Source organism: Stenella coeruleoalba (assembly GCF_951394435.1).
Source record: "Stenella coeruleoalba genome assembly, chromosome: 13".
Lineage (NCBI taxonomy): Eukaryota > Metazoa > Chordata > Mammalia > Artiodactyla > Delphinidae > Stenella > Stenella coeruleoalba.
In genome coordinates, this window is record NC_137159.1 from 10302367 (window position 1) to 10426258 (window position 123892).

The 123892-nt window shown below is 46.2% G+C and overlaps 5 protein-coding genes across 17 annotated transcripts in view; 2 read left to right on the plus strand and 3 right to left on the minus strand.

Moving 5' to 3' along the window:
* Positions 1-5099, minus strand: part of ZNF892 (zinc finger protein 892) — an 11784-nt gene extending 6685 nt beyond the window's left edge. For 2 of the 3 annotated variants that reach the window (XM_079941300.1, XM_079941298.1), the window contains exons 1-3: positions 4375-5099; positions 3475-3563; positions 304-406 (exon numbers count right to left, since the gene is read on the minus strand). In XM_079941300.1, coding sequence (XP_079797426.1) covers positions 304-406; positions 3475-3563; positions 4375-4393 — 211 coding nt within the window. In that variant the 5' untranslated portion in view covers positions 4394-5099. The remainder of the gene's footprint in view (positions 1-303; positions 407-3474; positions 3564-4374) is intronic. The other variant, XM_079941299.1, reaches the window with a different exon arrangement.
* Positions 5100-8976: 3877 nt separating this feature from the next.
* ZNF2 (zinc finger protein 2) lies at positions 8977-24143 on the minus strand. Of its 9 annotated transcripts, XM_079940932.1 has the most exons (8): positions 24093-24136; positions 22401-22594; positions 20973-21062; positions 16148-16163; positions 15964-16035; positions 14598-14724; positions 11536-11649; positions 8977-11009 (listed from the first exon to the last, which is right to left on the minus strand). In XM_079940932.1, exons 4-8 carry the CDS (start codon positions 16151-16153, stop codon positions 10003-10005), a joined length of 1326 nt encoding a protein of 441 aa, XP_079797058.1. In that variant the 5' UTR covers positions 16154-16163; positions 20973-21062; positions 22401-22594; positions 24093-24136; the 3' UTR covers positions 8977-10002. The 9 variants fall into 9 exon arrangements, with proteins under 9 accessions (XP_079797058.1, XP_079797056.1, XP_079797062.1 ...); XM_079940930.1 differs by lacking the exon at positions 20973-21062 and having other exon boundaries at positions 22469-22594; XM_079940936.1 differs by lacking the exon at positions 16148-16163.
* A 6964-nt stretch (positions 24144-31107) lies between these two features.
* On the plus strand, positions 31108-43586 carry ZNF514 (zinc finger protein 514). Of its 2 annotated transcripts, none has more exons than XM_079941318.1 (5): positions 31108-31688; positions 33436-33524; positions 37944-38070; positions 38390-38485; positions 40855-43586. In XM_079941318.1, exons 1-5 carry the CDS (start codon positions 31553-31555, stop codon positions 41838-41840), a joined length of 1434 nt encoding a protein of 477 aa, XP_079797444.1. In that variant the 5' UTR covers positions 31108-31552; the 3' UTR covers positions 41841-43586. The 2 variants fall into 2 exon arrangements, with proteins under 2 accessions (XP_079797444.1, XP_079797445.1); XM_079941319.1 differs by having other exon boundaries at positions 33450-33524.
* Positions 43587-53592: 10006 nt separating this feature from the next.
* MRPS5 (mitochondrial ribosomal protein S5) lies at positions 53593-83625 on the plus strand. 2 transcript variants are annotated; one of them, XM_079941038.1, is made up of 12 exons: positions 53593-53769; positions 57070-57150; positions 59676-59813; positions 63624-63725; positions 65533-65766; positions 67721-67755; positions 69306-69396; positions 71639-71685; positions 72163-72220; positions 72528-72590; positions 76084-76220; positions 78612-83625. In XM_079941038.1, exons 1-12 carry the CDS (start codon positions 53712-53714, stop codon positions 78834-78836), a joined length of 1269 nt encoding a protein of 422 aa, XP_079797164.1. In that variant the 5' UTR covers positions 53593-53711; the 3' UTR covers positions 78837-83625. The 2 variants fall into 2 exon arrangements, with proteins under 2 accessions (XP_079797164.1, XP_079797163.1); XM_079941037.1 differs by having other exon boundaries at positions 53594-53769; positions 63600-63725.
* Positions 83626-94283: 10658 nt separating this feature from the next.
* On the minus strand, positions 94284-112292 carry MAL (mal, T cell differentiation protein (MAL blood group)). Its single transcript, XM_079941015.1, has 4 exons — positions 112045-112292; positions 99670-99837; positions 98327-98452; positions 94284-95002 (listed from the first exon to the last, which is right to left on the minus strand). The coding sequence occupies exons 1-4, from the start codon at positions 112135-112137 to the stop codon at positions 94928-94930; spliced, it is 462 nt and encodes a 153-aa protein (XP_079797141.1). The 5' UTR covers positions 112138-112292; the 3' UTR covers positions 94284-94927.
* Between the last annotated feature and the right edge of the window lie 11600 nt (positions 112293-123892).

Below are 123892 nucleotides of genomic sequence, written 5' to 3' on the forward strand. Positions count from 1 at the left end.
AAGAATAAGCACCCATCTCTTAAGAGGTGTTTTTATTAGAACGTTGTCTCAACATCCTTGGTCAGGGAATAGGGAAGAAGGACGCTACCGCCTAGGCAATTACGATATAAAGGTGTCCACTTCTGACTCCAGAAGGTTTAAACTTACATCCAGAAACAAAAAGAAGAAATTGCCTGCATCAGACTTTACACAGGGATTAAGAATCTTTGAATCTAAGAACGTCAGAGCTCCTAGGAACTGAGGAAGCAAAGGTACCACACTGGGTAAATTCCCACACTGGGTGGGGGCCGGGGTGATGCTTACCCAGCAAGACCAGATTCCTATGCTTCTCAGGCACATCTCCTTGAGGAGTGTTCAGCTGCCCCCACTGGGTGAGAGCCTCAGCCATATCCCTGATCATCGACTCCTGAAAAACCGAACACATCAAGTGCTCACCAAGGGACATCCTTCCAGAAGCCTCTGGGAAGGACTCAAACAGACGGCATAAGAGGAGAAAGACAGGAAGGACAGGAAGGTTAGACAAAACGACCTCTACCATCCCTTCCAATACTAAGATTCTCTGGTGTATCTGAAGTCACAGACTCGCTCCTTACCTCCACGCATCAGAATCGCATGTAACCTGCAAGTGGGAAAGAATACCTGCAGGGTAAAATCTGAAGGTACCAAGTTACTAGTTTACGTGGTGAAAAGTTAAATTATAGAACTACAGAAATCCTTACTATTTAGATATGGGAAAGTGGAGAAAATATAATTATGAATTAAGTATTTTCTTTATGGTATGTTTTTAAAATACAAGAGATTCAAGAAATATGAATTATTTTTCTCTCTCGTTTTCCTTTGAGAATAAAATCAGTCCAATATATTTTCTAAAAATTAAGGTGTTTGCTACACATGTCACAGTATATAGATTTGTAAAACAGTATTTCAAGGGCTTCCTGTGTGGCGCAGTGGTTGAGAGTCCACCTGCCGATGCAGGGGACACGGGTTCGTGGCCCGGTCCGGGAAGATCCCACATGCCGCGGAGCGGCTGGGCCCGTGAGCCATGGCCACTGGGCTTGCGCGTCCGGAGCCTGTGCTCCTCAGCGGGAGAGGCCACAGCAGTGAGAGGCCCGCGTACCGCAAAAACAAACAAACAAACCAGATTTCAAGCCCAAATTATCAGAGTTCCGAAAGTGTTCTTGCCATTTCTCCCCAGTCAGTCTGACCACTCTCCCCCCACCTCCACCATCTCCTCTCTACCCCATCATACACTGCTTCTCCTGCATTCTCTGTGCTCCAGCTGCCGGCTGCCCTTTGGCTGCCTGAAATGTACATCATTCTCCCTCCCTTCTGCCCCTTTACACACACTGCTTTCTGTCCCTGAATGTTCCCCCGTTTCCCCATCCTTTCAGCTATTTTAATCCTACTCACACTTCGGATCTCAGCTCAGGGGTTACCTCCTCAGGGAAGCCTTCCCTGATTCTCTGGGTGGTAGCACCATGTTCCTTCCCTCCTCCTGGGTTATGCACACAGCAAGGGGACTTTGTGATTAACATCTGTCTGTCCCATTAGAAGCTAACCTCGAAGAGAGTAGAGGCCAGGTTTAATTTTTCCCAGTGAAGCAGCCCTAGTCTTTGGCACAGAGCAGGAACACGGTGAATATTTGTCAAAGAATTAAAAGAAGGTGAAACACTTGAACAAGAATTAATAGAAACAAGAATTAAGTTTAAATGGGGTGTTCTATAAAAGTGTGCCTGGGAACAGAAGTGGGAGGGGAACAGAAGTGTATCAAACATTGAAAACATTACAGGAGTGTTTACTTTACCTTACCTTGACCTAGATGACAGGCACAAAGTTTAGACCGTCTACTAAAATGTAGGGAGAGTGCGCAGGGTGGGTAATGCTCCTTTGAATCTAGAGCTGAATCTGTTTACTGCTGATAAAACAAATGTCTAATAATTTTTCTAACTCTATTAAAAATTTTTTCTATACAACTTCAATGTAATGGAGTCACATTGAAACAGACCAGTCCCTGGGATGCTAGCAAATGAACCAGTCATGGCTTTCTTTGAAACACCGCTTTTGCCATAGCCCCTGAATATATATGTGTATACATATATACATGTTATATGTATACACACACGCGTATATATGTGTACATATCCTCCAAAACCAACTGGTAAAATAATTCACATAATGACACAAAGTTAAGAGAAACTACTTTGAAAATCCCTTGCTCAAAATAATTTAAATCTTCTTCTAATACTTGAACTATGAAATAACTTCCCTTTTTTTTAAGTTACGGTCCCTTAAGGCCACATGCCTCAGGAGTGCTCAACACAAGCCAGGTAATTTGTACAGTCTCTTTTCTTACAAACAACGCAGCAGTAACAGACTACCTAGCAGTTCCTTTCAGACTTTAGTTCTGAGAAAACCTCAGCAATCAAACTCATTTAAGGAGCTGCTGCTCAGTGTGAGTATGTGGGGGGCTTGAGGGCACAGGTAGACCACATCTACCATCCAGCAGATGCTACTGACTCTCTCTCCTCTTCCCTCTGAAAGAGATCTACCAATTCAGATCAGAATCAGTACTGGTGTTTCTTCCTAGCGTTTTGCATGCACTGTCAGCACCTGGATGCTGTGAGGCAGGTCTGAGCTTGACAGGCGGTCCCAATGCCTTTACCACGGGGTCTGCCATTCTCCCAGTATCCTAGACCAGATCCTACAGAAGTATCTTGACTAATCTTCTCTCTCCAATCATTCACGGCATGTTTCATCTTGCTGGGCCTCTAAAAACTTTCACGGGGCCTCATCTGCCTTTGGAATAAGATCCTGTGTGGATTTTTCCTGTGGTCTGGCTACAACACGCCTACACTTCCCTCATCACACTCCAGCTCACTCCACAGTGACACACATTCTCCCTGAAGACCTCTGACTCTCTCATCACTTGGGAGACTTTTGTCAAAGCTGTTCTCTCTCTTGGAATATTCCTATATTCTATTTTCCAACTACCTACTCTCTCTTGTCTTCCAAAATGCAGCTTTTATCCCAGCATTTTACCCCCAAATACTCTAGGGGATGGAAAACCTCTTCTAAGGTCTTTTATGACTTGTCTGTACTAGTAATTCTCTATTAATATATATATATATATATTTCTTCTTGCTGTTTAACTATTTTACTTATCTGTATCTTATTTCCTCAATAAACTTCACAAGGCAAGGCAACTGGCTCTTATTCCTTTGCATCTCGCCAGGAGGCCAATCACAGCCCTGAAGAGCTTGTAAGCGTGCATCTAGCACTAAGTGGATAGAGAAGTGATGCCAGGAGGGAAAGTTCTGTCCATGTGAAGAGCATTTACTATTAGGTTCACTGCTCATTATTTTATTAGGATGAAGCCAGTGGTCTAGGAACCACGGCTGAGCAAGTCCATAACAATGCTAGAAACTATATTCATGTTCTGAGAACAGAAAAAAAAAAGAAGAAATTTAAACCCACCTGGTATGCAGGGGTCAGCAGCACAGAGGTCAGGCCATTTTCTTTTGGGTTTCCAGCATGGGGAAGGTCTGAATTCTCAGAAAGTGACCCTAGAAGTGGAAATAGGAGCCCCAGTGATTACTCTTGCTTGCAGTACACTCACAGAAACTGCCACACACAACTACTTGTCACCTGAGAAGAGTCAACACAGGGAACCAAGGGACAATCCCACAACATCTCTTATACAAGACAGTCATGACCATGGCTGCCTCAGGTTCCTCCTATGCTCCTCTGCCCTTAAACTCCAGTAGAACTCTGCTACGAGATCCTGGACACTTAAATACATATTTCCATTTCTCATCTGCTGAGTGTCGTCAAAATAATCTCAAAGTCTCGGTGTGTCAATCCGTGCCTCAATGAGTCACTCCTGTTCTATTCCAGGCTCACAGGATGAAAGACTAGGTAAATTCTTTTTGAACATTGGCTTTTCAGATACAAAACTGGCTTTCTCAGAAAAGCAATGGGCCTGTGGGGAAAAAAATCCAAGTACTCTAAATAAATCCTGTGACTTCTCGAATCCTCACTTTCCCCATCTGCCAAATGGGTCTATTTGATAGTCTCCTTCCTCCATAACCGCCTTACGAGATTCCTGTGAGAACAAAAGAAAGTCATTATCAAAAGCCAAATTGTCAGATATGGTGATTTGGCGGGGGGTGGCAAAGGAGGTATACATCATCCTAAAGACCAGCAGGGCAATGTAGGTAGCGGGCTCCCCTTAAACCCCAACATGAGACCAGCTGGTAGGAATGGGCTCTCTCCCCCAGAAGATGTGATGCTTGTCCTTCCAGAGCTTGCCCCAGCCAGAGGGCAGCCTTTCTCCTTTTTTCTCTCCAGCAGGCGGCATCCTTCTGAAATTCTCACCTCTGCCCTTAGGCTCCATGGTGACTTCCTCCCCGCCGGCGCAAGTGACGACCGTGGGAAAATGGCGCGACGAACGCACTAGAGGCCGGGGGTCCACAGCTCTAGTCCACCCCGAGGCCCGGGAACACGCGCGCGACCCTATAGCTGGGCAGCCCGGTGTCCTCCACCCGGAGGCCCTCCACCGCCCTCCTTCCGGCCACTCAGACTCCGAAGGACACGCGCTCAGCCCTCTTGGAGCCCAAGCTCGACCTCGCGAACAACGCTGTGGAGGCCCGGCTCGCGACAAAGGTATCTAGGAGCCGGCCGTGCCGAGTCGCGCCAGCCCGAACTCGCTAATGAACTACAACTCCCAGAATCCTCCGCAGGGCGCGGCGGCGCGTCACCGGAGGACGCTTCCCAGAGGACCCCGCGGGTCCGCCTTTGCCCGCGGCCCTGCATCTCTGCGATGGCGCGCGGCCGTGCTGGGTGATTAGCAGCGCTCGGCCTCTCGGAGAACTCTTTCCTGGACGCTCCAGGGGCCGCCCCTTCCTCAGTGTGTACTCTGGGCTCCAACCCCGGAGGACGTGTTCGGCCGCGCCAAACCCCGCCTCGAGAGGGAAATTCACTCCCAGCCAACTGTAACTGGCAGAGGGCGACGCCCCGCTACCCACCCAGGATTCCTCCCTGGCTGCTCTGCTCCCTCAGAGGGAAGGCGCCCGCGTTCCAAGGATGTTCACCACGTCGTTTCCCCTATACTGCGCCTCCACGACCCACTGTCGGGGGGCAGAGATTACCTCAAGTAACCAGGGATGTTTATTCCATGCAGCACCTCGAAATATTGAAAAGCAGAATCTCAGTCCCGGAAAGCACCTCAGTCCGGTCCCCAAGAAGCTATTAGTTAATAGTTGATACCGCTGACCTTAAGGTGCCTGGGACATGAAAGTCTTTCAAACTCCCAAGGAGCTCTAGGAAACGTCAGCTGAGAGTGGGGTTATCTTCAGGCTGGTGCATGTTCTCACCTTCCTTCCCACAATAAAGTGGCCAATTTTCTATCCAGTGCAAGTTCCCAAGAAAGAAAATCAAAGTACCTAACTGTCCCTGCTTGGGTATAAGCCACAACGTCTGTTTCTCCTTTCTCTAATAGAATCCCCAACTTTTAGCTAGGCTTAAGGCTGCCTGGAGTAAAAATGACATTCCTCATCATCCCTACCTCTTGCCAGGGGGATGAGAGCAAAGTGATTTTTTTTTTTTTTTTTTTTTTTTTTTTTGTGGTACGCGGGCCTCTCACTGTTGTGGCCTCTCCCGTTGCGGAGCACAGGCTCCAGACGCGCAGGCTCAGCAGCCATGGCTCACGGGCCCAGCCGCTCGGCGGCATGTGGGATCTTCCCGGACCGGGGCACGAATCCGTGTCCCCTGCATCGGCAGGCGGACTCTCAACCACTGCGCCACCAGGGAAGCCCCCTCACTGTTTTATATTTACAGTTTTGGAGTGTCCATTGCCGGCACCCATTCATGCTTTGCCATTCTAATAGAGCTTCCTCCTCCCTCCAGAATCATAATAAATGAATTCTAATATCCTGCTCAGAAAGAGATAAAATACATGATCACATGAAGTATCTTTTAACTTTCCCTAACTAGCAACCTTGGATACTTCCTCCTCCATATCCTCATTGGGTTGTTAGAGGTTCATCGAGTAACATCTTTTCCCCACTTGAGTTCTGATCGAACTCAGAACAAAGGAGGCAGGCACATAGAGATCAGAACAGCTGTTTTGAGAGCTGTTGAAAAATGTGTCTGAGGGACAGTGACAACAGGTTTCCCCAGCCTGGACCCCACCCAGATATTTGTCCTACTGGAAGCGGAAGACTGCTTTCTGCAGGTACACAGTGCTTGCCACGTGGCCAGGAGCAGGCATCCCTCTAACGTCTCCAATGATCAAAGTAATCCCTTACCTTTTACTTCTAACAGCTCCTGATGATTTTGCAAAACTGTGCTATACAATACAACAGCAGTTGCCCAGAGTGGCCACTGAGCACCTGAAATGGGGCTAGTCCGAATTTGAGATGTGCGGTAAGAATAAAGTACTTGAAGACTTAGTTTTAAAAAAATGTAGTATCTATCTCAATGCTTTTTATATTGACTCTATTTTGAAGTTTTTAAAATATTTGAATGAAATTCAAATATTGATTGAAATGAAATATTAAAATTAGCTTTTGCTGTTTCATTTTAATATTTAAAATATGGCATTATATTCCTGTTGGGCAGCACTGATCTAAAATGCCTGGACTCGGGTATAGGGCTTAGGGTCTCTTCAAGTTGATTTCATATTTAATGGTCCTGGAGGGGAAAGGTACTGCAGTTTTCCAGGGCCAGATTTGGGTTCTTGTCTCTCACATTGGTGCCGTATGATCTTCACACTTCTACTATCAATATAAGCTGATACATACATTTCCCCTGTACATTCAGGCTCTTGTTAATGCATAGTCAAGGAGGACTCTCACCAGGATCCCCATCACCTCAACATGGGTACTTCGACTACTTTCTGCCTTTTTACCGCAGAAGTCCCACCTCGATAAGACAGACCACTTAGGAACTTGACATCCACAGCTAGCTTTCTCTTGGAATCATGATTCTGGCTTTATCAGTATGTTATCTAGGGACTTCCCCGGTGGTCCAGTGGCTAAGATTTTGCGCTCCCAATGCAGGGGGCCCGGGTTCAATCTCTGGTCGGGAAACTAGATCCCACACGCATGCCGCAACTGAGAGTTCGCATGTCGCAACAAAGATCCCATGTGCCGCAACGAAGACCCGGTGCAGCCAAAATTAAAAAAAAAAAAAAGTTATCTACTGACCGGCACCCAGTAGCCTTGCTCCCCAGCTCCTCTTCACATCTGTCTTATTTATGTGAGACTTGGGGGTTAATTTATTCTTAGAAGCACAGGCCTGGGGGTGAGATAAATTTCTGGGATTAGTAGTCCCACCAATTCTCTGTCCCAGGCTTCAGTGCACCGGTTTTCTCTATTTACCATATTGTCTTCATCTCAAAGTTCCCTAGCATTGCTTATCCTTTTCTTTAAAGTGTTGATTCATGGTGTGCTTCTATTAATTTGTGTGGTAAGTGTTCAATTCTCTTAAACTTAGATAGGGCTTATTTAAGCATCAGAGAGATTATTTCATTTTTTTGAAACCCCTTTTAAAGTATTTTGCCTTGTATCTTAAAGAATGTTGGCATAGGGACTTCCCTGGTGGTCCAGTGGGTAAGACTCTGTGCTCCCAATGCAGGGGCCCAGGTTCGATCCTTGGTCAGGGAACGAGATCCCGAGTGCTGCAGCCAAAAATAAAAAAAATAATAAAATAAAAAAAAGAATGCTGGCATACTTCCAGTTTGTCCAATTTCTGATTCGAAGATTTCACCCTACTAATGGCCATTCAGTGAAGCTAAAACCTCAAAATTTAAGACCTCCACTACTCCATACCTTATTGAGAGGTCAAATGGCCCTTTCCTCAGAATTTTTAGGAGATGGAACAGTACTCCACCTTTTAAAAATGCTCTGCAGATCACCAAATTTTAGAAAGGAACAAAGGGAGAACTGCTGACTTTATGTCCCCACTCTGTTTTCATTACCACTTTACTCAAAAGTCCATTCTAGTCTCATCTTGCTGACAATGGCAGAGTATCTTAGGGGAATACCTGACATTCAATTTACTTTTAACAAGGCAATAAATTAAAGATTCAGAACTCTCAGAGACAGTCATCAGCCAAAAATCTGTCAGTAGTTTCTTTTATTTTGTACTTGACATTATTAAATAATGATATTATCCACTTCAGTAGATTCTGCACTGTTTTTCCTCAAGTTACTTTGAGAGTCCACATGTGAAAAGTCTTCCTGCCGCTTATCTGCTTTAAGAAAGGTGGATCAATAGGGTTGTGGGTAGGCTAGGGAAGGGTCTGTTTGGAATTCCAGCTTCTTGAATCAGACTTTTACTCCCAGGGAGAAATGCATGTTGGTCCACTGGGATTCATGCATGGCGAGGTAAGTTCCAGACAGCCTTTCAGAATCAAGTCCTCTTCTGGGCTTCACCTTAAGCAAATAGAAAGGGAATGCAAAGCCTAGAGTCAAAGCTGCCTGGTGCCTGACTGTCAATAAAATAAAAATATAGGACTGGGTCCAGGGACTAGCAGGGTTTTGGGAGTCGAGATTTCAAGTTTAGCAATGTGGGATCACCTCATGGCAGACCTTAAATATTCAGAGACGTTTTCATTAAACAGGGAGCTATTTTAGGTCTTGAGTAAGGCAATGATGGGCAGGAAGGGATCATTTGGAAAGACCGGCCTAACAGTAATATGAAAAATGTAACTTGTGACAGAGGCTGTTTATATTAACCAAATGCTGAGGTGCCTGTTGACTTTCCTAGTATCTTGGTGCTGGGTTCTGGTTTATGAGATATGAACAGAAGTGATGGCCCTGAAAAATATCCCAGCATACCCCCCAGCTTTCTCTTCCATGATGACCTTGGAGGCAACATGTTCTAAATGATGAGGATGAAGGAAGACAGACTCATATCTGAGTTTATGTGAGAAATGAATCTTTATTTTGGGTTCACTTATTGCCCCATAGCTTAACATCTCCCTCCTCAATAATGAAGAGGAAAGAATTCGAATCAAGGAGTGTCTACTGCAGTAATGGGAGCCTGAGATGATAAAGGTACAGGCTAGACTGTGAAATTCAGAGAAAGGATGTGAATCTAAGAGGTGTTTTAAATAGAACTTGGTAAGTCAAAGAGTCATTAATTCAGATAACTATTTATTGAGCACCTATTATTTGCAAGGCACTGTGTGAGATACAAAGACATGTAAGTCACAACTCCGAGTGCTTACAACCTGGTTGAGGAAATAATACATGTACATAAATTATAAAACAAACCTTATAGCATTATGGTAAAGAGAACAGACTTTGAAGGGAGACCTGTATTCAAGACCTGGCTTCACCTTTTACTAGCTGTCATATTGGGCAAGTTATTTAATTCCTCTAAACTTCAGTTTGCTCATCTGTAATATGTCGGTAGTAAAAGTACCTACTTCAGAGGGTTAGTGAGAGGAGCAAATAATCTACTCCTTGCAAAACTCTCAGCTGAGTGCTTGCCCCATAATAAGCGCTCAATAAGTGCTAGCTACTAGTAGTAGTATTAAGAGATCTAGAAGCTGGGACACAACAGAACAAGGTCAGTGCCCAAAAAGTCTCCGAGAGAGGGACTAACGGCTATAAAGAACTGTTCTGGAAACAACCGTATTGCTCTGACATTAGTGTGCCTTCCCCTCCTGCTGTGGCCGCCAGTTATTTAAAGTGTAGTGATACCTGGGGCCTAGGACGAGAGGTGTGTCTGAGGACGGCCTCCTAACGTTTGTCCCTATCGTCTGACAAACCTCTGCAAAATGCTGACTCTAAAGAGTCACATCCTAATTTCTGGCATCCCACATCAGCTCTATAACACAGTGGGTAGAGAATGTTCCTTCAAACACTGTGGTAACAGAGGCAGGTAAGGAGAGTAGTAGCCAGAATAGGTGCAATGACCGGGAGATGGATTTAAGTTGGGGAAGACCTATCTTGAGTTTGCATGGAGGTCCTTTAACTAAAGCTTTTGCTCAACTCAGTCTATTCCCTGTTTGGCATAACGCCTTTGATGTTGAATAACTGATGATTTGGAACTGAAAACCTTCCCACACACGCTGCATTCAAAGGGCTTCTCTCCTGTATGAACCCTCTGGTGTCGCGTAAGCCGGCACCTCTGGCTAAAGGCTTTTCCACATTCGTTGCATTCATATGGCTTGTCTCCGGTGTGAATCTTCTGATGTTGAGTAAGGGAGGAGCGGTCAAAGAAAGCTTTCCCGCACTCGCTGCACTGATAGCGAGGCTCTCCAGCGTGGGCTTTCTGATGTCTATTCAGTGATGAGACACCGTAGAAGGCTTTCCCACACTCGTTACATTCATATGGCTTCCTGCCCGTATGGATTAGCTGATGTCGAGTAAGAATACTTTTCTGGCTAAAGGCTTTCCCACACTGATTACATTCATAAGGACTTTCTCCAGTATGAATTCTCTGGTGTCGAGTAAGGGATGAGCGGTCAAAGAAGGCTTTTCCACACTCATTGCATTTAAAGGGCTTCTCTCCAGTATGAATTCGCTGATGTACAGTTAGGGATGAACGGTCGAAAAAGGCTTTCCCACAGGCATTGCACTCGTAGGGGCTCTCCCCAGTGTGCGACATCAGATGTCTACTGAGACTGCTCCTGTGACTGAAGGCTTTCCCGCACTCAGGACAGTCATAGGGCTTCTCTCCAGTGTGAGTCCTCTGATGGCGAATAAGGGAGGAGTGGTCAAAAAAGGTCTTCCCACAGTCACTGCATTCCTGGTCTCTCTCTTTAGTGAGAATTTTCTTGGGAGGGGTTGCCCCATGCTGCAACCTTTCCTCCTGAGAAAGGGATTTCTTGCAGGCCTCCACTGCAGGGCTTTCCTTCTCTGTTCCCAACCCACCATCCACTGCATGAACTTCAAATTTAGGAGATGAAGGACCTTTCATTCCAAGCTTTTCTCTCAATGTTCTTTCTGATTTTTCTTCTTCTGAAGCACCTTGGATCTCAGGCTTAGTCTCCCAGTCTGCAATGGACAGAAAACACAGATGCATGTTTCTTTCTTGGGCTAGGAAATGTTACAGCAGAGAGGAGAGATGCTATGATAAATCTGAAAAGTCATGTACAGTCACCGCATTGCTTGCTCCCAGAAAGTGTTACACTCTAGGGAGAAACCAAGACTTGGGACTGAAACGGGGAATAGAACTGATAGTGGAAATCTCAGAAAAGAGGAGAATTTCCATTGGGAGCATGGCTAGGTTAATTAGGAGAGCTGGCTAAGTGGAGGGGATGGTGAGGAATAGGAATATCAAAGTGTGAATGGGTAATGTGACAGGTCTGAGAAAGTAAACATTTGGTGAATAATAGTGCACAGAACGTTAAGGTGTAGAGAAAAAGAAAAAAAAGCACTGGTGGGGGACAGAGAATAAATAATAAAGGACAAGATTTGAATTTGAGAAAAAGGTGATACCCAATACTCCCTCCCACATACATCTGAATAACAACCACAAAGCAAAACAAAACTCTGCCCCGCCCAGTTCATACTCAATTACCTTGAGAGACATTCTCTGCACATTCTTTCCCCTCAGATCCATGAAGCTCCACTATCCAAGGCTCATCCCCTCTCTTCAACTGAAAAATCACATCAGGTCCAGGAACTGGAAGTCCTGCTCATGGAGAAAGAAACAAGCCAGGTGGTCATGTGTGATTAAATACACAATGATTCCAAAGCTAATCCCAACCTCTATGTCTTTCAGAGAGCAAATGCAAAAGGCAGAAAGTGCACACCAGGAATACAGAGTATGAAGTCATATAAGGAATTCAGGAAACTCTGAATGGAGGTCAAGACTGAGGTTCCAAAAAGGAACAAATAGCATTTGGTCAGAGAGTTGATAGACTCCATTTGAATTAATGTGTTTATTCTTCCCCACGAAGTGAATGGGATGATCCTAGCTTTAGCACTGGTAGGATGGGGGGAAAAGTCCTTAACTCAGAGAAAATGAGAATGAAGAAAGGTCACAGTGAATAAGAATGTGTAATGTGGGGGCTTCTCTGGTGGCGCAGTGGTTAAGAATCTGCCTGCCAATGCAGAAGACACAGGTTCGAGCCTTGGTCTGGGAAGATCCCACATGCCGCGGAGCAACTAAGCCCATGCGCCACAACTACTGAGCCTGTGCTCTAGAGCCTTCGAGCCACAGCTGCTGAAGCCCGCACACCTAGAGCCCATGCTCCGCAACACAGAGAAGCCACCACAACGAGAAGCCCGCGCACCACGACAAAGAGTAGCCCCCGCTCGCTGCAACTAGAGAAAGCCCATGTGCAGCAATGAAGACCCCACGCAGCCAAAAATAAATACATTTATTTTTTAAAAAAAGAATATGTAATGTGTATTATATAGGTGCCCATTTTTGTTTATTTACCCTTTACTATTGTGATTTTATTTAAACAAGTGGATCATGTTCATTGTAGGAAATCTAGAGGCATGTACAAGTAATAAGAAAAATCACCTTTCGTACTTTGTATTCATTTCTTTCTTTCTATTCACTTTGATACTGAAAGATACCTATAGATACATTTTGTTAAAAACTGGATAATGACAATTATATCTCAATTTTTGAAAATAATAAAAAACTACTGGAGAGAGATTTTGGAAAATAACTAAGACTACTCCAACTAAAATCATTCCTATTTGATTTATTTTGACATCCACAAGTAGATAATTTCTAAATCCATAACAATTCACTATATATAATATATGTCACTCCAGGCACTTTTACATCAAAAACATCATTTTGGGCAGAAGACTCTCAAAAAAACAAACAAACAAGGAAAAACCCCAAATAACTGGATAATGAAATAATGTTAAATTTTAAACTTGATTTTTTCACATAATAAAAACTTTAAAATATTACTTTAATTAGCACAGCTCTACCTCACCATTTTAATGGCTACATGGTATTACATTGTATGGAATAACATCATTTATTTAATTAATCTCTTGCTGACAGACATTCCAGACTGTTTTCAATGTTTTGCTAAAACAAACAATGGTATGATGAATATCTGTGTACACCACAGGCTGCTAATCTTATTATTTCCTTAGGACAAATTTCTAGAAGTGAATCTGTCCATCTTTGGTTACATTTAAAAAACAGATCCCCTCCTAGAAATAGTCTTGAGGTCTAAACTTCCCCTGCATTGGGACCCCTGACTTGGGCAAGAGAGGTACTTTCTTCTTGGGCCCAAGGATCATCGATCTGGTTGTATGCTGACTCTCTGCTGAGAACGGCCACATCCATCACCTGCTCATGGCTTCCTGTCTCTGTCCTTAGATTTCTATTTTTCCTACCAAAGTGACAAAGGCTCAGCAGTCTCCCTTAATGCTCCCTAAACATTCTCTTCTGTTTCCAGATTTGTCCTGTTTAAGCTACTCCAGGGTGTTGTGCTTGCTTTTTTGACCTGCCTTGAATGAAATCTGCGATGTGACTCCTTTTACTGCCTCCTGCTGCTGATTTTAAGTCTATTCTAAATCTGTACACACTCAGCCTCTTATTCTGGAAGCTCCTGAGAGGTTCTCCTTACAGGAGCCCAACTTTACTCTCACGAATACCTCACATCAGCAGTAGCTCTTAATTTTCCTTTTGTCACACAAGTCCCTATCATTGCAAAGTGCCTTCTGTAGGCATCTCTCTAAGATGTCCTTAAGACAAATATTCAAAATCAAACACATTTCTAGTGACCTACTCTGAGCTACAACCTTCTAATCTCACCCCTACATGCCCTCTTTTTTTTTTTGGCATGCGCGTGTGGCATGCAAGATCTTAGTTCCTGACCAGGGATCAAACCCACGCCCCCTGCAGTGGAAGCACAGAGTCTTAACCACTGGACTGCTAGGGAAGTCCCCCTCTTTTTTTTTTAATTGAAGAATAGCTGATTTACAATGTTGTGTTAATTTCTGCTGTACAGCAAAGTGACTCAGCTATATATATACACACACATATACATTCTTTTTCATCAATAGATTCTTTTCCATTATGGTTTATCGCAGGACATTAAATATTGTTCCCTGTGCTAAAGAGTAGGACCCTGTTGTCCATCTGCCCATTTTTTTTTTAAATGGAAACACTTCTTTCCCCCTCCTCTGTTTCTCTGAGGAGAAATTTTCCCTCAACGAGAATGCCCCTTGCACTCCCCCTTAGCACTCTGGATGGAGCTGAGTAAGTTACTGCTGAGCTGAGGGAAGACCTGGGCGTAGGTATCTCGGCCTCTTCTGCTGGCCCCAACCCTCTGGAGAGCAGTTCCCTGCAGCAGGCTCTCACATGCCCTGCTCCTCCTGGCCCTGGCCCTGGCCCTCCGTGTTGCAGGGCCAGGCTTCTCAGCAAGGGCCCCTTGGTTGTCCAGTCTGCTTACAGCTCAGGGAGCAAGCCTGTCCCAGGCTGGGGCAGGATTAAGAAACCCACTCTTGCTGTACACCTAAGCCACATCCCTCTGCTCTTCGATCTTGTCTCTCAGGGGTTCTGACTTGGGTGGGAGGAGAAGAGGTGTCAATTTATTAGCCTCTCAAGCCCACATCAACACAGTACAGAGTCTACTCCTGGTGGGAAACTCTCCTTACCCAACGAGACAATGCTCTTATAGTTCTCCAGCATCACCTCCTTGTAGAGGTCCCTCTGAGTAGGGACCAGACACCTCCACTCTTCATCTGTGAAAACCACCGCCACGTCCTCGAATGTCACTGGGTCCTGGAAACACAATTATGTTCTCCTTATTCATAACCCTTCTCTTTACATGGTCAGACAAAACTATCATAATGATGACAGCCTGGAGGATGCAGAGGGAGTGGAAAGAAAATGGTTCTGACAAAGTAAGGCTTTGAAGTATTTGGGGAAAGTGCTATACTCCCCCGAGGCATGAAGTTCTTGGTCACAACCCCACACTCTCTTCCTAGCCGAGCCTCTGAATATCAGGGGTTCTTTTTTCAGACTTACAGAAAATGTGCAAGAATAGAACAAAGAATTCCCATGTACCCTTCACCCAGCTTCCCCAAATTAACATTTTCCACACTGGCTTTATCTTTCTGTCTCTCTCAGTACACGCACATTCACCTATCTTCTTCCTAAACTTCTTTAGAGTAACTTGCAAACATGATGTCTCTTTACTCATAAATGTTTCAATGTGTATTTTGTAAGAACAAGGATATCCTCTTGTATAATCACAGCATGATTGTAAAAATCAGGATAGCAGTGATATTATATAATTATCTAATCTACAACCTTAGTCAAATTTCACCAATTGTCTGTGTGTGTGTGTGTGTGTTTTAAAAAATCCTTCAAATAATGGTGTAGATTAGATCATCTTTAAGATCTCTCTCATTTCACTCTGCTGTTCTGTGATTCTGTAAGGTTGCATCTTTACCCCCAATCCTGAAACCCAGATGAGTCTCCACAGTGTCTGCAGAAGCTCTAAGCCAGAGCATGGAATTCAAGACTCCCTGCCCTTGGGCAGGAAGGGGGTAAACCACACGTCTCTACCCACACACAACTCTCTTCAGGACTCTTTCAACTTCACTGAGGTGCTTTACAGTATGTGTCACGTTCTCTGCCTAACCCAACAACTCCCTGGGATATGGGGACCTACTTTCAGTCCATACATAGTGGATGTACTAAAGGGAAGTCAGAACTAGAAACAGCCCGCTGTTCCCCAAACCTTCCAATCAGACCCGTACCATTGGTTTTTGGGCAAAATTGCTTAGGGTGAAGGCCACAGGGGCTGCGTGCCTGGTGACAGGCTAGTGGGCACATGTTCAAGGCAAGGAAGCATCACTGAAAGATATCACAAATCAAATAGGAAGGACACACTCCCTAAGGAGTCCTTCCTCCACCTGGTTGGGTTTGATCAAAGAAGCTCCAAGATAGAGAAAGAAACGTGGTTACATTCTGGAGCCCGATAGAGTATTTCAGAAACACAAAAGTCCAACTCACCTGGAATCTGGTAGTCGGAGACACAGCAGCCATTCCCTCCCGAATGCTCTCCTTGCAGAGAAGAGCCGAGTCCTAATGAGGCAGAGGTGTGGGATGAGAAAGAGGGTAGAAGAGCAGTCTTGTTTTGTAGTTTTGTGACCCATGAAGCAAGAAATCTCCACACACCAGTGAGTTAGGTACTCACCTTCATTCTCAATACCCTACAAAAAGGGAAGGCAAAGTAAAGCAAGGCCAAGAGCAAGCCCACCCCATCCCAGAACTAGAGCGAAAGGCCATGGATGTTGCTATACAGAACACAATGTGGTGCTCGTTTTACCATAATCTTAGACGCAAAGTTCTGTTCCTGGCAGTCAAGAACATATTAAGGCTCATACCGTCTTTACAAATTCACATTCAACATTGCTCAGAATGATTACTAGACAAAAAGCATAAGAAATTTTATGAATGGCTATAGGGACAAGTTCTGTCAGGGAAATACCCATAGCCTATTCAAAGGAAAAATGCCCCATTCACAGCAATACCCAATGCTAAAGGAGCAGCCCTTGGGCAGCCACAGTTTGTTCCGTGTGACCCTGCCTCTCACTCCTGGAGCCACACTGATTAGGCCACAGGTGGGCAATGCACAGGCTGACCAGTGGACGGATGTATGGTCTGGCTTGAAAAGATGACATCCATCCTCAGGATCGTGAACTAAGAAATATTGGGACAACGAGGGGGTGATGAGCTGAAAGGATACCGTGAGGGACAGAAGTAGCCACGAGGGTCAAGGAGCCAAAGGTACCAGGAAGCAGAACCCATGAGCATGTGGGAGGCACGAGGTAGAGAATAGGCTGTAACAGACTAAACACAGGCGGGCACGTTGGTGGTGAAGCACTGAAGCAAAGACCCAAGAATTCCTGGCCTTGAAGGCCCTAATTCACCTAGCACCACCCCAGACAGCAATGTGCATGCAGACCAGCCTTATTTATTCTTAGATTTCCATAAGACTGTAACCCTCTCAGGCTTTGTGTGAATCTTTATCACCAAACTTTACTTGCATTAACTGAGTCCATCTCAGTTTCTCACAATCAAGAGTCTAATTGAGACATAGTCAAATCAAGCATTTTGGGGATTCATGAGTGGGGTGTGGGGAGAGTGTGGTCCTGAGAAGGAGAAGGAAAGGGTGTGTATGTGGCTCAATGACTACTGTCCTGCAGCCAAGGGAATGTATTCTTTGATCCTTGTTATTCCTTCATCCATCTATCCAACCAACATTTATTCAGTACCTACTATTTATGCAAAAGAAGTATGACACTGTCCTTGCCTTTCAAAAGCTTACGGACTACTACGCAGGACAAACAAGTAATCAAGTTAATATTTCACTACAGGATGAATAGATGCTCTAAAGAGATGTGCACAGCTAACTACGAGACAGCACATCAGAGGCTCGCCTAACCCAGATGGGAGGCAGGGAGGAACACTGCCGGTTTCTTGGCAGAAGTGGGACCTAAGGTAAGTTTTGATTTGGGGGAGGCATTAGAACATTCTAGGCACAAAAAAAAAAAATCAAGTTTTCCAAAAACAAGGAGGCAGGTCTTTACAGGGAAAGGATTAACAACTGTAATGAGTTTAGAATGGCAATGTTTAGGTTGGGGCAGTGCTGGGAGGGAAGATGGGTTTGAAGAAGTAGGCAGAGACCAGCTAGATCAAGGAGAGCTCTGCGTGGTCCTACTCCCACTGGCATGGGGATCACAGAAGGATTTAAGCATGGAAGGGTCACCACCAGCTTTGTGTTTTAGAAAGATCTTTGCAATTTGTATCAAGGGCCTTAAAATACATATCTTTGACCCAGCAATTTTCTCCTCGGAGTTTTTCCTAAGGAAATAAGTAAGAACACATGCAAAGTTTTTTATTAATCATCACTAATACTAACCTTTACTGAGTGCCATGTGAGGCAACCTCCTAAGCACTCTACATGTGTCATCTCATTTAATCCTTACAATACAGTAAAAATTTGAAATAGCCTAAGTTTCTAAAATAGGAGATTTGAGGGCTTCCCTGGTGGCACAGTGGTTAAGAATCCCCCTGCTAATGCAGGGGACACGGGTTCGAGCCCTGGTTCGGGAAGATCCCACATGCCGCAGAGCAACTAAGCCCATGTGCCACAACTACTGAGCCTGCGCTCTAGAGCCCACGAGCCACAACTACTGAAGCCCGTGTGCCTAGAGCCCATGCTCTGCAACAAGAGAAGCCACCACAATGAGAAGCCCACGCACCGCAACGAAGAGTAGCCCCTGCTCACTGCAGCTAGAAAAAGCCCGCGCACAGCAATGAAGACCCAATGCAGCCAAAAATAAATAAATAAATAAATTTATTAAAAAGATAAAATAAAAAATAAAATAGGAGATTTGATTAAATAATTTATGGTCCAGACCATACATATAATGGAATACCACTGATATTATCATATTAATATGATAATGTTATCATATTTTAAATGTTATTTTATATGATAATTAATATCATATTAATAATAACTAGCATTTATTGAACTTATGCTACTGACCAGGCACTGTACTAAGTACTCTTTATAAGAATAGTTTAATTCCATCCTTATGAATCAATAAGGTACGTACCGTTTCACAGATTAGGAAATTTAGGCTTTGTAAGAGGCTGAGGCAGAATTTGAACCCCAGTCTGGCTAGCAGTTTTTAACCTCTATGCTGTAATGATTTATTTTCATGAAAAGATAGCCACACAGATAACAGACCAATAGACTAGAAAATACCAAAACATATCAAAGCAGGTAGGAAAGCTTGACACATGACAGAAGTGGCATCACAAATCACTGGGGGAACGATCACTAGTAATAAACGGCAAACAACTTACATGTTCATCAATAGGATAAACTGTGATTTTATATGTGTATGTGTGTGTGAATATTATACCTTGATTAAGATGAATGAACTAGAACCTCATGTTAGTCATACAAATTTCAGAAATATAATTACTGAGCAAAAATAAAGTTATAGAATGACTTACTATGTAATAGTTACATAAAATTTAAAAACAGGTAAATGGTATCTACAAAAATCTATATGGGACAATAAGCAACAGATTGTGAGTATCTCTGGGAAAGAAGGGAAATAGGATTGGGGAGGGATACCTAGGAGACTTCAACTTTGTAATGTTTTGTTAAAAAAAATCTAAAGGGAAAAAAAACCATAGAAATTCACACAATATTAAGTGAAGAATGCACACTTTTAAAATTACATAATTGAGCATGCACACACATACAGAAAAATGACTGGAAGAACATATATTAAAATGTAAATGGAATTTGAGTGGTGGCATTACAAGTGATTTTTATTTTATTTCTTACAATTCCTTATATTCTGATTTTTTTAAATAAGAGTTATGTGTTTACTTTGGTGTACAGGAAAAATAACAGGAAGGAAGGAAAGGAGGTGTGCAGAAAGTTATAGCAGACCTGAGACTGCCATTCTTGGGAACATCTACTTGCAATGTTGGCCCTTGGCTGGGGTCTGGGAACTTCCATTTTAAGAGGGTTTCCTAAGAGGTAGGGTGGGCCATTATGCCTAAACTATTTGTGCAAACAATATGGTTTCTGCTGAACACCTGCTGTCTTGCTAGAGGGCCTGGAACTTTGGTATATGTTAGGCAGGAGGTGCCTACGTGGCTAGCCCTCACTAAAAAGCTTGGGCTCTGAGTCTAAAGAACTTATCTGGGCTGACACATCACACACATGCTGCTGCATTTTCATTGTCGGAGGAGGAAGTGCTCTGTGTGACCCCTCATGGGAGGGAGAGAGCATGAGGAAGACTTCCCATGGGTTCCTCCAGACTCTGCCTATCTGTCCCCCTTATGATCTGGCTGTGTATCCTTGCGAGATCACTGTCCTCATCTTAGCCATGAGTATAACTATGGGCTGAGTCCTGAGTCCTGCTAACAAATCCCTGAATGAGGGGTGATCTTGGGCACCCCCGACACAGGCGGCCATACCACTCTGGGTAGCTGTGGCAGAATGGGAGCAGAGGAGGTGAGTAGACCGGTGAGGAGACTATTACAATTAACTAAGCAAGAAATGATGAAGAACTGGACAGCAGACATAGAGAGAAGGGGAATTACTGTTGAGATATTAAGAATAGACCATAGATTAGAAGCGGAGGCTGAAGGTGATGGGAGAGGCAAGGATGACTCCAGGTCACAGATCTGAGCAACGTGTGAATAATGGCACCATTCATAGAGATGAGCGACAGAAAAGTAGTTTTGGAGGGAAAGCTAAGAAGTACAGTTTTGGGCATTTAGAATTTGAGCTGTTTCCACATCTCTGGATAGGAAAAAAATCAGATGACTCTGGCTCCCACTGACCAAGTTGTAAAAATTATTATTGCCAAATGAAATCACTTGAATTTTGAAAAACTGTTGAGTTTCATTCAAAATAGAAAGGTTAATATAAAGCATTTTAAAAATGGTTATAATACAAAGAAGGCAATGTTCAAGCCTTTAGTTATATATAATAGTACTTTGTTTTTTTCTATTATTTGTAAGACTATTCATAAAGTATAGACGTATTCTTGAGATATATAGTTGTATTCATTCACATAAGCATGAAAAAAGAAACCTAGGAAAAGGGGATAAACAAAGTAATCCCAGAAATAGGAATTCCGTACCCCAAACAGGAAGGACTAACCAGCAATGGGACCAGGTAGAAAGAACATGGGCTCCTCACAATGAACCAACCTCAGATTCTAAAGAGGCAAAGTAACTGCAGACTTAATCCTTCTTCCCTTAGGAGATGAGCCCTCCAGCTGGTCTTATTAATTATAAGATACTAATAAGGTAAGTCACGTTTTCAAAAATGCCAAAAGACTAGATCAATATATACTTACTAGACAACGGGTTAACACCGGCCAAGCAAACTTTAAAAGAATATTGCCTTGAGGGTGAACAACAGTTTGCAAAAACTAAAACCTATGTGAAAGGCAAAAACTTAAAACAAAACTTACTGGAAAAAGAAGTTTGGTGTAACTATAAAAAAGAATCTCAACCTGAGGAGAGATTGGGGTTTGAATCTTGCTAGGAGGCCAAGAGGATACCTGTACAAATGGAAACAAATATACAACATCAGTTGGCAACCAGAGCCTCCAACTTGTGTTGTCTGCGGCAATACGTATTCTTACACTTTTTGGTCTGTCAAGATTCCTCCATCCCCAGGAGGGTCTCAAAATATTACCCTTGGGTCCTATGGAGATGTCAAAATTAGCATTTAGAGATACAGGAGAGTATAGGAGTAAAGGCTCTGGCAGAGCGCTTGAAATCAAAGTCCAGCTCTGCCTCTTCCTACCTGTGTGACCTCAGGTAAGTTTCTTAACATCTCAGTTTGCCCATCTGTAAAACTGGGATAGTGAAAGTACACATCTCATAAAGTTATTGTGATCCTTAAATAGGATAATACGTGTAAGGCATTTAGAATAATATGCTAAGTAAGTGTCAGGAGTCCTAGGAAGGTAGAAATAAAGAAAATATTAATTACACTGTGTCGCTGCTGTTTTAGAGTAGGTTTAAGTGTAAGTGTAGCCACAATATTGGGATCAAAGTATTTGTATATGTTGTCTAAAGCATTAGAACTTTTTGAACAAATCAGTTGAACTACATCTGAAATTGTGGTTGAAACTGCTCAATGTTTAAATGCTTAAAGACAATTTTCAAAGTTTCATTTATTAGATTATAACTTTAATACACTGAGTATTAACCAAATTACAAACAAAGGTGAGCATAAAAGCTCCCCAGTCATTAAACGACCAGCTAGTATTCCCAAGGTGCTCATCGTCTGTGGGCTCCCTGCCAGGCCAACTTCAGTCCCCGTCAGGTCTAGACTCCACCAGCAGTCACTTTGGTAAGCTCTCAATGGTACTCAGGACTCCTCAAATCCACCACATTCACATGGAATCACTGCCAGCAAAGGGTCACCTCTGTTTTTCCTTTCCCTATTTCTGGATCTCAGAGTATTTCTGGAGAAAATGCTTTTCAAATTCTTATTCTATACCTTCAAAGAGTGCTCGCCTAGAAAGCTTTTACCGTTCCCATCTTAGCTACACAGCTATCCCAAACCTCCATGGCTACCCTTCAATTTCAGCAGAACACTGTCTTTCACCACACTGAAGCTTCGCAAGAGTGAGTCACTGAGCAAGGTAGGACTGTGGTAGAAAGCATTCCACAGGCCTGGATTACTGACTGTGAAGGCTTGGGCAAGTTACTTAAGCTAACTGTTGACCCCCCATCCCCTGTTTTTTAATACCTATTTCACAGGGCAGTTATAATAGTAAATGAGACAATTAATGTAAAGCATTTATCTTACAGTCTGTTCAATAAATGAAAGCTTCTTTCCTTTCTACTGCCCAACACCAACCCATTCAACCAATATTTCCAAGTACCTGTTATGTGCTAGGCAGCCTGGGTGTGAGGCCAGCAAAATGGAAATGTCTCTTCTCCAGGACTTTACCTTAGCGTCCTACATCTGTGTCCTACTTTCTTTTCCACCATTGTTTCCTCTCAGAATCTGCTTCCTGCATGACCCACTCTTCCTTTCTCCAGCATCTCCCATCGCTTCAGGAGCTTCTTCACATATCTGCAAACAGATATAATCCTCCTCGATGTGAAATTATCTTCACTGAATCCCATGGCCTCCCTCTGGCAAAACAGTTCTGATTTAGATTTTCCTTTCATGATCAAACTTCTTCTACATACCTACTGATGCCACATCATCACCACCTACTCTTCTCAAAGCCATTTTTCTGCTCCTGCCACCCCTCACACACCTGAAACCGCATGCTTGAAAACTGCCAATGCATTTCTGAGCTCTAATTCCGACAGTCCTTTTCTCCTTATTTCTCTGCAGCTTTTTGACTGTTTTGACAAGTTTCTGATGCTGCCCAAGGCTCAGATTGCGTACAGCGTTCTTCCCGCTATCCCGCAGAAAGTCCATGCACACCTGGTGCTCCATTTCCACCTCTACAGAAATGCTTCCGGGGTCTAGTCCCAACCCCTCTTCCAAACTCATCCTGCATTTCCAAATGACTAAGAATTTTCAATTAGACATTTTGTTGGCATCTTAAAACCACCTCCCCCTATGCAATTCCCCACATGAGCTCCTCTCCCTGTCCTTACATTTCTAGCAGATGTTCTATTATTCTCCCAGGTGCCCCAAATTCAAACTCTTATCTAGCTATCTTTCCTCCCAAATCTAGTTAGTCACCAGATCCTTCTGAGTCTTCTTTTGCAATGTCATTTGTATCCTTACCCACTACCGACACCATCATCATTCAGGTCCACAACAGCTTGCTTCAGGACTACTACCACTACCAAGCGTTCCTAACTGGTTCCCTGCACTAGTCCCTTCCCCTCTCTAGTCCTGGATGGAAACTCTAGAATAACTGTACCAAAACAGTTTTAGTCCTGTCAGTCCCCGATCCGTCCCATACAATCCACCCTGCTGACCGTGTCTCGTCCTGATCCTCTATGCTCTGACCCCACTGTGCTTTTCCCCACCCTTGTCCCCCACTGTTCCTCGATACTTCACTCTTATACATAGCATTTCCTTCTCAAATCTGCCTAATGCTTCGCTACTTCTTTCCTATTTTTTTCACATCAAATTCTACCTCCTCCACGAAGGTCCCCTGATATAGTGCGGAGGCCTATGGCAGGGAGCTAAACGAGACAATCTGATGCGATTTCTGGGGAAAACGGAGGGACTGGAGTGGGCGGCACCCTAGATTTAGTGTCAATTCCACCCACGTTTATTAAGCACCTATTATGGGAAGAAGGTACGGGAGGTGCAGAGGAAGGCTCCAAACTTCCCACGGAACACACGCACACACGGGGGCTGGGGGGAGAACTTTCTGTCCGCACCTGTCCGAGCTGGAACGTCGACACACACACACACACACACACACACACGCACGCACACACTTACGCGCACACACGCACACACTCAGACGTTCTGCAGGTTGGCTCCGCCCGCGTCACCTGTTCTACTCCCACAGCACCTCCCCCAAGTTCTCAGTGTCCCCTTCTCTCGGCCGCTGCGCTCACTCGGCTCCGCCAAGACACACACCCACAGCCCTCACCTCCGGCACAGACTGCTCGCGACCCAGGAAGACGGCGCCTTTTCAGGTCGGGAAAGCAGTGCGCCGGCGCAGGGGGTTCTGACGTCTGCGCTCCCCACCAATGCTCGGCTTTGGCAGACTCCATTTCCCAGAAGTCTCAGCGGTTGGCGAGCTTTAATTTGATGTCTAACGATCTGCGCAAGCGTACCCTTCTAATGTAGGGGTGGGCGGTGCCGAACCGGATCCGACGCGGCAGTGCGGCAACCTGAGCGCGGAGAGGGAACAGTCGTGGACGCTTGGGAGGCTTGTGGTCAGCCTCGAAGTGCTGCCTATGTGTGATGTCACGTCCCTCCAGTCCTCCGATGGGAGGGCCGTCCTAAGGAAATGTGCCTCTTTTAGCTTTGGGGGCCGGTCCCTACTGAGAACGACTTCGAGTCTTCTGGCCCTCGGAAGGGGCTTGTTTCCGCTTCAGCTTGTTCACTTTAAGGAATTTGGTTGTAAAATTTGGGCAGGAGTGACGCAGAGTTTGGTTCTGAGGATGGGGCTGGGTATGTGCACATTTTTGTGCAGAAAAGAGAAGAGCCCAGGAGTAAGTCAGGTAGCCCGACTCCCGACATTTTGAGTGCACACCAGCCTGTTTTCCTTGGTGCTACTGGAAGGACCCTCGTTGGAGTCTCGCAGGGCTTCTCAACCTTGACTGCACGCCGGAATCACTGAAGAGCTTTGATACATTGATTCCTGGGGCCCACTATGAGGAGTGAGAGTTTGAAAAGATCTGCAGGTGATCCTAATGTGCAGCTGAAGCTAAGAATCACTGCTCTATAGCTTCAGGGAAGACTTGAGATTATACAAAGAATGTGATGAAGTTCTACAGTCAGGAACAAGTCTACACTTGCACTCAAAGAACCTAAATTGCCTGCCGTAGGCAAGGCATTGTTACAAATACAAATAAGACACAGTTACTGCGCCAAAGGAACTCGTGTTCCAGTGGACAAATCAGAATGTGAAATTGTTACAACACAAAGAAGTGTGTTCTACAATTATGTCACTATTGGGAGACACTATTGGGAGTACAACTGAGGAAGCAATTAACTATGGCCGAGAAAGTTGGAAAAAGCTTCCTATAACTGGTATCCTTGAAGAAGAGTAATTAGAAAAAATGCAGAGAGAATAGCATCTGCAAAGGTATAGGCTAGAGGATAAAAGTGCAAAGAATTAGTAGCAAGATGAGTGGCTGATGGATAAGGTTTAGGGGCTGATAACCATGACCTGGAGCCAGATGGAGGGCGATTTTGTGCTATAGTAAGGGGTTTGGACCTTCCAAGAGGATTAGGACTTCGAAAAGTTACAATGTCCAAGACATATTTTCTTGCTGTTCCCTTCTGTGGATTTTTTGTTGTTGTTTTTTGCGGTACGTGGGCCTTTCACTGTTGTGGCCTCTCGCGTTGCGGAGCACAGGCTCCGGACGCGCAGGCCCAGCGGCCATGGCTCACGGGCCCAGCTTCTCCGCGGCATGTGGGACCTTCCCAGACCGGGGCATGAACCCGTGTCCCCTGAATCGGCAGGTGGACTCTCAACCACTGCGCCACCAGGGAAGCCCAGGTGGTTTTTGTTATTCGTTTAGCCTTATGCTGAGAGTGGAAATCTGTGGGTCCTGGGTGAGTTTCTTAGAGTTCCCTCCCCTTGGGCAGGCCTTAGGGTTTCATCGCTACCTTAACTCCCCAGGTTGCTGTCAGAGTGGGAGCTTAAGTTCTCCAGGGTTTAGCAGGGTAAGAGTTGGGTTTACTGCTCACTCACCTCTCAGGGCTCTAGCTCACACTTCCTTATTTTTTTAAATTGAGGTATAGTTGATTTACAATATTATATTAGTCTCAGTTGTACAACATAGTGATTCACAATTTTAAAAGATTATACTCCATTTATAGTTACTATAAAATATTGGCTATATTCCCTGTGCTGTACAATATATCCTTGTTGCTTATTTATTTTTTACATAGTAGTTTGTACCTCTTAATCCCCGATCCCTATCTTGCCCCTCTCCACTTCCCTCTCCCCACTAGTAACCACTAGTTTGTTCTCTATATCTGTGAGTCTGTTTCCGTTTTGTTATATTCACTAGTTTGTTGTATTTTTTAGATTCTGGATATAAGTGATATCGTAAAGTGTTTGTCTTTCTCTGTCTGACTTATTTCACTAAGCATAATACCCTCTAAGTCCATCCATGTTGTTGCAGGTGGCAAAGTCTCATTCTTTTTTATGGCTGAGTAGTATTCCATTGTGTGTGTGTGTGTGTGTGTGTGTGTGTGTGTGTACACACACAAGTCCACTGTCCTCCTTGGCAGCAGATACCCATTGAAGGAGACCCAGCCCAACCTACCCCCATTCTTTGCTGGAATATTTTATACCACATCTTATTCATCTGTTGCTGGACACAGGTTGCTTCCATATCTTGGCTATTGTAAATAATGCTGCTGTGAACATTGGGGTGAGTGTATCTTTTTGTTTTCGTTCTTTCTTTTCTTTAACTTTGCAAATTCCTTACTTTCATGCCTGTGTGTTTAGAGAGATGATTTATAAGTTTTCAGCATTTTTATTTTTTTAGTTTTTTCCAGTTAGGGTTGTTCAGGGAACCCAATCTGCCATGTTGCTGGAAAGATTAAGAGAACTTTAGCCAGTTTTCTTAGAAGAGTTAGGAAGGGCATACGGATGCTGAACAGCCAAGAAACAACGTTGTTTAGAATAAAACAAGGCCTGCCAGCTGGGGGCTCTGCCAAACTGCAAGATGTTACGGCTATCTGCTGCTGTGTAACAAATCACTTCAAACTCAGTGGCTTAAAACAACGTTTATTATGCCAATAACTTCTGTGGGTCAGGGACTTGGACAGGGCACAGCAAGGGTGGTCTGTCACTGCTTCACACTGACTCCAGTGTGAAGAGGACCCAAGTGTCTTCATCACTTGTGTGTCTGGTACATGGACTGGCATCCATGGCTGGGCTCACCAGGACTGTGGACCAAAGTCCTTACACATAGCCTCTCTTTGTACTTGGACCTCCTCACAGCGTGGTGGTCTCAGGGTGGTCAGACTTCTTACATGGCAACTCAGGGCTCCGAGAGAGAGTCCCAGTGAACAAAACAGAAGCTGCATGGCCTTTTATGACCTAGCCTCGAAAATCAGTTCACTTCTGCTTTACACTGTTGGCTGAAGCAGTCACAAGCGTGCCCAGATTCAAGGGTAGGGTGTTACAGCCCACCTCTCAAAGGGAGGCATGTCAAAGAAACGATGGTCGTTTAAAAAAAATCTGCAACATAGGATTTTAGCCTTCCCCTTTCATGGGTGTTTCTCTATGAGACAGGTGGGGCGGGGGTGGAGTGTGGCCTTGCAGTGTCCCTATTTTCAGCGGACAGTTTTGCTGTGTCTCGTTGTTTTGCTCAGCTGTGTTGCTGTCTCCTGAACTGCTGCAGTGTGCTTCTAACAGCTCCTCCCAGGCCCCCTCTTGCAATTCTAAGACCCCTCTTCTTGGACACCATTTGACCTTATTTCTCTGAGCGTCTCTTCTCTTTGCTGCTACTACCTGGTACTCTGTATCCAGATCTACATCTCTCCAAACTCTCTGTCAAAAGAAAACATCATTCTTTTATAGCATGTGGCCTTTTAAGAGGCGTTATCTTAGCAGAAGAGCATGGGCCCTTAGTGATAAGTGTTTTCAGTTTAACCACTCAGTCTATGGGGTAGAGGATGGTTTGTCCCCTAGCAAAGGGATTTGGCTAGGTAGCAGTAATATTCTTTATTTTCTACTACCACCTCTCTTTTCCTGGGGTGCATGTGTATCATCAGAAGCTGGGTAGGTGAGGTGGAAGAGAAATATTCAGGCACAATTTTAGGCTATACCTGAAAAGCATTGTTTCTTCTGATGCCTAGGTCTGATTCCAGGTCAGATTGGTAATCTACTTCTATACCTTTGTTTGTTTAATATATTTTTTTCAAAATAGATACCATTGGATTTTTAGTCCACCCTAAATGACTGTATATGCCTGAGCCCTAATTGCGAACAGGTTCCTGTTTTTACCGTGGGACTCCTTACCCAGGTAAGTCACATGGTGGTGCTCTAACATCCCACATTAGTTAAGGAGGCTCTGTCTGCTAGAGCACACGTTGGACCTGCAGAAATCTCTGTGCTTCAGTTCTGCCTTTCAAAAGCACCAGCCAGTCTTTCACATTTTTGTTTCTTTTAATTAGTTCTTAAAATTCCTTTAGCTCTTTAAACTAGAGTAAGCCATCTCCTTCAGGCTAATGTGAGTTAGAGAGATGCTCTTGCTATCTGATTTTCCTCTGGATAAAATATTATGAGTATTGTTCTTAAAATCTGATATTTCCCATTATTTTTCTGTGGTAATAGAATTTTAGCCAGGCACAAGAATAAAGACTACATTTCCTGGTAGCTAGGTGTGGTCATGTGTTCTGGTAAATAGGATGTAAGTGGATGTGTTGTATAGCACCTTCTGACAACCTTCCGTAAAGGAGAGCTGGACTCAGAACAAAAAGGAATGAACTACTGATACACATGACAACATGGCTGGATCTCAAGGACTTTATTCTGAGTGAAAGAAGCCACTCTCAGAAGGTTACATACTGTATAATCTTGTTTATAAGGTATTCTGGAAAACTACAGCACAGAATAGAGCAGTGATCACAAAGGGTTGGGATGGGAGAAGGGTTTGAGTACAAAGGAGCAGCAAAAGGGAATGTCAGGGGTAATGGGGAAACCTATCAGGCTGCTGGGGACCAGGGCTCCCCTGACTGCACTTGGCATCAAATGGCGCACCAGAGCACTCGGAGTCGGGGAAGAGACATCACTGGTCAGCTATTGATTAACTCTCCAGGGTAACAAATGAGGATTGTAACAAGGGCCTCGAGCTCAAGGTCTGTCGCAAAGGACGGAATTTAAGAGTGGGAAATGTCAGGCACTGTAGCAGGCCGATGCCTAAAGGAAAAGGTATCAGGGGCAGGCAGAGCCCCTCAAGTTCATCGGAAGCAGTTCCATTTCTAGTTATGTCAGCCACCAATGAGATGACGCTCTTTTCTCATGTGTCCATACCCTCCCCTTTTTGGTTCCAGAGCACAGAAGAGAACAGAAACTCCTGTGCCAGCCATGGTTCCCAGGCAGCACCCCCTTTCCACACCTCCTCGGCTTGGGAGAAAGAGGGCTTACTTGCCGGGCAGTTGCTGTACCACCCTGGCCATCTGTGCCACCAGAAGTGCTGGCAGAAAAGTGAAACAGATTGAAAGAACAAGCAAGGAGAATGGGGACTTCCCTGGTGGTGCAGTGCTTAAGAATCCGCCTGCCAATGCAGGGGACATGGGTTCTAGCCCTGGTCTGGGAAGATCCCACATACCGCAGAGCAACTAAGCCCATGTGCCAAAACTACTGAGCCTGCGCTCTAGAACCCGTGAGCCACAACCACTGAGCCCACGTGCCACAACTACTGAAGCCCGCGCACTCTAGGGCCCGTGCTCTGCAACAAAGAGAAGCCACTGCGATGAGAAGCCCATGCACCACAACAAAGAGTAGCCCCCCTCGCTGCAACTAGAGAAAGCCCCCACGCACAGCAACGAAGACCCAATGCAGCCAAAAATAAATTTATTAAAAAAAAAGGAGAGTGGACTTTTTGCCCTGATTTAATAGGTTATTCTTCCTTGAACCCCTAATTAGGGTCTATAAATCAACCTCTCAGTCCTCACAAATCCCCTCTCTGATTAAGGAGTGCCCCCAGAGAACCACTGTTTTAATATCCAGACTGTTTCTCCATTTCTTTTAGGTCCTAGATGATACGCGTTTCCAGAAGAGGAGGGAGTCCAAAGCCCTCCCTTCTTTGAGTTCACCCTTCACTGAATCCAAAACCGGGGGGCAGTGGGAGAAAGACAGGCACGTTAACAGCCTGTAGAATGCAGTTAGTAGCCTGCAATTGATCTCAGGTGGCCTCGGCCTGCAGCGGCTTGAAGCAGGATTTCGGTTTGTAGCCAGAGATTGAAGTCAGGCCGTGGCAGTGGGAGTGCTGAATCCTAGCCTCAGACCACCAGGGACCAGTGGCCAGTGACAAGGCCCTGGCCCATCAGCTGTGTAGAAATGAATTTCCACATAGAGTCAGAAAGTAGTGAAACAAAGTATTTTTTAGGAGGAAAAAGGGTACGTGTGGATAGGCACACAGGTGGGCTCAGAGAGGGTCCTGCCACTGTGGTAGTTTGAATCACTTTTATGGGGCATTTCTTCCACGTTTCCTTTGGCCGACCATCTTGCTTCGCCTGGTTCTGAGTTCGTATTTGGTATATCTCAGGGTCCTCTCATATGTGCGCATGCACCTCTTAGCCAAGATGGATTCTAGCGAAGAGGCCTATGGGTAGGTTGACATCACCTACTATGTGGTGGCGGCCCCTCCCTTTTTGACCTTCAAGGAGCCTTTCTGCGCATGTGTAGTCAGGAAGGTCTCCTCGACCTCGAGATGAGAAATAAGCGGTCTAGCGCTTGGCTTCTCCTCCTTCCTCCTATTTTGGCCCCTTCCAGCCTGGGACCCATCTATCTCCTGCCTCACCATGGGCCATCAGATCTCCTGGGCACTTTATAAGAAATACACATGTCTGGAGAGCCTCCTAGAAATTCGTATTTGGCAGATTAAGGGTAGGGCCCAGGCTTTTTAACAAATCTCCAGTGACTTCTGTTCAGCAGCCCCAAGCCAGGCTCTCCGGCCCAGGTACTAAAGGCACTCCCAATATGGGGGTTGCTTCCGGTTCCCTGCCCGTGGCTGGGAGCAGGGTGACACCTCCATCCACGTAGCTGATGCCCACTTTCCCCATCCGCAGCTGCAGGAGCACAGCACCCAAGATTCCCCAGTTGCCAGGGCGCAGGCGCTGCTGGGTCCCGCCCTGCAGCCGCGCCCCCTCGCGTGGCGGCCGGTCTGCGCAGGCTCAGGACGGGTCTCGGGAGGCGGGGCTGGGGCTGGAACCCGGGCGTCCCTTGGATCTTTGTGGGTTTAGCTACTCCTGGCGCGCAGGCCTGAGCTGGGCACCGCGCCCCGAGCCCGTGACACAGTGGGGAGTGTCCCTTCGTCTGCCCGCCTGCGAGGGGCTGAGGAGGCCTGGAGCTGGGCGCAGAGTTGCGGGGCCGGTCGTTTCCCTGTGAGGCTCTCCCCAGAATCCCTGCTGCCTCCGGGCAGTGGAGGAGCGGGCACCGAGGTCGCAGGTGTGGCTGGGGCCGTTTTTCCTGGTGCTCTGCGTGAGAGCTGGGTTCCAGAGCCTGGTCCCTAGGAGGAGAGCGGCGGAGCGGAGCCCGTGGGCGGAGGCCGGGCGCGTGAGGGGCCTGGGAGTGGGAGCGGGAGAAGAGCATCGCCCCCGCAGCCATGCTGCGCGCCGCTGGGAAGTGGACCCGGGTTTGACAGCCCTGCTCTGGGCGCTGCGGGTTGGCTGGGCGTCGCTGCCGGAGTGGGAATGCCTGGTGTCACCCAGCTTGCTCCCCGCTCCCTGAACCCCGGGAGGACCGCAGGGACCCGGCCGGAGGACAGAGATTTGGACCTAGTGAAAGGACATCGTCCCTTAGCACCAGCTATGGACTCCACAGCATCAGGTTTGGCTCTCGAGGGTGCCGCGGGCCAGACCCCTCCTGGGGGGATTAGTGCTGGGTCGAGGAGGAGGGCCCTAGGAAAGGGCCGGGGAATCCCACTGGAGAGGCAGAGCCTGCAACCGCCTTCCCTGTGGCGGTGCCTTCCAGGCTAATGAGCGTGAAGTCCCAGCATCCAGAGACCATGGAGGGCATGGCCATGGGAGACTTATCCCAAAGGCCAGAGGACAGAGGGGAGAGCAGGAGGGGATCTCTTCCTGCTGTGGCAGGGAGACGGCAATAGACCTGTGAGGGAGTGGCCCTTGGCCAGGGATCAGAGGACAGTGGGGCCATTTGGAGCCTTGCCACCCACTTCCTTTATTACTTCATTAAGTAATAATGTTCTTCCGGAGCAGCTGGGTACAAGGTCAGCAGTGTACACGGTGGGCACCTCCTGTGACCACCGTCTGCCCCAGTGTTGGGGAGAGCGCAATCCAGGTGACCCAGGAGATTTTAAGCCATTCCTTTCTTAGTTTAGAATCTCCCGCCCTTCACCAAGTGGGCATTTTATTTTTGCTGCCTTGGGTCTTCGTTGCTGCACGCGGGCTTTCTCTAGTTGCGGCGAGCAAGGGCTACTCTTTGTTGTGGTGCACGGGCTTCTCATTGCGGTGGCTTCTCTTGTTGCGGAGCACGAGCTCTAGGTGCGTGGTCTCAGTAGTTGTGGCTCGCAGGCTCAGTAGTTGTGGCGCACAGGCTTAGTTGCTCTGCGGCATGTGGGATCTTCCTAGACCAGGGCTCAAACCCATGTCCCCTGCATTGCCAGGTGGGTTCTTAACCACTGCGCCACCAGGGAAGTCCCGGGTGGGCATTTTAGTTCTTCAGTGCACATGCTCAGGGTCATAAAACTGGCCAATGACAGAACTGGGCTAAATCTCTGGGACTCTCACCCCCTCTTTTTTCCTATATGCCTTGTGGTCTGTAGACCAGCAGCACAGGCTTCCCCTGAAGCTCTCTAGAAATGCAGACTCTCACGCCCTACCCCACATCCCCTGACCCAGTCTGTTTAGCGAGATCCTCAGGAATGCATATGCACATTAAAGTTTGAAAAGTGCTGACCTGTGCTATACCACGCTGCCCGCCTACCTCCCTACTTTTGTTGGTGGTGGCCGTAGCCACTTCTCTGGCATGGTTGGGGTTAGTTTTTTGTTTGAAGACTTTAAAAAGAGTATGATACAAAGGCCTACAATAGAGGGGCTCTCAAAATACACTCTAGAGACCTAATGGTGCTTAAGAACATAGAGGACAGCTTCTCAGGAAGAGCTGGCCTCTGCGTTGCTTCCCAGGGATAAGGGGAGAGGTGTAACTTCTTCCCAAAAGTCCTATATCCCTATGTGGCCTCGTCCTAGGCCTTATTTTGTATTGTTAACCTGTCTTATATCCTCAGGTTACATTAAAATTCTTTGAAGTTCTTATTCACATTTATATTTTCAAAAGGCCTAGTAAATGACCTGCATTATTGGAGGCCCAGTAAATAACTCTCCGATAGAGTGGCCAGACTGTGGTCACACTTCAGCTACCTACAGCTTGCTGTGGCCTATGGACAGGTGGGGACCTCACGCAGCTGTGTACAAGGGCAGCCTCTAGCCCGTCCGTCAGCTCCCTTTGGCCCAGCCTTGTCCCCAGAACCATGGAAGTGACACACTGACTTGGGGAGTCTGGGAGCTGTAAATCTCATGAGGGTTAGCCTTCCTTATGTCTCCTTTTACCTTCCTAGTTCTCCCTTCTCAGGACCCTGCTCTTCCTCCAGAGAGATGCCCAGGAGAAAAGGGAACAGCCAGCTTATTCCTGAAGGCCAGGCCCCAGGTGAGTTGGGGTTCTCTTGATGTTTCCTCAATTGCCTGAACTATGGCTAGTTTTGCCTCCTTTTCTCTGGAGCTTCCTGGTTTGCCAAAGGGAACTGACCCCAATTCCTGCTCTGCAGGAGGCCGAGCCCATCAGGGCTTTTGCTGGCCTCCTTGCCCCTCGTCCAGGGCCCTCTCCTCTCTGCTCAGCGTGCACTCACTCAGACCCTTTGGTTTATTTCTGTAACGGGCACTGTGGTGAGTACCAAGTAATGCGAGAGCACCCTGGCCCTGGAGATGTCACAGCCACGGAGGGGAGGGGACTCTCGCACCCGGGATGCAGCCCCAATCACAGTAAGGATGTGCGTGGTTTGATGGCAGATGGAATGGCATAGACAGGCCTTTCCATCAGAGTTTGGGAAAAGGAGAACCAGCCTGTGCTGGAGAGGTTGGGGAAGGTGCATGGAGAAGCGGGGACAAGGAGGTTCTGAGGGTTCGGGCAGGTGAGGAGGTCATTTGAGGCTGGACCCCCGTGCACATGTTATCTTCCCGGATTCGTGTGGCAACACACTTAACTTCCCTGCTTCTGGCTGCGTGACCTTGGATGAATCACCGAAGCTCTCAATGCCCTGGTTTTGCCAACTGTAAAATGAGGATGACAATCATGTGGATGATAATGATGAAAATAATAAAAGCTATTATTTGCTGAAAACCAAATAGGCATCAGGAACTATTCTACACAATTTATTTATACTAATTAATTTCATCTTTAAAACAGTCCCATTTTGAAGAATGGCAACTGAGCACAGAGAGGCAACCTGAGGAAACCAAGGCACAGAGAGATAAAGTAACGTGGTCCTGGTTATCTAGCTAATGGCGGGGTGGGGGGGGAGCCAGTTTCAGATCTGGGTTGTCTGGCTGCAGACTCAACCACTCAGTACCACATCCACCTCATGTGGCTCTTGGAGTCTTCTGGCACATGGAGTTGCCTAGTCCTCGTCAGCTTCAGTTGCGATGGGGATGCAGGGGTTAATGGTGACTGACTGTAGAGGTGGATTCAGGTTTGGCTGTAGGAGGCTGGATGTGGAGGGAGAGCCAAGTGGAGGGCCGTGAACGCCAGCCTGCATCGTTTCCTAGCATCCAAGATGGTGGTTTGGTGGGATTCTGGCTTGATAATAGACATTCATAATTAGTTTTCTAGTCAGTAGGGGAAACCCTCACCAATAAGGAATTGTCTCAAGGAATTAGTAGAGTAATAAAGAGCTTAAACCTCTTTGGCCTTGATGTGCACCATTCAGAGGTATATCAGAGAGCTTCGTCTAGTTATGCTGTGGTAGCAACAGCAGCTCTCACTGGCTCACGGTAACGAAGTGTGTTTCTTCTATACGTTACCTGTCGTTAGGGGGCTGGCCGTGACTCTGCTCCATCCATACCCTCTTCACTCTGGGATTCAGGCTGAAGGATCAGCCCTCCTCTGGGGTGTGTCGTTCTCGTGGCTGGGGGAAGGTGCAGTGTGAGGCTCAGGAGCCGGCTCTCCAGGCTTCTGCTGAGAACTGGCATGTGCTGCTTCTGCTCACAACCCATTGGCCAGAGCAGGTCACGTGGCCATGCCTAATGTCCGTGAGGTGGGAAGTATAAGCCTCCCATAGTAAGGGGCCCAGAGGGAGGGGCAGTAAACATTCTGAACAAACAATTACACTGTCTGTTCTCTTGCTCACAGATGTTCACTTCCCTCCCTCCTGCACACAAAATCTCTCCCCAGGGGAGATATAACCCAAAAGCCCCATCCAGTCAGAGCATGAGGACTGAAGTCCTGGATGGTGTGATGTTTTGGACATCAGGTCTGGATATTTCTCCTCTGGATATGGAGATCTCTGAAAAAAGAATCCAGATATCCCACATACAGTGGAACAGTGGGGCTGGATAAGCACAATAAACACCCCTGTTCAGAAAGGGGAACCGTGGGAGGAGCCCAGCAGTCCCTGGTCTGGAACAGTTAGGAAATTCCACCGGGCAGAGTATGCATATGGCCGATTCGCTTTGTTGTGCAACAGCAACTAACACAGAATTGTGAAGCAGTTATACGCCGATAAAGATCTCTTAAAAAAAAAAAAATTCCACTGGGCAGACTTGGTGAGGACCTTGGCCTCGGGAGTGGGGAAGTCTTTTGGTTATATGCAGTGGCTCTGCTCCCTGGGTACAGCTCCCCAGTCCAGTGTTCTCCCTGGCTCTTGGCTCTGCCCTCCAGAAGTTCCTTCCTTTTGCAGTATCCCCCTTGGTCACATATGAAGATGATGTTGGAGGATAAACTCTTTTGAGGGCTAAGCAGCTTTTTCATTCTGCCTGAGTAGGTTGATGGCCCAAGGATTGTTGCAAGTCATGAACATTCAGTGTAACTCTCAAAAACTCGACCAGCTTTTTGTGTACTTCCTTCCATTAGCTCCCTGTGGCAACAGCTTTTTCCCACAGTTCTTGTTGAAATATGCCCCTCTCTTTAGACTTAATTGTGGAGCTTTTGGGGTTTCCTTGGGAAAACCATACTTTTAGTCACTCTGAACAGATTGGTCCCACTGAAAGGATTTACTGGGAGCCATCTGAAATTAATAAGAGGTTTAAACAAAAGGTTTGACGATCACACCCATGATTTGGTCCTTGCCATTAGGCTGAGTTTTAATCAGCCTCTGTCATGCAAAAGCCATATTTATTTTGTCTTTGACCAGCTGGAAACGAGAACTGGTTAAATCTCCAACCCTGCAAATCCTGGAGTTTCTGGACACTTTCTTTGGCCTTCCATTTTTATTTTGCAAATCAGCAAACTCTTGAGCTCATTTTTTTTGGTTTTCCTGTAATACTGTCAAGTGACAGTGCCAATGACAACCAACTCATACTACTGATATTATGTTTCCCTCCTCTTTTCGTAACATCACAAGCTCATGCTTGCACTGTTCGTCTTTCAAGTTACGGCAGCAACAGCTTTACCCCACAGTTCAGCACCAAATTACATGGGCTGCCATCTTGCCAGTAAGTTTCCTCACTGCCTGGCCCTGAAGACAGTGTCACGTATTTTAGGCTTTTTGTCGTGGCAGAGCCCTACTTGGAGTACCAGCTTTTTTAATGAGTCCGTTTAGGCTAGTTATGCTGTGATAACAACAGCAAACCCTGAGAGACTTACAGCAGCAATGGTTTATTTCTTGTCCACGTTACACACAAGCTGTGGTTTTGCCCCACATCTTCACTCTGGGATCGTTTGCTGTTCTCAAAGCAGAGGAAAAAGAAGCAATTGCAGAACCTCCACTGACCCTGAAGGCTTTTGCTCATTAAGAAGCTCATGTCACTTCCTTCACATTCCATCTGTGAAAGCAGAGTATTTGGCCACACCTGAGTCAGTGGCATAGGAAGATCAATTTTGTAGGGAGGGCCAATGAATATTTTGAACAAATAATATAATAATCGATCACAAGAGGTTACTAAAGTAGTGAGTTTTCCACATCTGATTATTCTGGACTGCCTTTAACTTAATATAAAATTGTTACTTTGGCTTATTCTATGGAAACCTTAGTATCTAAATGGGATTTGACTTTTAAACGTTTTGGGGGGAAAGTAACAGTACTACGTTCACTTATCTGCTTTATAGTTCATAGTTTATGGATTACTGTACAATGTAAGTCAAATGAGAGTGTTGCTGTTATAGAGAGTGACAGGATAGTTCTGGTTGGGACCCACAGAATGGTTGTACCTTGTGGGGACCTGAGATCCAGGGTCTCACTCTCAACTTTGCACATTCAGGAACTGAAAAATGATTAGGCTTTGGGGGAGAGGATTTATGTGAATCAAACTCGCAGAAGTCTTAACTGATTCACTATAAGGCCACTTGATATACTTCCAGTGAACTGCGTGCTGGCAGGCTGTTTTGGGGATAAGTTATTCTAAGCCCCAGATGATTTTATTTGGCCTTAGCAACAGTTGTCATTGAAATCCTAGGTCACAAGTTTCAAAAATACTTAATTAGAAAACTACTGATACCATTGCATTTCAGAATGCAGAGTACATGAGTTTGTTACTTCGAATTGATTCTATTTAAATGTCACTAAATTGAGAGTGAAACCTCTGGAAAACTGAGGAAATGGATTGTATTTCTCCCATATAAGCAGAGTGTCTCTGTAGGCCTGATTCTCCTGAGACCCCGATTACATTTCTAAGCACTTGATGTTGACATATGTGGGCACTGGGTGGGATGCCAAGTAGTAAGGATGACACAATCCCTGGAGCAGCTTAAAATATTTTTGAGATGATAAAACCCAGAACAGGGGCATTGCGGTCGCTAGGAACTCTCGGAATCCCTTCCCGTACATCCTGAGGTTCTCCTCAGACACCAGTCTACTCTCCTCCCCAGGGTCATGAGTGTGCTCCCGAGGGTGCAAGAGTGTCTTCTGTGTTTCAGGACCTGATGACATTTGAGGATGTGGCTGTGGAACTCACCCGGTGGGAGTGGGGGCAGCTGGACCCTACTCAGAAGGACGTGTACCGGGAAGTGATGCTAGAGAATTTCAAGAACCTGGCCTCCCTGGGTGAGCTCAGCTCCTCCAAAGCCCAAAGCCTGCCCATCATGCCATCTTTATTTCTTTGGTGTTTAAAAGCTAGGGGTGTCTGGGCCTGTTGGCTGATTTTTGCCCTGGGATTCTGGAATTAGACATTTACATTCTCTTTGGCACCCAGAGATACAGTATTTCTACTCCTTGTTCCTAGGAAAAGTCCCACTCCATATGAACTCAGAATAAGAAGTTTCATGACTCTGCTCCTGATACTTCACAATGCTTATTCTTTGGAGGCTGTCTACAAGCCTTGACCTCTGACATACACAGTCATGATCCTTTTCCTTTCCACCAGGGTTTCCAATGTCCAAACCGTATGTGATCTGCCGGTTGGAGGAAGGGGAAGAGCCCTGTATTTTGGAGAGAGAAATCTCAACAGGTGCCCCCGCAGGTGAGTGAGTTGGACCAAAGCAGATAATAAGGCCCAACCGAGAGCGGGAAGTTCCCCTGAGCCCTTGGTCAGGGGGCTTTTCTTTGAAAGGGTGAGGTCACTTGCCAGGAACCCTCAACACCAGTATTTTGAATACTTGTAGGCTTTTGTAATGTTTTTCTGGTGGGAAAAGAAGAGATGTTCATTTTCTTCCCTAGTGTTTTTATTTCCCTTGTTACCTATCTCTGCCCACCCTTCAGGGTTCCTGGGGCTGTGCATCATCACTAGATGTCACACGGTCAGTATTAGATGGAATCTAAGGAACAACAGATGTAAGTGCCCAGCAATCCTGTATCAGCAGGGCTAAGAGAGTTAGCAAGGAACCAGACTGAACAGTTAAGTAGCCCAGAAATTAAAGGGTTACTGGCAAGGACATCCTGATGGATAAAGTCAGGAAGATCAAAGTGAGGACACTTCAAGCTTGGTTAAGCTAAGCTGCAACAGAGGTGATTCCAGGAACAAAGACTACTCCTTACTAGCTGTTGATGGAACCTCTTTGAAACTGTTTATTCCTAGGTGATTTGAGAGTACCCCGTAGGCTCCACCCCTTGGGGTAGAATTATGGACACAAAGCTCTCCTGACTCCCGTGTGTAGCCCAAGCATACTGGAGATGACAGTCTGTGTCAGTGTCCATCTCTGAGGCAGAATCAGCCCCAGGCCAGAGCTAATGCTCCTGAAAGCAGGGCTCAAATCCTGACAGCACAGGCTGGGCCTCGTCATGGGAACCTAGAAGAGAGGAGAGAGAGGGAAGATGCTGATCTCCTCTGTATTTAGTACTCTCTTGATCTTGTTTCCTTCCAGAATGAGGGCAAGGGTCTGACGTCTGGATCTAGCCTCATCATCAATATGTCTGTTTACAATGTTCTGCAAACATGGCTGTGTTTCAGAATCTCTCGGGGAGCTTGATAAACACTCATATCCCCAGGAGCCACACAAGACCTACTGGCTCAGAATCTGGCCTCTGGGAGCCCTGGTTAGGCATTGCCAGTCATTTTACTCTTCAGAAGGGTCACTGTTATTGTATTAGCTTTCTGTTGTTGCTGAAACAAACTGTCACAAACTTAGAGGCTTTAAGCAACATGTTTATTATCTCACAGTTCATAGGTCAGAATCAAGCATGGGTCTCACAGTGTTACAACCAAGGTATCAGCAGGGCTGAGTTCCTTTCTGGAGTGTCTAGGGAAGAATCTGTTTCCTGTCCCTTTGGGTTGTTGGCAGTACCAATTCCTTGTACTTGTAAAACTGAGCTCCTCGTTGTCTTACTGGCTGTAAGCTGAGGGGCGTTCCTAGCTTCTAGAGACTGCTACATTCCTTGGCCCCTGGGGTCCTTCCTCCACCTTCAAAGCCAGAAATGGTGGATTGAGTCCTTCTCACACCACATCTCTCTGACTCAGCCAGGAAATCTTCTCTGATTTTGAGAACTCTTGTGATTAGATTGGGCCCACCTGAATGATTCAGGATAATCTCCCCATCTCAAGGTCTGTGCCCTTAATCACATCTGCAAAGTCCCTTTTGCCATGTAAAGTAACATATGTTCCTGGGATTAGAGCATGGAAATCTTTGGGGGATAATTATTCTGCCCACCACAATTACATACAGTAATATAATACATGGTATATGTATATTATATAATACATAATAATGTGTGGTGTGGACTGAGGGAAGATTTTGTGGAGGGCATCTTCCTAACCCTCCTCTCATCTTTACAATCTTTGGACTTATCTTGTGTCCTGGAGTCCAAACACTGTTCTCTCAGGTTTTCCTAATCTCCAGTCACCTGTGTATCTTATTCTTGACACCTCCAAAACTTTGTTCAGACATACACCATTCTTGGAAGAAACTGTACACCTCTTTTAGATATTATTTTATTTATTAAATTTTTTTTTTTAATTTTATTTTTGGCTGCATTGGGTCTTTGTTGCTGTGTGCGGGCTTTCTCTACTTGTGGTGAGCGGGGGCTACTCTTTGTTGCGGTGTACAGGCTTCTCATTGCGGTAGCCTCTCTTGTTGTGGAGCATGGGCTCTAGGCATGTGAGCTTCAGTGGTTGTAGCACGTGGGCTCAGTAGTTGTGGCTCATGGGCTCTAGGACACAGGCTCAGTAGTTGTGGCACACGGGCTTATTTGCTCCATGGCATGTGGGATCTTCCCGGACCAGGGATCTAACCCGTGTCCGCTGCATTGGCAGGCGGATTCTTAACCACTGTGCCACCAGGGAAGTCCCTAGATATTATTTTAAAGGTTAATTATCTTACATCTATTCTAGGACTTTACTTCCTCTTGGCACATAGAACAGGTAATAACAGACTGTCTTTTTTTTTTTTTCCCCAGACTGGGAGAGAAGGCATCAAGCCAAGGAATCAATGCTAAGTCAGGGAATTTCCAAAGAAGAATTATTCCAGATAGCATCAGTGGAAAAAGACATTAGAGATGAACTCTGGTCCTCCAAACTGAAAGCAACTTGTGGTTGTGATGACCAGTTAGAGATGCATCCAAAAAAGCAGGAGAGACATCTGAAAGAAATGTCACTCACTCACAAATATACTACCACCCTTAGGAGAGATCATGAGTGGAGTGAATTTGGGACAAGTTTGGGTTTAAGATCAGTCCCTGTTAACCAACACAGTGTTCTCATGGGAGAAGGATACTATAAATGTGATACAGATTTCAGAGAGACTTCAGGGAGAAATAACTCTCAGAGAACCCATCCAGGGAAGAAATCTTGTAAATGCAATGAATGTGGGAAGTTGTTCCATTTCCAGTCAGAACTTAGGCGCCATCAGAGATGTCACACTGGAGAAAAGCCCTATGAGTGCAGTGAATGTGGAAGAGCCTTTGGTCATATTTCATCCCTTATTAAACATCAGAGAACTCATACTGGAGAAAAGCCCTATGAATGCAGCGAATGTGGGAGAGCCTTTAGCCAGAGTTCATCTCTTGTTCTACATTATAGATTTCATACTGGAGAGAAACCCTACAAATGTAATGAATGTGGAAGGGCCTTTGGTCATACTTCATCCCTTATTAAACACCAGAGAACTCACACTGGAGAAAAGCCCTATGAATGCAGAGAATGTGGGAGAACCTTCAGCCAGAGTTCCTCTCTCATTGTACATTACAGATTTCATACAGGAGAGAAACCCTACAAATGTAATAGATGTGGGAGAGCCTTCAGCCAGAGTTCCTCTCTTACTCAACATTATAGATTTCACACCGGAGAGAAACCCTATAAATGTAACGAATGTGGAAGAGCCTTTGCTCACACTGCATCCCTTATTAAACATCAGAAAAGTCATGCTGGGAAAAAAACCCTATGAATTCAGACAATGTGGGAAGGCTTTCAGCTGGAGTACACACACCACTAAACCTCAGAAAATATACATGTATGTATATATATGTGTGTATATATATATATACACACACACATATATTATATGAGTGTAATGTATGTGGGAAGGCTTCTGGTCGGAGGACCTTGTTAAACTTCAGACAGGACATACTAAACTGAAGCTCTGCTAATATCAAGAGAGGGAGTGGGCTTTTGTCACAACTCCTCCCTTATCAAACACCAGAGAATTCAAACTAGTAAACTATGTGAACATAATGGATTTGGAAAGGCTTTAGTTAATGGACACACATTATTCAACATCAGACAGTTTATACTGGGGAGAAGCCTTATCTGTGTAATGAGTATAGCACAGCCTTCAGTCACATATTATTCCAAAAAAACCACAAACAAACCAGATAACCATACTGGAGAGAAACTCCTCAAGTACAGTAAAAGCTGTCAGTAATACTTCTCTTCTTGCCTTACTAAGCAGCAGGAATACATACTAAAGAGAATCGCTGAGAAAGCAGTAAATGTGGGAAGGCCTTCAATCACAGCACATCCCTTATTAAGCATCAGAGAATTCGTTCTTGAGAAAAACCCTGTGGACATGGTGAATGTGGGAGAGCCTTCAGCCAAACCTCTTCCCCTTAGAAACATCAGCAAGCTCACCCCACTGGTTAGAAACCCTGGGGATGTAATGCATGTGGGAAAGGCTTTGGTGGATGTTCTGCCCTTTTTGCACATCTGAGAATTTGTACTAGAGTGACTCTCTGAATTTAGTGAAACTGGGAAAGCCCACTAGCCAGAAGCCAGAACTACACATATTGTATAGTTCCCTTTATATGAACTCCACTAGTAATAATGTGTGTTCTCTAACTAAAGCCTTTCCAAATCCAAAACCCTCAGCATACATTAAGGCTTCACCCAAAAGGGAAACCCTGGGAGCTTAATGAATGTGAGGAAAGTTGATTCATAAATCTAGAGCTGAAAGGAAGCTAAGAGACCACCTAGTCTGGTGATTTCCTACCTGCTGGGGGTTGTTTTTATAACCACTTGTGTTGTCTCCCCATCCTGTTACTGATGGGAGAGGGGGTGCTGTGTGGGTGAAGAGAGTGAAGGCTGAGGAAGGTGGAGGCACCAGTGACCTAGGCCAGCCATATTTTACAGCTAAGGAATCTGAGGTTCAGAGAGTGCCATGCCCTGGTCTATACACCTAACTGCTGGACGTCTTTCCTCCTGGTTTACAGCTATAGTTTGGGGATTGAGAGAGTGAAGGCCTTCTCTACACAAAAGCTCCATGCACTTGTTTCTCTGTAATGTTACTTTTATGAGGCAGTAGAGTACTCTTATTTAAGTTTTTGCGAGCAAAAAGCAATTTTAATAGATCTTTATGCTACTAGATTTGGGATTTTTGAAATAAAAAAAATTTAAACATCAATTAAAATATGGGTATTTTAAAAATCAAAACCTCAAAAACATTATCCTAAGTGAGAGTAGCCAGATGCCAGGGACCACATATTGTATGGTTCCCTTTATATGAAATGGCCAGAAAAGGCAAATCTTCAGAGACAAAGCAGATCAGTGGTTGCCTGGGGCTGGGAGTGGCAACTGGGAGTGACTGCAAATATTTCAAGGAATCTCACTGGGGTGGTGGGGCTGTCCTAAAACTGGATTATGGTGATGGCTGAACAACTTGGTAAATTACCAAAATTCACTGAAATGTGCAAATAAAATTAAATTTTATGGTATGTAAATTATATCTCAACTGTTTTTCAAAAATCAAATATACAGACATACCAACTATTGCTAAAACAATTTTCCTATCTCGTTTGTTACTTCAAGCCATCTGTGTGTCTTTGCTATCACTTTCTATTTTCTGTAATGGTTATTCCTAAGCTTACTGGGTCTCAAGTTCATATCATGTCTCTGCAACCTATGTGGAGAAGCCAAGACCAAGAGCTGTCATAGGCCAGAGGAGTCTTGGCTAAAGGAATTAGCTTGCACTAAGGACAGTCGTTCAAACATTTAAAGTCCAGATGAGTTAGCTGAGCCCAGAATTCAGGGAACCAGCTCAAAGTGGGGCCATGCAGACAAGCAGGATCTAGGGGTACAAGAGTTTGGCAGAGGGGAGTAGGCAGGTAGAAGGAACAGGAGGCATCTGGACAGCTAAGATCATGATGCCAGCCTAGGAGCCTGAAAATCATGGGAAATTCTTCCCAGAGATTCAAAGTTCACAAGCAGAAATAGCAAATATTTTACATTAGTAACAGCTTAGTTTGCTCTATCACACATTCTTTCCCTCCAGTGCCCTTCTCTAACCCCCGCCCAGGTCACTTTATATACCTGGATACCTGCAACAACTTTGTAGCTGGTCTTTGCCTAACATCTGTCCCTTCCTCTTTTGTATCTCGGCCACATTAACCATTCTCATCAGTGTGCACCCATTCGCACCCCTGAAAGCCTTTGTACTGCCTACAGGATAAATGCTCACCTCTCAGTTTAGCATTTATTGCCCTCTTCAGTCTGCCCTAATCTCCTGCTGCTCCTGACAAGAACCTCTATTTCAGAAAAACTAGCTTGCCTGCCATACTTAAGACATGCCTCTGCACTTCCCAGCCTGGGCCATTCTGCTCAAGCCTTTCCACCAGCCTGGAATGCCCCCTCCACTGTCTAAAGCCTAATTATCAGTCAGAACCCTGTTCAAAGGTCCACTCCTTGGGGAATAATTCTCTTGAACACTGATGAGAAGTCAGGTCTTATTCATTTGCAATTGTAAAAGCATTTGTTGTATCCATAAGTATTTAAAAATGAACATATAGACAGGGATAGTTCTTATCACTGTCTTGATCTATTTAAGTCACGGGTTGTTTATCATCTTGCCACTTTGTCTCCTGAACCAGATTATCAGCTGCTTCAGGTCATTTCTCACACTTCCTCTCAGAAATGAGCACCCAGTAGGTCCTCACTAACCACGTATTAATTTGAAAAACAACTTGTATTGCCCAAGTTTTCTCAGTGCTCTGACTGCACAGTTTCTACTAGATGAAAATCTTTCCTTCTAGAACACTACCAATCAAATATTTTCTTAGAAAAATACTACATTGTTCCTGTAATTATTTTTCAATTTCAAATATAGATTAGCACTGTTCCATCTTTTGGGGTTGTTGTATGCGTATATGAAAATTCACTGCTATTTTATTTTGTAGCACTACAATGACTTCTCATTCCAGCTACCCAGAGGTGGGCCAAACTTCACAGGTTAAGGAAACAGTCACCCACAAGACTGCTCTCACTTCAGACACCAGCCATGAATTGGGGGTCCCTAGGTCACCCTTCTGACCATCTGGCTACAAATTTGGGAGTTCCCACTACTCTTTCAGACTTGGTAATTCTATATATATAACTACTCTCAGAACTCAAAAAAGTGCTGTATTTATTATGATAATTTTATTATAGCAAAAGGATACAAATCAAAACCAGCCTAAGGAAGAGACACATAGGGTAAGGTTTGGGAACAGCACAAATGTGAGGCTTCCCCAGGAACACATTACCCTTCTGGCACATTGATGTGTAACAATAATACATAGAGTGCTTCCAGGCCAGGAAACTCACCTGAGCTTCATTGCCCAGAATTTTATTGGGGTTTCATTACGTTGGCGTGATCAATTGACCACACAGTTGAATTCCATCTCCAGTGCCCTCCACCCCCAGGTTGGGCTGATACCATGTGCCTCAAAGCCCCAACCCTCTAATCACTTGGTTGATCTGTCAGGCATGGCCAGTCCCCATCTTGAGTCATCTCATTTGAGTAAACTAGGGGCCAACCACGAGTCACTTCATCAGCATAAACTATCAGATATGGTCCTTGGGGGGGTCACTATGAATAACAGAGATATCCTATCACTCAGGAAGTTCCAAGGATTTAGAGGTTACCTCCTAACACACATTCAAATCAATGTAAAAATGCTGGCCTTCCCTGGTGGCGCAGTGGTTGAGAGTCCGCCTGCCGATGCAGGGGACATGGGTTCGTGCCCCGGTCCGGGAAGATCCCACATACCGCGGAGCGGCTGGGCCCATGAGCCGTGGCCGCTGAGCCTGCGCATCCAGAGCCTGTGCTCCGCAACGGGAGAGGCCACAACAGTGAGAGGCCCGCGTACCGCAAAAAAAAAAAAAAAAAAAAAAAAGCTTCTTCAATTATTATTCAAATAAGTCATAAATATAAAGACTGTACTTTAAACATTCCTCATCAAATAATTGCAGTATACCACTTCTGCTTGCAGACCACTGGCAAGAAATTAGACATAGGACTATGGCTGATGGCAAGGGAGGCTGGAAATGGAAGTTTTTGTCCTGGGCAGCAATGGGGCCAACGAAAATTGGGGGATTCTATTACTAAGGAAGAAGAGGAGGATGGATATTGACAAATGACCAGGAATCTGTGCCTGAAGACCCCAATACTTCAAAGTCATTTGGGAATGAGATCATATCCATGATCCTCTCTGGGTCTCAGTCTTCTCCTCTGTAAGATGAAGGGCTTTGCACTTGTGGAAATAAATGAAGACTACCCAAATGAGAAGAAACAGGCTGTTTATTCAGAGCTTGCCATAGCAAAGGATCAGCCACCATCACCTGCACCTGGCAGAGACCCAAAGGCATGAAGGGATTAAGGAAGCTTTACGATGAGAAGAAAAAAAGTGAAAGCTTCAGGTATGCCCTGACTGGAAGTTGTCGGCATGGGAAAACTGGAGGGGGGCTAAGTCGGAGCAGGGTATCTTATGTGATTGGTTTGGGCAGCATATTTGGTTTTCTATGGTTGGTTCTAAGTTGGAAGTGAGGGCAAAGAATAGGGGGGAAGTAGCAGTCATTTGGCTGTTCTGAGCTGATTGCTGCAGAGGCTGTGGTTTGGCTTCCAGGCTGGTTGCTGCAAAGGTGTGGGACAGAGTTCTATTGTCATATAAGATGTATCCATTGTCCACTGGTATATTTAGTCCCTCAGTTCTCCTTTTTGGTCACTTTCTTGCTTGAGAGAGGTTGACCAATTCAGAGATGCTAGAGAGCCAGATCTTTACGGAGGACTGTTTGGTCGTCTCCATAGTAAACTTATCATGAGATCTTTTTGATCTTTTTGTTGTATCATCATGGCAATCAGATCTGATGAGAGAGAAGCTGTGCAGAAGCATTGAGCCAAGTAGTGTTTTCTTTAAGGTGATGTACTGCCTGTTCTACCATGCCTGTTTCATTGAGCCAACTATAGCAATGGCATAGATGCCCCCATGATCTGTCAGTAAGAAGTTTAGTGCAAAGCAATCGCCCATAACTACTTGAGCCAATGAGCTGAGACAAATCTACAGATCTTCAGTCTAGGGAAGAGGTGATGTCATAACTTGTGGCAGTTAGTGAGTGATAGGTCTCTTATAGTCTTTTTGTCTCCCACCATTGGAAATACTGCTCTGATTGTTCACATAAACAATGAGTCAGCAATTCCCCAAGGCAGAGTGCATGAATAATTAAGGGTGGCCGCATTTTGGAGCTCTTGCCTGGGTTGGAATTTCCAGCACTGGTGATGTATAAAGTTAGGATTTCTATATACAGACAGTTTGGGGATGCTATTCCTAAAGTGCATGAATTTTTAGTCTGAGGAAAACGAGACCTGTTGACCTGGTTACAAAGGAAGTAGAATCCAGTAAGGGCACATAGAGATCCAGGAAAAAAGTTGTTCATGACATGAGATTGGAGCCAAAGCCACCCTTAGGTGGCTTTGCTATATATTTAGCTCTGCTATATACTTGGATCCCTTTACTGTCTTCCAGCTGATAAGTAACCTGCCTACTACCCTAACGAAGGTTGTTGAATTCGAATTCAGAATTACCTGGATTCTGATCAACAGATTGTGATAACTGGCTCTTTTTCTGGGAGAGTGGGACACTAGCAAAGTCACAGGTTGCTTTGTTTAAGGTCATTTGTCCCTGTAGGTGCTAATGGAAAAACCACTGGCTTTAATTCTCTATAGTCTCATTTGGTGAGACCAGAATTATTCATATGTATTTATCATGATGGTCTGCCAATGGATGGCATATCCAGCAGTTGGTGAGATTTAGAGTAGTGGCTACTATTTAGGATAATCTAAGAATGGCATTAGAATGAGTACGCTCTGGGGACTTCCCTGGCGGTCCAGTGGTTAAGGCTTTGCCTTCCAGCGCAGGGGGTGTGGGTTCAATCCCCGGTTGGGAAGCTAAGATCCCACATGCCAAAAGACCAAAACATAAAACAGAAGCAATATTGTAACAAATTCAATAAAAGACTTAAAAAAAAAGTGGATGGATGGATGACATCCAGGTGGATGACAACCAGGAATCAATAGAAATGAGAAGAGACTATAAGCAAGCAGATGAAAAGCAAAACAAGACTGTTTTTGAAGTATAGTTGATACAGTATTGTGTTAGACAAAACAGGGCTTTGACACAGGTCTTGGTCTGACATCTTGGGCAGAAGCTATCTGTCACCTGAAGTCATCTGTTTATTCCAAAGGTCTTTGGTCAGCTGTATGCTTCTGAAGACCAGCTGCTTCTAGAGCATCTGGGAGAATCCTCAATTTGAAGTCCTCTACTGGAATAGGCTTCCAGTTGTGTCAATTCGGAAATTCTTCTTTAGTTGTAAAATATGTATTGAAGAATTGACCCCCTGGAGTTTCACTGCTGTATTTGGTAACAGCACCCGATAAGGTTCTATACAATAAGGTTCAAGAACAATTTTTCTCTGATGTCTCAGACAAAAATCTCATGGTTGAAGATCACCAAGAAGCTATTTAGGAAGATGCTGGGGGAAGATGTCCTTAACCTGCTGATGATAGGACTGGGTAGAGTACATGAATCCCTTGTAATATTCTGCCATGTCTGCATGCAGCAGGGTAGAGTCTAGTATTGGAAGTGGAATCTCTAAATAAATGGGTTCAGTTCTTAGATAACTGATGTATCCCCAAGGGAGTGAACCATACGGCCATAAGGGCTTCTGGGAGTACCCTTGGCCAGGGAGCTAAAGGGTTTCTGAGATTTTTGCTAATTTTAAGTTAAGGATGTCACTGATTCCTGTAAAGTGTGTGCTTTGATCACCTGATATAAAAAATGGGATGTGATAGGTTGGATACACAAAATCAAGCAGCTTTTAGTAAGGACTATAGCTTTTCATAGCAGCTAAATGCTTCAGTCCATCATAAAAACAGACATATTAAAAACTAAAACATTCCCATTTCATGAAGGGTAGGAGCTGGATAAAATCCATCTGAAGGTGTCCAAGGATCTTGGAGGCTTTGGTTCCAGGCCATGTCCCACCTTTAGTTTTGTCAAGATTATGATTATAGGTGACACGTGACCTAAAAATAACCTGTTAAAAAGTTTTCTTTTTAAAGTTTATTTACCAATGTTAATTTAAGATTGTAACCAATTTGTATCATGATGTGTAGTTTCATGGAAAAATTCAGCTACCATCTGAAATCATCTGGCACCACCAAGTGGCCACCTTGGGAGCCCCAGTGATGATCTGAGTGAAGGTTACATTTTTTAACATTCTTCTTTTTCAGAGTCAGGGGCTAAACGTTGATATTCTATAGTGGCCTCTCTGAATTCCTCCAGAGATTTATCCTTTGAGGGTTTAGTTAGGAACCTCACCTGGGTTAAGGCTGCTTGTTTGGCCTAATGATCTGCTAGTGCATTTCCTTTCACTTCCATATTATCTCTTTTATATGAGCCTCAGCCCTTATAATAGCCACCTCTCTAGGAAACAGGAGTGAATCCATAAGTTCTTGTTGTCCGTTTTTGATGGGGATTCTAGGAGAGGTTAGGAAACCTTCTTTGTTTCAAAGCATCTCAAAGTCATGTTCTGATCTCAAGCATATCTCCTATCTGTGTACGCGCTTACCCTCTGGTCTTTGGCCAGTCGACTAACTGTATAGAGTTAGTGCAATAAGTTCTGCCATCTGGGCTGACTGTAACTCAGGTAGAAAGGACTACATTCTAAAGAGAACTTAAATTAGTGACACCATATCCTTCTTGATAAGCTTTGGTTTCATATTTGAGATATGCTTCATCAACAAAAAAATATTAGTTCAGAATTCTTAATTGGAGTCTCTAGTAAATCTGAGCAAGGTACAGAAAGTTTCCTAACTAAGGTAAGACAATCATGAGGTTCTCCTTCTGTTAGGGGCAGGAGTGTGGCAGGGTTCAGGGTGCTGCAGTAGTGAACAGAAATGTGAGAGGGAGAGAGTAACAGAATATAACATAATAAGATGTTAATTAGCAGGCTGACAGTGTAAACTCTTCTCACAGATGACATGATCTGATATGTAGAAAATCCTAAGAAATACACTAAAAACCTATTGGAATAAATGAATTCAGCAAAGTTCCTGGATACAATCAGATCAATATACAAAAATCAATAATATTTCCATACATGATCCATAAAAGAAACAAACCGATAAACTGGACTTCATCAAAACTGAAACCTTTTGCTTGGTGAAAGACCCTATTAAGAGGATGAAAAGACAGGCTACAGGCTGGGAGAAAATATTTGCAGACAACTTATTTCGAAATGTACTCCCATCTAGAATATACAAAGAACTCTCAAAACTCAATAGTAAAAGAAACCAAGCAATCCAACTAGAGAGTGAGCAAACATTTCACCAAAGAGGACATATAGATGGCAAACAAGCATGTGAAAAGACATGCAAACATCATTACCTATTAGGGAAATGTAAATTAAAACCATGATGATTTATCACTACTCAGCTACTAGAACAGCTTAAAAAAGTGTTTTTTAAGTGACAATTCTAAATGCTAGTGAGGATCAGAGGAAGTTGTTCTCACACATTGCTGGTGGAAATATAAAATGGTACGGCCACTATGAAAGAGTTTGGCCGTTCTTAAAAAACAAAAGATACCTTTACCATGCAATCTCACTGCTTGGCATTCATTCCAGAGAAATGAAAGCTTATGCCCACACAAAAACATGTACATGATGGGTATATACCTCTAAGTATTGAAAGCAGGGACCTGAAAATCTATTTGTACCCCATGTTCATAGCAGTATTATTCACAATAGCAAAAAGGTAGAAGCAACCCAACTGTCCATTGGCAGATGGATAGATAAACAAAATACAGTATATACATCCAATGGAATATTATTCAGCCTTTAAAAAGGAAGGAAATTCTGACACATGCTACACAAGGATGAACCTTGAGGACATTATGTTAAGTGAAATAAGCCAATCACAAAAGGACAAACACTGTATGATTCTACTTATAGGAGATAGTTAATCAAATTCATAGAGACAGAAAATAGAATGGTGGTTGCCAGAGACTGGCGAGAGAAAGGAATAGGGAGTTTCTGTTTTGCAAGATGAAAAGAGTTCTGGAGATGGATGGTAGTGATGGTTGCCAACAATATGAATGGACTCAATGCACTGAACTGTACACTTAAAAACAGTTAAGATGGTAAATTTTACGTTACGTGTATTTTAGCACAATTTGAAAATTTTTAAATGTCAAAAAATGCACATGAATATTCACAGCAGCTTTGTTTGGAACAGCCAAAAATTGGAGAAAAACTACCTATCCTACAATGATGAATGGTGGAACAAAAGGAAGAACTATTGATGCATTCAACAACTTGGATGTACATCAATGGTATTATGCTAAGTGAAAAAAGCCAATCTCTCTATTCCATTTATATAACATTCTCAAAATGACAGCATTTTAGATATAGAGAACATACTAGTGGTTGCCAAGGGTTAGGGATGGTTGGGGAAGACAGAAGAGGGAGAATGTGACTCTAAAGAGAAAGCACAAGGGATCTTTGTGATGATAGTTCTGTATCGTGATTATGGTGGTTATAGAAATCTACACGTGATAAAAAGTGTATAGAATTACACACCACCCCCAAGAATGCATGTAAACTGATAAAATCCAAATGAACTCTGTGAATTGTATCAATGTGTACAATGGTTTTGATACTGTATTATAGTTATACAGTTGACCCTTGAACAACATGGGTTTGGACTGCATGAGTCTGCTTATATGCAAATTTTTTTCCCATAAATACTGCTGTACTACGTGATAGGCGATTGGTTAAATCCATGGATGCAACAGTACGAATTCAGAGGGCCAACTATGGGACCTGATCACCCATGGATTTTGGTATCCGTGGAGCCAATCCTCTGTGGATACTGAGAGATGACTGTATAAGATGTCACGATTGGGAAAAACTGGGTGAGGGGTGCATGGGACCTTTCTGTCCTATTTTTGCAGCTCCCTATAAGTCTGTAATTATTTCAAAATGACAAGTTAGAAAAAACAAACAAACCAGAACTTGACTGCTTGGCCATGGGCCAGCAAGTTCCCTTGTGACCTGAGCTGTCCATCACGAACTGGGTGCCATCTGACCCACCAAGCCATAAAGCTGGGCACACAGCAGCACGCCATCATCAAGTGGAAGTGGTATATATGAAGCTGGGCTCAAGCAGATCCTGGAGGCACAAGAAATTGACTTCCTCATGACCATGGCCTCTACTCTTGCGACATTATCTTCTCTCTCCAACCCCTACCTACAGCTTCACGGTAACCTCCCTCTGACCAGTTGCCTGAAGAGGAAAACTCTTGGGTTCTGCATGGTATGCGTCACCTAAAAGGACACAGCTGCACAACATCGCACTTTGGGAAGGCTCTGTGATGAAGAGAAATCCTCTCAGTGGGCAGAAATTTGAGCAGTGCACCTCGTTGTTCATTTTGCCTGATCAGAAGCACAGAGCCATGCTTTTTCATGCGCTGTGGCTAATGGCTTGGCTGGATGGTCAGGTACTTGAAAGGAGTATGATTAGAAAATTCAAGGAAGCCTGACAAGGAGTCTGGGGAGAGGTGTGTCGACAGACTTCTCTAATTTGGCACAGAATGTTAAGATAATTATGTTCCATATGAATGCTTACCAAAGGGTGCCCTCCACAGAGGAGGATTTTAATGAGGTGGACAGAATAACCAACCTGTGAATGTCAGTCAGCCTCCTTCCACAGAAATGGACTCAAGAACAAAGCACTAGGGATGGAGGTTACGTTTGCGCTCAGCAACATGGACTTCCACTCACCAGGGCCAGTCGGGCTCCAGCCACTGCTTGGTGCGCAATATTCCAACAGCAGAGACCAACACTGAGCCCCCAATATGACACTACTTCCCGAGGATTAGCCAGCTATCTGGTTGCAGATTTATTACATCGGGCCAGTTCTATCATGGAAGGAGCAGCACCTTGTTCTGACTGGAACAGACACTCTGGATATGGATTTGTCTTCATTGCCCGCAATGCTTCTCCCGAAACAACTATCCAGAGCTTTGCTGGAGTTGGGTATGAATAGCTTTTTCATTCTCCTATTTATTTCCCCCCCTCGGACCTTCACTGAGACCCTCTCCGTGCTCGTCCGTACCTCGCACTTCTGGTTGGGAAGAGTCCGCAGCATCAGCTCCGTTCCGAGGGAGGAGGATGTCACCGGCTCGCGCTCCCGCCGCCCTGTAGATCCCCACGGTGCCGCCGGGTCCCTGGAGAGAACACCGTGAGCCAGCCCCGGCCACACCGGCAGCCAGCCCAAGCCCCGCCCCTGGGTCCTAACGCGAGGTCCCCCGCGGGGGCTGTCCGAGGCTGCGCCGTACTCATCCTACTTTGCTTCCCGTCCAGACAACCCCTCACTCGGGCCTGCGTTGCGGTGCGGCCCCCTGGCCTCAGAAATTCAGTCTCGGGCCGAGGTCCGCGGCCGTTGGACGAGGAGCAGTCGCGGCAGGCGGTGGGAAGGCTGCCCGGACGGAGGCGCTCGTGGGTCTCCACCATGGCGGCGACGGTGCGCGCTGCGGGAATTCTCCCTGTGCTGTGTGGCGCGCCGGCGGGTGAGAGCAAGGACGCTGGGAGCAGGGGCTCTGAGCGGGGCGGGAGTGGGGGTTCGCCCAGGGCTTGCAGACACCCGGGTGGAAAGAAGCGAGAAGCCGCAGCCCCGGCCTCTCATGCCCGGCTCTTGTCCCGCTGGGACCTGCTGTGTGACCTTGCGCGCGTCCGCATCCTCTCTGGGTCGCAGGGCCCGGGTCTGTAAATTGAGGGTGGACTGGACGCGGTCCAGAGTCTCTTCCAGTTCACCAGGCCGCTCGTGCATGCTCGGTTAAAAGGGGCAGGGTAGTGGCAGGCGAGCATCGCCTTCCCCGCGGGCGTGATTCACAGGTTCATTTGGTGATGTTGATGTGGGGTTCGAGGTGGATGGCGGCCAGCGAAGCTCGAAAGGGAAATAGGCTGCCCTCCAGCTTGAGTCGGATAGGATTAGTGTCAGTTATTTTAGATTCCGGGCTGATCAGTGCCCTTTATTAAAAAGAAGGATGTTTGGAATGTCAGTAGTTTTGCTCTTATTGTCCTCCCCCACCCCTAGTTGGTTGTTTGCAGCCCGAGGAAAGACAGTCTGCTATCCTCCAGCCTGATGTTTATCTCTAGGAACCACTTCGTAATTAATTTGACCTCTATTCGCTCTATTTTATTGTAAACCCACAATCCAGCATTCGTAATTCCGAAATCCAAAGATCTGTAAAAATCGAAAAGTTCTTTTTAGTAACTCATTTTGTTGGGAAACTTGACCTGCAATCGTTTGTAGGAAAATCTGACCTGAGCATTTTTTACTTTTGTTTATGTTGTGACCACCTCCTCCTTTTCCAAAGCCCCGATCAAATAGCACTTAGCATGTGTAGCTTTCTTTCATGAGCTCTTATGTGTAGCAGGGACTGTCTTAAACTCTTTATGCTTTTTTCCTTGCTTCATCTTCACAATGCCTTTATGAGATAGATTCCCATTTTACAGATGAAGGAATTAAGGCATACAGAGGTTGAGAAACTTGTTCAAAGTTAGACTGGGAGGATGTCAGGTTTTTGCACCCACACCACCTGGCTCCAGAGCCTCTTTCTTTCTTTCCTTCTTTTTTTTTTTCTTTCTTTTTCTAGTGTATAAACTTTTTTTGGTAGTGGCTTTATTGGGATGTAATTTACGTACCACAGGATTCATCTTCTTAAAGTATACAGTTCAGTGGTTTTTAGTGTATTCACAGAGCTGTGCAACCATCACCACAGTCAATTTTAGAACATTTTCATCACCCCAAAAAGAAACCCTGTACTCTTTTAGCTAGCATCCCCCCAGACCCCCATTGCCCCCAGCCCTGGGCAACCACTAATTTACTTTTTTCTCTATAGTTTGCATGTTCTAGAGATTTCATATAAATGGAATCAAGTAATATGTGATCTTTTGTGACTGGCTTCTTTCACTTAGCATAATGTTTTCCAGATTTGTCCATGTTGTAGCATAAATCAGTACTTAATTCCTTTTTATGGCTGAATAATATTCTGTTGTGTGTATATACCACATTTTGTTTATCTATTGAGCATTTAGGTAGTTTGTACCTTTTGGCTATTATGCCTAATGTGGCTGTAAATATTTGTGTGCAGTGTTTTTGTATGTACTTATATTTTCATTTCTCATGTGTATACACCTTGGAGTGGAATTGCTGGATCAAATGGCGACTCCATGTTTCACTTTTTGAGGAACTGCTAGACTGTTGTCTAAAGTAGCTGCACCTTTTTACATTCCCACCAGCATGAGGATTTTTATTTCTCCACATCCTTGTCAACACTTGTTATTTTCTGTCTTTTTGACTGTAGTCATCCTAGTGGGTGTGAAGTGGTATCAATTTGTGGTTTTGATTTGCATTTCCCTGATGGCTAATGAACGTCTTTTTTTGTGCTTCTTGTCCATTTCTATATGTTCTTTGGAGAAATGTCTGTTCTAATCTATATCCATTTTTAAACTGGGCTGTCTTTTTATTAGTGAACTGTAAGAGTTCTTTATATTTTCTAGATACAAGTCCCTTGTCAGATAAGTGATTTGTAAAATTTTCTCCCCATCTGTGTGTTGTCTTTTCATTTTCTTGATAGTGTCCTTTGAAACACAAAAGTTTTAAATTTGGCTAATGTCTGATTTACCTGTTTTTGGTTTTTGTTGCTTATGCTTTTAGTGTCATATCTAAGAAACCATTGCAAAATCCAAGGTCATAATTATTTACCCTTATGTTTTATTCTAAAGGTTTTATAGTTTTTGCTCTTACCTTTAGGTCTTTGATCCATTTTGAGTTAAGTTTTATGTATGGTATAAGTAGGGCTCCAACTTCATTCTTTTTGCATGTGAATACTCAGTTGTCCCAGCATCATTTGTTGGAAAGATTATTCTTTCTCCACTGGTTTTTCTTGGCACCTTTTTCAAAAATTAGTGTCCAGTGAATGTTGTCAGAGCCTGTTCTGAAGTACTGTACTGTGTGAAGTGATACACCATATAATTACAGCCTGGCGCTGCAGGGGCTCCTGATGAAAGAGGGAGCAGAGTGCTGTGGGAATTGGGGAGCCTTCACCGAGAGGTGGTGTTTCAGGCAAACCAGGAGAACCTGTCAGAGACGCAGTAAAGGATTCAAGAGCTGAGTGTGTTCCATACTGACTGCGAGTCTGGTGTGGCCAGAGGGGGATGGAGAGGAGAGTGGTGGAGATGAGGCTGACGTGGAAGGTTGGGGCCAAGCCACAGCCCTGTAGGTGATGCTGAGGAGTTTTGAATTTGTTCTGCAGATAGTAGGGAGCCAAAGAATGATATATCAGGGCTGTGCGGTGACTAGACTTGTAGTTTTAGAAAGGCCTGCCTGTTACCAAAGGGAAAAGGGGAGGGGGGTAAATGAGGAGTTTGAAATAAGCAAAAAAAAAAAAAAAAAAGAGAGAGAGAGAGAAGGGCCTGCTTGACAGCAGATGGTGAATTAGAGGGAGACTGGAGGCAGACTGGAGACCTGTTAGGAGACTGTCAACAGGAGACTGTCCTTACCCCGTGGCTGAGGGATGGAGCTTGAACAAAGAGGGGCGGTGAGGCTGTAGGAGGGTGTGTAGCTGAGAGGTGGATTGATTTTTGAGGAGAATCTCTAGGGCTTGGTAACAGGTCAGATGTGAGAGTGAAGGAGCCGATGTGATGTGATTTCATTTACTTGGGCAAGTGGTCATGGAGCCCAGAAATTACTCATTTACTTGTCTTGATTCTTTTATTCTATAGATAATACTATTCTTTAGGTGTTAAAAAATGTTTCTTTTCATGTAGAAATGGATCTTAATTTTTTTTTTTTTAATTTATAGGTCATCTATGGTCCAGGCAGCTTTACCTAAACAGCTTTCCAGCAGCTTCCATTTTGGCATTGAAGACTGTTCCCAGCAATGGTGAGATTTATTTATCTAACTACCTTTTCTTATAAGAGCTAGTGTTAAGAGTACTTTATGTAGTTTTTTAAAAATGTAGAGGAATGAAGTACATTCTTTGTAATAGAAATGGATAAGGTCTAAAGAGTATTTTTCAATTTTTTAATGATTACAGCTGTTATAATTCAAGGCTTTAAAAAATAATAGCCATGATTTATTGAGTAATGACTGTGTCAGGTTAATAGTATGTTATCTTGGTTAATCCTCACACCAGTTTTTATGAGGAGTTGTTATTCCCATTTTACAGATGCTGAAGTGAGTCTCTGAGAGGCTAAGGGACTTGTTTTAAGGTCACACAGCCAGTAATGGCAGGACTGGATCCTGAGCTGTCTTGGATACTGTGATGTGTTCTGGAAACACAGTGTTTGTAGAAGGGGTAGGGAGAGTGCTGACTGGTGGAGTGACTGCACAGTTCTCGGCTCCTCCACTTTCTGCCTGTGCGACCATGAACTAATGACACCCCTTGGACCCTCAGTTTCCTCTTCTATAAAATGAGGATGGTAGTTCCTACTGTAAAGATTATTATCTTGAAACATTGTACTTCCGAAGAGTACTAAAAGGTTTATATCTTAAAACCACTTCCCAGGGCTTCCCTGGTGGCGCAGTGATTGAGAGTCCACCTGCCGATGCAGGGGACACGGGTTCGTGCCCCGGTCCAAGAAGATCCCACATGCTTGGCGTACCGCAAAAAAAAAAAAAAAAAAAAAAAAACCACTTCCCTTTTCTAGGCCTTCTCATCTTCCAGTGACACTTTAACTTCCATCTGGTTATATTTCTAAACAGATAGTGTATATACTTGTTCTTTTTTCTGTTAACATAGTTATGCTAATTGAAGATTTAATTAGGCACCATCCCTGCTTTTTCTGAGCATAGTTGTAAGCACAGTTTTGGTCGAATCTGTAGGCAGTTATGTATATGTTCTTCACAGCCGAGCTAGGTAGTACAGTTGACCCTGTACAACCAAAACGGGTTTAAACTGCACGGGTCCAATTATATGTGGATTTTTTTCAAGAAATAAGTACTACAGTACCATGCAATTCGAGGTTGGTTGAATCCAAGGATGTGGAATCGCAGATAGGGAAGGCCAACTATATGTTATATGTGGATTTTTAACTGGCTGGGGGGGGTCAGTGCCCATCACCCTCACGCTGTTTAAGGGTCAGCTGTATTCTCTTATTATGTTTCCTTTCTCCTACAACATTTTCTTTTCCCTAGAGTTAGTAATTGCCTTGTTTTTAAAAAATTGCTTTGTATTCTTTGTACCTGTTGCAGTTATTTTCCTAAAGGCTGCAACAGATTGGTCAGAAATAGCAATAATTTTTCTAAAATCCCTGAAACACATCACTAATTAACCAGTTTGATTTAATAGATTAGATTTAAATTAGAAGGAAGCAATTCTTCATGGTGAAAACTGTTAAACACTGAAGTGAAACCTTCAAGGGCAGACTCTGTCTTTGAAGAAGTCCACCCAAGGGAGCTTCCTGGGCTTGGCCCTCTGTGGACTCCATGCTATTCCTGAGATGGAGACTTCATGGTCTGAAATTAATAAGCATTCAAAGGATCAGAGCAAAATTGTTAATTGATCATTGGTGGATGATAATCTGTAATTGGACTTCAAATGTGATTTAGCATGAGCTGCTGCCACCTCCTGTTTTAAAAAGCACAATGCAATTTGAGCAAACAGTTGTAGCAACAGTACATTGAAAGAGATTATTTCTGAAGTCTGAAGTTGATTTCTTTCTATTTTTGACAGTTGGACCTTTGTAGGCTAACTACATTATTGTTTGCGAATAGTATTTTGGTCTTTAGAAAAAGATTAAAGAATTCTAAATTTGATGGTAGTGATTTTTACACTCTTAAAGTATGTCAAGGATTGTAGTTCTAAACTACAAGAATAAATTCATGTGCACGTGATATTTTGTTGAAGATTGAGAAGGTTACAAGGAAAACTAAAATGTGTCCAACATAATGGGATTTAGAATGATTTTTGAAGATCTGAATATATTTAAAATGAAAAGCCAGTATTTTCTATTTACTTTTAATTGAGTAATTTACAAAGTAAGCTAATAGGTCCAGAGAGACCTCACTATGTCATCTGAGCCAGCCTCCAGAAGTTTTATTTTTTAAAGAAAGACTGTCCTCGAAATATGATTCTTAGGCCTTCCCTGGTGGCACAGTGGTTGAGAGTCCGCCTGCCGACGCAGGGGACATGGGTTTGTGCCCCAGTCCGGGAAGATCCCACATGCCGCGGAGTGGCTAGACCCGTGAGCCATGGCCGCTGGGCCTGTGCGTCCGGAGCCTGTGCTCCGCAATGGGAGAGGCCACAACAGTGAGAGGCCGTGTACCGCAAAAAAAAAAAAAAAGATTCTTAAAAGTTCAGGATTTTAGTGACTTATTTTTATTAGTAACAGTTAATTTTTTGGTGCTGGCAGTGTTTCTCCATAGGTGTGGAGCATCTAACAAAGTTTTATTCCATCTACCTGCAGGCTGTGTGTCATCTCCAGGAACCAGAGACAGCCGTCATTTTATCAGCTTGACCCGTGCGCTACAGACACAGTGCTGTATTTCTTCTCCCAGTAACTTGATGGGCCAACAGTATAGATTCTATAGTTTCTTCACTAAATGTACGTAGACTGGCCACAAACTTCCCATTTCATGAAACAGGAAAATAAAAGGTGGATTTGTATCTTAATTTTTCTTCTTTTTCTTTTTCCTCCTTAAGTGAACTAACACTTCAGAGATTAATATATGACGTACAGGCATACCTCATTTTAATGTATTAATGATGATGTACAGGTGTACCTCATTTTATTTCACTGCACTGTACTGGGCTTTGTGGATATTGCGTTTTTGACATATTTAAGGTTTGTGGCAACCTGTGTTGAACAAATCTTATCTGCACAATTTTTTCCAACAGCTTTTGTGTGTTGTCTCTGTGTCAGATTTTGGTAATTCTTGCAATATCTCAGACTTTTTAGTTATTATTATATTTGATATGGTGATATGTGATCAGTGGTCTTTGATGTTGCTACTATGACTGGCTGAAGATTAGCATTTTTTAGCAGCAGAGTATTTTTTATTTTATTTTTGAATATTTTTTAAATTAAAGTATATATATTGTTGTTTTAGACATAATGCTATTGCATGCTTAAGACTGCAGTATAGTATAAACGTAACTTTTACAGGCACTGGGAAACCAGAAAATTTGTGTGACTCACTTTATTGTGATATTTGCTTCGTCACAGTGGTCTGGAACCAAACCCACAATGTCTCCAAGGTACGCCTGTGCTATTCAAATAAAAATGTTCCTCCATGTACCTCCTAGAATTATCTTACATGCTACCAGTTGTACTATACACACTTTTGGGAGTACTGGTTTACTTTAATCCCCTCATTTGGGGCACCTGAGGTCTAAAGGACCTGTGGAATCCCTGGAATTCCAGGATGGAATTGTGGCCCAAGTCCCTGCTGGTTTAGATTCACACCAAGAATATACTCAAAATCTGTTTTCAGTTGCACTTTAGTTGAGGAGATAGGACTAATCAGGAAAAGTTAATTTTAAGGAGATGTTGTTTTACTAATATTACTCCTACCTGAGATAGTATTTGAGAGTCCAGTCTGAACTGAAATTAGCTTGTAAGAAATGGAGATTGAATCCACAATTCAGCATTAGGCAAATTAAAAGAAATTAGGATTATAAAGCCAATTCATTTTAGACTGTTTGGTAAATACAGAATCAAAAAGCAAAAAATCACTTGTAATCCTACTACCCTGAAATCCTGGATTTGCTGCTATTTTCATACAGCAGTACGCTATACATTTTCCCATGACAGTACATGGACTTCTCCAGTGCAGTGTCATAACTGTAGAATATTTCATTGTGTGGGTACAGATCACTTTAATTTGGATTAAATTAAATAATGACCTACTAGGTCATTTGTGTAGCTATGCAGAAAAGAGGACCAGATGATGGGGAATTGCAAGTAACACAGTCTTCCTTGTATCAGAGGATTTTGGTGTAAAGAGAAAAGAGAGGTGGGTAGAGTTGGAGCCATGAGGCTCTTGGTGCCCCCAGCCCCAGTGTTTTCTGAGAGCTGACTTTGTGCTTCGATGGTGGTGGTTGGGGGGTGTTGGGCGGGTGTATATCCGACTTACAGGCCTTTTTAAAAATAGTCTTTTCCCTGCCCTGAAAGGCCTTTTCTCTAACTCTTCTTGTTCTAGAGGTGCCCCTTGCCCTCTGAGACCACTCACACCTGCCTCTGACTCTCCATTAGCCTCCCTTCTTCCTCAGTCATAGGACTCTGTACCCTTATGAGTTTATTGCTCCCAAGTCAGGGCGGGGTGGGGGTGAACTCAGTTGAAACCAGCATGGGGCTAGTTTTTGCTGTTTTAATAGGAACTAGTCTTTGACTTTCTAAATCTCTTCCAAGAAATAAAGAAAACCATAATTTTTTCAAAACTCATTAAGATTTCCTAAAAATGTTTAACATTGTATTTGTAAATCTATCCCTCTGCCATAGAGGGTCCACCATTAAATGGTGGAATCTTTTAAATCTTCGTCTTAATATTGTTTCTTTTAAAATTGAATCCCTTTTAGTCTTAACGAGTGATTTGCTTATTCTGATTCTAAGAGAAACTGTAATTGATGGACCTCCTTATGCCTCCATTAAAAGTGCTCTCTCTGTGAACTTTCAAGTTTTTGATGGCGTTTATAGATACCATCATTTTTAAGCAATTAGGAAAGAAAAGCAGTCTTTAGTGAGAGTTTAGTTTGAGGTTGGTAATTTTATTTCAAACCTGTGGTTCTTTTAAAAGAATCAGTGTCAGCCTAAAGTTTGAAGTTAACCCTTTGCTTTGATCAGGGATACACAACGCAGCATGTGATGTGGAAGCTTACTTACTTTTGTGAGCTTCAGTTATGCAGATCATCTGTAATAATACATTTGTATTTTTAAAAACAGGGTACTGTATAGCTATAAAGCATTTAAAAATATTATAAATCCAAAGCATTTTTCCCTTTTCATGTTATCTACCCAAAGGATCAAGGTGTAAGGCCTTTCAGGAGGCTAGCAGGTAGAAGTTTCATTTTTATTATTTTTAAAAATTTTTATTGGAGTATAGTTGCTTTACAATGTTGTGTTACTTTCTACTGTACAGCAGACTGAATCAGCTATATGTATCATATAGATCCCCTCTTTTTGGGATTTCCTTCCTATATAGGTCCCCACAGAGCATTGAGTAGAGTTCCCTGAGCTATACAGTAGGTTCTTACTAGTTATCTGTTTTATGCATAGTATCAATAGTGTATATATAGTGTATATATGTCAATCCCAATCTCCCAATTCATCCCACCCACCCCCTCTTACCCCCTTGGTATGGTAGAACTTTTAAAGCTTAAGGGCTCAGAAGAGGAGAATGAAGATACTCATTTGAGTTCTAGAATATGTTTAATATTTCAGGCATGTAGATATATGTATCTTAGATTTTTGACTAGTACAACATTTGTATGGCTCTGATTCTTTATTAAATTGGTAATGGAACAATCTGTGGTCATAAAATCAATTGGTGATACTGTGAAAGGTAGAAGTCCTTGTGAAGACAATTTAAATCTAATAAACAACATAGCTAGCTAAACAACATAGACCAGTAAAATTCAGAAGTGGTCAAAAGTAAAGAATCTGAATATTCCACAAGTACAAAGGGGAAAATACTGCTTGTAATTTATGATAGAAAAAGATCTGGGGACCCTGGAAATTCACAAATGGAAATAAATCAGCATTGTCAGGGTCTATATATAAAGAAAAAGACAACAACAGTGATTTAAGAAATACACACATACACATGCAGGTATTAACTATCAGACCTCTACACACTCATTCTTTTGCAAGTATTGGTTAGGCTATAATCAGAGTTGAAGGTGAATTTGGGCATCTCATTTTGAAGGATGTACAGAGATGTTTAGGGCATTTACAGAATAGAGCAAACAATCCAAATTATTAAGATTTTTGGGTTCAAATTGCAGTGTTGGTACTTTGGGCTAAGAGATCTGTATTTTGGAAGTCTAGTTACTGATTATCTCAATAGTTATAATGGAGGCAAGAGGGCAGGGAAGAGACTGGTCACACAGTTGTTAAAATGTCTGGGAGACAAATCTACTGGAAAGTAACAGGGATTGAAATATGGTTGTCTTTTGTGGGGGAAGGCCATATTCTGTAAAAGGAGTAGAATCGCTTCCTCTTGGGCTTTCCAAATGTAACCATGTGATGTGTACAAAGAATGTTTCAATTTTGCTTTCATTGCCGTAATGATATGTGACCCGACTTCTTCCAGCCTTTTGTATTCAACAGGAATAAATCAATAGACCGTAGATCATTTCTTGAAGAAATTTTTTAAAACCTATTTCTTTATAGTGACAGCAGATGAGCTGTGGAAAGGTGCCTTAGCAGAGTCTGGTGCCGGAACAAGAAAAGGAAGAGGCAAAAGAACTAAGAAAAAGAAAAGAAAAGATTTGAACAGGGGTCAGATCATCGGTGAAGGTAAACTTATTTATAAAAACAGCTAATGTGCTTTCTAAGATTTTTTCTCCAAAATTTTATAGATATTTTACAAACTAGAAGCATAAAACATTTCTCATGAAGGGTATTAGGTTCTGTGATTTTAGGGTCCAGCCAAATGGCTTATTGCCCCATGATTCAGGGAAAGGAAAATCCCATAGAAAGGGATTCATTCATTTAGTTATTCATTCAACAAGCCTTAAATGCCCTTGTGTGGCATCTGCTGCAAAAGTCCCTATCCTCAGAGAACTTACGATTCAGAGGTAGAAGGTGGAATAACTGGAGAACTGGCTTAACTTTCTCTCTGAAGGGCCAGGTAGTAAATACTTTTTTAGCCTTATGGGCCACATGGTCTCTGTTCCAACTATTCAACTCTGCTGTTGTAGCACAAGAACAGTCATAGACAATACATAACCAAATGAGCATACCTGTGTTCCAGTAAAACTTTATTTACAAAAATAAGTGGTGGGCTAGGGCTTCCCTGGTGGGGCAGTGGTTAAGAATCCGCCTGCCAATGCAGGGAACACGGGTTTGAGCCCTGGTCTGGGAAGATCCCACATGCTGCGGAACAGCTAAGCCCGTGCGCCACAACTACTGAGCCTGCGCTCTAGAGCCTGCGAGCCACAACTACTGCAGCCTGCATGCCTAGAGCCCGTGCTCCGCGACAAGAGTAGGCACCGGAATAAGAAGCCCACGCACCGCAACGAAGAGTAGCCCCTGCTCGCCACAACTAGAGGAAGCCCGCGCGCAGCAACAAAGACCTAACACAGCCAAAAATAAATAAATAAATAGATTAAAAATAAAAAAAAGTGGTGGAGTAGATTTGGATTGTGGGCCTTACTTTGCCAACTTCTGGAACACATGATTGTTTATACTTGTGTTTTTTAAAGAATAAAAATAGTATACTTGAATCAACATTCTTTACTGTGGTTGCTGACAAATTATCTTTGATAGTAATAGCCTTTTGGATGTAAAGAAAACACCTTTCACTGCACTTGTAGCTGTTGCATGTCTACTTGGATGTTTTTCTCCATGACTTACCTTATATCTTTTTTATTTATTTATTTTTTTAACATTTTAAACAATCATATATGTATACTTTCTCAATAAAAAAAATTTCTCAATAAAAAAAAATAGAGAAACCTAAAGTCCCCCTTGATGCCTTTTTTATCTCCCCCAATCCCAGTTGCCTCCCCTAAGGAAACCACTGATTTCATTTTGATGTGTTTCCTTCTGACATTTTCTAATGCTTTTATATATATAAATACCCTAAAAGGAGTATATATTTTCTTTTAAAAATAATTAGATTATGTCATATGGTACATATTGTCTTACTTGCTTTTTTTCACTCAATAATAGGTCTTGGAAATTGTTCTATATCAGAACCTATAGTGCTAACTTATTCTTTGAATTTAGTGTAGAGTATTTCATAGGTTGGATATGCCGTAGTTCATTTTACTGTTCCAATATTGCTGGACATTTAGATTGTTTCTGTTTTTTGCCTTTACAAATAACACTTCAGTGGACATCCTTGTCCAAGCACACGTATGCCTCATACCTGCATGGGAGAGTTTTTCTAGGCAATACCAGTAAGTAGAATTACTAGCTGTTATGGTAGGTATGTTTAAAATTTTAATGAACAATGCCAAGTGGCCTGTAGAGTGATTATGTTAGCTTAAGCTCCCACCAGCGGTATCATTATCTACATACACATTGCCTGGCATTTTAATACTCAAGAAATGAATGCTTTTAAAAAAATCCTTATTTATGTATGTTTTTAAACCTTCAGGGCGTTATGGCTTCCTATGGCCTGGTCTGAATGTCCCTCTTATGAGAAATGGAGCTGTGCAGACCATTGCCCAAAGAAGCAAGGAAGAGCAGGAGAAGGTAGAGGCGGATATGGTCCGGCAGAGAGAAGAGTGGGACTGGAAGAGGAAGATGAAGGTTAAACGGGAGCGAGGATGGAGCGGAAACACATGGGGAGGCGTCAGTCTTGGCCCCCCTGACCCTGGTCCCAATGGAGGTAGCAGAGTCCTGGTTTTGCTTACATTGTGACAGAGAGAGCACTCCTATTTCTGGAATTCTTTGATATGATTTTATTTACTCGTCTGTTTAGATTGCCTTCTTCCTAAAAAGGATTTGAGCATCATTGAAATAACTTCACATTATTACCCAAATGTATTTTATGGAGCACTAGAGGCCTATAAGCCAAGAAGTATTCCACAAATAGGGGGCAAAGCACTGGGTTCTGGTGTCTTTACTGTGTGGCTTCTCAGAGCATTTGAACTTGGTGGTGTGCATATGGCTCTGTATAAGTCATCTGTGGGATGCAGTTTCCCAAATGCTGCTGGTCATTGGGTACGGAGCAGCATGGCTTGGGAGTGCTGTTTTGTTAACAGAAGAAACCAAATAGTTGTCATTAAGCCTCATAAAAGTACACATGAAATAAAAGTTGAGAATATTTATCAGACTAAATTAGAAAACAAAGTCATCTCCCCACTGCTTCCTGAGTACGTAAAGAAGTAAAAATCATCTGAAATATTCATTCTTGTCAATGAATAGGAGATGAAGAAGTAGACAAGGGTTCCGCTGCTTTCTTTAGTTCGGCTCAAAGAGGAGACGAGAGGTTGAGGTGGAGAGACTCAGGCCAGCATGCTTAGGACTGAGCAGAATGCTTCCACTGGGAGAATGAAGATACGGGAGGGAGAGAAAAAACCCATAAACTTAAGTCCCTAGGGAGGGCCCAGATTTAGAGTGTAGATAAATGGACGAACTTGTGACGGGAGAAAGGGCAGGGGACAGAGCCAGGTAAGCTGTGTTGTTGGTAGTGGAAGGGGGGGGTGGGGCCTGTGTCAATGCTGTCTCTCTGGAGCCTTCAGTTAGTCTGTGAGGAGGAGATGGGCGTGGATGAGCACGGCCACCAGAATATTTTGATGAAAAGGTAGGGTATCTGGGACGGGCCTCAGAATTATCCAGTGGACTGGGACTTGGACAGAGTTTAGAGGAAAGAAGATTGGCTGTGAGTTGATAATCGTTGAAGCTAGCTAATGGTACATAAGCTCATGTTTTACTGTTTTTTGGGGTGCTTTTTGCCTATGAATGTAAATTTTCTATAGTAAAAAGTCATTAAAAATAAAAGAACACAGAGAGTGTTTGAAATGGCTGCTGTGGTGAGAGGAGAGAGACCTAACTAAAAGGATGTAAAAGGCCAGCAGGCGGCAGGGAGGACTTGACTGAGTTGGAGACCATGAGTCTTTCGTGGCCCAAGTGTGTCCCATGCTTTGACTTCTCTACAGCAGCACCTGGCAGGTCAGGTGTGCCCAGACAGCTGCATTGATTCCATCCTGGATAGGGTGGTGGGGAGGGGAAGAGGTGAGGGAGCTGAGGATATTCACAAGACCGGGTGGAAGTGTTGGACTGTGGTGTCTTGACTGAGTGGGAGAGACTGGAAGACCAGAGGGGTGATGGGGAAGGGGAACAGTGGGCAAGAGTCTGGAGGTGCTGGGAAGCCCCAAGGACCATCACCTTTCAGTCACTGAGTGAGAGCTGGAGAGGTGGAGGATGCAGTCAGGGAGATAGTGGTCGAGTTTGTGAATTTAGTGGTAGAACAGTTTCTGGTGATGATGGAGGACCAGGGTGTTGCTTTGATAGTGGCACCAAAATATCTGAGATTCTTTCTTAGTTAAAAGTCAGTGATGGGGCTTCCCTGGTGGCGCAGTGGTTGAGAGTCCGCCTGCCGATGCAGGGGACACGGGTTCGTGCCCCGGTCCGGGAAGATCCCACATGCCGCGGAGCGGCTGGGCCCGTGAGCCATGGCCGCTGAGCCTGCGCATCCGGGGCCTGTGCTCTGCAACGGGAGAGGCCACAGCAGTGAGAGGCCCGCGTACCGCAAAACAAAAAAAAAAAACAAAAATAACTTTCATACACTAATTACATAGACACATTTATCTGTATACCTGTTTCTTTTCTCCCTACAGAAACATATGATGATTTCGATACCAGAATACTTGAGGTGGGCATGCTGAATTAAATACCCAGTTAAGCCTTCGGAGAAGTTGGGATGGATGGAGTGGGGTGGGTGGAGAGGGTAAGAGGTACAGTGAGAAAAAGCCTTTGATGCATGACTTTTTCTGAGCTACAGAGCTGCTTTGGGTAAGGAAATAATGAAACTTTAATTTCAGTTACTTGATCATATTGGCTTTTCTGACTGCTGCCCTTCTGGGGGGCCACCCATTAAGGTCTCAAGACAAAGCAACTTCAGTGGTATTGTTGGTAACAGAATTTGGAGATTACATATAAATTTCCTCCTTCTTAAAGCAAAGGTTGCAGTAGCAATTTCTCCTTGAATTCGGTGTATCTGACGCTCAGTTCAGCGGGCAGAGATTGAGGGGAGCCATGGGGAAGGGTAGAAAGCTTGGAGTTACTGTGTATGTCCAGCTCTTGGTGGGGAAATGATCTGCTGGGCTGCTTGTAGGCCCTTGAAACTGAACCCTGTATCAGGTAAATTGCAATCACTCTTTCCAGGGTGTTTCCTAAAATAGTCAACTTCCCTTTGAGCTAGTGCTGCATACTTAGTGTTAAATGCCATATGCAATAATCACGTATTGAGTTTGTGATTGAATGTGTATATTGTTTCTTCAATATCAGTTGCATTACAGAGTTTAAGATATATTTACAAGTATTTTAAGTCTTTGGGTCCTAGCTTACACCCTTTTGAAATTAATTCCTTTGAAGAACTCTTGTCTGTGTGGGTGATTTCCTGTAGGATTATCCACAGGAGTGGGCTTGAGCCCCCTTTTCTTACCTTATGGGAAAGGGGCTGCCATGTAAGCAGTTTAGTTAACGTTTCATAGTTCTTGGTAAATTTATAAATATGCCCAAAAAATGCAGATTTTCTTGTAGTTCATAATAAGCAGGTATTTCCAAATTTTCTATTTTCAGTTGAGCCTAACCCATAGAGATCCAGTCCTGTGCTAATTATTTCTATACACTGCATTTTATCATTTCTAAGATGCACATTTTTTCATATTTTAACATCTGTGATATTGGGATGTGATTGATTGACTGATTGATTGATTTTTGGCTGCTCCCGCAGCTGGTTATATCTTAGTCCCCCGACCGGGGATGGAACCCAGGCCCCAGCAGTGAGAGCGCCAAGTCCTAACCACTGGACCTCCAGGGAATTCGAAGGATGTGCTTTTATAATCAGTTAGTTATAAACTATGTCAGAGTTTAATCGGCAACTTTTTATCTTTCTTGTGGTGCGTTCATTAAAATAGGGTGCATTGAGTTTTACAGTTTCAAATCCTTTAAAAGGTTTCTCAGTCAAACTTTCTAACAAGCCTGTGAAATAAGAAGAGAAAGCCTTACTTCCGTTTTACTCCTGAAGAAACAGTCCAGATGGAGGTTTCCCATTGGAGACAGTGTGCTGTTGGTGCTCGTGGGATTGAGGGATGATGTGTGTATTCACCATGTGTGCCTGTGTGTGTGTGAGGAGGTCACTCCAGTTCCCTACTTCAGAATTTTCTTAAGGTGTAATATTTATGAAACATTTTCTTTTAGGTGAGGAATGTTTTCAACATGACAGCAAAAGAGGGAAGAAAGAGATCAGTCCGTGTCCTGGTCGCTGTGGGGAATGGCAGAGGAGCTGCAGGTGAATGGGGCTGTGATCATATACGGAGAGCTGGTGGTGGAGGGACAGCTGTGGCCTGGGCTCAGCCGTGGGGTCAGTGGGTTCAGGCTTTTTTGACTAATTAAATCTTTCAGCGGCTTGGGCTCACAAACCTTGTGGTAAACCCATATAATCCCTTAGAGTCAAAAGAAGGATCTTCCTACATCTGCCTTTTTCCATGAAGACAATTAATATTTTAAAAGGCTTAAGACACTATTGTTTATGTATAATAGTGAAAAACAAGGGGGGTGGACACTAAATGTTCCACAGTAGGGACACAGTTACAAGAAGAGTATAGCTATACATTGTAATAGTCTATAGCCATTAAAGAATTATGGAAAGTTACTTACAAAATAATGGTAAGTCAAATGAACAGACAAACAAAAACCCACTTCATATAGAACTGGATAATATAATCCCAGTTTTTTAAAAGTATGTTTATATGCAAAGAAAAGACTGGAAGGATTGGAAGGATATACACTGAAAAGATTAAAAATGTTTAATTAGTATGTTTGCCAATCATTTAAATTTCTTCTTGATACTTTTCTCTAAAGTTTCCATAGTGAACATCTGTTTTTGAAATGTATACATGAATACATTTCAAAAGGGAAAGAAAAGTGGAAAGAAAAATGGAAAACTGCCTATTTAAATCCATACTGACACTTTCAAAACAATTAATACCTGTAGATAGTATGTTGCCAAAGGAAACCACTCTTAACAAGTTACTTTTATATCTTTTCAGAAATTCTTTGTTCAAATATCACCATATATCTTTTTTAAAAAAAGTATACAAAGGGTCATATTATATCCATAATTTTATAGCTTGTTTTTCTTGCCTAGTATTATACCCAGAGATTTATATATTAGCATAAGTGGATTCCCCCTCATTTTTTTGTATTGATTGCATCGTGTTCCAGTGTATGGATAGCGTAATTTTTGTAACCTTTTTCCTATTGCTGAATATTTATGTTGTTTATCCTTTTTTTTTTTTTTTTTTTTTTTTTTACTATTTATAAAAACAGTGAGCTTCTTGTACATGTCATATGTTGTACTTTTGCAAGCATATCGATGGGGGAAATTTCTTGCAGTGAAATTGCTGCCTCTAAGTTACATGCATTTGAAATGTTGATGAGTGTTGCCAGATTGCCCTCCCAAAAGGCTGCATCCGTTTATGTTTATCTGCACCGTCACACCCTTGCCAGTCCTGGGTAGAGTCAGACTTTACTGACTGTAAGTAAGTGACGATATGAAACATAACTCTTAGTTTTGATCTGTATTTCTTTAGTTATGAGAGTTAGGCCACCATTTTACATGTCTGTTGGCCATTATAATTTCCTTTTTGAGATCTGTTAGTTCATGTGTTTCACCCACTTTCTGTTGGGTGATTATTCTCCTCAATGATTTTCCTCTTTGTATGTTAAGGACATTAGCCCTTTATCTATCATATATTTTGACTTAGTTTTAAATTTTTTCCACATGAAAGTTTTTAAATCACAGAAACTTTATACCTTTATATAGCAAGTAAGTTCACCCATATATTCCTCAAGGACTTATATGGTTTAATTTTTTTTAAACTAGTAATTGTAATCCACAGCCCCTTTTGCCCCAGCTTCTCAGATGTCTTGCATATCTCATGGAACAGTACTGTCTTATGTTACTTTTCTGTGTATAATTTAAAAACAAAATACATTCTTCGAAATAAATAATGGTGATAGCAAATAATGCAAACATTTTCTTAACTTGTGGTAAACCTCACTTCACAGGATTAAGCATTTACAAACTCAGGAATCATTGATTTTTATTTCCGTGTATGTCTAGCAGTGTATGTTTTTTCCCCAGCTGTTCTGGTTATTTTAATCTGTTTTCAGAATTTGTGAAAACCATTTACCTTATTAATTTAGCATGGTTAGGGTTTTTTTGGGTTTTTCGTTTGTTTTTTTATTCAGTGTAGTTTTATCTAGAAATTCATAAAAGATAATGTTATGCATCTAACCTTGAATTTCATAGGTACGTTCAAATGTAATGTTTCCAAAATGCCCCAAAACAAAGAAGCAAATCTCTGTAGCCTCATGCTTTGTCATTTGTTTTGGATAGCGGCTTTTCTGTGGGCAGAGGAAAGATGAACTACTGTGAAATGTTGTAGGAACTGAAACCTGAAATGTGGTAAAAGACATTATGTGCCAAATTTATGCCCCTTTTCATATTTATGCTTTTTCTTTTAAAGGTTTTGCCATTGGGAAAGCCAGTGAACGGGCAGATGCTTTCAGAAAAGTATGTACATTTTCCCTTTGTTAACAGTAAAAGACCAATAAGCTATGTGCTAGACATTGTGGGAACCACAAAAAAATACTTACTGTCAAAGGTTACTTAATAACTGTCAAATACTTACTGGCAAAGGTTACTTACCTCAGAAAAAGCAATTTCAGAAGTGCCTGTATTCTTGCATCATTTCTATCAGACTTGTAATTGCTTACCAAAATTACGAGACAACAGGGAATGTTTGAACACTGTCAGAGATATTAAGGAATTGTTTTGGGTTTGTTTTCTGGTGAGATAGTGATGTTATACTTACGTTTGTTTTTTTTTTTTAATTAAATCCTTAGCTTTTAGAAGTATATACTGAAATTTTTGTGTAAATTTGAAATTTTCCATAATAAGATATTTTATAAAAGGTATTTTTTGAAATCCCTGAAGAAATGTAAATTCTAACAGTAGATTTAAGAAAAATATTTTCCTTCTTTCTTTCAGGCAAAGAACAAGGCAGTTCACTATTTGCATTATATAGAACGATATGAAGACCATACAAGTGAGTTTTAATCTTTTCTTTTAAACTTTGCAGGATTATATTTGTTTTATTTATGTGTGGCTGTATATCTCTGTGGGTGTTTCTGTGTTTCCCTGCTTGTTACTGCATTCTTACATATAAATATATAAAATGTAGAGACAAACTTTCTCTCCTGAGAAGATGAGTAATGAGTGAGATCGGAGTTTGTTACTCATCCTTGGCCAACATGTGGTGTCTGCTTAGGGTAGTACTGGTTGCTTTGTGATATTTGCAAGGGCATTAAATCTATACCCCTAACCCTTCTTATATTTATGTTTTTACCCTCCAGTATACCATGATATTTCTTTAAGATTTAAAAGGACGCATATCAAGATGAAGAAACAAACCAGAGGTAACTAAAAAAACTCATAATTTGTTGAAGATAAAGCAGAGAAACTGTACCAATTTCATCCTGCCCTCTATTTTTGCTCACCTTTACCTGAACTCATTTTGAAAACACCAAAATGTAAAGGCCCAAGTTAGATTTAAGAAGATTGAGGCTTTTGGGGAAATAAAAAGCAGTCATCCTACCCAGGCTCTCATGATTAAAACACTTCCAGGGGTGACTGTAGGTGGGAAGAGCACTTAATGAATAAGAAACAATAACGGGCTTCTCTGGTGGTGCAGTGGTTGAGACTCCGCCTGCCGATGCAGGGGACACAGGTTTGTGCCCCGGTCCAGGAAGATCCCACATGCCGCGGAGCGGCTGGGCCCATGAGCCATGGCCACTGAGCCTGCGCGTCCAGAGCCTGTGCTCCGCAACGGGAGAGGCCACAACACTGAGAGGCCCGCGTCTGCAAAAAAAAAAAAAAAAAAAAGTAACTGAGTGAGTGAATAGTTGGGTTTGTAGTGGGAACATTGGTTACTTCTAGACAATTCATTGATGCTACTAGCTGGTTCTTTTTTTAAAAAAAAATTTTAAATTTATTTATTTATGGCTGTGTTGGGTCTTTGTTGCTGTGCGTGGGCTTTCTCTAGTTGCGGCGAGCTGGGGGCTACTCTTGGTTGTGGTGGCTTCTCTTGTTGCGGAGCACGGGCTCTAGGCGCGTGGGCTTCAGTAGTTGTGGTGCACGGGCTTAGTAGCTCTGTGGCATGTGGGATCTTCCCAGACCAGGGATTGAACCCATTTCCCCTGCATTGGCAGGCGGATTCTTTTTTTTAAAAATAAATTTGTTTATTTATTTTGGCTGCGTTTGGTCTTAGTTGCTGCATGCGGGCTTTCTTTAGTTGCGGCGAGCAGGGGCTACTCTTCGTTGCGGTGTGCGGGCTTCTCATTGCAGTGGCTTCTGTTGTTGCAGAGCACGGGCTCTAGGCGCACGGGCTTCAGTAGTAGTGGCACGCAGGCTCAGTAATTGTGACTCACGGGCTTAGTTGCTCCACAGCACGTGGGATCTTCCCGGACCAGGGATCGAACCCGCGTACCCTGCATTGGCAGGCGGATTCTCAACCACTGTGCCACCAGGGAAGTCCCTGGCAGGCATATTCTTAACCACTGTGCCACCGGGGAAGTCCCAGATGGTTCTTTTCTTACAGCTTGTTCAGTTCCACTCATTTATGCTCATCACCAAGTATTGACTGAGCATCTTCTGTGAACCAGGTGCTACACTGAGCTCTGAGGTTTCAGAGATGGACCTTCTTCCTGTCTTGGAAAGAGCAAGCAGGCAGAGTTCAGGGTCATGGAGCTATGCCAGTCATGCCCAATGGTCTCGAGGTGTAGAATTCTTGAACGTTCTGATTTGTGTTTCACCTGTGGTTCTACAGTAAAAATGATCTCATATAACTCTAGGTATACTTACAAGGTCTGGATCAGAAGATAAAATATTAAACAGTATTTAAATTTTTCATGTCAAAGCTTCTCATACAACTTTGCTAGAGCTATGGCATGGAAATAAACCAAGAGAAATAAAAATCAAATACAGTACCTATTGTATTAGTGCACCAGAACTTGCCTTCTGCTTTAAAGTCATAATTAATCATTCATATGCCAGATAAAAACCATTTACCTTATTATTAGAAAAAGTATTGAGTTGAACACTTAGACATTAAGGTTTAGACCTGTGCTGAGGTGTGTCCCATGTGGTAGTTGCGGCCTGTGTGGCTATGGAGCACGTGAAATGTGGCTTCTGAGAGACCCTGTAAGTGTCAAATACCACCAGATTTCAAAGACTTAGTATAAAAATAAAATAAGAAATATCTCAAAAATATTACTGTATTGATTACATGTTCAGATGATAATGTTTTAGACATATTGGGTTAATAAAATACTAAATTCAGTTTTACCTGTTTTTAAAAAAACTTTAAAAAGCATATCTGCGAGAGAATTTAAAATCATATATATGGCTTACATTTGTGGCTTGTGTCATGTTTTTGTTAGACATGTTACTTTGGATACATCTTTACCTGAATGATTTTGGAAAGACTGCTACCATTTTAATTGCAGAAGTTACCTTTTTTATCTTCCCTGTCTTCTAATCAAAGCTGTAGTTTTCAGTCCTGCCTTTAAGGCATGTGCTGAGGTCCATGCCTGGTTAATCAGAATGTTAAGAGTCTAAATTTGGGCTTTTTCTCTGCATCATTCCCGCCTGCATCTGCCAGGGGCTGATCTAGGCTCTGGGGATACAGCAGTAAGCAAACAATATCCTGGCTCTCATGGAACTCGCATTCTGCTGAGGGGAAACATCGGATAACAAGTTCGGCTGAGTGCTTGAAGGCAGCCATCAGGGTCTGGTTTGCAGGGGAGGGCATGGGGAGGGAGGAAGGAGGCCACCTTCACTAGTGTGGTCAGGGAAGGTCTCTTTGAGGAGGATGTATCTGAGCGAGACATCGAAGGTAAGAAGGGGTCATGCAGGGAGAGCAGGCTGAGGGAAACACTGAGTGCAAAGTCCTTGCGGCGGGAAGGCCAGCACACAGAGAGTGGTGTCTCTGGATGAAGTTGGTGAGATGTCAGTCACAGAGCAAAGAGGGCTTTGAAGGCCGTGGAGTTCTTTGTTCCAGTCGACCCTTGAACAGCACGGGTTTGAACTGCTCGGGTCCACTCATACTCGGCTTTTTTTCTAAATACTACAGTGCTTCACAGTCCGTGGCTGGTTGAATCCATGGATGTGGAACCTTGGATATGGAGAAACTGAGGACATGGAGGGCCGACTATAAGTTAGACTCAGATTTTCCACTATGTGGAGGGTCGGCTCCCCTAACCTCCACACTGTTCAAGGGTCAACTGTACTTATTTTAATTCGAGGGACAGTGGGAAGTGAAGGGCTTTAAATAGGGAGTGATGCGTTTGCTTTGTGTTTTTAAAGCTCTCCCTAGGGAAGGGATTACAGGTAGACAAGAGTAGGGCGAATGGCTGGAGGGGAAACCACCCAAGATTTAGAGGCCAGCAAGGAGGTGAGAAGGATGGGCCAGTCGCTAGGAGGAAGTCTGGGAGAGGGTGTGTTACCGAAGCTAAAAGAGTTTTTCCAGGAGGAAGTGGATGTCTCTGCTCAGTGCAGCTGAGCATTCAAGGAGGTTGAGAACAGATGTGTCCCTCGAGTCTTAGTTAACATGGACATGGGGCACCAAGAACCTTCAGGCATCTCTGTTAATCTGAACAGCCCTGTTTTTTTTGCCCATATGTTTAAGAAACTTATATATTATTTCTTTAATCCTTATAACATCTCATTTAAATAAGTGTCATTGTGGAAGTTAAGTAAGTTGTGAAGTGTCACCCAGCTGGGAAGTGGTGAAGCCGGAATGTGAACCAGCATCCCCTAAATCCAGAGCTGGAAGCTGTGCGAAGCCAGCAGGTGATGCCGCCTGCACCGTGGGCAGTGGGCAGGTGTTTGACTTGTTCTTCCTCTTTCTAGGTTATGGCCTCCGCTGCCACCGGGCCATCATCACCATCTGCCGGCTCATTGGCATCAAAGACATGTATGCCAAGGTCTCTGGCTCCGTCAACATGCTTAACCTCACCCGGGGCCTCTTCCACGGGCTGTCCCGCCAGGTAACTTCCCTGGGCTCTGAAACAGAAGGGCTAGTTTGTCTGTCCTTTGTGTGCTCTGAGACCACCGTCTCCTGGGCTGTCCTGGAGTTGCTCTCGGGCCACCTGAGGACTGGGCATTCTTTGTTGTCTGTGGCTGCATCAGGTTCGTTAATCCAGCTGACGAGTTAGTTCATGAGAATTATCCTGTAAAAAAATACTCTATGGGTGTTTTGAAGTTTTAAAATTAAGTATTTTTAAAAGCCAGTAATTATAATCTGCTTTATTATGGAAAGAATACCCGCTTGTTCTAAAGCTTCAACAACATAAAGATGTAAAGTAAAAAGAGAAAGTCTCTTTCCTAATTTCGTCCGTTCCTTTGGAACTGGGGTGAAGCCCCTCGGGCACCTCTACTCGAGAGCCGTCTTCAACTGAAGCACGGTCAGTTTTCATGTCACCTGTATCGGTAGTTCAGAGGGACATCTGAGTCAGTAGTAATATGAACATTAGTAGTTCAGGTTATTTCTCCACATAGATGGGAGCTCTGGGCCCCTGCCCAGCTCACCCCCTCAGCCTCGGCTAGGCTCACAATCACTCCAGCGGTAGGGAGGAAGGGCTGTCGCTGCACGGGGCCCCCGCTTCTGGGCTGCCTGCTGCCTCTCTGCCAGCTCGGTGGGGATGGCTTGTGCCTTGAAAGGATGGGTGGACCTTAGCAGAGCTGGGTGAGCAGAAAGACAGCCAGGTTCAAGAGACATTTGCTGAGGACTTTGACAGGCTTCCTGACAGAGTGTGATGGCTGTTTCTGAATAAAGTGATCCATGGAATAATTGTAGCCGTCTCTGTTTAAAATAGGAAAATTAATTGAAAGAAAAAGCTTTGCGTAAAAAACTTTTTTTGAACAGCTGTGTTCGTGTGTGTGTATGTGTGTTTGTGTGTGTGTGTGTGTTACTACTGTCTAAAACGTGTGTGTGTGTTAGTACTATCTAAAACGTCCTTCAAAAGCACTTCTAAATTTACACTTACTGTTAAGAGGTTTAATTGTTTGATGTAGCTAAGATATTTGTTTTAGATAGGTCATATTTATGGTCAAGTAGACCTGTTCTAAAATGCCATCAGCTATAAAAAGTTGCATTGTGCTACTCAAAGGAAAAAATGACACCAGTGTAAGCAACATGCCACTGATTATAAGACACTCCAATTTAAATTATTTTATGTTGTTTTTTTTTTATGAATCAGCTCTTCTCTTTTCTAATTTCAAACGTATATAGAATTAGAATAGTACAAGATGCGCATAAAGTCTGGAAACACGAGATTGTACATTTCTCATGGTATTTTAGGTATTTTAATTACGATCAATAAACCATCTATTGAGTTCATTCGCCTTTTTCCGATTTTTATGGCTACCTTCTGTTATGAATCCCCATGGCTCTCTTATACAGCATCAACAGTTAGCAGCTCATGGCCAGTTTTGTTTCTCGAAACCACCCCCAACCAGCCCTAGTCATTTTGACCCAAATCTCAGATATCAATTTATTTCACTCATAAATATTTTATCATGTATCTCTAAAAGATAAGGATTAAAAAGGACCCAACAATACTAATATCATACGTAAAAAATTAACAGTAACGAGATATCAGACATCTAGTCAGTGTTCATAGAAATGTATCCATTTGTCAGATTAAAAAAATTTTTTTAATTAATTTATTTATTTTGCCTGCTTTGGGCCTTTGTTGCTGTGCACGGGTTTTCTCTAGTTGCAGCGAGCGGGGGCGACTCTTTCACTGCGGTGCGCAGGCTTCTCATTGCGGTGGCTTCTCTTGTTGCGGAGCACGGGCTCTAGGCCTGCGGCTTTCAGTAGTTGTGGCACGTGGGCAGGCTCAGTAGTTGTGGTGCACGGGCTTAGTTGCTCCACGGCATGTGGGATTGTTCAGGACCAGGGTTCGAACCCGTGACCCCCTGCATTGGCAGGCGGATGCTTTTCTTTTTTTGCGGTACGCGGGCCTCTCACTGTTGTGGCCTCTCCCGTTGCGGAGCACAGGCTCCGGACGTGCAGGCCCAGCAGCCATGGCTCACGGGCCCAGCTGCTCCACGGCATGTGGGATCTTCCCGGACCGGGGCACGAACCCGTGTCCCCTGCATCGGCAGGCGGACTCTCAACCACTGCGCCACCAGGGAAGCCCTAAGATCTTGTTTTTAATCACTCTTAAATAATTCAGTAAACAACTAAACTTGATATTATATTACCTGGGCCATGTTTCCTGCTGTAATAATCACCCTCGGTTAATGAATTTTAAAGAGTTGCTACATTTTAATCAACCAAACAGTTTTGGCCATGCAAGATAAGTATCAGGGCTGGACCATGTTAGACCAACCTCATAGACCTAACCTCGTGTCCTCAATTTGGTCGTGTCCAGGAAACCCATCAACAGCTGGCTGATAAGAAGAGTCTCCATGTTGTGGAATTCCGGGAGGAATGTGGCCCTCTGCCCATCGTGGTTGCCTCCCCCAAGGGGGCCTTGAGAAAGGATCCGGAGCCGGAAGATGAGGTTCCAAACATCAAACTGGACTGGGAAGATGTGAAGGCTGCCCAGGGTATGAAGCGCTCTGTGTGGTCAAGTTTAAAGAGAGGCGCCACCTAGGCCTCCATCTGGCCTGGCTCAGCCTGGCATCTCTTGCTTCTGACACCTGGGAGAGACTCAACCCCTCACACTTTGTTGATTTTTTTTTTTTTTTTTTTTTTTTTTTTGCAGTACGCGGGCCTCTCACTGCTGTGGCCTTTCCCGTTGAGGAGCACAGGCTCCGGACGCGCATGCTCAGTGGCCATGGCTCACAGGCCCAGCCTCTCAGTGGCATGTGGGATCTTCCCGGACCAGGGCACGAACCCGTGTCCCGTGCGTCGGCAGGCAGACTCTCAACCACTGTGCCACCAGGGAAGCCCTCAACCCCTCACACTTTGGATTGTCACTTTTTTTTTTTTTTAAAGGAAAGGCCAACCTTACATTTCTTTATTTACAAATAACAAATAATTATAGATTTAATTTATTGAGTACGTCATATATACCAATTACTGTGATAGGAACTTTACATACATATCTTAGTTAAAAACTACTTTAAATATTCATTTAAACTAGCAAATTAGGGAGGCAGGGCTTCTAGTCTGACCTAATAAAAAATAATATGCAGGGCTTCCCTGGTGGCGCAGTGGTTGAGAGTCTGCCTGCTGATGCAGGGGACACAGGTTTGTGCCTGGTCCGGGAAGATCCCTCATGCCGCGAAGAGGCTAGGCCCGTGAGCCATGGCTGCTGAGCCTGCGCGTCCGGAGCCTGTGCTCCGCAATGGGAGAGGCCACAACAGTGAGAGGCCTGCGTACTGCAAAAAAAAAACAAAAACAAAAAAACTAAAGAAGAAAAAAAAATAGCCTATTGTATTTACCCATGTTTTTGCTCTTTCAGTCGTTCTTCTTTCCTGATATTCCGAGAGTCCTTTTGTCATTTTGAGTGGGGAAAAGCCAAGGTCCCCTCCTGTGTGTCTCCCTAACTCTCACAGTACTACCACACTCCCGGCACTTCTGACAGCAGATGTGGGGGGTTTCCCCTCACCAAGCAGTCGTCTGCAATACCAGCTACTTGTCCTACAATTTAACTCAATTCTGACACTGTCTACCTGGAGGTAACATCAAATTCCACTGGTTAAAGGCTCAGTCCCTCAAGACTGCCCCCACCCCACTTCACACCAATTGCAAGTCCGGCTGTCACCTGTGCTTCTGACTCAGCAGCTGTAAATCAGAGGTTACCATGACTCCCTCATTGTGTTTGATAATTTGCTAGAGTGGCTTACAGAATATAGGAATACGGTTTATTTATTGCCTACCAGTTTATTATAAAAGGATATGATAAAGGATACAGATGAACTTCCAGATGGAAGAGAGACAGAATTTTAAAATTTTCATGAAGTCTAATTTGTCTGTTTTTCTTTTGTTGCCTGTATCTTTGGTGTTCTGTACAAGTAATTATTGCTAAATCCAGTGTCGTGAAGCTTTTGTCCTATGTTTTCTTCTAAGAGTTTTATAGTTTTGGGTCTTACATTTAGGCCTTTGATTTCTTTTGAGTTTGTTTTTGTGTATGGTGTTAGAGATCAACTTCATTCTTTTGCATGTTGATATCCAGTTTTCCCAGCAACATTTGTTGAAAACACTGTCCTTTCCCCATTGAATGGTCTTGGCACCTTTGTCAAAAATCATTCAACCATATATACAGAGGTTTATTTCTGGGCTGTCTATTCTATCCCATTGGTTAACATGTCTGTCTTTATGCCGGTACCACACTGTTTTCGTGACTATACCTTTGTTGGATATTTTGAAATCAGGAAATATGAGTCTTTCCGTTTTGTTCTTCTTTTTCAAGATTGTTTTGGCTGGTCAGGTGTCCCTTGAAATTCCATATGAATTTTAGGATGGGTATTTCTGTTTCTGCAAAAAATATCTTTGGGATATTGATAGGGATTGCATTGACTCTGTAGATCACTTTGGGTAGTATTGACATCTTAACAATATTAAGTCTTCCATTCCATGAACGTGGGTATGTGTTCACTTATTTACATCTTCTTTAATTTCTTTTAGCAATGTTTTATAGTTTTCATTGTACTTTCACTTCCTTGGTTAAATTAATTCCTAAGTATTTTATTCTTTTTGATGCCATTTTAAATGAAATTGCTTTTGCAATTTCCATTTGATAAGGGATATTGGTCTGTAGTTTTCTTGTAGTGTCTTTGGCTTTTCTATCAGGGTAATGGTAGTCTCATAGAATGAGTTAGGAAGTATTCCCCCCTCTTCAATTTTTTGGGGAAAGTTTGAGAAAGATTAACATTAATTCATCTTTAAATATTTGATAGAATTCAACAGTGAAGCCACCAGGTCTAGGGGTTTTCTTTGTCACAAGATTTTTGATTACCTACTTAATCTCCTCAGTAGTTATAGGTCTATTCATATTTTCTATTTCTTCGTGATTTAGTTTTGGTAGGTTTTGTGTTTTTATGAATTTGTTCATTTCGTCTAGCTGACCCAATTTACGGGTGTACAATTGTCCAGTATACTCTCTTATAATCCTTTTTATTTCTATAGAATCAGTATTAACAACCTTAGTTTTATTTCTAATTTTTTAATAATTTGAGTCTTCTCTCTTTTTGTTCTTAGTCCATCGAGCTAAAGGTTTGTCAATTCTGTTGATCTTTTCAAAGAACCAACTCTTGCTTTCATTGATGTTTTTCAATTATTTTTCTATTCTCTATTTTGTTATCTCTGCTCTAATCTTTATTATTTCCTTCTTTCTGCAAGTTTTGGGTTTAGTTTATTCTAGTTCCTTAATTTATAAATTAGGTTGTCAATATGAAATCTTTCTTGGTTTTCAGTGTAAGCATTTATAGCTGTGTAATTCACCCTTTGCACTGCTTTGTTGTGTCCCATAAGTTTTGGTATGTTGTATTTTCTTTTTTATTTATCTCTAAGTATTTCTAATTCACTTTGTGATTGCTTTTTTGATTTATTGATTGTTTAAAGTGTGTTGTTTGATATCTACAAATTTGTGAATTTCCAAGTTTTCCTTTTGTTATTGATTTCTGACTTCTTATTGTGGTTGGATAAGTTACTTTTTATAATAGTTATCTTTTAAAATCTGTATGACAGTTTCTGGCCTAACATATGATGTAGCCAAATTTTCTGATGAGATCTGCTGGTAGTTTTAATGAGGATCCCTTGTATGTGATGATTTACTTCTTGCCTCTTTGAAGATTGTCTCTTTGTGCTTGTCCTTTGAAAATTTGATTATAATGTGTCTTGGTGTGGATCCCTTTGAGTTTATCTTACTTGGAATTTATATTCTAGATGTTTATATTCATGTCTTTCATCAAATTTGAGAAGTTTTCAGCCATTACTTCTTCAAGTGTTTTATTCTCCCCTTTTCTCTTTTTTCTGAGACTCCCACAATTTGCGTGTCGATCTGTTTGATGCTGTCCCACAGGTCCCTTAGCGCTGTTCATTTTTCTTCAATCGTTTTCTTTCTGTTCCTCAGACTGATAATTTCTTTAAGTTAATTGACTCTTTCTTTTGCCTGCTCAAACCTGCCTTTTAATCCCTTTAATAAAAATTTCCATTTCAGTTATTAAAATATAGCTACAGAACTTTTTTGTTTGCTTCGTTCTAGGTGTTCGATATCTTTATTGGTGTTTCCATTTTGTTCGTACATTGTGTTTTTTGGTTTTGTCCCCATCTTCCTTTAGTTCTTTGAGTGTCTTTAAGACAGTTGTTTTTTTTTGTTTTTTGTTTTTTTGTTTTTTTAAGACAGTTGTTTTAATGTCTTTGTTAGATCTGCCATTAGGTCTTTCTCAGGGACAGATTCAAAAGTAGACATTTTAATGTAATAATGTGGTAACTTCAGAAATCAGATTCTCCTCCTTCCCCAGGGTTTGATGTTTTTAAATGTTTTAAATTTATGTATGTATGTATTTATATTGTTGTAGGTTGCCTCTATGTCAAGAATATGCCAAGATGTAAACTTAAGGTCTTCTCAGGTCTTTTCTGAGTCTGTGCCTTTCCCTGGGTATGAATGGTCACTTTATAATGTTCCTTGTATATGCAGCTCCTTTTGAACCTCCTACTCTTTAATGTGTGACCCCCAAAAGGTGAAAAAGAGAAAAATAAAGAGAAGGGGAAAAGGGCATCATCCCTTTAAATCTCCTTAAAGTCACTTCAGCTGGAGGTGGAGGGACTTCGAACAGTTGTGGGAGGTGCAACAAAATTAGCCACCAGCCTTTTTGTCTACACCTCTCTGATCAGAGGCAACAATCAGTGATCAGAGCAGAGATCCCTGGTATTTGGGGGACAGGGTCCTTTCTGCACACCCTGGCTTCAGCAAGCTGTGTGCAGGCTGCTCCAAGGACACTTGCACAGCTGCCTGCCAGGTGGCTTAAAGCAGGGGTGGGGAGCTGCTACTGTGCTGAGTGATGAAACTGACCAAAATTAGCCACAATTTACCATCCATGCATTTCCCTGAAAGTCAGAAACCTTCAATAGACTCCACAATTCCAAAACAGTTACATCAGATTCTGCCAGCACAGTTGTTATTTAGATGGGGAGACAGATTCCTGGTGCCTGCTACAACCAAAGGGTTCTGAGAACCCTTTCTTGTTGCCCTTGTTCTCTGTTCCTATTGTTGTCTTCCACCCCTATCTGCTTTGTGTGTGTGTTGTTATAATTGAGCATTTTATATGATTCCATTTTCTCTCTCAGCATGTCATTATACTTTTTTTTTTTAGTGGCTGCCTTAAAGTTTCCAGTATAAACTTACAACTAATCCAAGTCCACTTTCAAATAACACTGTACCACTTCATGGGTAGTGCAAGTACCTTATAATAATAAAGTATTTCTAATTCCTCCCTCTCGTCCCTTAATGTCATTCTTTTCACTTGTACATAATTTATAACCAATGATACACTGTGACTATTTTTATTTTGAACTGTTATATGTTAGATAACTAAGAAAAAATTTTTATTTTTCCTTCACTTATTCCTTCTTTAATGCTCTTCCTTTCTTTACGCAGACCCGAGTTTCTGGCCTATATCATTTTCCATCTTTCTGAACAGCTTCTTTTAACATTTCTTGCAAGGCAAGTCTACTTGACAAATTCCCTAATTGTTGTTTGTCTGAGAAAGTCTTTATTTCTCCCTTGCTTTTGAAAGATAATTTTACAGGATACAAAATTCAAGTTTGGTGAGATTTTTTTCCCCTCAATACTTTAAACATTTCATTCCACTCGCTTCTTACTTGCATGGTTTCTGAGGAGAAGATGGATGTAATTCTTATCTTTGCTTCTCTATGGGTGAGATATTTTTTCCCTTGGCTTCTCTCAAGGCTTTTCTTTACCTTTGATTTTCTGAAATTTCAGAGGGTACTTTTTTTTTTGGCCATGTGGCTTGTGGGATGTTAGTTCTGTAACTAGGGGTTGAACCCGGGCCACAGCAGTGAAAGCCCAGAATCCTAATCACTAGGCCATCGTGGAACTCTCTGATTTTCTGCAATTTCAGACTTACACATATATTGTCAAATGATTTTTGACAGACTCCATGGTAATTCAAGGAGGAAAAGAATAGTCTTTTCAACATTTAGTGCCTGGAACCCTTGGATATTCATATGGAAAAAAAAAAGCTTGACCTTACTTTAGGCTACACACAAAAGTTAGCTCGAAATGGATCATAGACCTAAATATAAATCAATAAAATTTCTAGAAGATAATCTTGAAGACCTCAGGGTAGGCGATAACTCATGTCTTAGAAACACAAAAACATAAATCATAAAAAAGATACATTGGTAGACCAGTCTTCATAAAAATAAATGTTCTGCTTCTCAAAAGACAGAAAAAGAAAACAAAAAGACAAGCCACAGATTGGAGCAAATATTCACAACACATATAACTGACAAAGGACTTGTATCTAACTTGGGTCATGCATTCCTCTGACAATATGTACACTTGCTTCTCATTATTTCTTCTGTGCTGTGAATTTGCCAACTTGCTAATATTCATTTTACCCCTGAAGTGGATCCTTATGGTACTTCTGGGTCATTTGTGGACATGTGCAGAGTACTTGGGAATTTGAGTTGCCTGATGTGCACATTCTGGCTGAGGTTGAACAAGGTGGTGCTCTGCTTTCATGTTTCAGCCCTTGTCCTGTAGCCAAGTATCCTTTTCACGGTCTATTTAGCGCCATGTGTTTTGCATTTTTGTGCTCTTTGTTGGCGATTTTACTTTTTAAAATGGTGCAGTTAGTGCAGCACAGTCAGTGCAGCACAGTCAGTGCAGCACAGTCAGTGCAGCACAGTTAGTGCTGACTAGTGTCCCTAAGCGCAGAAAGGCTGTAATGTGCCTTATGGGGAAAATACCTGTGTTAGGCAAGCTTCATTCAGGAATGAATTATAGTGCTGTTAGTCATGAATTCAGTCTTAATGAATCAACCAAATACATTAAATAAGGTGTCTTTAAACAGAAACACAGATAAAACAAGGGGATGTATTTGCCAACTGGTGAAAATGTAGTGACCATAGGCTTATAGAACCTAATGCTGTATTTATCCTAGGAGCAGTAGTTCAGTATTTACCAAGCCAGTGTTTGTGGTGACTTTATAGAACCTAGTTACTGTGAATAATGATAATCAAATGTATATCTGCTATGTATATGTGAAGCATTGCTCTGTTGCATTCAAGATTTCAGAGCTGTTGTTTATTTGATGATTGGAGGGAAATTATTTTTAACCCAAATTGTATACCCTGCTAAACTATTAATCAAGTGCAAAGGTAGAATAAAATATTTTCAAACACAAGCAGTCTAAAAGCAATCACCTCAGTCCCCATTGAACTGTTTCCTAGGAAGTAACTAAAGCATGTCCCCCAAATGAAGGAGTGAGCCAAACAAGGAGCAAGGGTTGTATGGACCACAGGAAACCAGAGAGCAACGTGGCAGGGAGAGAACATGCAGAGTGATGATGAGGGGACAGCTGGGCACAAGGTCCCAACAGGACAACCAATTCAGATTGCAAAGCTCTGGGAGAGACTTATTAACGTCAAAAAAAAACTGAGGGAATATCTGACACATCTCACAACTTGAGAGATTTAGAAAACTGCTACAGTATTTTGGTTGAATTAATGATAATAGAAAAAAATAAATCCCTCCCCTTTAAAAACAAACACAAAACAAAAAACCACAGATATTAACCCTACGGGAAATAAAATTATTTTAAGGAAAAGAAAAGTAGTCATGTTACTGACACTTTGGATTCAGGCCCCAACAAAGGCCCTTCTGTCCGGCATCACTTGTGCCAATAGAACGAGAGGGAGTTCGATTCAGAAGCGAAGGGAAGTTTTATTCTCTGATAAAAGAATGGAGAGGTGTGAGCGGCCTCAGAGTACACGCTTTTCCCGAAAACCTACGGGCCAGGCTGCTCAATCAGGTTCTCTCCCATGGAGGGCCGGTGGGCTCCTGCAGGTCCAGCGCAGGCGCATTGCTCACTGCACTTAACACTGAAGGGCGGGGCAACGTCTCTGCACACCGCCCGCCGCCGCCATCTTGGGTTGAGTGTCTTGGGCACCGTCTGCGCACGGCCCGCCGAGCTGAGGTGTCAGGCGCAGCCCCTGGCTGTGGGAACTCTGTCTGAAGTGCCGGGTGCAAAGCCACTGCTCGAGGCACCCTTTGACCAAGTGACACCAGACTGAGCACAAAGGAAAAGAGAGGAGGAAAAGAGCTTAGACTTTATTATTCAGATTCTGTTTTTATATACTAGGAATTGTTAATGAGCTTTGCCAGTGACGCTAGTGCCCACCCTCTGGGCAAGTGACAGGAGAGCCGTCTTGCATGTCGCTTTGCTGCCCTTGTCCCGGGCACCTCTCCCTGCCTCCTGCCAACTCCGGACCCCGGCGGCTTCTGCAGCCGCGTCTGTTCCTGTTCACAGCTGTTCTGGGAAATGACTTCTCTGGGCCCAGGAGACTGGAGCTCGCGGAGTCCAGCTGGGGCTCCTTACTGCTCCTCAGGGTTGGGGGTGTGAGGGGGGTTCCATTCCCTGTGGGTCTGTTCTCTCACCCCAGCGGGAAGAAGAGTCTCCTTGAGAGAAAGGCTTCGGGGCCGGGAAGGATGGGATCCTGGTGGCCAAACACCGTTAAATCCTTCCTTGCAGATTTTCAGGGTCTCCTGCTAAAATGCAACATCCTCGGGAGCCGTAGTCCCTTTAAGCCCGAAGGTGAACCGGGGCAGCTGAGAACCTGTATGGAGCTGGGGGAGCGGGGGAAGCAGGTGCTCGAGGGGACCGGGGAAGGTGGGGAATGCGATGCTTCTTCGGGGACGGCTCCTTCCCTGCCTGGGCGCCCGCTCAGCCTCCCTGCTTCAGGGCTGGGCTCAGCCTCTTATAAGCGGCGTCAGCGGGGCGTGATCCAGAGGCTGCGCCGTGGAAACGGTGACCACGCCTGCCTGGTAGGATCGCCGCGAGGTGACGGCAGAGAACACGTGGGGAGCTTTTAGCTTCCGTCCCACTGCGGGTGCACGCCAGCCACTGGGGGCCCTCGTGTGGATCCCAGGAGGGAGCAGAGCTGAGCGGGTGGGGGGGGCAGGATGGGGGCCTCTGGTGACCACGTGGCAGCTTCCTCTCCCCCTAACCCTCCCCCACCTCCCTGCCTGGTGAGGCCAGAGTCCCCTGCGCCTTCCATTACCGCTGAGGGCTGTGCCGGGCCACGGAGGACACCCTGTCGGGAGACCCCCGAAAGGGTCCAGGATCTTTCCCCTGTTAGAATCAGAGGCCAGAAATCCACCTACTTAGGAGAGTGGGGCGAAGGGCGGGCAGCCCTATCAGAGCATCTGGAGGAAGAGGCCAGCTCTGCAGGCACGCTGTGTCGGGGTGCATTCCAGGCATTGTTTGCCCAAGGCAGGGCACAGGCCGAGACTGGAGGCCCCTGCCCCACTTTTAGAAGTGAGGGCTTGGCAGAAATATGCTGTCTGTCCACCTGCACCTGCCCTGCCTGCCATCCCTTCCCGACCGGGGCGATAGGAATGAGTCCCAGGAGGGGCCTTGGGACCAAAGAACTTCTTCCTCCTGGGAGCTGTTGAGAGCCCCTCGGTCCTTCTAGCCTCACTGTGTCCTGTTGGGGGGTGGGTAGGGCGAGCATCTGCAGAGAAGCAACCAGTCAGGGCATCTGCCTGGGAGGTGGGGGTGGGCGAGGTGCTTGTAGGGTTAAAGAGCAGAGGCTGGTGGTGTGGAGAGCAGGACACCGGGAGCAGGCTGGGTGTGGGGACGCGTCGGCATCGTCACAGATGTTCGTGGTACAGTGTTCAAAGAGTGGGCTGGGTGATCTGTGCCTGACTCCCAGGGACGGCCGTGCCCCTCCCGAGCCGCTGGTGGATGCTGTCCGGTGATTCGCAAGGTCGTCATCCGTTCTTACCCCAGAAACTGAAGTCCGCAGGGCAGCCGGTGGGGCCCAGAGCCCAGGCGCTGAACCTCCACACTCACAGGGATGGCTCTTTTTGACCTCCTGCCCTGTGGTCAGTGCAGGTTGCTAATTTAGCCCCTCTCTCTGTTCTGCCTCAGTGCAAGTGGCAGAAAGCGGTGGGATATCTTAAAAGAGGAAGACACAAGGCCCTCAAGGTCCTGTCAGTGGACACTTCGATTGATGCTGCGTCTTGGCGACTGTAAATAATGCTGCAGTGAACATGAGGGTACAGGTGTCTCTCTGGGAGAGTGATTACCTTGTGCTGAGTGAAGTAAGTCAGAGAAAGACAGTGTATGATCTCACATTTGGAATCTAAAACAAACAAACAAAAACTACCTCATAGAAACAGATCAGTTTTGTGGTTGCCAAAGTGGGGCTAGGGCGTTGGAGAATTGGGTGAAAGTGGTCAAAGGTACAAACTTCCAGTTAGAGATAAATAAGTCCCGGGCATGTTTGTACAGCATGATGACAATAGGTGACAACACTCTCCTGTATATTTGAAAGTAGCTAAGAGAGTAAATCTAAAAAGTTCTCATCTCAAGGAGAAAAGATTGTGTCAACTATGTGAGGTGATGGATGTTAATTAAACCATTTGTAGCATTTCACAGTATATATATACACAGATCAAATCATCGTGTTGTACACCTTAAACTTCTACCATGTTATATGACAATTGTATCTTAATAAAACTGGAGGGAAAAAGAGGAGGGTGGCAGGGGCAGGAAGACAAGGGGGGCAGCTTTCAGGGGAGGGTGCCCGGGAGCCCTGAGGCTGCGTGCCTGCTTCAGCGCTAACTTACTGGGTGCTCAGGTGAGTCTCTTGGCCTCTCCAGCCTCCTGTTCTTCATCTGGAATGTCCCCGACCCCTCCCAGCACTGCCCCCAGGAGGGAGGAGTGAAGCTTGTTAGGTCTGGCTACTCATGCCTGGGCAACTAAGGGACTGAAGGGTCTGGTCAGATGACCATGACCATGACAGTGACCTGCACTTGGTGGTCAGAGGGCTCTGGCAGAAATGGCTTCCTTCCCAAGGGACTGAAAGTTGGTTTACTCTGTTAATCACAATTTGGGGAATGAAGACTTAATGGAAATAAAGAGGCATTTATTTGGGGTTTTTTAGGACTGCAGCCCAGGAGAGCCAGATTCAAGAAGCGCTTGAATCGTGTTCTGCTGGACGACAAAATGGAGAGCGCTTATAAAGGCAAAACCCGCAAGCCACAGTTAGTTACGAGTTGTTGATCAAGAGTTATAATTGGAGCCGGCAGGAGGTAAGGATCAGCTGGAGTCTGAAGTGATTGTATAGTTAGAAGGGGAACAGCCTTGAGACCACAGATGTTGTTTGAAAAACAACTGGTGTCCTTGGTTTGATATAGTTAAGAAGATGTTGAAGTTCTCAGTGGTGCAGGGACGTGTCTAAGATTCTCAGTGACTACCTGCCCTGTTTTGTATTCCTGAGTTGTGATTACTTCTGTATGATTTCAGTCTGTCATCAACTAGGTGGGGCTTTTTTTTTTTTAACATCTTTGTTGGAGTATAATTGCTTTCCAATGGTGTGTTTCTGCTTTATAACAGAGTGAATCAGTTATACATATACATATGTTCCCATATCTCTTCCCTCTGGCGTCTCCCTCCCTCCCACCCTCTCTATCCCACCCCTCTAGGCGGTCACAAAGCACCGAGCTGATCTCCCTGTGCCATGTGGCTGCATCCCACCAGCTATCCACTTCACGTTTGGCAGTGTATATATGTCTATGCCACTCTCTCTAGGTGGGGCTGTTTTAAAGTATGTCATGGCTGATTAAATGTTCAGTTCTGTGGGGAAAAGCAAAAGTGTCAGTCCGAGTTTCTGACAATGTCAGGAACATGGTTAATTAATAAACACAATGCCAATAACCATCATCTGCCCAGGTTAGAGACTTAGGATCATTCTAGACCTTTTCCTCCTTTATTCCCATGATGGTGAGCCCAGCTGACACTGCCTCAGCCTTCCTTGGTCCTAGGTGCTTACCTGAACCAAGTTCTTGAATCCTCCCAACAACCTGTGAGGCAGGATGAATATTCCCCTTCTGCAGGCAAGGGCCCTGAGGCTGAGAGGTCACACACGTGTGCAGGCTCAGGGTCCGTGTCCTCAGCCGCTGCCTTCCATGGGATCTCTGTTCACCAAAACCTGGTCAGGTCTATCCCACCTCCCCAGCCCAGCCTGTCTGCCGCTCTTCCCCCACCACCCCTGCTACTGCCCACACCCATAGCATCTCTCACCTGGAGAGCTGCCCCTGCCAACAGGTGCTCGCCTTCAGGGCCATGTCAGACTCTCCTGACCTCTGGACGCCTCCCCTCCCCCGCCCCACCTGGCTGGATCATTGTCCCGGCTCTGCCTGGGGAAGACTCCCTGCCTGCAGGTGTTCTCATATCAGACACGCTTCCTTGGCGGGTTGGGCTTCGGCCTGCGTTTCCTGAAAGTCCCTGTGTGTAGTCTGGAACCTTCTGTACCGTCTGTCAGCGTTGTGGGTTTGAAGGACTTGCTTGGCAGGTCTGTGCCCCCTGGTCCTGTGAGATGTGGCACATGACAGGTAACACTGGGGGCCGTGGAGCCAGACCCTTGGAACTCGAGTCACGCCTGCTTGCTCTGTGACCTTGGGTAAATCATTTAACCTCTCTTTCGCCTCAGAGTCCTCATCTAAACAGTATCCACCACATAGGGTTGTCATGAGGATTAAGTGAATAAGTAAAGCGCTTTAAGCAGCACTGAGCAGCCAGTGTTGTTGGCAAGGCTTCTCCCATCACGTCCCTGGGCACCTGCCTCCTACCAGGCTCTCCTTGACTACAAATGGGCTGAAGGACGTCTTGGAAGCTGAACTCCCCGCATGTATCAGACCTCTCTGGGTACCATCTCTAGAGCCTGGCACTGTGATTGTCCCAGATTACCTGTGAGAGAAGAGAGAGGGCACAGCTAGGAGCCCCAGCGCCTGCCTCCAGCACCCCAGTTCTTGGAGGCTGCTGAACAAGGCCCATGAGAACAAAGCCCATGAGTCATGCGGAGAGCGGGGAAAATCACTTTCAGTCTTCTTCTCAAGTCGTGTTATTCTAAATGCCCTGGGCGGATGCCCATGTGTGTAGGAGCACTCGGCCAGGCCAGAGGCACTTTGCCCCTCAGAGGCCCCATTGTGACCCCGGGAACAATCATCCCTTGTGTGGGCTTGAAGGCTGCACTGGCCCACGGCCCACGGGCCACGGCTGGCAGTGCAAAGCCTGTGTCTCTTTAAGGTCAGCATGGAGAGGCCCTAAATCCCGCACGTGGGCTGCTGCAGGGGCTCTGATAAGAGGTGCTTTTTAGAGTTCGGTTCGGGCATGTCGGTGAAGCCCAGCTCCTCTACGCTTTGTCCTCTCCAGGAGAAGGGCGGATCTGGTGGGACCCACTGGGAGCGCAGCAAGGGGTAGGGGCTCGGTTCCTGGAGGGGGACTACGTGTGATGAAGCCCCTCCCAGGCCGCCTGCCCTGCCCAGGGAAGGCCCTTAGGATGTGTCCCCAGAGCCCCCATAGAGCAAGGGGGCCACAGGCACTGAAGTCACAGGTAGAAGCACCCCGAATATCCTGGTGGGATTTGATCCACGGCAGCCTCTCCTTCTCTCCGTCCAGAGACGCACACCCTCAGCCAAGCTTGTAGTCACCACGGTTTGTTCTGTGCTGCAAGCTTTGCCTCTTGGTCACGTACAGACATTGACTTCTTACTCCTTTCTCAGGCCCGTGGAGGGACATAGCTCTTTGTTCTATGAACTTAGAGACATCCAGTTATTCACCTTCTTCACAAAGCGTCAGCTGGCCTGGGGGCCCTTTGGCTCTGTCGGGGCTGCAGCGTGGAGCCCGGCAGCTGCCTGGACAGGCCTGGCCATGACTTTGCAGCTCAGAGCAGCCCACCCCTTTCAGGAAGACAATGGTGCCCAGGACCTGGACTCGGCTGTGTGGCCTCCTGCAAGCCCTGCTAGCGGTCCGGGTCTGTCCCACATGCCCGGCTTCATCCCCCTCTGACGTCCTCCGCCCACTGATAGCAGGTCTACTACAAGGTCTTGTCTCACTGTCACTTCCTGAGAAGCAGCCAGAGAACAGACCCTCATGGGGACAGGTCTGGACACCTGAAGACAGTGAGTGAGCACAGGGCTTCAGGGACGGAAGAAGTTGGCCCCAGACCCAGCTCCAGTTCTCACCTGCTAAGTGAGTCTGTCTCCTTACCTGCACAAGGACAGTCATAGCTGTCTACTGTGGCCACTGGGAGGATGACAGGAGGCTCTCTACATGGGAGGTGCTTCCACAGTGTCTGACCCAAGCCAGGAGCTCCAAACATGGCAGCCAAGATGGTCACACAGTGCAAATTTGGGTGTTGGTGTGACCTGCCCTTTGGTCCAAGTCAGGGCCACCAAGCAGGCAACCTCTAAGGCATGTCCCACCTGCCCTTGGGGTGGCAGCCAGATGTGCCCCATAGGAGGTTCCCTTTTGCCCAAGACCCAGAGGCAGAGCTGAGGCATGCCAGCCACGAGAAGCTTTGGGGGGCAGACACCATCCCACACCTGGAGGGACCAATGGTCCCAGCACGCGGTAGGTGCTCAGTTGACGCCCAGTCTCTGTGATCGGAGGACCTTTCTGCTGTTGCCCAGCAGGCTTCTTCAATGCCCCCTTCCCCAGGCCACGTGGGTTCCTGGGAGCACTGCCCTTAGCAAGCAGCCCTGCCCACTGGCCAGAAGTTGTACCTGCGAACACTTCCTAAGTAGCTGGATGCAGATGGAGCTGAGCAGTGAGATGTACCGGCCGGGAGGCTGGACCAGGGTCTGCTGGGGGTGGGGAGAGGCGGGGTGGTCTGCATGAAGGAAAACAGGACCAGGAGAGGGCCTTTTTTGAGGCTGCCCACCCTTATTACACCCAAAGCAAGAGGAGGCAAATCGAATGCCCAGTGAAACTGCAAATTATAAAAATGACTCAGGATAGAAGGAATGAGAAGGTCATGTCAGAGAATCTTCTGCAAAGCTTGGGATTAATGAGGGTTTAGAATTAGACAGTTCCCAACTGAAAAAGGGAAAATAGAGAAAGAGCACATCAAATTTCCTTTAAAGAGGATAATTGAAAAAACACTGAGAAACGCTTGGGAAATTCGACTAAGCCTCTGGTTTCTTTTTTTTTTTGATGGGGTCGAATGTGAGCTTCTGTTAGCATCTTGGTGCGTGACGAAAAAATTGTAGACTTCCCTCAGTCAACACCTGGTAGCAAATTTTGTTAAACACGTGACAAACTTCCTATCATTTCTTAACTTGTATTTTTTCAGGATATAGCCCCAATCACCTTTTGCTCCTAATAATGTAAAATTTTACCTTAAATTTAAGTGGACTCAGTGAAAGTGGCCTTTTCTGGTACAATTACCCTGGGATAACAGCTCCTGAAGATACCACTGAGATCCAGTTTAGTCACAGGGTCCCCATGTTGGAAGGGGAGTAACACGTCCACTAGTCAGACCTCTGCTTGAGGCTTCAATCTTTGCTCTGCGTGCCCGCTAGCCAGCAGTCGTGCAGCCTCTGCATCTGCACCTCCACGCTGGAACGTGACCAGCTTTTGAGACACCTGTTCTGGCGTCCCAGCTCTAGAACATCATTACCTTCCTTTAATGAAGGATCATTTCGTAACGGGAGCGGAGTTTTCAGGATTCCTTGCTGAGTGCCCTCCTTCCTAATCATCCTTTCTCCTCCCGACCCAGACATCTCATACCTGAAAGGTAGCACTGCCACTTGTCATACTACTTCCTTTCACACTGTGGCCCGGTCCCCTTTCTCTCCAACAGTGTGGTCCAAGGAAATTCTAAAAACAGTTTCTTATCCACGTTCCTAATGGGAATAGAACATGGAAGATACTGCCCAGAACATTTCTGATCAACTTCATAGAGAGTGAGAAGAAACTTCTGCCCCTGTTTTCTTTTGGCTTAAGGATTTTCTAATTTAGCACGGACCCACCCCTCTGTTTTGTAGGAAAAAGAAGGGGTCACCCAGGCTGGTACTTGGTTAGTTTCCAGAGATGGCGAAGCCCTCTGACCTCCCTGGTTCCTGGGGAGGATGGGATACCCACGGTGGTCTCTCTGAGATGCAGTGGCTGGGCACACGGTCACCTGAACTGCCCTTTGATGCTGCCTCCAGAGATTTGGTCTAAACCAAGGATTCCTCAGAAAGCTGACATGATTGTGTTCTCTATGCTGGAGAATGAAAAAAAAAAAAAAACTGAAAAACACCCACATGAAAGTATTGAACATAAAGGTACTTTATAAAGTATTTCAAAGGTTTATCACATCCCACTGTGGACATCTGCAAGTATTTGTTGGGTGATTTTTATTCCCCATGACAGGTAGAATATTCTTGAAGACAGAGAAACTTGCTGCAAGATGGACACTCAAAAGAGCCGGAGGAAAATTCCAGTAGACGGTTCTCACGATCCGGTCCAGGAGTCAGCAGTCCAGTTTTGTGGTCTCTCAGATCACGTTCCTCACTTCCCACTCCCACTGCCCCCTTTCAAATAGGAAACGATCTTGGAAAGACAGCTCAGTACTCTGACATGAAGGTATATGGGAGAGTAAACCTCTTTCTTTACCCACTATCAGGAACATTTCTGCATTCTAAAGTGTTATGCTGGAAGGCGGGCTGGTCAGTTAATAACCCTCTTGGTTTTCAGCTAAAGTTCTGCTGCTGCTTTAGGAAGACTTCCATCTGATTAAAGAAAACACTGCATGGACCACGTACAGCAGAGTGACTACGAATGAAAACACCTGAAAGCAAGATAAGTGACAATTAATGGCCGTGCATGGGGAGAGGGAAAGGCATGGGCTGTGCACACTGGGGTCGCCACGTGCATGGCTTGCGATCGACAGCCCTTACGTCTGTGGACTGCCACTGCTTCCCATCACACACGCAGATATGCTTTCCTGCAGAGCCTAGGTGCGACCCAGAACGCCCTCAGCACAGACTCCAGGTGACCTAATGATATACTGAACTTGGTGTGCAAGGTCAACTATTTGCCGTCACACATCATCATATTGGTACCATCCAACTGGAAACGAGGGTCCTCAGAGACCCTTCAAGTGATGATTGAAGGGCTCTTCATGGAAAACTTCCTGCCTGCACACCGATAAGACCAGAGTCCACCAGCTGTGATCCCAGCGGCCTCGGCTAAGAGAGCCTGAACACATGGATTTGCCGCCTGGACGTGTTCAGACCCCGACCAGAATTTTATTCTAAGATTCTGAATTGCACAAGCATGGGCCAGGGAGCCAGGCCACAGGAAGTGAGGGACGGGGATGGAGAGGAGGGATTTTGAGCTTTTGGCAAAAGGAGGGAGCTTCCTGAGAAAGCTACTACTGGAAGCAGAGGCTGGGGAATGTGGCAAAAGGTCACTTTGTGCCCTGTCAAGGCTCTGACCTGCTGTTGTGCACCTGGGCACCATCTGTCCTATCACCCTGCTCTGGGTGGCCAGCCCTGAGGGCTGCCTGCTCCCAGGCAAATATCTGCACCTGGCTTGTGACCTTGGGTATAGGGTCAGGAGTTTCTAACCCAGGCATAACATCAGGGCGGCTACACTCCCGTGACTGTTGAAAATTCCCCTAAAATCAGCCGTAACTGTGCCTGCTCTTCCGCTGCCTCCACACCTGGGCGAACCCTCACCCTCACTGCCGGAGGCGGTAAGTAACCTGAGTTATTTAATAACCAAGGTAAGAAAATGTATCTGGGAATCAAATACCCTGTCTGAACGGAGCAGTCACACACGAGTGAGAAGCCCCTCGAAGACCCCCCTGTGCATCAGGAGGGAGCAGTGTATTGTGTCGGGGACTCCGAGCCCAACGGAGACCCTTGGCAGGAGCACCTCAGAAGTCCCCACAGGAACAGGAAACACTTACTTTAAAGGGGGGTCAAGAAATGGCACACGGAACATGGAGAGCCAGGGCCATGAATGGACATGAACTTAGGCCCTTAAAAACCCCTCTCCCTGAACAGCTGCCATTATTGCCCACCACAGTTAAGATCCAGAAACCTCTAGATTTCTCCAGAAATTTCCAGCTACTCTCAGGCAACTCTCACCAATCCCAGGGATCCCTCTGGTGCAGATTCTCTGCTGCCAGCCGAGGAAAGAGGGAGAAGCTCAGCTTTTGAGGCAAGTGAGGAGCCTCAGAGGGATGAGAGGAGGCCAGATGCTCCCAAAGGCCAGGGGTGTGCGGGAGGTCACATCCCCGGACTGCCGCAGCCCCGCCCCACCCTGAGACCATGGGAGGGGCATGTGGGTGTTGGGCAGGGTCTGGGGTTAAATCCTGAGCGTGTCGTCATGATCCCGTCTCCCATGTGCACGGACACAAACTGATGTTTTGAACAGAAAGGTGTGAGTTTGCATTGAACTGGGTTCATATTTCCCCCGGGGGGCTCCAGCCCAGCGTTTCCGTCCGCTGGCAACGTGTGGATTCCTGGTTCCAGCCCTGCTGACTTTGCCTGGGCCTCCTCATGGTTCTCCAGCTCAGCTCCCAGAGACGTGGGGACGTGATCCGTCGTGGCAGGGATAAATAGATGTTGGTACGGTCCTCAGTGGAGCACTAAACAGCACAGAGGACGAACCTCTGCATCCCCACCCAGCAGTGTGGAGGAGCCTCACGAACGGGAGGCGAAGAGAGAGAAGCCAGACACGGGAGAAGGCGCGTCACGCTCATGAGAATGCAAAGCAGGGGAAGTGGAACCTGAGCTGGAAACCAGGCCAGCGCTTATCCTCAGTCCAGGGGCCCAGTGACCGCAGCGGGACAAGAAGGGGCTGCTTGTCATGTTGTTTCTTAACCTGGATGCTTTGCTACACGGAGGGCTTGTGAACTATGAGTCATGGGTGCATTATGGGAATGCATCAGGTTGTACCCGTGCTTCCAGGTCACCTCCCTGGATGCCTGTTTATGCTGCATTTTGATGGAAAGTAAAAGGGAGAAGTCAGAATAGGGTAGAGCCTGGTAGAGCCCAGTGGTTCCCAACTAGATATCTGCCCAGTGGGCAGGTCATTCACTCCCCGCTCCTGCGTTGCTCAGTCAAGGGCTGGCCCACTACCCACATTCCATCTCCATTTCACTGCCCTCTTCTGCAGTAATTTTACAGAAACGATTGTCAAATGCCTGGCTGATGTCTGTTCAGAGACAAGACTTCTGGGCTTGGGATGGGGGAGGTGTGTGGGGGTTCTCTTGTGAGGGGGCGATGAAATAGTCATTTGAAGGTGACGGAGGAGGCAGATGACCAGTCTCCCAAGAGAGGGAAGAACACCCAAGGTGCTGCCTGGCTGTGCTCCTGGTTAGGAACCAGCCACCTTGGGAGATGAGCCCACACGGGGGAGGGTCCCACACGGTGGGACATTTGAGGGGATGCCAGGAACCAGGAGGTGGCCATGCTTACGGAACTGGAGAGCGGCTGGGAGCTGAGGGGAGTGTGTGGCTTCCCCAGGGAAGGGGGTGGGCCCCTGGGGACCAGCAGACAGGCTTTGAGGAGCTTTCCCCCAGACCCCTCCCTCTGGGGACAGGAAGGACACCCTCACCAACCCCCTTCCCAAAGCCCAACTGCGCCCACCCTGTGGGTTTTCTCTCAGCCTCTGCTCTACCCTTCCCAAAGAGAGGCGGGGGTGGCACAGATTTGGCACCTGGGGCGGACGTCTCGTGGTGTTTCATCACATCTGACCTTGGGTGACCCTGGGGCAGGTTGTGCACGCTCTTAAGGCCCTAGTTCTCCATCTGTGAAATGGGTATAACGGCACCTCCCTCCTAGCAGTGTCGTGAGGGGTAAGCAAGATTGTTCACAAGGGCCCAAGACAGTGCCAGGCCCCACGGTCATGTCTCCTCCCGCATCCGCCTCAAAGCCCAACCAGGCTTGGACCCCTGGGCAGTGCAGCACTGGCTGATGGCTGAGGGAGTCTGGGGCACATCATTTCCCTTTTCTGAGGCTTTGTTTCTTCAGAAATGAGGAGAAGGTTTATTTTATTCAAAATTTAGTGAACTAAAAAAATGCGGGAGGGCCCGGGCAGCCTTCCACTCAGAACCTTTTCAGTGGGAGCTGTGAACAGGGCAAATTGACTGGGGACTCACCACAGCAGCGATGTTTTCATGGTAATGTTTGTAGGTGAAGCCCACTTGCAGCTCGATGGCGGCCAAAGCTTCCAGGACAGAGGCACCAAAGTAAAACAGGGAGGCGATACAGTGGTAGGCTGCATCCTGCAGGGTGAGAAAAGGCCACTAGACAGGTGGGGCACCCAGATGTGGAGACGTGGGGCAGCTGTGGTCCCAGCAGGGCCTGTCCACCCCTCAGATGATGGGGGACCCACCCCAGGACCAGGTCCCCCGTCATCATCTGCTACTCCTTTGACACCCCCCAACCCAGCCCCCCTCCTCAGAGACATTGATTAACCAGAGCGGCCGAGCTGAGTTATCTCACTGGTTTGGGGCCAGAGTAAGGACTTTGATGGAGGAAGGATACTGCTCTCCCTTGAGGTGGGATCTAGTAAGGGGTGGGGAGGTGGCCCTTTGGGATTGGTAGAAATTGGTTCTGGACCTGAGAAGTGTCAGCTGCAGTCACAGTCCCCAGTTCGGGTGTGGCCTTGGTGGCCAATACAGAGTGAGAGGCTCAGGCCGTTTTCACTGTTGTGGTGTTGTTAGCTTTTTCTTGGGGGGAGCCAGGGATTGGGGCTCCAGGTATGTTTTAAAAGCAGAAAAGCGCTAGAACAGGTTTTTGAGTAGTTACGATTTGGAGGTGGTTTCTAAGGTCTAGGTTGGAGGCCCTTTGAGACTAAGAGGCCTGGCTAACAGCCCCACCCGCTTCCAGGGGAGGTAAGGGCAGGTGGCCCACGTGTAAGTTTACCCCCTTCATGGGCCTCAAAGCAGAATTCATGTGCAAGAGCGATCATAGGCCTTCCCTCTTCCTGGGCCAAGTCCCTCTCTGGTGACCCTGCTCTAGAAGGTGGTGACTGAGAGCTGGGCAGTGAGCGTGGCCTCACGCTGGGCAGCCAGGACCAGCCCCCAGCACCCTGTCCCCTCCCCCGAAATGGAAGCCAGCCCTTCTGGGTGGTGGGAGATGCCAGCTGGCCCCTGGCAGGTGCAGGAGGTACAGGCAGGGTTGTTGGGCTGCCGGTTTGCATGAAAAGGGTGTTCACCCGGGAGAAAGCAGAGCAGGCCCGCAGAGGATCAGGCGGTGACAGTGACAGTCCGCTTCTGCCTTTCACCTCTGCCCGACCTCCTGCGGCGGGGAGCCCTGGGCTGCTATGGGCAGCTCGGATCTGAGGGCCTGCCCGGCTCAGCCTTGGCGCATGGGTGGGAGACGTGTACGGGGCACCTCACCCAGCACCGGCCAAGCCAACCTGCCAGGGGCGACGCTCCGATGCCGCACCCCACCCCCACCCCACCCCCACCTCAAACATCGCAGGACCGGGACTCACCAGGGTGATCCAGGAAGTTCTGCTGCCGTGGGCACCAATTAGGTACAGGAAGAGCAGTAGAGTGGTGGCTATGAAGCAAGACACAGACGTGAACATGACCCAGCCCTGGATCAGTGGGATGGGCACATGGGACGAGGCAATCAGGATCCACACCAGCCCCCCAAAGACCTGCAGAGGGAGGGAGAGGAGGGGTGAGGGTCAGACCGGGAGAGCCCACACCCAGGCAGGACCAGACCCAGAGGTCACGCTGGGGAACCGGGGGCACTCTATAAATGGTAACTCAGTCAATCCTCACAACATCCCTGGGAGTGTGGTACTGACCCATTTGTGAGATGGGGAGACAGAGGCACCTTTGAATTAAACATTTGTTATCCCCCCCCCCAAAAAAAAATGTGTTATCCCTAGAAAGGACTTAGGCCATCCAGTGTTTTTTAGTAGAAGGGCAAACTCTGAGATTATATCCTTCCTAGTATTTTTTATAGACAAATATCCTTTTTGTTTTGTTTTGGCCACGCTGCACGGCTTGTGGCCCAAGGCTTGAACCCGGGGCCATGTCAGTGAGAGCACTGAGTCCTAACCACTGCACCACCAGGAAACTCCCCCAAATATTCTTTCTTTTATAAAATGGTAGTGGCCAGCTGATTCTTTTGGTCTTTACTTGGCAAAACAAATTAGCCATACTATATCATTAGGATTTAAGAAAAAAACTTGACCTTTAAATCCCCAAGTCCCAGAAGTTCTCTGACTTTTGGAGATGGGGTTGGAGTGGGGAGGGCCCAGGTCAGCCTGGTCTCCTCAGAGGTGGGAGAAGCGTTCCTCCCCCTGTCATTATCCAGAAGACATCCCACTTGGTGTCCTCAGGGTCAGGGAGCCCCATGTTTTCAAGAGAAGCATAAGGACAGACTTGGGGTTCATAATCTCAATGGTATAGTCCGGCTCCCCCTGTGGACAAGGTACAACCCAAGCTGGGATTTCCTGTACTTGTCTTCCGTTCTCCTTGTCCCTCTCCATCCCAGTGAAGTCACCTCAGCCTCCTCCGCCGACCCCATCCAGAGAAGGACTGGGCTGGGACACGGGTGGAGATAGTCACAGGGTCCAAGGTACTGCAGAGCTTAGCGCCATCCTCCTGAGGGTCTGGGGGCTGAGGACGGGCTGCCCTCCTAGCCCTGCATTCCCTGGGGTGTAAATGCATGTGGTACCCTGACCTTGTCTCCCTGCACCTGCTGCCCACTTGCTGGGTAAGAGATAGCACTTCCCCAGGTGTTCTCTGAGCCTCTTAGCTGAGAAGCTTCAGGTGACCATCACATTTGGGTAGGAAAATCAGTGCAGTGAAGAATCTGGAGTTATCAAAACCAAGTTGGGTCTGATGAATCATATGTGGGCATCTCTGATCAGAAAATTCCTCTACTGATGACTGAGAGGCAGTGGGACACACTTCCCAACTTACAATAAGTGGAGCAAAATCGATTAAATAAAAATCCTCAGACTGCTGTAGAGTAAGAGGTGTGTAGACTCACCCATAGTTGCCTTTAAGATCAAACACATTGCCGGGACTTTTTCATAAGGGACGCTTAACAAAAGGATGTGATCGTGCCGATGGCCGAGACAGACTTGGCTTTAGAAGGCACGGAGTGTGGCATGGAGAAGAGGGTGGAACTGGCTTGCCCATCTTGGGAGCAGAGGGCTGCTGGCACACGGCGTGAGAGGGCCTCTCCGCCGCATCTGCTGGAGGATGCTGTAGCCCGTGGTTCCACCTGTCGGGCCCCGGCTTCCTCCACTGTAAATGGCACCTGGCAGCTCACTCCACACGTTGCCGGCTGGTGCGAACCGCGTGAGTGTGAAGCTTCTGGCCCTGTGCCCCCTCACCACCCAACAGCAGAGGGAAGTCTGCTCACTCAGGATGCCGGCAGCCCAGTGCAGACAGACGTAGAGTCAGCCAGTGAGCGCAGGACGATTGGGCAAGGCAGTCCCGACTGGGACACGGCCCCAACTGAGTCTTGAAGGGAGAGGTGGACTTAGGCCAGAAGGTCAGGACGAGGCTTTCCAGGGGAGGAAAGGGTACATGCCAAGCCCAAAGGATGCTGCAGCAGCAGTGAGGGCTTGGGAAGGCCGTGAGCTGGCACGAGGTTGGGGAACAAGGAGGGGCAGGGAGTGCGGCTTGAGGAAGGGTGACCTTCACACAGGACTGATCGTTGGGCCACCTCAAAGGCGTGCCAGGCCCTGCTCAGTGGAAAGCCGAGATTCAGCATGAATCACGGGGCAAAGCCAGTGCCTGCCTCACTCCACCTACAAAGTTTGCAGAGAGCAAACAGAGCAAGTACAGTACCCACACCTAGGAGATAAGGCATCCCAGGCAGGGAGCGTCCACTGCACCCTGGCCTCAGAGCCCTGCTGGCCAAATATTTGTCCAGAGCAAAGGGGTAGGTGAGGGTTCAAGCACTTCCCTTCCTAAAGAGAGCCCGGAGGGGCTCCCAGCTCTCAGGAAGCACGCTGAGAGGCAATCGTTTTGACACATCAGTTACACAGGTGGAGGCATGGCCCCAGTTTCCGTTCATCTCCGTCAACAGGCCAGATTCCCACCACCCTCACCTGCGCCCAGGTCACCGTCTTGCATAACATCTCTTAGCTGAGTGGCCCGAGAGTCACCAGACTTGAGCTCGCTCTCTGGGTCCCAGATCCCCACGCTAGAAAACGGGGGTGGGGCCTGGACTAGGGCTCAGTGGTCCTCAGCCCTCACTCTGCACTGGAATCGCCTGGGTCACCTCGAAAACCCCAGTGCCCAGGTCTCATGCCAAGGAGAGAAGCAGAGTGATAGGACAAGAAGCAAACATCCCAGGCTCTTTGCCAAAGGCTTTGGAGTATGTTTCCATAACACAAGCGGTCCATGGATGGAGTTTTGGTAACTCCTGTCAAACAAGGAGAAATGGTTCCTGTCTCCAACGTCCAGCAATGCCGGCCAAGAGGCCTCTCCAGTTCCTCACTGGCTCTGATCCAAAGTTTCCTTTCCTCTCCTTAAGCCTCCATCCCTGTCTTGCTCTGAACGTGAGAGTCGCTCGTCCTTGGGTGTCCTCTAGACACGGGGACACAGTCTCAGTATCGATGAATGGGGTGGAGCTGGGGATCTGAGGCCTCTACCCACCCTGGTGTTTCAGGCCTGGAAACCGCCCATCTTTCATTCAGTGTGCCTGTGGAGGCTGAGCAGAGGTGAAGTTCTGTAAGAACCAAGGATATCGTACAAATCCAGACAAAAAGTTTCCAAAGACTTAAAAAAGTTTTAATCTGCGGTCTACCCCATCACATGATTTTTGTGAAAACAATTGCCTCAGGAGATGGTCTTGGGGAAGGTCTCACGTGAACTCAAGAGTAGGTTCTTTCTTTTCTTTTCTGAATTAATGCAGAGGAGGCAGGCCAGGGTGGTTAAGGGTATAGACTTCAGAATTACTGAATCTGAATCAGCTCTGCCACATTTTGCTGGGTCACTGGCTGTCTCTGGGCAGGTTACTTCCTCTCTGGTCCCTATCTGAAAAATAGTGATAGCAGTAGTGCCCACCCAATGGGACCGGGGTGAAATGAGTTTATATCTACAGGTGCCTGGCACACGGCGAGTGCTCTAAGTACTTGTTGTCATAACTGTTGTACGATGGGGCGAAGCCTCTCCTGTAACCACGTGAAAACCCCAGTAGGTCAAGATCTCAACTTGCACAATTATCCCCCCCCCCAGACCTTGTGGGGACCCAGAATTTTAAAATAACTTCAGAAGCATCAAAAAGAGAAAAACCTAAAATCTCCCAGAAATCAAAAGCTGAGGAAAATGTGTCTGCCTCTGCCGAAGGGAACACAAAGGACATAAAAATATGCGAAAGCCTTCCTTCCAACAATGAGCTCCGGTTACAGAAGTGGGAAAAGGACTCCTCCGGCACATTCTTGAGATTGGTAGGGTGTCTCCATTGCTTGTGCAGGGCTGAGAGCTCTGGGTCCACAATTGTCCAGTGTTTTTGTGGCAGGACTTGGATCATGGAGTTCAAGGCAGAAGAATCGCTCAAATTCTCTGAATATTTTTCTGGGGCTCATTTTACTCTGTCAGGGTCACCACAAGCAGGCAGTCTTCCCATAACAAGGCAAGACGTGACCCAAGGAGGACGTCCACGTGGGGCTGTTCACACACACACCCGGTAGTAAGTCCCTCGGGGCCCAGTGTCAGAATTCCCAAGCTCCGAGGGCACGGTGTGGTCTTGAAGGGCACATGTATGTGAACAGGAGCTTGTGCCCTGAACTCTTGAGAAGGAAACTGGCCACAGAACACAGGTGGCGCACCCAGCCCTGAGCAGTCCTGCTACTTCGGTCAGGTGGGCAAAAACCACCTCCCCAGGAGGGAGACGAGAGATGGACACACCAATGAGACTTGTCCCGGCTGCCGAGAGCTCCGAGCCCTTAGGTGCTCTCCCAAGGCCACCAGGAAGAGCGACTCCAGTTTGTGTTTCTGGAAGTGTCTCTATCCACTGAACTCTTTTGGCAGTCAGGGGTCACTGCAATGCTGGGAGGGCCTATGCAGGTGACTTGGGCAGTAGAGTAACGATGTTCCAGGAGAAGCAGCAGTCCCAGCTCTGAGCCTTGGTTGACTAAAACAAGCAGTCGTTCCGTGAGTTAGAGCAGAGGGTGTTTTCTTGTGCGTGTGTGTCTGGAGGCTGAGCTACTGCAGGGAAGGGAATAGGCACCAGGTCAAGAGGACTTAAGCAACAGGCAGCAGGAGAGTATAGAGAGAGGGAGGTCAGAGCACTGAAATCTTCCCCAAGACCCACGAAAAGGGGTCTGAGGGGGAGGCTGGGGGCTCTTCCTGTTCTGAAAAGCAGAGACAGCAGGAAGCAAACGCTAGTTCTCATATGAGCCCCACCACCCTTGTATGGAGGAGCTGGGCTCCCAGCAAGTAAGGAAAGCCTTCCTTCACCTGCTCACTTACTCAGCCACCCATTCATTCATTCATTCACGTATGCATTTAACAGATACTGAGAGGAAATGGCAGCACTGGGGGCAGGTATGTCCAGGGAGACAGACTTTATTCAAAGACACACCAGTAAATGGAGCCCATCTCGCCCGTCCTGGCCTCTCTCCTCCAGTCTTGCTGCCGAGTCCCACTCAAGCAGCTCTGGGGCCTCCAAGGGCAGAGGCAGGTCCTGGTGAGTGTCAGGGCCCCAGGGAGGGTGACCAGCTGAACACCTCTGCCAAGGAGAGGGAAAGAGCCCAGAAATTTGCACAGCGTCCTCTCCTTGGACCGCATGGAGGTATCTGGGGCAGGTCAGAGATTCTCTCTGTGGGGACCCTCTCCCCCTCTGCCAACTGAGGAGTCTGACCTCTGAGTCTATTCCCATGGTGAACGCCAGGAATGCCGCTGAGGCTTCGTGACTCAGTTTACCTATGCCAGGTGCTCTGCCCTCCTGGTCCCATTGTCAGCAGGCTCCTTCCTTCTGGGGAACCATCATTACATGACCATCCCAATATAGACTTAGATAATGTCCCTTTAATCTGAGGGTGAGACCAGGACTCAGGGGACCTTGAGTCTGTTTGTGAAGAGGAGGATAGAGGTCTGGGATTCAAAAAGACAGGGTGTGGGTTCACGTCTGTAGTTGATATTAACAGGGTGAGTGTGGACTGGGAAGTGGCCCCCCGTCCAGGCCTGAGTCCCTCTTCCCTCAGGTGAGTACCCACCCCGCCTCTCTCCATAGCACTGGTCATTAGCATGTGGGGGTACGTCTCCCCCTTCCCCCCGTCCCTCTCTTTCTGCCCCCTCCCCTCCCAGCCTGACTGTATTCTAATAGGAACCAAGGCTCCAGTGTGGAATTTCAGGTCAGCTGAGACTGGCCGTGTGGCCCTTTTTCTCACTGCACATGCACATCAATGTGTGATGGCTGGTGCCAAGGCTTTTCTTTTAGTTCCTACGTGTATGTTCCAGGTCCTAGGACCTTGGTGTATTAAAATGATTCAACACAAGGGTTGTTTTGCCCCAGCATGAACAGAATATTTTTCACATGGTGGGAGGGACAGAGAATCAAGGCCACTACATTCCCCTAGGAAGTAGTTATGCCACTAGAAGCTACCCATCCAGAAGCTACCAGGAACCACGGCTTCCCACCAGAATGCAGAAGACAGGTCAGAGCCTCACAATGCAGAGAGTACCAGGGCCCTGCTGCGTGCTCTGAGGAATAATCTGGAACCCGTGAGGAGTTGGCCCACACCTACCCAAGGCATCAGTGCTTCAGGGACCAGGGCTGTCATTCACCTGCTGTCCTCACATTCATGCGCATCCGGAGAGAGCACCTGCTGGGGCCTCTCATCAGTGCCTGACCCTGGTGGCCTCTGGTCCAAAGCACCAAGTCCAGGGACCTATACTTGAGAGCCAAGAAGAAGCGCAGCTGGGCTTGTATCAGGGGTGGAAGCCAGGGCTCAGCACGGAATCCAGGGGGAGTCAGTCCCCAGCCCCCATCCAGGTCCAGACTGGCTGGCCCCATCCTGCCTGGAGGCAGGCCCCAGGTGGCCCAGTTCCCATACCCAGCCCTTCCCTCAGATAAAGTGTCCTGAGTCCAGAGCAAAGCCAAGCTATTCCTTGGGTAAAGAAGATGTGGTACATATATACAATAGAATACTACACAGCCATTAAAAAGAGCGAAAGAATGCCATTTGCAGCAACATGGATGCAACTAGAGATTGTCATACTAAGTGAAGTAAGTCAGAAAGAGAAAGACAAATACCATATGATGTCACTTACATGTGGAACCTAAAATAGGGCACAATGAACCTATCTACAAAGCAGAAAAAGACTTATAGACATAAAGAATAGACCTGTGGTTGCCAAGGGGGAGGAAGGGAGAGGGATGGACTGGGAACTTGGGGTTGGTAGATGCAAACCATTACATTTAGAATGGATAGACCACGAGGTCCTACCGTATAGCACAGGAAGCTATACCCAGTCTCCTGGGATGAACCATAGTGGAAAAGAATATTTTAAAAAAGAATGTCTGTATGTGTATAACTGAGTCACTCTGCTGTACAGCAGAGATTGGCCCAACGTAAATCAACTATCCTTCAATTAAAAACAAACAAACAAACAAAAAACACAAGCTATTCCTAAGGCTCTGCAGAACCAGCCTTGGCTGGCAGCACAGCACACGTCCCCAACGCGCCCTGGCAGCCAGCATGGAGGGAGTGGGTACAACAGCCACCCTTTGTCCTGGCCTGACTTGAGTGTGAGCTGTGCCTTGCAGGGGCATCTGGAACCCGCCTACTCTCTTCTGAAAGCACTCGGACAGAGAGGGGGGCCCATCTGCGTCGAGTTGCGGGTGACCTATGGAAAGCGTAAAAGCAATCTTTTTCAAGGCAGCTTGGTTGTGACGACATACGCATGAGGATCCCGGAGCTGAGCTGCGTCATCACGCTTAGCGGTTTCCAGAGAACAGCTCAGTCACTGACTTCGGATCAAAGCAGGCCTCCCATTCTTGAAAACCTGGAAAAGTCACTTCTCAGCTCCAAGGACAAACCCCTGAGAGACCTCTACCTATAATTCTTCCCCTCCCTTTAGAGAAGAGGAAAGGAGAAAACCCAGCAGTACCCTTACCTCCTTCTAAACAGCTCCAGGGAGGGGCCTGCAACACGAGGAGAGACACAGGGCCAGGAGTCAGTGGGCACAGCCAGGGAAGGGAGGCTCTGCCACCGTCCTGCGCTGGCAGCAGGGCCGGCCCGCACTCTCTGGTGACTGTAGGAGAGGTCCCTGGCTGGGGCAGCAGGACTGTTTCCCCAGGAGCAGAGAGGGTGCTTCCGCCGAGCCCAGGAGAACCTCAGGGCACCTGGCTTCTTGCCCAAGCCTTTCACTGAGAGCCATCTCCAGTATCGTGTCGCCCATTTAACGTTGAGGGGTAGACTGGCCTCCCGTCGACCACTCCAAACCTAGCTGGATGATGCGGGCCGTGCAGTGCTTATCAAATGCAGATTCTTGGGCCGGCCCAGGACCTAGCGACTCAGGACCTCCAGGGTGTTTTTGACAATAAGGCCTAGGCAGCTGTGAGCTCCCCAGTGGCTCCGAGCTGTCCCTTCACTCCCTTGGGGGGAGAAGAGGGAACCAGGCCTTGCCCAGGGCTGCCAGGTGGGCAGTGGGGTCCCTTCTGCTGTAGACGGAAGTTCATCGTGGGTGTTTGGGTGAATGCAGGACCCTGCGAGAGCTCTGCTGTCACTGCAAGAAGTACCACTGGAGATGGAGGTACCAGGCGAGCTGCCTCCCCTCTCTGAGCCTCAGTTTCCCCCCACCTCTTGAAAACTATGTTTCTGTGATTCTATATCTCTCATCTCCTAGGGGTCCTCATGCTGCCTTCCCAGTGTAGCCAGAACGTGGACCACCCGTCAGAAAAGTGCTTTGTCATCCTGCCCCCCCCCCCCCAGTCCCAGGATTTTTCTGGTCACTCTCAAATAATAAAAAGTCCCCAGTCACTTTGGGTCCTAGAAGCAGTCTCATTTCAGTAACTACTATGTCCAGTTCACTGTAAGAATCGACACTGCCAGCTGATTCCGGGTGGCTTCCAACTCCCACCCCCGCCCCCCAAAGGGCACACTCTGAGGTGCGCACACTCTTTCCAAAGAAATGTTCTCTCAAGGTCCAGCCATTCTATCAGCGGCTCCATCTCTAGCAGGCTGGGGAAGAGGCAGTTGGGTTAAAGATTATTACATAACCTGTTTTCAGGTATCCCCTTCACAAGTTTCGAAAGGGAGGCGTCTCTCCCGGCACTTGGGGAGACCAGAGTTGGCCAGAGCTGAGACAAAAAACATCCTATGTTAACATCCCATTTTCTGAACATGTCCCAAGTGTCCCGAAGCCCCTGGCTTAGAGGGAAGACGAGGATGGGGAGACAGAGCCTTGGCTCCAAAAGGAAAAATGTCCTTGGGTGGCAGTGCGGGAACAGACCAGAAGCAAAGCCCTAGGCGGAGTTGTTGTGGGAGGGGGGACACTGGGCGTTCCACCTGCACCTGAATGGGGGTACACCTGTGACCCCACCGCCTGCAACAGCGGCATGGCCTCTGCGGCTCTGGGGTGCTCACGGGGGCAGGGTCACACCACCTGGTTGGGCCTGCCTTCCCCTTCCCGTGAAGACCCTGCAACTCTCAGAAGTCAGGAGCTCAGGGGTAGGGGTGCAGGGCCAGAGTTGAGCTGCCCTGCGCCAGCCCGAGCTACCAGCCTTCCCTGCTCTGTGGGCATGTCTTGGGAGCTGGGCAGAGCTCCACCCTCAGTCCTGGAGGCTGAAAGTTTGGCATCTGCACCTCCCAGGCTATTGGGAGGTCAGGCATGAGAATACAGACTGGGAGTAATCAACGACTCGCTGGACCACAGAGTTAAAAAATAATCAAGCATTTCACACCCTCTGGACTAGCAGAAAATTACAAAGTCTGACTCTACCAAGTGTGGCAGGATGAGGAACAATGGAGACTTTCGTAAGCCGCTGGTGGGGTCAGGAAGTTATACAATATGGGGACCCTCTTTACGAAAGCACGCAGAGTGAGTCAGAGTCTTGGAAGGGTCCTGAGCAAGCGGGGGTCCTGAGCTTAATTAAGCTTCATCAGCTTCCTGGAAACTTCACTTCTGGCTGTGTACGTTGTAACCCTTTTGGACATCAGTGTGCTAACATCTGGGAAAACAAGGGTGTGCATTCCCTATGACCCAGCAAGTCAAATCTCTGTGTGTTCCCACAAGAAATTCCCAAAAGTAAAGAGGCAAATACAAGGATGTTCTTTGGCGGTTCCAGCTGCGCTATCAAAATGCAACACGTTGGAAATTGCCCAAGCGTCCATCAACAGAAGACTGAATAAACAGTGTCAACATGTATAAAGCTCAGAACAAGGTTGCACGAAAAGCATGTTGCAGAAGGATGTGTACGGGGTGACAGTACTTTCAGAAAGCGAGAAAAAATATACAACCACACCGTGTGTAGTCATGGGTAGTTAGGTGTGCAGTAAAGGTCTCATCTTGAACACACATTCAGCCCAGGGGTCGTCCTGAGGCTGGAGTGAGGAGAGATAAGGTAAGATCATAGCAAAATACCCAGGGGGCTTAGATGTCCTCTGAAAGCCCCATTTCCTTAATACTGAGAGTAAATAAGGCAAAATACTAAGATTTGACAGAGTTGAGTGTTAATTACATGGATGCCTATTAAAGTATATATACTTTTCTGTCATTTTTGAAATAGTTCTTACTTGAAAAAATTTGATTTGAAGTTGGTACAACAGAAAACTAACCATTTAAAATGGACCAGTTCGATGGCATTTAATACACTCACGATGTGGTGCAACCATCACCGCTAACTCCAAGACCTTTTCATCACCCTGGAAGAAAAGCCCATACCCATTAAGCTGCTCCCAATTTCCCTCTCCTCTCGGCCCCTGGCAAACCACCAATTTGTGTTCTGTCTCTATAGACTTACCCATTCTGGACGTTTCAGATAAATGCAGTCATACGCTACGTAACCTTTTGTGCCTGGCTTCTTTTACTTAGAACAGTGTTTCAGTGTTTATCAACCTGTATCAGTACTTCATTCCTTTCTACAGCTGAATAATATTCTGTTGCATGGAATATTACAGCTTGCTTATCCATTCACCCGTTGATGGGACATTTGGGCTGTTTCCACCTGTTGATTATTGTGCCACACATGTTCATGTACCTGTTCAGGTCAGGGCAAGAGGAGGAGGGTGTGCGAGAGTCTTTTGCATGAAGCCCGATTAACACACTTAAAAAAAATATTTATTTATTTGACCATGCCGTGTGGCTTGCGGGATCTTAGTTCCCCAGCCAGGGATTGAACCCGGGCCCCTGGCAGTGGAAGCACAGAGTCCTAACCACCGGACTGCCAGGGAATTCTCAACACACTTTCTTATGATTCTTGTTATAATGCTCCCCAAACAGCTACAAAGGCAGAGTAAAAAACTCATTAGGGCAACTCAAGAGATACGAGCAAGTCATTTTGTTGCTTAAAAATCTCTCTGCCCCATCTCACCTCCAGCCATCATCACTTACAGTCACCAAATGCTGCCTTTGTAAGTACAGTAGCCTCTGAAGAAACCACCTGTTACTCATTTTCAGGCTAAGTGCTACTGGAAGCGCAGAGATGAGCCATTTGGGGAAGGAATGTTCCAGTGACTGCAAGCCCCTTCCACTCTGGGCCTGGGTGTCCCTACCTATAAATGGTGTGGCTCAGCGTAGAGGTGTCCAGGGTGTCTCCTAGATGTCACTTCCTTGATATGGTACCATCAAGCAAACTTAACCCCCGCTTCCCTTTCCCCCAACCCTCCATGGATGACAGAACCTGATCCCTTTGTTGTTCACACCCTCCCTGACCGTCAGGAGATAAGAAGCTGGGGTCCCGTTTTTAAACAGGCTTGGACGTTTTCTTTTCCAGCTGACTCTCCAGGCAGCCACTTCTGCGGTGGGGACGCAGGGAAAGGAGTCTCGGAGCCCGTGGAACGGCACCCACAGAAGAAATACCGCACCCGCTCCCCCCACCCCCTTAGGTGAGGCCCTGGGGCCCTGGGGAGTTTAGGCTGAAGGCGGGTCTGAAGCCTCCCGGCAGTGAGCACTTTACAGGAGCCCAGAGTAGGAAGTGCTCTCCTGCAGCCGTGCGAGGCTGTGCGGCTCCAGTGTAAGGAGGGACCAGCCGCGGTGCAGAGGTCTACAGACCGCTCAAAGTCAGCCAAGGCCGGGGACGGCTCTCACAGGTCCCTCTCCCCTCGCACACCCCACACTGGGCACCATGGCTGTGGCGGAGCAAACGACAGCGTGTTTTATTAGTTCCAGATCAAAGTTGTCGCAAATACCTTCACCAGAGACGTTCAAGAGAAAATAATCCGGATTCGGCTCCTCCTATGACACCAACCCAATCTCCACAGTTCGCTTGGTAATCCTCAGGTTTCTTTTGATGATTTTTAAATTTTGAAGCAAAATCCTAACCCTGGAAAGAGCTGGGCCCCTCTACAGGGACGTCGCTCTCCAATAAGGGCTTCCTCTGCTCGGCCCATGGGAGGCAGGTCGGGAGCGCAGCATCGAAACCGGCGCGCAAAGAGTGGACCGGGGCCGGCTTCGGATATCTGACCCGTGTTGCGAGTTCGTTTTTTCCACCTAAGTCTTGGAGACGGTTTCCCCATGGCCGTTAGCTAGAAGGGGCCAAAGTATTACTGCGGGGTGGGCGTGCGGGAGAGTCTTTCCTCCCCGGGCCCGGCTACCGAGGCTCAGGGACCCTCGCTGCTTGCGGATCAGTCGGCGCGCTGTGCGGATCCCCCAGGAGAGTGCGCGGCACGACCCATCCCATCCCGCCCTCCCCGGCGCGGGCGCGGGGCGCGCCAGCCACTCACAAACTCGAAGATGAAGAGCAGGTCCGGCAAGGTGATGAAGACCGCGAAGCCGCTAGGCAGGCTGCTGCCACCCGACGCCGCTGAGGGGGCCATGCTGGTGGGCTGGCGACGGCCTCGGAACAGGACGCGCGCAGCTCTGGCTCTGCGCTGAGCGCTCGCTTGCCCGGCGGAGCTCAGTGGCCAGGGCGCCCCCGCGCGCGGGTTAAGAGCAGGGGCGCCCCTGACGAAGAGGGAGGAGCCCCGGCCGCCGCCCGGCCCCCGCCCTAGACTGAGGGGCACCCCAAGGGACCTGCCCAGCGCCAAGGGCGCAGCCCTGAACCACCCTGAGGTTGGGGCGGGGGTTTGACTCCTGATTCCCACGTCTGGGCGCCACCTCCCATCCGGAGCCAAAGCTACCGCGGTGAGGCGCTTCGCACACTTCGCACACTTTGCACTCTGCAGGTGATCGCCATTTCTTAAGAATGATCACCATCAACCACTATTCCCCCCAAACTCTCCACCGTGGCACCCCTCGGGTCACCACTGCTCGAACTGTTCTAAGTTGGAGCTCTTTCATCTTTCTGCTGGGTTAGTTAATACGCGTGACCTCTGGGTCCAGGCTCATCGTGAGACCAGTTCCCTGCCCTGCAGAGGCGGTGCTGAGACCAGCTCCGGCCACCCATTCCTTCTCCCTGCACCCTCAGAGCCCGGAGCCCGGAACGCTGCACCCCGGTCCGCATCACTCTGTGGTGGAGCTGCCGGGCGATGGACTAAGGACAGTCACAGCTGCCTCGGACCTTGGAGGGTGGAGGGGAGCCAGCATTGCTGAGGGCCTACTAAGTGTCCAGCACTGCCATAGGCTCTTTGCACACATGACCTCATTTAATCCCACAGAGCCTTTCCAGTAGGTGTCACCCCACCTACAGGCTCAGAGTGGGGAAGGAACATGCCCAGGCCACATGGAGGGCAACTGGGCCTCTTGACTCTAGAAGGCAGACTGTCCCACCGCCTCCGTGCCCCCGGCATAAAATCCACACACTTGAAAACTATATCTGTGAGTCTGCTGCTTTTATGTGATATTCAATAGTTTGTTGTATTTTTTAAATTTCACATATAAGTGATATCAACAGTATTTGTCTTTCTCTGTCTGACTTATTTCATTTAGCACGTCTTCCAAGTCCGTCCATGTTGCTGCAAATTTTATTCTTTTATATGGCTGAGTAGTATTCCATTGTGTGTGTGTGTGTGTGTGTGTGTGTGTGTGTGTGTGTCTCTGTATCTCACATCTTCTTTATCCTTTCTCTGTTGATGGACATTCATGTTGCTTCTATATCTTGGCAATTGTAAATAATGCTGCTATGAACATTGGGGTGCATGTATCTTTTCAAATGAGTGGTTTAGTTATACCCAGGAGTAGTGTCAGATGGTAGTTCTATTTTTAGTATTTTGAGAAACCTCCATACTGTTTTCCAAAGCGGCTGCACCAATTTACCTTCCCACCAACTGTGTGTGGGCTTTCCCTTTTCTCCACATCCTCACCAACATGGATTGGAAGAATTAATATTGCTAAAATGACCATACTACCCAAGGCAATCTAAAGATTCAGTGCAACCCCTATTAAAATACCAATGGCATTTTTTGCAGAACTAGAACAAATAATTTTAAATTTTGTATGGAAACACAATAGACCCTGAATAGCCAAAACAATCTTGAGAAAGAACAGAGCTGGAGCAATCATACTCCCTGACTTCAGACTATACTACAAAGCTACAGTCATCAAAACAGTATGGTACTGGCACAAAAACAGACACATAAATCAATGGAACAGAATAGAGAGCCCAGAAAGAAACTCACACACTTATGTTCAATTAATCTATGACAAAGGAGGAAAGAATATACAATGGAGAAAAGACAGTCTTTTCAATAAGTGGTGCAGGGAAAACTAGACAGCCACACATAAAAGAATGAAATTAGAACATTCTCTAACACCATGTACAAAACTAAACTCAAAATGGATTAAAGACCTAAATGTAAGATAGGAAACCATAAAACTCCTACAGGAAAACATAGCCAAAATATTCTTTGAAATAAATTGTAGCAATATTTTTTGGATCTGTCTCCTAAAGCAAAGGAAATAAAAGCAAAAATAAACAAATAGGACCTTAGTAATAAAACTTAAATGCTTTTGCACAACAAAGACAACAATTGACAAATGAAAAGACAACCTACTGAATGAGAAAAATATTTGCAAATTATATGACTGACAGGAGTTAATATCCAACATACATAAAGAGCTAATATAACTTAAAAAAAAATAAACCGATTTAAAAATGGGTAGAAGAACTGAATATACATTTTTCCAAAGAGGAAATGCCTACGGCCAAGGGACATAAAAAGATGCTGGTCACTAATCCAGGAAATGCAAATGAAAACCATGGTGATATGTCACCTCATACCTTTCAGAATGGCTGTCATCAAAAGGAACAAATAGAACAAATGTTGGCAAGGATGTGGATCCCTGCCTTTTTGAAGCTTACTCTAGGGAAAGGAGAGAGAGAGATCAATCAAACACTGCATGATAAATGTGTAAAGGGTTTGGTGCTGGGAGGAGACTGCAGGGGTCCTCAGGGACACCCAGCAGCCCAGCCTGGCTTGGCCTAGGGGTGGAGGGAGCTTGTGGGAGGAAGTGACCCTTGAGCGAGTGTGCAGTGGTTAACTAGAGGGAGAAGGAGGCCTTCCCTACAGAGGAACAGCAGGCATGGGCCCTGGAGGATGGTCAGGCCCTGCTCCACATGCTGCAAGGGCTGCAGGATAAATAAGGGAATCCCTGATAGGGGTCAGAGCCACTGTGCTGGGGGGCAAGGGAGAAGAGCCATGGACGTCTAGGGCAGAAGGAAATAGGCACAGACGGTGGGTTCTGGGAGAAGAAGACAGGACAGAGGCTGATAGGGGAGTCTGTGCAGGAAGAGGGAGGCGGGGTGCACCTGGAAGGGTCCTGGAGGCTGGAAAGTCTTTGATCTCTGTGGGGAGCAGGGTGGCTCCTGGGGCAGAGCTGGAAAGGCCAAGGGCAGGCTGGGCTCAGAGGAAAGGGGCAAAATCTAAAGAGTATTAAGCATACTTCAAGCTTAGTAATGTCCCCCTGTTCAGCCCTGAGAATAATCAGGTTCATGCTCTCTGCCCCAGGGAGGGGTGGGGACCCTGCCACTCTGCAGGAGAGCTCACTGCCTGCCCAGTGAGTTACACCTAGAGTTTGGCCCAAGTTGCCCAGGACATCAGGAAGCATCAGATGCACAGAGAGGGCTGGGCCAGTGGGTCCCCTGGATGCAAACTCACTACTCAAGCTGTGCAGGTTGGGGCTTGCAGGCTGCTCCCTGTTAAGCATGTCCTTTCCAGGTTTCACTTACAGCACCTCTCAAATAGCCTTTGCCATGCAGCATGCTACTAAGACTTCAAAGAATTGCTGAGAAAGCACTAGGATTTAGCAGGTGCATCCTGGAACAGCCTTGATCCTGGGCCTTTCACTCTCAGACTCAGGCTTCCTCCGAAGGCCTCCCCATGGGAACTGACCCCCTCTTGGATGACCAGGAACCCACCTTTTAGAGAAGCCACTTGCCTCCAGGTATTGAGAAACCTTTACCCTCCCACCTACTGTGCCAGAGGGACCTTTCTTGTTATCTTTTCTCTGCATTTGTTTTCTTTTGGAAAAAATACACTTAAACTTAGAAAACATAGAAAGGAAAATTGTACTAATACTCCCTGATTCTCCCAAATCAAGGCAACTATTTTCAGCTCTGCATGTTACCTTTTAGAAGTCATGAAGGGGCAGACTTGCTACCTCTCTGAGCTTCTGTTTCCACCTGGTGACTTGTCCATTCATTCAACCTAAAATGTACCCTCAAAGTGCCACGCCCAATCTGTCTGAGCACAAGTGACCGGGCTGGAGAGGGAGGTATATGTGGGAGCCTGGGTAGCGGAGGTGAGGCCATTGTACCTGGGAGCATTCCAGGTGGCAGCAATGACGGCCTTTGACAAGGCCATTGTGAGTTCTCCTCCAGGGAAGAGAGGGGATTCCAGCAGGTGCCCATGTTTCTTCAGTTCTTGGAAGACTTGGTCAGTGCAAAGCACTTGGGACAGAGCCTAAAGAAACAGGGGTCCAGGGACCAGCCCATAGTTCTCTGAATCAGCGTAGGGACCCTTGATATCTGGGACAGCATGAATTCAGAATAAAACAATAAAACTATAGAAAAACTCAACCAAGCGGAATTTGAAACTTGGTGCAGAAGAACAGCATGTCCTTATGAAGAGTAGTAGGAACTCGCTAATTCACCTTTCGGTGCTCAGTACTTACCACAGTGCCTGGTACATGTGAAGGGTGATGAGTGTTTGTTGAAGGACAGGGAGAAAGGGTGGGGAGAAGGAGGGACAGAAAGAGGGAGGGAAATATTAAGCGTGCAGGCAGGTTTCTGGAAGCCCAGAACATTCAGCTTCCACAAGGGCTGTGTCCCACTGGTTTCCTGAACTTGCCAGGACGTGTGTCCTTTGGGTGAATTGATTGCTATCACTGCAAACAGACTGGCTTTTCCAGATGTGGGGAACAGAAAGGAGGAAGAGCTCTTGGCTGCTCTAGGTCTTGGTCTACGACTCGGAGCAGCTAAGCCCTTGCAAGGAAGGGAGGGCGCCTGTCGCTGCTTCACCTGGATGACAGAGAAGGCTCCAGAGAGCTGCACCCAGAAGTGTGCAGGACACAGCCTGTCTGAACAGGGTGGACGGTGCCACAGCCCCTGGGGACGAGGCCTGGCCCTCATCTGACCAGCCCAGCTGTTTTGGGCAGCAGTCGTGACTGTGCAGAACAGCCATTGCATCATGGGAGGTGCTTCAGACCCCAACTTAAACATCAGAAGGACCCGAACCCTGGCCTTACCGGGTTCTCTGAGACACGACATCCCCTCCCCACCTCTGGTCAGTCAATGGGAGAGAGCAACTCTGTGGGAAAGGACAGCCCATTCTCAAGAAGCCCTGTGACCACATCCACTCCGAATAGAACAAGTCATCCAGACGCACCAGGGCTGTGTCCATTCTGTGGGAGGCCCTCTCAGAGCTGGAAAAGGCACAGTAGACGTCCATGTGCTGACACAGGAACATGACCAGGAGAGCCTAATTTGGAGGTGAAAAGACGAAGCTGCAGACCAGTACGTAGAGACGTGAGGCTGAGGGTAGGAGAGAAATGACACTGTTTCTTGAACAGTGGACACGGAACATAGAACTTGTCGTTGGAGACCCCATTCAGGAGGGCACATCTTGGCTCTGCTTGCTTGGGCTGCCTCAGGTCCGCTGGTTGTCAGTCCTCCTGCCTGGGTTTCCTTCCTGCAAGAAGGACCTGAGCGCTCAGGCGTCTGGCTGTTCTGAACTGTGGCCTCTGGCTTTCTCTTCTGCATCTTGTGTTCCACAAAGACAGCCACGTACAGCCACAGCTGCACCCCTAATTTTATCACAGTCATGGCCCTCCCTCTGGTCCCATGTTGAACATACAATAGATACTTAGTGAGAGACCTTGGTGAGCCCTCAGCTTATAGAGTGTGAATGTGGAACTTGGGTTGAACATCTCTCCTAAGAAGAAGTAAATAGAAGTAGATAGAAATATACTCGCTGCAACTTCAGATGAAGTACTTGATTTCTTTGCCTTGGTTTGCTTGTCTATAAAATGGCAAGAGTAATCCCTCTCTCACAGGGATATTTGTGAATTAAATGAGGTAATATGTGTCAGGTGCCCTTTGCAGTGCCTGCCATGAGGTAAACTTCAAGACTTGGAAGTTTGTATGAGTAGATGCTCACAAAATTCCCCTGGGATTCATCATTGCCGTGCGTGTGCCCTTTCACACACCTTCATTCTGGGTCCAATAAGGGAGAGGATAAATTTTCTCCCTTATTGAACCCAGATTCCATTAGAGAACATTCTGGCTTTTATTCACATCCCTGCATGCCTGCCTGGTTTCCTGGTGGTCACTTCCCGGGCCTGAGCCTGTTTCTAGGCAGGCAGTTTCTAGCAGAATTTTTTGTTCCTTATGGCTCCAAATGGGAGAAGGCCTCCAGGCAGGGCCACAGCAGGGGACGCGCACCTGGGAGCAGAATAACAGGCAGTGGGAGCTGTGTGGAGCAGTTTGGCTGTGGCCAGTGAGGTGAGCTAACTGGGGTTCACAGCCTCCCCGGGGACTGGCTAATTTGAATGACTTGGAATTATAAGCCCTAGGGTCTAGGGCCTGTGCCTCGTTGGCAGGTACCTGTGGCACCTGCTCCCGGGGCCTGATGCGTAGCGGTCCACAGTGGAGAGCCTGATAAGGGAAGTGGTTGGAGTGTGGACTTAATCATCTTCTCAAGAAAAGGAACTGACAAGCCTCTAGCCACGGCCTCAAAAGTGGGTCTAGATGGTGTTCAAAACACAACTCTATTACAATTGACCCCTTAATGTCCTGGCGTCAGTTTTGAGCTTGATTATTTGGGGTATTACTAGTGGCCTGACTAGTAGAGGAGACTTTTAGAGCGCAGGGCATACATTGCTGTAAATGGTAGGAAAACAAGAAGAAATATTCATACAGGGAGTCCGTATAGGCTGGCCCATAACCAAGTTTCCTGGTTACGTGGCATTAGCTAAGAAAACAGATCTGAAATGTTTTGGGGTCTTTAATAATATCTTGGTGGAATTGTAAAGTACGTTAAAAGTACGAGTGACATTTTTATGATGATAATGTCTTGGTATATTTCTTGGGCCGAGGGGGCTGGTCCAGCAGCTATGTTGTTGGAGGGTCTGAACTGATAGTTCAGTGAGACACATGGACAAGGAACAGTGGTACTTGTTGGTGACCAAGGGGGAGGAGGTGCTTGTGGTGAACATGGCTGCAAATGCATGGACAGTAGTAACATCTCCAAGATTTCACCCCAGGCGTGGGAATATAGAGGTGTACGTTTTGGCAGAGAGCGAGGAATATACAGGATCGTGGGCTCGGCAAACAGCAAGCTCAGGAAACAGAATAGAATCCCTAATATCAAGGGAAGAAAAGCCATAAATACCCTGAGTCCAGTTTGTCAGCCCCTTAGGAGCGGCCCCTGGCCTTCACTGTGGCAACGGTCTCATTGTCTGGAGCAAAGCCGTCTCTAACAATCAGGTCTTGGATGTGGATTGTGGGACTGGGGTAGTCTTTCCAAGTGGAGATCCACTTGGGTTGATGTGGGCTGTGTTTTTGTGGCTCTGTGGCTGAGCTCCTTGTAATTTGAAGCCTGGGAGCTTGATTTGTGAATACCTTTTTTGGGGGGCTGTGTTGGGTCTTTGTTAGTGTGCGCGGGCTTTCTCTAGTTGTGGTGAGCTGGGGCTACTCTTCGTTGCAGTGCGGGCTTCTCATTGCGGTGGCTTCTCTTGTTGCGGAGCACGGGCTCTAGGCGTGCAGGCTGCAGTAGTTGTGGCACGCGGGCTCAGTAGTTGTGGCTTGCGGGCTCTAGAGCGCAGGCTCAGTAGTTGTGGCGCAAGGACTTAGCTGCTCTGTGACATCTTCCCAGACCAGGGATCGAACCCGTGTCCCCTGCATTGACAGGCGGATTCTTATCCACTGTGCCACCAGCGAAGTCCCTGCGAATATCTTTTAAATCAAGCGGTTTTGTGGGTGCACAGCCAGCAAAGGTGAGCCCAGCATCTCTGATATCGTTGTAACTGGACCAGAGCTCTGGAACCCACCTGGCACAATTTAAGCCCTGTTTAAGCGTGACCGAATCTAATGGTTTCCAAGGTTCCCAGCCTTTGCGCAGACGGGTGATGAGAGGGGTTTTGCCGCAGATAGGCTGGAAACATATGGCCTGATTGGGGCCCTTAAGAGAGTGTCAGGTTGTTTGTCAGTTGAGATCCCCGTGGCTGAGGTAGGAGTTTAGCACAGCCCGGGGGCAGGCCCTCCAATCTGGCAATTGCCATGGGGCTCCTGGCTCAGGTGCTGGTTTGGTTGGTGACGGCCACGCCAGCCGGGTCTTTGGGCTTCAGAGAGCGTATCAGCCTAATACGATAGAATGCGTGCGGGCCTTGGCATTTGCCGTGGTTGCTTGAAACAGTGGCTCCCTTGGAGGGTTCTGGCCTCTGAATTGCAAAGTGGTGAAAGCACCCAGAGCAGCATTAACAAGACCAAGAGTTAATAGCATGGCGTGTAGTTGTACCAGACAGGCTTTTCTGGTCTGCGGTCGATCTTCCCCTAGCATGTGCTATTACAAATGAGGGATTGGCTGGTTTCATCATTATGGGATACAGTGATTTTTATTTACTGAGTGGACCTTTTGTCTTTTTATCTCTCTTTCTGATAGACCACACTATCTGTGGGAACGGCTCTGAGGAAATAATTGTACTTTCCTGGAGAGGATCCTTGGGGAAGCCCAGATGAGTTATGCACCCTTAGAACCCAGTCGTTAAGGAAGGAGTTTTGGATGGTGGAAATTTAGTTTCAAATGGGCCCCATACCAGATGGGCAGGTGTCCGGCCCATGAGACAATCTGTGGTCAATGCGTCCCGAGGGAATATATGCCCTCAATCTGGCCTCCAGCCCTATGGGATGGGGGCAGGATTGAAAATCCATACAGATAAGGAAAGATGTGAGTAAAGGGCCTCATGGGTAATGAGTCTTCATATATATGAAGTTGAGACATATCTCCCTTTAAATATAGGAAAGGGGGATGGGAAGGTATTTTTAAGGTTGGTGTATAATTTATATATATAATATACATATATATGAACCTCCTTCTGTATCCAGGTTTCTTTCTTTTGGGGGGCTTCTAGTACCCTAAAGCTGTGGTTTTCAGTTTTTGTCTGTGATAACTGATAGTGTAGGCCTTCTAGGAGGTTAAGGAAAAGGAGTGGGGAAAGGGCCTCCCCCTCCCAGAGATGGGGGCTTGCATTTAGAAGAGCGATAGCAGCCTCTCCTTGGGACAGCACAGTTGGGCCCTCAGTCTGAGGGATCAGTCCCTTTGCATGTTAATATTTGGGGGTGCTTAGTCAGGCCCAAGCACACGTGGCTCGGGCAGGGGCTGGGGGTGGATGGGAGAACATGGAACTCACAATACCCCTGAGGGTCTGGGGAGCAGGGAGTATGCAGCCACAACGACACGGAGGCCGCCAGCGCCACCTGAGCAACACGGACAGTGAGACGGGGCCCATTTCTCTACCTCAGGGGGGTCCAACCAACACATCTTTCCACGGGGCTCACCCAAAACACACAGACAAACCAGAGTCCCGCCCCAAAGGACAATTAAATAAACGACACCGGCCTTCCCTGGTGGCGCAGTGGTTGAGAGTCTGCCTGCCGATGCAGGGGACACGGGTTCGTGCCCCAGTCCGGGAAGATCCCACATGCCGCAGAGCGGCCGGGCCCGTGAGCCATGGCCGCTGAGCCTACGCGTCCGGAGCCTGTGCTCCGCAATGGGAGAGGCCACAACAGGGAGAGGCCCGTGTACCGCAAAAAAAAAAAAACAAAAAAAAAACCGACACCGAAGACAGGATGAGGCCCTGGATAAATGCTGGAGACACATTGGAACAACCAACCCAGAAAAGTGCTGCTCTGGTGACCCACATCACTCCTGTGGCCCTAAAGTGGGCCACCTGAGGGGGCAGGCAGTCCCCAGAGCTCGGCCAGTTAGCACCCTTCATTTGAATGTTCCCATGCTGAGGACGCTTGGGTGAGGGGAGAGTAGCAAGCACACAGCAGCAGCAACAAGCCCGACATGCAAGCCCCAGCTCTGTCCCCAGCCCTCTCACCGTGGTCTAGAACCAATAAATAAACCAAGAGCCGTCTCCCGACAAAGCTCTCCAGAAGCCAACGGTCAGGGCCCCGCCATTCTGCTCACAGCACCAATTGTTTTCTAAGACTTAAAGGTCCCTTTGATGGTGGCCCTGACACAAAGATCCTCAGATATATGAAAGGCAGACTCTGTTACTTACAGCTCCAAGCCAGAGCAAGCCGCCAGGCAAGGCCACACAGGAGCTCGTACCCGGGGACCAGGCAGCTGGAGCTGCAGAGAGCAGCTTGCAAGCCGTTAGCTAGGCTTCTCGGGCTCCCTGTGGATTGGCTAGCTTGAGGAATTTCTCATCTCCTAGAGTGAAGCCCTGGGCTTTCACTCACAGTCACGGTGACCCCACCATCTCATCTCCCCCACTACAGAGACCCCCGCCCCAGCCTCTGATGTGCGGGGAGCTGGAGATGCACAGCGGCCGTGTACACACAGGGGTGGGGTCGCCAACCAGCTCCAGGGTGTACAGCCTGGCGAGAGACCCTGGAACGTAATCTGGGTTTCCGTCACTCCACAGCTGGAACAGGACTGGCCCTCGCCGGCCCGTGCTGGGCTGGACCACTGGTCACTGGGTGCCTTTAAGTCTCTGTCCGTGGTGGAGGACTGGAGCCCACTGAGCCAACGGTGCGACCGACTGGGGCAGAGCTGGGCCCCCGCCCCTGCAGCTCTGCCACCTCCAGGAGTGTTGTACCAAGTGCTCACGGGAAGGCCTGTTCCAACTCCTGGCCCCTGGTGTGAATAGTATGGTAGTTGTAGGGCAGGGACAACGGGGACCTCAGGAAGGGGCCCTCAGCGGGCGCTGTGAAGTCTGCTGGGTGTGGGTCACATAGCATGAGTTCAAGTCCACTCCTGTCACCTGGAGGCTGCTCAAGTCATTTCACACCCTGAAGCCTCAGTCTCCTCACCTGTGAAGTAGACACACTTGTGGTACCTCCCCTTGGGGCTGCTGAGGGATTAAACCAGCCTTTCCTACCTGGAGCCCATCCCACCGGCGGACTACTCAAGGACAGCGTCAGGCACTAGTGATGATGTAGACGCCTTCCTGTCTCTCCTCCTCTCTGTAAAACCCAGCCAGCCTGCATGCCCCCCACCCCGCCGGCCTCCCCTGTGTCCTGGCCCGGAGGGTCCCTTCCTCTTCACCCCCAATTCCTGCTCCTCCAGCAAGCTCTTCCATGAGCCTTCCAGACGGCAGGGACCTCGGGGCACAGATTGGAGACATCGTCTGAGACACTGCTTTGACCGCAGTGCAGCCAATGAACAGTATGGTGTTGAAGAGGATGTTTCCGGGTTGAAAGAAGCCCTCGTGCACCCCAACCTGCCAGGGAGGGGAGGCTGCTTCCCTCTCAAGGTGCCACACCGCTTTCTAGACAGGCAGCTGCCCCAGAGACAGGGGGCCACCAGCCAAGCTAGAGGCGGTTTCACCACCCCTGCCTTGCCGAGATTCTGGGATCTGCCATGTGGAGACTCTAATGTGAACCTACAGTGACCTGGAGAGATGTTCAGATCTACTACATGGAAGGGAGCGTGTGTAGTACAAGCCCATTTAGCTGCGCACGTGTGCAGCAGATGTTAGCACAGAAATGTCAGTTTACGCAACCATGGACAGCAGATGCTGCATTTCACAGGAGAGGCCGGACCCCCCTGGGTAGAAGGAGGAGGGGGCCAAGTGCAACCTGCTAGAAGTCAAGAGGCCTGGCTCTGAACTTGACTGAGGACATGGAGAATGTTAGGGGCCCGGTGCGCAGCTGTGTGAGAAGGAGAATGTTCTAGAACAGAGACCAGAGCGACTGCTCAGAGTGGAACCATCTTCATGGGAGTGAGCACAGCACCGTGAGGTCACGTGTGCTAACGTCCATGCATTTACTCGACGAGGAAACCAAGACAGGGCCCAGGGAGGTCATCCCTGCAGCAAGGCCGCCACTTTAGGTCACACTTCGGGAAACTTTGGCCTGGCAGTGAGGGAAGTTCTCATGGGAACCCCCAGGCACGCTGTGCCCTGGAGCTTTGGAAACAAAGCGATGAAAATCAGTCACAAGACTCCTAACAGTGGGCTCACGTC

What these genes read in the sequence shown, in the direction of transcription:
- MRPS5 (XM_079941037.1), top strand. Translation starts at nt 53,712, where the DNA reads ATGGCGGCGACGGTGCGCGCTGCGGGAATTCTCCCTGTGCTGTGTGGC. An exon ending in GGGTCAGATCATCGGTGAAG is followed by an intron (nt 63,726 to 65,532) that starts GTAAACTTATTT and finishes TTAAACCTTCAG; the next exon opens with GGCGTTATGGCTTCCTATGG. An exon ending in GATGAAGAAACAAACCAGAG is followed by an intron (nt 72,591 to 76,083) that starts GTAACTAAAAAA and finishes TCCTCTTTCTAG; the next exon opens with GTTATGGCCTCCGCTGCCAC.
- MAL (XM_079941015.1), bottom strand. Translation starts at nt 112,137, where the DNA reads ATGGCCCCCTCAGCGGCGTCGGGTGGCAGCAGCCTGCCTAGCGGCTTC. An exon ending in TGCTCTTCATCTTCGAGTTT is followed by an intron (nt 99,838 to 112,044) that starts GTGAGTGGCTGG and finishes CTCCCTCTGCAG; the next exon opens with GTCTTTGGGGGGCTGGTGTG. An exon ending in ATGAAAACATCGCTGCTGTG is followed by an intron (nt 95,003 to 98,326) that starts GTGAGTCCCCAG and finishes TCTTGCTTTCAG; the next exon opens with GTGTTTTCATTCGTAGTCAC.
- ZNF514 (XM_079941318.1), top strand. Translation starts at nt 31,553, where the DNA reads ATGCCTGGTGTCACCCAGCTTGCTCCCCGCTCCCTGAACCCCGGGAGG. An exon ending in TATGGACTCCACAGCATCAG is followed by an intron (nt 31,689 to 33,435) that starts GTTTGGCTCTCG and finishes TTACCTTCCTAG; the next exon opens with TTCTCCCTTCTCAGGACCCT. An exon ending in TCCTGAAGGCCAGGCCCCAG is followed by an intron (nt 33,525 to 37,943) that starts GTGAGTTGGGGT and finishes TCTGTGTTTCAG; the next exon opens with GACCTGATGACATTTGAGGA.
- ZNF2 (XM_079940929.1), bottom strand. Translation starts at nt 21,091, where the DNA reads ATGTTGTATATTTGTTTCCATTTGTACAGGTATCCTCTTGGCCTCCTA. An exon ending in CTCCGACTACCAGATTCCAG is followed by an intron (nt 14,725 to 15,963) that starts GTGAGTTGGACT and finishes TTGTGTTTCCAG; the next exon opens with GACCCAGTGACATTCGAGGA. An exon ending in TGCAGAGAATGTCTCTCAAG is followed by an intron (nt 11,010 to 11,535) that starts GTAATTGAGTAT and finishes TGTCCATTGCAG; the next exon opens with ACTGGGAGACTAAGCCTGAG.